This window comes from Lonchura striata, chromosome 2, assembly GCF_046129695.1.
Source record: "Lonchura striata isolate bLonStr1 chromosome 2, bLonStr1.mat, whole genome shotgun sequence".
In the NCBI taxonomy this organism is placed as follows: Eukaryota; Metazoa; Chordata; class Aves; order Passeriformes; family Estrildidae; genus Lonchura; species Lonchura striata.
The window spans coordinates 21057201-21201379 of record NC_134604.1 but is presented as its reverse complement, the minus strand read 5'-3'; positions in this window follow the sequence as shown (position 1 = coordinate 21201379).

The following is a 144179-nucleotide window of genomic DNA, read 5'->3' as shown; positions in this document are numbered from 1 at the left end:
GGTGAGTTTTCTTTCCCAGGGAAAATGGCCAAAGGATGTGCCCAGGGGCCCCTGGCACTGGGCTCGGACCTGACTGCAAAGAATCCTTATATCGAACTTTGGACCCCGGACCGAAAGTGTCCCCTCCTCAAACTTGTGCTGCCCAGATAGACCCAAGGGCGTCCTAAAAATTGACATCAGCAACCTGGACTGGTGAGTTTTCTTTCCCAGGGAAAATGGCCAAATGATGTGCCCAGGGGCCCCTGGAAATGGGCTGGGGCCTGACTGTAAAGAATCCCTATATCGAAGGATGGATCGCAGACCGAAGTTGTCCCCTCCTCAAATTTCTGCTGCCCTGATAGACCCAAGGGAGCCCTACAAACTGACATCAGCAACCTGGACTGGTGAGTTTTCTTTCCCAGGGAAAATGGCCAAAGGATGTGCCCAGGGGCCCCTGGCACTGGGCTCGGACCTGACTGCAAAGAATCCTTATATCGAACTTTGGACCCCGGACCGAAAGTGTCCCCTCCTCAAACTTGTGCTGCCCAGATAGACCCAAGGGCGTCCTAAAAATTGACATCAGCAACCTGGACTGGTGAGTTTTCTTTCCCAGGGAAAATGGCCAAAGGATGTGCCCAGGGGCCCCTGGCCCTGGGCTGGGCCCTGACTGCAAAGAATCCCTATATTGAAGGATGGATCGCAGACCAAAGTTGTCCCCTCCTCAAATTTCTGCTGCCCAGATAGACCCAAGGGTGCCCTACAAACTGACATCAGGAACATGGACTGGTGAGTTTTCTTTCCCAGGGAAAATGCCCAAAGGATGTGCCCAGGGGCCCCTAGCCATGGGCTGGCGCTTGACTTCAAAGAATCCGTCTATCGAAGGACGCACCCCAGGCCAACGTTGTCCCCATCTCATATTTCTGCTGCCCTGTTAGACCCAAGGGAGCCCTACAAACTGACATCAGCAACCTGGACTGGTGAGTTTTCTTTCCCAGGGAAAATGGACAAAGGATGTGCCCAGGGGCCCCTGGCCCACGGCAGGGGTTTGAATGCAAAGAATCCTTATATCGACGGATGGACCCCTGAGTGAAGTTGTCTCCATCTCTTACTTCTGCTGCCCTGATAGACCCAAGGGAGCCCTACAACCTGACATCAGCAACCTGGACTGGTGAGTTTTCTTTCCTATGGAAAATGGCCAAAGGATGTGCCCAGGGACCCCTGGCCCTGGGCTGGGGCCTGACTTCAAAGAATCCCTATATTGAAGGATGGATCGCAGACCAAATTTCTCCCCTCCTCAAATTTCTGCTGCCCAGATAGACCCCAAGGGTGCCCTACAAACTGACATCAGGAACATGGACTGGTGAGTTTTCTTTTCCAGGGAAAATGGCCAAAGGATGTGCCCAGGGGGCCCTGGCACTGGGCTGGGCCCTGACTGCAAAGAATCCTTATATCGAAGGATGGACCCCAGACCGAAGTTGTCCCCTCCTCAAATTTCTGCTGCCCTGATAGACCCAAGGGAGCCCTACAAACTGACATCAGCAACCTGGACTGGTGAGTTTTCTTTCCCAGGGAAAATGGCCAAAGGATGTGCCCAGGGGCCCCTGGCCCACGGCTGGGGTTTGAATGCAAACAATCCATATATCGAAGGATGGACCCCTGAGTGAAGTTGTCCCCATCTCATACTTCTGCTGCCCTGATAGACCCAAGGGAGCCCTACAAACTGACATCAGCAACCTGGACTGGTGAGTTTTCTTTCCTATGGAAAATGGCCAAAGGATGTGCCCAGGGGCCTCTGGCACTCGGCTGGGCCCTGACTTCAAAGAATCCCTATATTGAAGGATGGATCGCAGACCAAAGTTGTCCCCTCCTCAAATTTCTGCTGCCCAGATAGACCCAAGGGAGCCCTACAAACTGACATCAGCAACCTGGACTGGTGAGTTTTCTTTCCCAGGGAAAATGGCCAAAGGATGTGCCCAGGGGGCCCTGGCATTGGGCTGGGCCCTGACTGCAAAGAATCCTTATATCGAAGGATGGACCCCAGACCGAAGTTGTCCCCTCCTCAAATTTCTGCTGCCCTGATAGACCCAAGGGAGCCCTACAAACTGACATCAGCAACCTGGACTGGTGAGTTTTCTTTCCCAGGGAAAATGGCCAAAGGATGTGCCCAGGGGCCCCTGGCCCTGGGCTCGGACCTGACTGCAAAGAATCCTTATATCGAAGTTTGGACCCCAGACCGAAGTTGTGCCCTCCTCAAACTTGTGCTGCCCAGATCGAACCAAGGGAGCCCTACAAACTGACATTAGCAACCGGGGCTGGTGAATATTCTTTCCCAGGGAAACTGGCCCAAGGATGTGCCCAGGGGCCCCTGGCCCTGGGCTCGGACCTGACTGCAAAAAATCCTTATATCGAAGTATCGATCGCAGACCGAAGTTACCCCCTCCTCAAACTTGTGCTGCCCAGATAGACCCAAGGGAGCCCTAAAAATTGACATCAGCAACCTGGACTGGTGAGATTTCTTTCCCAGGGAAAATGGACAAAGGATGTGCCCAGGGGCCCCTGGCCCTGGGCTGGGCCCTGACTGTAAAGAATCCCTATATCGAAGGATGGATCGCAGACCAAAGTTGTTCCCTCCTCAAATTTCTGCTGCCCAGATAGACCCAAGGGAGCCCTACAAACTGACATCAGCAACCTGGACTGGTGAGTTTTCTTTCCCAGGGAAAATGGCCAAAGGATGTGCCCAGGGGGCCCTGGCACTGGGCTGGGACCTGACTGCAAAGAATCCTTATATCGAAGGATGGACCCCAGACCTAAGTTGTCCCCTCCTCAAATTTCTGCTGCCCTGATAGACCCAAGGGAGCCCTACAAACTGACATCAGCAACCTGGACTGGTGAGTTTTCTTTCCCAGGGAAAATGGCCAAATGATGTGCCCAGGGGCCCCTGGAAATGGGCTGGGGCCTGACTGTAAAGAATCCCTATATCGAAGGATGGATCGCAGACCAAAGTTGTCCCCTCCTCAAATTTCTGCTGCCCTGATAGACCCAAGGGAGCCCTACAAACTGACATCAGCAACCTGGACTGGTGAGTTTTCTTTCCCAGGGAAAATGGCCAAAGGATGTGCCCAGGGGGCCCTGGCACTGGGCTGGGCCCTGACTGCAAAGAATCCTTATATCGAAGGATGGACCCCAGACCGAAGTTGTCCCCTCCTCAAATTTCTGCTTCCCAGATAGACCCAAGGGAGCCCTACAAACTGACATCAGCAACCTGGACTGGTGAGTTTTCTTTCCCAGGGAAAATGGCCAAAGGATGTGCCCAGGGGCCCCTGGCACTGGGCTCGGACCTGACTGCAAAGAATCCTTATATCGAACTTTGGACCCCGGACCGAAATTGTCCCCTCCTAAAACTTGTGCTGCCCAGATAGACCCAAGGGAGTCCTAAAAATTGACATCAGCAACCTGGACTGGTGAGTTTTCTTTCCGAGGGAAAATGGCCAAAGGGTGTCCTCAGGGGCCCCTGGACCTCGGCTGGGGCTTGACTGCAAAGAATCCTTATATCGAAGGATGGACCCCTGAGTGAAGTTGTCCCCATCTCATACTTGTGCTGCCCTGATAGACCCAAGGGAGCCCTACAAACTGACATCAGCAACCTGGACTGGTGAGTTTTCTTTCCCAGGGAAAATGGCCAAAGGATGTGCCCAGGGGCCCCTGGCCCTGGGCTGGGCCCTGACTGCAAAGAATCCCTATATTGAAGGATGGATCGCAGACCAAAGTTGTCCCCTCCTCAAATTTCTGCTGCCCAGATAGACCCAAGGGTGCCCTACAAACTGACATCAGCAACCTGGACTGGTGAGTTTTCTTTCCCAGGGAAAATGGCCAAAGGATGTGCCCAGGGGCCTATGGCCCACGGCTGGGGTTTGAATGCAAAGAATCCTTATATCGAAGGATGGACCCCTGAGTGAAGTTGTCCCCATCTCTTACTTCTGCTGCCCTGATAGACCCAAGGGAGCCCTACAAACTGACATCAGCAACCTGGACTGGTGAGTTTTCTTTCCTATAGAAAATGGCCAAAGGATGTGCCATGGGGCCCCTGCAAATGGGCTGGGCCCTGACTTCAAGGAATCCTTATATTGAAGGATGGATCGCAGACCAAAGTTGTCCCCTCCTCAAATTTCTGCTGCCCAGATAGACCCAAGGGAGCCCTACAAACTGACATCAGCAACCTGGACTGGTGAGTTTTCTTTCCCAGGGAAAATGGCCAAAGGATGTGCCCAGGGGCCCTGGCATTGGGCTGGGCCCTGACTGCAAAGAATCCTTATATCGAAGGATGGACCCCAGACCGAAGTTGTCCCCTCCTCAAATTTCTGCTGCCCTGATAGACCCAAGGGAGCCCTACAAACTGACATCAGCAACCTGGACTGGTGAGTTTTCTTTCCCAGGGAAAATGGCCAAAGGATGTGCCCAGGGGCCCCTGGCCCTGGGCTCGGACCTGACTGCAAAAAATCCTTATATCGAAGTTTGGACCCCAGACCGAAGTTGTGCCCTCCTCAAACTTGTGCTGCCCAGATCGAACCAAGGGAGCCCTACAAACTGACATTAGCAACCGGGGCTGGTGAATATTCTTTCCCAGGGAAACTGGCCCAAGGATGTGCCCAGGGGCCCCTGGCCCTGGGCTCGGACCTGACTGCAAAAAATCCTTATATCGAAGTATCGATCGCAGACCGAAGTTACACCCTCCTCAAACTTTTGCTGCCCAGATAGACCCAAGGGAGCCCTAAAAATTAACATCAGCAACCTGGACTGGTGAGTTTTCTTTCCCAGGGAAAATGGCCAAAGGATGTGCCCAGGGGCCCCTTGCACTGGGCTGGGCCCTGACTGTAAAGAATCCCTATATCGAAGGATGGATCGCAGACCAAAGTTGTCCCCTCCTCAAATTTCTGCTGCCCAGATAGACCCAAGGGAGCCCTACAAACTGACATCAGCAACCTGGACTGGTGAGTTTTCTTTCCCAGGGAAAATGGCCAAAGGATGTGCCCAGGGGGCCCTGGCACTGGGCTGGGACCTGACTGCAAAGAATCCTTATATCGAAGGATGGACCCCAGACCTAAGTTGTCCCCTCCTCAAATTTCTGCTGCCCTGATAGACCCAAGGGAGCCCTACAAACTGACATCAGCAACCTGGACTGGTGAGTTTTCTTTCCCAGGGAAAATGGCCAAATGATGTGCCCAGGGGCCCCTGGAAATGGGCTGGGGCCTGACTGTAAAGAATCCCTATATCGAAGGATGGATCGCAGACCAAAGTTGTCCCCTCCTCAAATTTCTGCTGCCCTGATAGACCCAAGGGAGCCCTACAAACTGACATCAGCAACCTGGACTGGTGAGTTTTCTTTCCCAGGGAAAATGGCCAAAGGATGTGCCCAGGGGGCCCTGGCACTGGGCTGGGCCCTGACTGCAAAGAATCCTTATATCGAAGGATGGACCCCAGACCGAAGTTGTCCCCTCCTCAAACTTGTGCTGCCCAGATAGACCCAAGGGAGTCCTAAAAATTGACATCAGCAACCTGGACTGGTGAGTTTTCTTTCCGAGGGAAAATGGCCAAAGGGTGTCCTCAGGGGCCCCTGGACCTCGGCTGGGGCTTGACTGCAAAGAATCCTTATATCGAAGGATGGACCCCTGAGTGAAGTTGTCCCCATCTCATACTTGTGCTGCCCTGATAGACCCAAGGGAGCCCTACAAACTGACATCAGCAACCTGGACTGGTGAGTTTTCTTTCCCAGGGAAAATGGCCAAAGGATGTGCCCAGGGGCCCCTGGCCCTGGGCTGGGCCCTGACTGCAAAGAATCCCTATATTGAAGGATGGATCGCAGACCAAAGTTGTCCCCTCCTCAAATTTCTGCTGCCCAGATAGACCCAAGGGTGCCCTACAAACTGACATCAGGAACATGGACTGGTGAGTTTTCTTTCCCAGGGAAAATGCCCAAAGGATGTGCCCAGGGGCCCTTAGCCATGGGCTGGCGCTTGACTTCAAAGAATCCTTCTATCGAAGGACGCACCCCAGGCCAACGTTGTCCCCATCTCATATTTCTGCTGCCCTGTTAGACCCAAGGGAGCCCTACAAACTGACATCAGCAACCTGGACTGGTGAGTTTTCTTTCCCAGGGAAAATGGACAAAGGATGTGCCCACGGGGCCCTGGCCCACGGCAGGGGTTTTAATGCAAAGAATCCTTATATCGACGGATGGACCGCTGAGTGAAGTTGTCTCCATCTCTTACTTCTGCTGCCCTGATAGACCCAAGGGAGCCCTACAACCTGACATCAGCAACCTGGACTGGTGAGTTTTCTTTCCTATGGAAAATGGCCAAAGGATGTGCCCAGGGACCCCTGGCCCTGGGCTGGGGCCTGAGTTCAAAGAATCCCTATATTGAAGGATGGATCGCAGACCAAATTTCTCCCCTCCTCAAATTTCTGCTGCCCAGATAGACCCCAAGGGTGCCCTACAAACTGACATCAGGAACATGGACTGGTGAGTTTTCTTTCCCAGGGAAAATGGCCAAAGGATGTGCCCAGGGGGCCCTGGCACTGGGCTGGGCCCTGACTGCAAAGAATCCTTATATCGAAGGATGGACCCCAGACCGAAGTTGTCCCCTCCTCAAATTTCTGCTGCCCTGATAGACCCAAGGGAGCCCTACAAACTGACATCAGCAACCTGGACTGGTGAGTTTTCTTTCCCAGGGAAAATGGCCAAAGGATATGCCCAGGGGCCTATGGCCCACGGCTGGGGTTTGAATGCAAACAATCCATATATCGAAGGATGGACCCCTGAGTGAAGTTTTCCCCATCTCATACTTCTGCTGCCCTGATAGACCCAAGGGAGCCCTACAAACTGACATCAGCAACCTGGACTGGTGAGTTTTCTTTCCCAGGGAAAATGGCCAAAGGATATGCCCAGGGGCCTCTGGCACTCGGCTAGGCCCTGACTTCAAAGAATCCCTATATTGAACGATGGATCGCAGACCAAAGTTGTCCCCTCCTCAAATTTCTGCTGCCCTGATAGACCCAAGGGAGCCCTACAAACTGACATCAGCAACCTGGACTGGTGAGTTTTCTTTCCCAGGGAAAATGGCCAAAGGATGTGCCCAGGGGGCCCTGGCATTGGGCTGGGCCCTGACTGCAAAGAAACCTTATATCGAAGGATGGACCCCAGACCGAAGTTGTCCCCTCCTCAAATTTCTGCTGCCCTGATAGACCCAAGGGAGCCCTACAAACTGACATCAGCAACCTGGACTGGTGAGTTTTCTTTCCCAGGGAAAATGGCCAAAGAATTTGCCCAGGGGCCCCTGGCCCTGGGCTCGGACCTGACTGCAAAGAATCCTTATATCGAAGTTTGGACCCCAGACCGAAGTTGTGCCCTCCTCAAACTTGTGCTGCCCAGATCGAACCAAGGGAGCCCTACAAACTGACATTAGCAACCGGGGCTGGTGAATATTCTTTCCCAGGGAAACTGGCCCAAGGATGTGCCCAGGGGCCCCTGGCCCTGGGCTCGGACCTGACTGCAAAAAATCCTTATATCGAAGTATCGATCGCAGACCGAAGTTACCCCCTCCTCAAACTTGTGCTGCCCAGATAGACCCAAGGGAGCCCTAAAAATTGACATCAGCAACCTGGACTGGTGAGTTTTCTTTCCCAGGGAAAATGGCCAAAGGATGTGCCCAGGGGCCCCTGGCCCTGGGCTGGGACCTGACTGTAAAGAATTCATATATCGAAGGATGGATCGCAGACCAAAGTTGTCCCCTCCTCAAATTTCTGCTGCCCAGATAGACCCAAGGGAGCCCTACAAACTGACATCAGCGACCTGGACTGGTGAGTTTTCTTTCCCAGGGAAAATGGCCAAAGGATGTGCCCAGGGGGCCCTGGCACTGGGCTGGGACCTGACTGCAAAGAATCCTTATATCGAAGGATGGACCCCAGACCTAAGTTGTCCCCTCCTCAAATTTCTGCTGCCCTGATAGACCCAAGGGAGCCCTACAAACTGACATCAGCAACCTGGACTGGTGAGTTTTCTTTCCCAGGGAAAATGGCCAAATGATGTGCCCAGGGGCCCCTGGAAATGGGCTGGGGCCTGACTGTAAAGAATCCCTATATCGAAGGATGGATCGCAGACCAAAGTTGTCCCCTCCTCAAATTTCTGCTGCCCTGATAGACCCAAGGGAGCCCTACAAACTGACATCAGCAACCTGGACTGGTGAGTTTTCTTTCCCAGGGAAAATGGCCAAAGGATGTGCCCAGGGGGCCCTGGCACTGGGCTGGGCCCTGACTGCAAAGAATCCCTATATCGAAGTTTGGACCCCAGACCGAAGTTGTCCCCTCCTCAAATTTCTGCTTCCCAGATAGACCCAAGGGAGCCCTACAAACTGACATCAGCAACCTGGACTGGTGAGTTTTCTTTCCCAGGGAAAATGGCCAAAGGATGTGCCCAGGGGCCCCTGGCACTGGGCTCGGACCTGACTGCAAAGAATCCTTATATCGAACTTTGGACCCCGGACCGAAATTGTCCCCTCCTCAAACTTGTGCTGCCCAGATAGACCCAAGGGAGTCCTAAAAATTGACATCAGCAACCTGGACTGGTGAGTTTTCTTTCCGAGGGAAAATGGCCAAAGGGTGTCCTCAGGGGCCCCTGGACCTTGGCTGGGGCTTGACTGCAAAGAATCCTTATATCGAAGGATGGACCCCTGAGTGAAGTTGTCCCCATCTCATACTTGTGCTGCCCTGATAGACCCAAGGGAGCCCTACAAACTGACATCAGCAACCTGGACTGGTGAGTTTTCTTTCCCAGGGAAAATGGCCAAAGGATGTGCCCAGGGGCCCCTGGCCCTGGGCTGGGCCCTGACTGCAAAGAATCCCTATATTGAAGGATGGATCGCAGACCAAAGTTGTCCCCTCCTCAAATTTCTGCTGCCCAGATAGACCCAAGGGTGCCCTACAAACTGACATCAGCAACCTGGACTAGTGAGTTTTCTTTCCCAGGGAAAATGGCCAAAGGATGTGCCCAGGGGGCCCTGGCACTGGGCTGGGCCCTGACTGCAAAGAATCCTTATATCGAAGGATGGACCCCAGACCGAAGTTGTCCCCTCCTCAAATTTCTGCTGCCCTGATAGACCCAAGGGAGCCCTACAAACTGACATCAGCAACCTGGACTGGTGAGTTTTCTTTCCCAGGGAAAATGGCCAAATGATGTGCCCAGGGGCCCCTGGCCCACGGCTGCGGTTTGAATGCAAAGAATCCTTATATCGACGGATGGACCCCTGAGTGAAGTTGTCTCCATCTCTTACTTCTGCTGCCCTGATAGACCCAAGGGAGCCCTACAAACTGACATCAGCAACCTGGACTGGTGAGTTTTCTTTCCTATGGAAAATGGCCAAAGGATGTGCCCAGGGAACCCTGGCCCTGGGCTGGGGCCTGACTTCAAAGAATCCCTATATTGAAGGATGGATCGCAGACCAAATTTCTCCCCTCCTCAAATTACTGCTGCCCAGATAGACCCAAGGGTGCCCTACAAACTGACATCAGGAACCTGGACTGGTGAGTTTTCTTTCCCAGGGAAAATGGCCAAAGGATGTGCCCAGGGGCCCCTGGCCCACGGCTGGGGTTTGAATGCAAACAATCCATATATCGAAGGATGGACCCCTGAGTGAAGTTGTCCCCATCTCATACTTCTGCTGCCCTGATAGACCCAAGGGAGCCCTACAAACTGACATCAGCAACCTGGACTGGTGAGTTTTCTTTCCTATGGAAAATGGCCAAAGGATGTGCCCAGGGGCCTCTGGAACTCGGCTGGGCCCTGACTTCAAAGAATCCCTATATTGAAGGATGGATCGCAGACCAAAGTTGTCCCCTCCTCAAATTTCTGCTGCCCAGATAGACCCAAGGGAGCCCTACAAACTGACATCAGCAACCTGGACTGGTGAGTTTTCTTTCCCAGGGAAAATGGCCAAAGGATGTGCCCAGGGGCCCTGGCATTGGGCTGGGCCCTGACTGCAAAGAATCCTTATATCGAAGGATGGACCCCAGACCGAAGTTGTCCCCTCCTCAAATTTCTGCTGCCCTGATAGACCCAAGGGAGCCCTACAAACTGACATCAGCAACCTGGACTGGTGAGTTTTCTTTCCCAGGGAAAATGGCCAAAGGATGTGCCCAGGGGCCCCTGGCCCTGGGCTCGGACCTGACTGCAAAAAATCCTTATATCGAAGTATCGATCGCAGACCGAAGTTACCCCCTCCTCAAACTTGTGCTGCCCAGATAGACCCAAGGGAGCCCTAAAAATTAACATCAGCAACCTGGACTGGTGAGTTTTCTTTCCCAGGGAAAATGGCCAAAGGATGTGCCCAGGGGCCCCTGGCCCTGGGCTGGGCCCTGACTGTAAAGAATCCCTATATCGAAGGATGGATCGCAGACCAAAGTTGTCCCCTCCTCAAATTTCTGCTGCCCAGATAGACCCAAGGGAGCCCTACAAACTGACATCAGCAACCTGGACTGGTGAGTTTTCTTTCCCAGGGAAAATGGCCAAAGGATGTGCCCAGGGGCCCCTGGAAATGGGCTGGGGCCTGACTGTAAAGAATCCCTATATTGAAGGATGGATCGCAGACCAAAGTTGTCCCCTCCTCAAATTTCTGCTGCCCTGATAGACCCAAGGGAGCCCTACAAACTGACATCAGCAACCTGGACTGGTGAGTTTTCTTTCCCAGGGAAAATGGCCAAAGGATGTGCCCAGGGGGCCCTGGCACTGGGCTGGGCCCTGACTGCAAAGAATCCTTATATCGAAGGATGGACCCCAGACCGAAGTTGTCCCCTCCTCAAATTTCTGCTTCCCAGATAGACCCAAGGGAGCCCTACAAACTGACATCAGCAACCTGGACTGGTGAGTTTTCTTTCCCAGGGAAAATGGCCAAAGGATGTGCCCAGGGGCCCCTGGCACTGGGCTCGGACCTGACTGCAAAGAATCCTTATATCGAACTTTGGACCCCGGACCGAAATAGTCCCCTCCTCAAACTTGTGCTGCCCAGATAGACCCAAGGGAGTCCTAAAAATTTTCATCAGCAACCTGGACTGGTGAGTTTTCTTTCCGAGGGAAAATGGCCAAAGTGTGTCCTCAGGGGCCCCTGGACCTCGGCTGGAGCTTGACTGCAAAGAATCCTTATATCGAAGGATGGACCCCTGAGTGAAGTTGTCCCCATCTCATACTTGTGCTGCCCTGATAGACCCAAGGGAGCCCTACAAACTGACATCAGCAACCTGGACTGGTGAGTTTTCTTTCCCAGGGAAAATGGCCAAAGGATGTGCCCAGGGGCCCCTGGCCCTGGGCTGGGCCCTGACTGCAAAGAATCCCTATATTGAAGGATGGATCGCAGACCAAAGTTGTCCCCTCCTCAAATTTCTGCTGCCCAGATAGACCCAAGGGTGCCCTACAAACTGACATCAGGAACATGGACTGGTGAGTTTTCTTTCCCAGGGAAAATGCCCAAAGGATGTGCCCAGGGGCCCCTAGCCATGGGCTGGCGCTTGACTTCAAAGAATCCTTCTATCGAAGGACGCACCCCAGGCCAACGTGGTCCCCATCTCATATTTCTGCTGCCCTGTTAGACCCAAGGGAGCCCTACAAACTGACATCAGCAACCTCGACTGGTGAGTTTTCTTTCCCAGGGAAAATGGACAAAGGATGTGCCCAGGGGCCCCTTGCCCACGGCAGGGGTTTGAATGCAAAGAATCCTTATATCGACGGATGGACCCCTGAGTGAAGTTGTCTCCATCTCTTACTTCTGCTGCCCTGATAGACCCAAGGGAGCCCTACAACCTGACATCAGCAACCTGGACTGGTGAGTTTTCTTTCCTATGGAAAATGGCCAAAGGATATGCCCAGGGGCCTCTGGCACTCGGCTGGGCCCTGACTTCAAAGAATCCCTATATTGAAGGATGGATCGCAGACCAAAGTTGTCCCCTCATCAAATTTCTGCTGCCCTGATAGACCCAAGGGAGCCCTACAAACTGACATCAGCAACCTGGACTGGTGAGTTTTCTTTCCCAGGGAAAATGGCCAAAGGATGTGCCCAGGGGGCCCTGGCATTGGGCTGGGCCCTGACTGCAAAGAATCCTTATATCGAAGGATGGACCCCAGACCGAAGTTGTCCCCTCCTCAAATTTCTGCTGCCCTGATAGACCCAAGGGAGCCCTACAAACTGACATCAGCAACCTGGACTAGTGAGTTTTCTTTCCCAGGGAAAATGGCCAAAGAATGTGCCCAGGGGCCCCTGGCCCTGGGCTCGGACCTGACTGCAAAGAATCCTTATATCGAAGTTTGGACCCCAGACCGAAATTGTCCCCTCCTCAAACTTGTGCTGCCCAGATAGACCCAAGGGAGTCCTAAAAATTGACATCAGCAACCTGGACTGGTGAGTTTTCTTTCCCAGGGAAACTGGCCCAAGGATGTGCCCAGGGGCCCCTGGCCCTGGGCTCGGACCTGACTGCAAAAAATCCTTATATCGAAGTATCGATCGCAGACCGAAGTTACCCCCTCCTCAAACTTGTGCTGCCCAGATAGACCCAAGGGAGCCCTAAAAATTGACATCAGCAACCTGGACTGGTGAGTTTTCTTTCCCAGGGAAAATGGCCAAAGGATGTGCCCAGGGGCCCCTGGCCCTGGGCTGGGACCTGACTGTAAAGAATTCATATATCGAAGGATGGATCGCAGACCAAAGTTGTCCCCTCCTCAAATTTCTGCTGCCCAGATAGACCCAAGGGAGCCCTACAAACTGACATCAGCGACCTGGACTGGTGAGTTTTCTTTCCCAGGGAAAATGGCCAAAGGATGTGCCCAGGGGGCCCTGGCACTGGGCTGGGACCTGACTGCAAAGAATCCTTATATCGAAGGATGGACCCCAGACCTAAGTTGTCCCCTCCTCAAATTTCTGCTGCCCTGATAGACCCAAGGGAGCCCTACAAACTGACATCAGCAACCTGGACTGGTGAGTTTTCTTTCCCAGGGAAAATGGCCAAATGATGTGCCCAGGGGCCCCTGGAAATGGGCTGGGGCCTGACTGTAAAGAATCCCTATATCGAAGGATGGATCGCAGACCAAAGTTGTCCCCTCCTCAAATTTCTGCTGCCCTGATAGACCCAAGGGAGCCCTACAAACTGACATCAGCAACCTGGACTGGTGAGTTTTCTTTCCCAGGGAAAATGGCCAAAGGATGTGCCCAGGGGGCCCTGGCACTGGGCTGGGCCCTGACTGCAAAGAATCCCTATATCGAAGTTTGGACCCCAGACCGAAGTTGTCCCCTCCTCAAATTTCTGCTTCCCAGATAGACCCAAGGGAGCCCTACAAACTGACATCAGCAACCTGGACTGGTGAGTTTTCTTTCCCAGGGAAAATGGCCAAAGGATGTGCCCAGGGGCCCCTGGCACTGGGCTCGGACCTGACTGCAAAGAATCCTTATATCGAACTTTGGACCCCGGACCGAAATTGTCCCCTCCTCAAACTTGTGCTGCCCAGATAGACCCAAGGGAGTCCTAAAAATTGACATCAGCAACCTGGACTGGTGAGTTTTCTTTCCGAGGGAAAATGGCCAAAGGGTGTCCTCAGGGGCCCCTGGACCTTGGCTGGGGCTTGACTGCAAAGAATCCTTATATCGAAGGATGGACCCCTGAGTGAAGTTGTCCCCATCTCATACTTGTGCTGCCCTGATAGACCCAAGGGAGCCCTACAAACTGACATCAGCAACCTGGACTGGTGAGTTTTCTTTCCCAGGGAAAATGGCCAAAGGATGTGCCCAGGGGCCCCTGGCCCTGGGCTGGGCCCTGACTGCAAAGAATCCCTATATTGAAGGATGGATCGCAGACCAAAGTTGTCCCCTCCTCAAATTTCTGCTGCCCAGATAGACCCAAGGGTGCCCTACAAACTGACATCAGCAACCTGGACTAGTGAGTTTTCTTTCCCAGGGAAAATGGCCAAAGGATGTGCCCAGGGGCCCCTGGCCCACGGCTGGGGTTTGAATGCAAAGAATCCTTATATCGAAGGATGGACCCCAGACCGAAGTTGTCCCCTCCTCAAATTTCTGCTGCCCTGATAGACCCAAGGGAGCCCTACAAACTGACATCAGCAACCTGGACTGGTGAGTTTTCTTTCCCAGGGAAAATGGCCAAATGATGTGCCCAGGGGCCCCTGGCCCACGGCTGCGGTTTGAATGCAAAGAATCCTTATATCGACGGATGGACCCCTGAGTGAAGTTGTCTCCATCTCTTACTTCTGCTGCCCTGATAGACCCAAGGGAGCCCTACAAACTGACATCAGCAACCTGGACTGGTGAGTTTTCTTTCCTATGGAAAATGGCCAAAGGATGTGCCCAGGGAACCCTGGCCCTGGGCTGGGGCCTGACTTCAAAGAATCCCTATATTGAAGGATGGATCGCAGACCAAATTTCTCCCCTCCTCAAATTACTGCTGCCCAGATAGACCCAAGGGTGCCCTACAAACTGACATCAGGAACCTGGACTGGTGAGTTTTCTTTCCCAGGGAAAATGGCCAAAGGATGTGCCCAGGGGCCCCTGGCCCACGGCTGGGGTTTGAATGCAAACAATCCATATATCGAAGGATGGACCCCTGAGTGAAGTTGTCCCCATCTCATACTTCTGCTGCCCTGATAGACCCAAGGGAGCCCTACAAACTGACATCAGCAACCTGGACTGGTGAGTTTTCTTTCCTATGGAAAATGGCCAAAGGATGTGCCCAGGGGCCTCTGGAACTCGGCTGGGCCCTGACTTCAAAGAATCCCTATATTGAAGGATGGATCGCAGACCAAAGTTGTCCCCTCCTCAAATTTCTGCTGCCCAGATAGACCCAAGGGAGCCCTACAAACTGACATCAGCAACCTGGACTGGTGAGTTTTCTTTCCCAGGGAAAATGGCCAAAGGATGTGCCCAGGGGCCCTGGCATTGGGCTGGGCCCTGACTGCAAAGAATCCTTATATCGAAGGATGGACCCCAGACCGAAGTTGTCCCCTCCTCAAATTTCTGCTGCCCTGATAGACCCAAGGGAGCCCTACAAACTGACATCAGCAACCTGGACTGGTGAGTTTTCTTTCCCAGGGAAAATGGCCAAAGGATGTGCCCAGGGGCCCCTGGCCCTGGGCTCGGACCTGACTGCAAAAAATCCTTATATCGAAGTATCGATCGCAGACCGAAGTTACCCCCTCCTCAAACTTGTGCTGCCCAGATAGACCCAAGGGAGCCCTAAAAATTAACATCAGCAACCTGGACTGGTGAGTTTTCTTTCCCAGGGAAAATGGCCAAAGGATGTGCCCAGGGGCCCCTGGCCCTGGGCTGGGCCCTGACTGTAAAGAATCCCTATATCGAAGGATGGATCGCAGACCAAAGTTGTCCCCTCCTCAAATTTCTGCTGCCCAGATAGACCCAAGGGAGCCCTACAAACTGACATCAGCAACCTGGACTGGTGAGTTTTCTTTCCCAGGGAAAATGGCCAAAGGATGTGCCCAGGGGCCCCTGGAAATGGGCTGGGGCCTGACTGTAAAGAATCCCTATATTGAAGGATGGATCGCAGACCAAAGTTGTCCCCTCCTCAAATTTCTGCTGCCCTGATAGACCCAAGGGAGCCCTACAAACTGACATCAGCAACCTGGACTGGTGAGTTTTCTTTCCCAGGGAAAATGGCCAAAGGATGTGCCCAGGGGGCCCTGGCACTGGGCTGGGCCCTGACTGCAAAGAATCCTTATATCGAAGGATGGACCCCAGACCGAAGTTGTCCCCTCCTCAAATTTCTGCTTCCCAGATAGACCCAAGGGAGCCCTACAAACTGACATCAGCAACCTGGACTGGTGAGTTTTCTTTCCCAGGGAAAATGGCCAAAGGATGTGCCCAGGGGCCCCTGGCACTGGGCTCGGACCTGACTGCAAAGAATCCTTATATCGAACTTTGGACCCCGGACCGAAATTGTCCCCTCCTCAAACTTGTGCTGCCCAGATAGACCCAAGGGAGTCCTAAAAATTTTCATCAGCAACCTGGACTGGTGAGTTTTCTTTCCGAGGGAAAATGGCCAAAGTGTGTCCTCAGGGGCCCCTGGACCTCGGCTGGAGCTTGACTGCAAAGAATCCTTATATCGAAGGATGGACCCCTGAGTGAAGTTGTCCCCATCTCATACTTGTGCTGCCCTGATAGACCCAAGGGAGCCCTACAAACTGACATCAGCAACCTGGACTGGTGAGTTTTCTTTCCCAGGGAAAATGGCCAAAGGATGTGCCCAGGGGCCCCTGGCCCTGGGCTGGGCCCTGACTGCAAAGAATCCCTATATTGAAGGATGGATCGCAGACCAAAGTTGTCCCCTCCTCAAATTTCTGCTGCCCAGATAGACCCAAGGGTGCCCTACAAACTGACATCAGGAACATGGACTGGTGAGTTTTCTTTCCCAGGGAAAATGCCCAAAGGATGTGCCCAGGGGCCCCTAGCCATGGGCTGGCGCTTGACTTCAAAGAATCCTTCTATCGAAGGACGCACCCCAGGCCAACGTTGTCCCCATCTCATATTTCTGCTGCCCTGTAAGACCCAAGGGAGCCCTACAAACTGACATCAGCAACCTCGACTGGTGAGTTTTCTTTCCCAGGGAAAATGGACAAAGGATGTGCCCAGGGGCCCCTTGCCCACGGCAGGGGTTTGAATGCAAAGAATCCTTATATCGACGGATGGACCCCTGAGTGAAGTTGTCTCCATCTCTTACTTCTGCTGCCCTGATAGACCCAAGGGAGCCCTACAACCTGACATCAGCAACCTGGACTGGTGAGTTTTCTTTCCTATGGAAAATGGCCAAAGGATATGCCCAGGGGCCTCTGGCACTCGGCTGGGCCCTGACTTCAAAGAATCCCTATATTGAAGGATGGATCGCAGACCAAAGTTGTCCCCTCATCAAATTTCTGCTGCCCTGATAGACCCAAGGGAGCCCTACAAACTGACATCAGCAACCTGGACTGGTGAGTTTTCTTTCCCAGGGAAAATGGCCAAAGGATGTGCCCAGGGGGCCCTGGCATTGGGCTGGGCCCTGACTGCAAAGAATCCTTATATCGAAGGATGGACCCCAGACCGAAGTTGTCCCCTCCTCAAATTTCTGCTGCCCTGATAGACCCAAGGGAGCCCTACAAACTGACATCAGCAACCTGGACTGGTGAGTTTTCTTTCCCAGGGAAAATGGCCAAAGAATGTGCCCAGGGGCCCCTGGCCCTGGGCTCGGACCTGACTGCAAAGAATCCTTATATCGAAGTTTGGACCCCAGACCGAAGTTACCCCCTCCTCAAACTTGTGCTGCCCAGATCGAACCAAGGGAGCCCTACAAACTGACATTAGCAACCGGGGCTGGTGAATATTCTTTCCCAGGGAAACTGGCCCAAGGATGTGCCCAGGGGCCCCTGGCCCTGGGCTCGGACCTGACTGCAAAAAATCCTTATATCGAAGTATCGATCGCAGACCGAAGTTACCCCCTCCTCAAACTTGTGCTGCCCAGATAGACCCAAGGGAGCCCTAAAAATTGACATCAGCAACCTGGACTGGTGAGTTTTCTTTCCCAGGGAAAATGGCCAAAGGATGTGCCCAGGGGCCCCTGGCCCTGGGCTGGGCCCTGACTGTAAAGAATCCCTATATCGAATGATGGAACCCAGACTGAAGTTGTCCCCTCCTCAAATTTCTGCTGCCCAGATAGACCCAAGGGAGCCCTACAAACTGACATCAGCAACCTGGACTGGTGAGTTTTCTTTCCCAGGGAAAATGGCCAAAGGATGTGCCCAGGGGGCCCTGGCACTGGGCTGGGACCTGACTGCAAAGAATCCTTATATCGAAGGATGGACCCCAGACCTAAGTTGTCCCCTCCTCAAATTTCTGCTGCCCTGATAGACCCAAGGGAGCCCTACAAACTGACATCAGCAACCTGGACTGGTGAGTTTTCTTTCCCAGGGAAAATGGCCAAATGATGTGCCCAGGGGCCCCTGGAAATGGGCTGGGGCCTGACTGTAAAGAATCCCTATATCGAAGGATGGATCGCAGACCAAAGTTGTCCCCTCCTCAAATTTCTGCTGCCCTGATAGACCCAAGGGAGCCCTACAAACTGACATCAGCAACCTGGACTGGTGAGTTTTCTTTCCCAGGGAAAATGGCCAAAGGATGTGCCCAGGGGGCCCTGGCACTGGGCTGGGCCCTGACTGCAAAGAATCCTTATATCGAAGGATGGACCCCAGACCGAAGTTGTCCCCTCCTCAAATTTCTGCTTCCCAGATAGACCCAAGGGAGCCCTACAAACTGACATCAGCAACCTGGACTGGTGAGTTTTCTTTCCCAGGGAAAATGGCCAAAGGATGTGCCCAGGGGCCCCTGGCACTGGGCTCGGACCTGACTGCAAAGAATCCTTATATCGAACTTTGGACCCCGGACCGAAATTGTCCCCTCCTCAAACTTGTGCTGCCCAGATAGACCCAAGGGAGTCCTAAAAATTGACATCAGCAACCTGGACTGGTGAGTTTTCTTTCCGAGGGAAAATGGCCAAAGGGTGTCCTCAGGGGCCCCTGGACCTCGGCTGGGGCTTGACTGCAAAGAATCCTTATATCGAAGGATGGACCCCTGAGTGAAGTTGTCCCCATCTCATACTTGTGCTGCCCTGATAGACCCAAGGGAGCCCTACAAACTGACATCAGCAACCTGGACTGGTGAGTTTTCTTTCCCAGGGAAAATGGCCAAAGGATGTGCCCAGGGGCCCCTGGCCCTGGGCTGGGCCCTGACTGCAAAGAATCCCTATATTGAAGGATGGATCGCAGACCAAAGTTGTCCCCTCCTCAAATTTCTGCTGCCCAGATAGACCCAAGGGTGCCTTACAAACTGACATCAGGAACCTGGACTGGTGAGTTTTCTTTCCCAGGGAAAATGGCCAAAGGATGTGCCCAGGGGCCCCTGGCCCACGGCTGGGGTTTGAATGCAAAGAATCCTTATATCGGAGGATGGACCCCTGAGTGAAGTTGTACCCATCTCTTACTTCTGCTCCCCTGATAGACCCAAGGGAGCCCTACAAACTGACATCAGGAACCTGGACTGCTGAGTTTTCTTTCCTATAGAAAATGGCCAAAGGATGTGCCATGGGGCCCCTGCAAATGGGCTGGGCCCTGACTTCAAGGAATCCTTATATTGAAGGATGGATCGCAGACCAAAGTTGTCCCCTCCTCAAATTTCTGCTGCCCAGATAGACCCAAGGGAGCCCTACAAACTGACATCAGGAACAAGGACTGGTGAGTTTTCTTTCCCAGGGAAAATGGCCAAAGGATGTGCCCAGGGGGCCCTGGCACTGGGCTGGGACCTGACTGCAAAGAATCCTTATATCGAAGGATGGACCCCAGACCGAAGTTGTCCCCTCCTCAAATTTCTACTGCCCTGATAGACCCAAGGGAGCCCTACAAACTGACATCAGCAACCTGGACTAGTGAGTTTTCTTTCCCAGGGAAAATGGCCAAAGGATGTGCCCAGGGGGCCCTGGCACTGGGCTGGGCCCTGACTGCAAAGAATCCTTATATCGAAGGATGGACCCCAGACCGAAGTTGTCCCCTCCTCAAATTTCTGCTGCCCTGATAGACCCAAGGGAGCCCTACAAACTGACATCAGCAACCTGGACTGGTGAGTTTTCTTTCCCAGGGAAAATGGCCAAATGATGTGCCCAGGGGCCCCTGGCCCACGGCTGCGGTTTGAATGCAAAGAATCCTTATATCGACGGATGGACCCCTGAGTGAAGTTGTCTCCATCTCTTACTTCTGCTGCCCTGATAGACCCAAGGGAGCCCTACAAACTGACATCAGCAACCTGGACTGGTGAGTTTTCTTTCCTATGGAAAATGGCCAAAGGATGTGCCCAGGGAACCCTGGCCCTGGGCTGGGGCCTGACTTCAAAGAATCCCTATATTGAAGGATGGATCGCAGACCAAATTTCTCCCCTCCTCAAATTACTGCTGCCCAGATAGACCCAAGGGTGCCCTACAAACTGACATCAGGAACCTGGACTGGTGAGTTTTCTTTCCCAGGGAAAATGGCCAAAGGATGTGCCCAGGGGCCCCTGGCCCACGGCTGGGGTTTGAATGCAAACAATCCATATATCGAAGGATGGACCCCTGAGTGAAGTTGTCCCCATCTCATACTTCTGCTGCCCTGATAGACCCAAGGGAGCCCTACAAACTGACATCAGCAACCTGGACTGGTGAGTTTTCTTTCCTATGGAAAATGGCCAAAGGATGTGCCCAGGGGCCTCTGGAACTCGGCTGGGCCCTGACTTCAAAGAATCCCTATATTGAAGGATGGATCGCAGACCAAAGTTGTCCCCTCCTCAAATTTCTGCTGCCCAGATAGACCCAAGGGAGCCCTACAAACTGACATCAGCAACCTGGACTGGTGAGTTTTCTTTCCCAGGGAAAATGGCCAAAGGATGTGCCCAGGGGCCCTGGCATTGGGCTGGGCCCTGACTGCAAAGAATCCTTATATCGAAGGATGGACCCCAGACCGAAGTTGTCCCCTCCTCAAATTTCTGCTGCCCTGATAGACCCAAGGGAGCCCTACAAACTGACATCAGCAACCTGGACTGGTGAGTTTTCTTTCCCAGGGAAAATGGCCAAAGGATGTGCCCAGGGGCCCCTGGCCCTGGGCTCGGACCTGACTGCAAAAAATCCTTATATCGAAGTTTGGACCCCAGACCGAAGTTGTGCCCTCCTCAAACTTGTGCTGCCCAGATCGAACCAAGGGAGCCCTACAAACTGACATTAGCAACCGGGGCTGGTGAATATTCTTTCCCAGGGAAACTGGCCCAAGGATGTGCCATGGGGCCCCTGGCCCTGGGCTCGGACCTGACTGCAAAAAATCCTTATATCGAAGTATCGATCGCAGACCGAAGTTACCCCCTCCTCAAACTTGTGCTGCCCAGATAGACCCAAGGGAGCCCTAAAAATTAACATCAGCAACCTGGACTGGTGAGTTTTCTTTCCCAGGGAAAATGGCCAAAGGATGTGCCCAGGGGCCCCTGGCCCTGGGCTGGGCCCTGACTGTAAAGAATCCCTATATCGAAGGATGGATCGCAGACCAAAGTTGTCCCCTCCTCAAATTTCTGCTGCCCTGATAGACCCAAGGGAGCCCTACAAACTGACATCAGCAACCTGGACTGGTGAGTTTTCTTTCCCAGGGAAAATGGCCAAAGGATGTGCCCAGGGGCCCCTGGCACTGGGCTCGGACCTGACTGCAAAGAATCCTTATATCGAACTTTGGACCCCGGACCGAAATTGTCCCCTCCTCAAACTTGTGCTGCCCAGATAGACCCAAGGGAGTCCTAAAAATTGACATCAGCAACCTGGACTGGTGAGTTTTCTTTCCGAGGGAAAATGGCCAAAGGGTGTCCTCAGGGGCCCCTGGACCTTGGCTGGGGCTTGACTGCAAAGAATCCTTATATCGAAGGATGGACCCCTGAGTGAAGTTGTCCCCATCTCATACTTGTGCTGCCCTGATAGACCCAAGGGAGCCCTACAAACTGACATCAGCAACCTGGACTGGTGAGTTTTCTTTCCCAGGGAAAATGGCCAAAGGATGTGCCCAGGGGCCCCTGGCCCTGGGCTGGGCCCTGACTGCAAAGAATCCCTATATTGAAGGATGGATCGCAGACCAAAGTTGTCCCCTCCTCAAATTTCTGCTGCCCAGATAGACCCAAGGGTGCCCTACAAACTGACATCAGCAACCTGGACTAGTGAGTTTTCTTTCCCAGGGAAAATGGCCAAAGGATGTGCCCAGGGGGCCCTGGCACTGGGCTGGGCCCTGACTGCAAAGAATCCTTATATCGAAGGATGGACCCCAGACCGAAGTTGTCCCCTCCTCAAATTTCTGCTGCCCTGATAGACCCAAGGGAGCCCTACAAACTGACATCAGCAACCTGGACTGGTGAGTTTTCTTTCCCAGGGAAAATGGCCAAATGATGTGCCCAGGGGCCCCTGGCCCACGGCTGCGGTTTGAATGCAAAGAATCCTTATATCGACGGATGGACCCCTGAGTGAAGTTGTCTCCATCTCTTACTTCTGCTGCCCTGATAGACCCAAGGGAGCCCTACAAACTGACATCAGCAACCTGGACTGGTGAGTTTTCTTTCCTATGGAAAATGGCCAAAGGATGTGCCCAGGGAACCCTGGCCCTGGGCTGGGGCCTGACTTCAAAGAATCCCTATATTGAAGGATGGATCGCAGACCAAATTTCTCCCCTCCTCAAATTACTGCTGCCCAGATAGACCCAAGGGTGCCCTACAAACTGACATCAGGAACCTGGACTGGTGAGTTTTCTTTCCCAGGGAAAATGGCCAAAGGATGTGCCCAGGGGCCCCTGGCCCACGGCTGGGGTTTGAATGCAAACAATCCATATATCGAAGGATGGACCCCTGAGTGAAGTTGTCCCCATCTCATACTTCTGCTGCCCTGATAGACCCAAGGGAGCCCTACAAACTGACATCAGCAACCTGGACTGGTGAGTTTTCTTTCCTATGGAAAATGGCCAAAGGATGTGCCCAGGGGCCTCTGGAACTCGGCTGGGCCCTGACTTCAAAGAATCCCTATATTGAAGGATGGATCGCAGACCAAAGTTGTCCCCTCCTCAAATTTCTGCTGCCCAGATAGACCCAAGGGAGCCCTACAAACTGACATCAGCAACCTGGACTGGTGAGTTTTCTTTCCCAGGGAAAATGGCCAAAGGATGTGCCCAGGGGCCCTGGCATTGGGCTGGGCCCTGACTGCAAAGAATCCTTATATCGAAGGATGGACCCCAGACCGAAGTTGTCCCCTCCTCAAATTTCTGCTGCCCTGATAGACCCAAGGGAGCCCTACAAACTGACATCAGCAACCTGGACTGGTGAGTTTTCTTTCCCAGGGAAAATGGCCAAAGGATGTGCCCAGGGGCCCCTGGCCCTGGGCTCGGACCTGACTGCAAAAAATCCTTATATCGAAGTATCGATCGCAGACCGAAGTTACCCCCTCCTCAAACTTGTGCTGCCCAGATAGACCCAAGGGAGCCCTAAAAATTAACATCAGCAACCTGGACTGGTGAGTTTTCTTTCCCAGGGAAAATGGCCAAAGGATGTGCCCAGGGGCCCCTGGCCCTGGGCTGGGCCCTGACTGTAAAGAATCCCTATATCGAAGGATGGATCGCAGACCAAAGTTGTCCCCTCCTCAAATTTCTGCTGCCCAGATAGACCCAAGGGAGCCCTACAAACTGACATCAGCAACCTGGACTGGTGAGTTTTCTTTCCCAGGGAAAATGGCCAAAGGATGTGCCCAGGGGCCCCTGGAAATGGGCTGGGGCCTGACTGTAAAGAATCCCTATATTGAAGGATGGATCGCAGACCAAAGTTGTCCCCTCCTCAAATTTCTGCTGCCCTGATAGACCCAAGGGAGCCCTACAAACTGACATCAGCAACCTGGACTGGTGAGTTTTCTTTCCCAGGGAAAATGGCCAAAGGATGTGCCCAGGGGGCCCTGGCACTGGGCTGGGCCCTGACTGCAAAGAATCCTTATATCGAAGGATGGACCCCAGACCGAAGTTGTCCCCTCCTCAAATTTCTGCTTCCCAGATAGACCCAAGGGAGCCCTACAAACTGACATCAGCAACCTGGACTGGTGAGTTTTCTTTCCCAGGGAAAATGGCCAAAGGATGTGCCCAGGGGCCCCTGGCACTGGGCTGGGACCTGACTGCAAAGAATCCTTATATCGAACTTTGGACCCCGGACCGAAATTGTCCCCTCCTCAAACTTGTGCTGCCCAGATAGACCCAAGGGAGTCCTAAAAATTTTCATCAGCAACCTGGACTGGTGAGTTTTCTTTCCGAGGGAAAATGGCCAAAGTGTGTCCTCAGGGGCCCCTGGACCTCGGCTGGAGCTTGACTGCAAAGAATCCTTATATCGAAGGATGGACCCCTGAGTGAAGTTGTCCCCATCTCATACTTGTGCTGCCCTGATAGACCCAAGGGAGCCCTACAAACTGACATCAGCAACCTGGACTGGTGAGTTTTCTTTCCCAGGGAAAATGGCCAAAGGATGTGCCCAGGGGCCCCTGGCCCTGGGCTGGGCCCTGACTGCAAAGAATCCCTATATTGAAGGATGGATCGCAGACCAAAGTTGTCCCCTCCTCAAATTTCTGCTGCCCAGATAGACCCAAGGGTGCCCTACAAACTGACATCAGGAACATGGACTGGTGAGTTTTCTTTCCCAGGGAAAATGCCCAAAGGATGTGCCCAGGGGCCCCTAGCCATGGGCTGGCGCTTGACTTCAAAGAATCCTTCTATCGAAGGACGCACCCCAGGCCAACGTTGTCCCCATCTCATATTTCTGCTGCCCTGTTAGACCCAAGGGAGCCCTACAAACTGACATCAGCAACCTCGACTGGTGAGTTTTCTTTCCCAGGGAAAATGGACAAAGGATGTGCCCAGGGGCCCCTTGCCCACGGCAGGGGTTTGAATGCAAAGAATCCTTATATCGACGGATGGACCCCTGAGTGAAGTTGTCTCCATCTCTTACTTCTGCTGCCCTGATAGACCCAAGGGAGCCCTACAACCTGACATCAGCAACCTGGACTGGTGAGTTTTCTTTCCTATGGAAAATGGCCAAAGGATATGCCCAGGGGCCTCTGGCACTCGGCTGGGCCCTGACTTCAAAGAATCCCTATATTGAAGGATGGATCGCAGACCAAAGTTGTCCCCTCATCAAATTTCTGCTGCCCTGATAGACCCAAGGGAGCCCTACAAACTGACATCAGCAACCTGGACTGGTGAGTTTTCTTTCCCAGGGAAAATGGCCAAAGGATGTGCCCAGGGGGCCCTGGCATTGGGCTGGGCCCTGACTGCAAAGAATCCTTATATCGAAGGATGGACCCCAGACCGAAGTTGTCCCCTCCTCAAATTTCTGCTGCCCTGATAGACCCAAGGGAGCCCTACAAACTGACATCAGCAACCTGGACTAGTGAGTTTTCTTTCCCAGGGAAAATGGCCAAAGAATGTGCCCAGGGGCCCCTGGCCCTGGGCTCGGACCTGACTGCAAAGAATCCTTATATCGAAGTTTGGACCCCAGACCGAAGTTGTGCCCTCCTCAAACTTGTGCTGCCCAGATCGAACCAAGGGAGCCCTACAAACTGACATTAGCAACCGGGGCTGGTGAATATTCTTTCCCAGGGAAACTGGCCCAAGGATGTGCCCAGGGGCCCCTGGCCCTGGGCTCGGACCTGACTGCAAAAAATCCTTATATCGAAGTATCGATCGCAGACCGAAGTTACCCCCTCCTCAAACTTGTGCTGCCCAGATAGACCCAAGGGAGCCCTAAAAATTGACATCAGCAACCTGGACTGGTGAGTTTTCTTTCCCAGGGAAAATGGCCAAAGGATGTGCCCAGGGGCCCCTGGCCCTGGGCTGGGCCCTGACTGTAAAGAATCCCTATATCGAATGATGGAACCCAGACTGAAGTTGTCCCCTCCTCAAATTTCTGCTGCCCAGATAGACCCAAGGGAGCCCTACAAACTGACATCAGCAACCTGGACTGGTGAGTTTTCTTTCCCAGGGAAAATGGCCAAAGGATGTGCCCAGGGGGCCCTGGCACTGGGCTGGGACCTGACTGCAAAGAATCCTTATATCGAAGGATGGACCCCAGACCTAAGTTGTCCCCTCCTCAAATTTCTGCTGCCCTGATAGACCCAAGGGAGCCCTACAAACTGACATCAGCAACCTGGACTGGTGAGTTTTCTTTCCCAGGGAAAATGGCCAAATGATGTGCCCAGGGGCCCCTGGAAATGGGCTGGGGCCTGACTGTAAAGAATCCCTATATCGAAGGATGGATCGCAGACCAAAGTTGTCCCCTCCTCAAATTTCTGCTGCCCTGATAGACCCAAGGGAGCCCTACAAACTGACATCAGCAACCTGGACTGGTGAGTTTTCTTTCCCAGGGAAAATGGCCAAAGGATGTGCCCAGGGGGCCCTGGCACTGGGCTGGGCCCTGACTGCAAAGAATCCTTATATCGAAGGATGGACCCCAGACCGAAGTTGTCCCCTCCTCAAATTTCTGCTTCCCAGATAGACCCAAGGGAGCCCTACAAACTGACATCAGCAACCTGGACTGGTGAGTTTTCTTTCCCAGGGAAAATGGCCAAAGGATGTGCCCAGGGGCCCCTGGCCCTGGGCTGGCGCTTGACTTCAAAGAATCCTTATATCGAAGGACGCACCCCAGGCCAACGTTGTCCCCATCTCATATTTCTGCTGCCCTGTTAGACCCAAGGAACCCCTACAAACTGACATCAGCAACCTGGACTGGTGAGTTTTCTTTCCCAGGGAAAATGGCCAAAGGATGTGCCCAGGGGGCCCTGGCACTGGGCTGGGCCCTGACTGCAAAGAATCCTTATATCGAAGGATGGACCCCAGACCGAAGTTGTCCCCTCCTCAAATTTCTGCTGCCCTGATAGACCCAAGGGAGCCCTACAAACTGACATCAGCAACCTGGACTGGTGAGTTTTCTTTCCCAGGGAAAATGGCCAAATGATGTGCCCAGGGGCCCCTGGCCCACGGCTGCGGTTTGAATGCAAAGAATCCTTATATCGACGGATGGACCCCTGAGTGAAGTTGTCTCCATCTCTTACTTCTGCTGCCCTGATAGACCCAAGGGAGCCCTACAAACTGACATCAGCAACCTGGACTGGTGAGTTTTCTTTCCTATGGAAAATGGCCAAAGGATGTGCCCAGGGAACCCTGGCCCTGGGCTGGGGCCTGACTTCAAAGAATCCCTATATTGAAGGATGGATCGCAGACCAAATTTCTCCCCTCCTCAAATTACTGCTGCCCAGATAGACCCAAGGGTGCCCTACAAACTGACATCAGGAACCTGGACTGGTGAGTTTTCTTTCCCAGGGAAAATGGCCAAAGGATGTGCCCAGGGGCCCCTGGCCCACGGCTGGGGTTTGAATGCAAACAATCCATATATCGAAGGATGGACCCCTGAGTGAAGTTGTCCCCATCTCATACTTCTGCTGCCCTGATAGATCCAAGGGAGCCCTACAAACTGACATCAGCAACCTGGACTGGTGAGTTTTCTTTCCTATGGAAAATGGCCAAAGGATGTGCCCAGGGGCCTCTGGAACTCGGCTGGGCCCTGACTTCAAAGAATCCCTATATTGAAGGATGGATCGCAGACCAAAGTTGTCCCCTCCTCAAATTTCTGCTGCCCAGATAGACCCAAGGGAGCCCTACAAACTGACATCAGCAACCTGGACTGGTGAGTTTTCTTTCCCAGGGAAAATGGCCAAAGGATGTGCCCAGGGGCCCTGGCATTGGGCTGGGCCCTGACTGCAAAGAATCCTTATATCGAAGGATGGACCCCAGACCGAAGTTGTCCCCTCCTCAAATTTCTGCTGCCCTGATAGACCCAAGGGAGCCCTACAAACTGACATCAGCAACCTGGACTGGTGAGTTTTCTTTCCCAGGGAAAATGGCCAAAGGATGTGCCCAGGGGCCCCTGGCCCTGGGCTCGGACCTGACTGCAAAAAATCCTTATATCGAAGTTTGGACCCCAGACCGAAGTTGTGCCCTCCTCAAACTTGTGCTGCCCAGATCGAACCAAGGGAGCCCTACAAACTGACATTAGCAACCGGGGCTGGTGAATATTCTTTCCCAGGGAAACTGGCCCAAGGATGTGCCATGGGGCCCCTGGCCCTGGGCTCGGACCTGACTGCAAAAAATCCTTATATCGAAGTATCGATCGCAGACCGAAGTTACCCCCTCCTCAAACTTGTGCTGCCCAGATAGACCCAAGGGAGCCCTAAAAATTAACATCAGCAACCTGGACTGGTGAGTTTTCTTTCCCAGGGAAAATGGCCAAAGGATGTGCCCAGGGGCCCCTGGCCCTGGGCTGGGCCCTGACTGTAAAGAATCCCTATATCGAAGGATGGATCGCAGACCAAAGTTGTCCCCTCCTCAAATTTCTGCTGCCCTGATAGACCCAAGGGAGCCCTACAAACTGACATCAGCAACCTGGACTGGTGAGTTTTCTTTCCCAGGGAAAATGGCCAAAGGATGTGCCCAGGGGGCCCTGGCACTGGGCTGGGACCTGACTGCAAAGAATCCTTATATCGAAGGATGGACCCCAGACCTAAGTTGTCCCCTCCTCAAATTTCTGCTGCCCTGATAGACCCAAGGGAGCCCTACAAACTGACATCAGCAACCTGGACTGGTGAGTTTTCTTTCCCAGGGAAAATGGCCAAATGATGTGCCCAGGGGCCCCTGGAAATGGGCTGGGGCCTGACTGTAAAGAATCCCTATATCGAAGGATGGATCGCAGACCAAAGTTGTCCCCTCCTCAAATTTCTGCTGCCCTGATAGACCCAAGGGAGCCCTACAAACTGACATCAGCAACCTGGACTGGTGAGTTTTCTTTCCCAGGGAAAATGGCCAAAGGATGTGCCCAGGGGGCCCTGGCACTGGGCTGGGCCCTGACTGCAAAGAATCCTTATATCGAAGGATGGACCCCAGACCGAAGTTGTCCCCTCCTCAAATTTCTGCTTCCCAGATAGACCCAAGGGAGCCCTACAAACTGACATCAGCAACCTGGACTGGTGAGTTTTCTTTCCCAGGGAAAATGGCCAAAGGATGTGCCCAGGGGCCCCTGGCACTGGGCTCGGACCTGACTGCAAAGAATCCTTATATCGAACTTTGGACCCCGGACCGAAATTGTCCCCTCCTCAAACTTGTGCTGCCCAGATAGACCCAAGGGAGTCCTAAAAATTGACATCAGCAACCTGGACTGGTGAGTTTTCTTTCCGAGGGAAAATGGCCAAAGGGTGTCCTCAGGGGCCCCTGGACCTCAGCTGGGGCTTGACTGCAAAGAATCCTTATATCGAAGGATGGACCCCTGAGTGAAGTTGTCCCCATCTCATACTTGTGCTGCCCTGATAGACCCAAGGGAGCCCTACAAACTGACATCAGCAACCTGGACTGGTGAGTTTTCTTTCCCAGGGAAAATGGCCAAAGGATGTGCCCAGGGGCCCCTGGCCCAGGGCTGGGCCCTGACTGCAAAGAATCCCTATATTGAAGGATGGATCGCAGACCAAAGTTGTCCCCTCCTCAAATTTCTGCTGCCCAGATAGACCCAAGGGTGCCCTACAAACTGACATCAGGAACATGGACTGGTGAGTTTTCTTTCCCAGGGAAAATGGCCAAAGGATGTGCCCAGGGGCCCCTAGCCATGGGCTGGCGCTTGACTTCAAAGAATCCTTCTATCGAAGGACGCACCCCAGGCCAACGTTGTCCCCATCTCATATTTCTGCTGCCCTGTTAGACCCAAGGGAGCCCTACAAACTGACATCAGCAACCTGGACTGGTGAGTTTTCTTTCCCAGGGAAAATGGACAAAGGATGTGCCCAGGGGCCCCTGGCCCACGGCAGGGGTTTGAATGCAAAGAATCCTTATATCGACGGATGGACCCCTGAGTGAAGTTGTCTCCATCTCTTACTTCTGCTGCCCTGATAGACCCAAGGGAGCCCTACAACCTGACATCAGCAACCTGGACTGGTGAGTTTTCTTTCCTATGGAAAATGGCCAAAGGATGTGCCCAGGGACCCCTGGCCCTGGGCTGGGGCCTGAGTTCAAAGAATCCCTATATTGAAGGATGGATCGCAGACCAAATTTCTCCCCTCCTCAAATTTCTGCTGCCCAGATAGACCCCAAGGGTGCCCTACAAACTGACATCAGGAACATGGACTGGTGAGTTTTCTTTTCCAGGGAAAATGGCCAAAGGATGTGCCCAGGCGGCCCTGGCACTGGGCTGGGCCCTGACTGCAAAGAATCCTTATATCGAAGGATGGACCCCAGACCGAAGTTGTCCCCTCCTCAAATTTCTGCTGCCCTGATAGACCCAAGGGAGCCCTACAAACTGACATCAGCAACCTGGACTGGTGAGTTTTCTTTCCCAGGGAAAATGGCCAAAGGATGTGCCCAGGGGCCCCTGGCCCACGGCTGGGGTTTGAATGCAAACAATCCATATATCGAAGGATGGACCCCTGAGTGAAGTTTTCCCCATCTCATACTTCTGCTGCCCAGATAGACCCAAGGGAGCCCTACAAACTGACATCAGCAACCTGGACTGGTGAGTTTTCTTTCCTATGGAAAATGGCCAAAGGATATGCCCAGGGGCCTCTGGCACTCGGCTGGGCCCTGACTTCAAAGAATCCCTATATTGAAGGATGGATCGCAGACCAAAGTTGTCCCCTCCTCAAATTTCTGCTGCCCTGATAGACCCAAGGGAGCCCTACAAACTGACATCAGCAACCTGGACTGGTGAGTTTTCTTTCCCAGGGAAAATGGCCAAAGGATGTGCCCAGGGGACCCTGGCATTGGGCTGGGCCCTGACTGCAAAGAATCCTTATATCGAAGGATGGACCCCAGACCGAAGTTGTCCCCTCCTCAAATTTCTGCTGCCCTGATAGACCCAAGGGAGCCCTACAAACTGACATCAGCAACCTGGACTGGTGAGTTTTCTTTCCCAGGGAAAATGGCCAAAGAATGTGCCCAGGGGCCCCTGGCCCTGGGCTCGGACCTGACTGCAAAGAATCCTTATATCGAAGTTTGGACCCCAGACCGAAGTTACCCCCTCCTCAAACTTGTGCTGCCCAGATCGAACCAAGGGAGCCCTACAAACTGACATTAGCAACCGGGGCTGGTGAATATTCTTTCCCAGGGAAACTGGCCCAAGGATGTGCCCAGGGGCCCCTGGCCCTGGGCTCGGACCTGACTGCAAAAAATCCTTATATCGAAGTATCGATCGCAGACCGAAGTTACCCCCTCCTCAAACTTGTGCTGCCCAGATAGACCCAAGGGAGCCCTAAAAATTGACATCAGCAACCTGGACTGGTGAGTTTTCTTTCCCAGGGAAAATGGCCAAAGGATGTGCCCAGGGGCCCCTGGCCCTGGGCTGGGCCCTGACTGTAAAGAATCCCTATATCGAAGGATGGATCGCAGACCAAAGTTGTCCCCTCCTCAAATTTCTGCTGCCCAGATAGACCCAAGGGAGCCCTACAAACTGACATCAGCAACCTGGACTGGTGAGTTTTCTTTCCCAGGGAAAATGGCCAAAGGATGTGCCCAGGGGGCCCTGGCACTGGGCTGGGACCTGACTGCAAAGAATCCTTATATCGAAGGATGGACCCCAGACCTAAGTTGTCCCCTCCTCAAATTTCTGCTGCCCTGATAGACCCAAGGGAGCCCTACAAACTGACATCAGCAACCTGGACTGGTGAGTTTTCTTTCCCAGGGAAAATGGCCAAATGATGTGCCCAGGGGCCCCTGGAAATGGGCTGGGGCCTGACTGTAAAGAATCCCTATATCGAAGGATGGATCGCAGACCAAAGTTGTCCCCTCCTCAAATTTCTGCTGCCCTGATAGACCCAAGGGAGCCCTACAAACTGACATCAGCAACCTGGACTGGTGAGTTTTCTTTCCCAGGGAAAATGGCCAAAGGATGTGCCCAGGGGGCCCTGGCACTGGGCTGGGCCCTGACTGCAAAGAATACTTATATCGAAGGATGGACCCCAGACCGAAGTTGTCCCCTCCTCAAATTTCTGCTTCCCAGATAGACCCAAGGGAGCCCTACAAACTGACATCAGCAACCTGGACTGGTGAGTTTTCTTTCCCAGGGAAAATGGCCAAAGGATGTGCCCAGGGGCCCCTGGCACTGGGCTCGGACCTGACTGCAAAGAATCCTTATATCGAACTTTGGACCCCGGACCGAAATTGTCCCCTCCTCAAACTTGTGCTGCCCAGATAGACCCAAGGGAGTCCTAAAAATTGACATCAGCAACCTGGACTGGTGAGTTTTCCTTCCGAGGGAAAATGGCCAAAGGGTGTCCTCAGGGGCCCCTGGACCTCGGCTGGGGCTTGACTGCAAAGAATCCTTATATCGGAGGATGGACCCCTGAGTGAAGTTGTACCCATCTCTTACTTCTGCTGCCCTGATAGACCCAAGGGAGCCCTACAAACTGACATCAGCAACCTGGACTGGTGATTTTTCTTTCCTATAGAAAATGGCCAAAGGATGTGCCATGGGGCCCCTGCAAATGGGCTGGGCCCTGACTTCAAGGAATCCTTATATTGAAGGATGGATCGCAGACCAAAGTTGTCCCCTCCTCAAATTTCTGCTGCCCTGATAGACCCAAGGGAGCCCTACAAACTGACATCAGGAACATGGACTGGTGAGTTTTCTTTCCCAGGGAAAATGGCCAAAGGATGTGCCCAGGGGGCCCTGGCACTGGGCTGGGACCTGACTGCAAAGAATCCTTATATCGAAGGATGGACCCCAGACCGAAGTTGTCCCCTCCTCAAATTTCTGCTGCCCTGATAGACCCAAGGGAGCCCTACAAACTGACATCAGCAACCTGGACTAGTGAGTTTTCTTTCCCAGGGAAAATGGCCAAAGGATGTGCCCAGGGGGCCCTGGCACTGGGCTGGGCCCTGACTGCAAAGAATCCTTATATCGAAGGATGGACCCCAGACCGAAGTTGTCCCCTCCTCAAATTTCTGCTGCCCTGATAGACCCAAGGGAGCCCTACAAACTGACATCAGCAACCTGGACTGGTGAGTTTTCTTTCCCAGGGAAAATGGCCAAAGGATGTGCCCAGGGGCCCCTGGCCCTGGGCTGGGTCCTGTCTGTAAAGAATCCCTATATCGAAGGATGGATCGCAGACCAAAGTTGTCCCCTCCTCAAATTTCTGCTGCCCTGATAGACCCAAGGGAGCCCTACAAACTGACATCAGGATCCTGGACTGGTGAGTTTTCTTTCCCAGGGAAAATGGCCAAAGGATGTGCCCAGGGGCCCCTGGCACTGGGCTCGGACCTGACTGCAAAGAATCCTTATATCGAAGTTTGGACCCCAGACCGAAATTGTCCCCTCCTCAAACTTGTGCTGCCCAGATAGACCCAAGGGAGTCCTAAAAATTGACATCAGCAACCTGGACTGGTGAGTTTTCTTTCCGAGGGATAATGGCCAAAGGGTGTCCTCAGGGGCCCCGGGACCTCGGCTGGGGCTTGACTGCAAAGAATCCTTATATCGAAGGATGGACCCCTGAGTGAAGTTGTCCCCATCTCATACTTCTGCTGCCCTGATAGACCCAAGGGAGCCCTACAAACTGACATCAGCAACCTGGACTGGTGAGTTTTCTTTCCCAGGGAAAATGGCCAAAGGATGTGCCCAGGGGCCCCTGGCCCTGGGCTGGGCCCTGACTGCAAAGAATCCCTATATTGAAGGATGGATCGCAGACCAAAGTTGTCCCCTCCTCAAATTTCTGCTGCCCTGATAGACCCAAGGGAGCCCTACAAACTGACATCAGGAACCTGGACTGGTGAGTTTTCTTTCCCAGGGAAAATGGCCAAAGGATGTGCCCAGGGGCCCCTTGCACTGGGCTGGGCCCTGACTGCAAAAAATCCATATATCGAAGGATGGACCCCAGACCGAATTTGTCCCCTCCTCAAATTTCTGCTGCCCTGATAGACCCAAGGGAGCCCTACAAAGTGACATCAGGAACCTGGACTGGTGAGTTTTCTTTCCCAGGGAAAATGGCCAAAGGATGTGCCCTGTGGACCCTGGCACTGGGCTAGGGACTGAATGTAAAAAATCCTTATATCGAAGGATGGACCCCAGACCGAAGTTGTCCCCTCCTGAAACTTGTGCTGCCCTGATAGACCCAAGGGAGCCCTACAAACTGACATCAGGAACCTGGACTGGTGAGCTTTCTTATCCAGGGAAAATGGCCAAAGGATGTGCCCAGGGGCCCCTGGCCCTGGGCTCGGACCTGACTGCAAAGAATCCGTATATTGAAGGATTGATCGCAGACAAAAGTTGTCCCCAACTAAAACTTGTGCTGCCCTGATAGACCCAAGGGAGCCCTACAAACTGACATCAGGCACCTGGACTGGTGAGTTTTCTTTCCCAGGGAAAATGGCCAAAGGATGTGCCCAGGGGCCCCTGGCACTGGGCTCGGACCTGACTGCAAAGAATCCTTATATCGAAGTTTGGACCCCAAACCGAAATTGTCCCCTCCTCAAAATTGTGCTGCCCAGATAGACCCAAGGGACCCCTACAAAGTGACATCAGGAACCTAGACTGGTGAATATTCTTTCCCAGGGAAAATGGCCAAAGGATGTGCCCAGGGACCCCTGGCCCTGAGCTGGGCCCTGACTGCAAAGAATCCTTATATCGAAGGATGGACCCCAGACCGAATTTGTCCCCTCCTCAAATTTCAGCTGCCCAGATAGACCCAAGGGTGCCCTACAAACTGACATCAGGAACATGGACTGGTGAGTTTTCTTTCCTATGGAAAATGGCCAAAGGATGTGCCCCGGGGCCCCTGGCCCTGGGCTGGCGCTTGACTTCAAAGAATCCTTATATTGAAGGACGCACCCCAGGCCAAAGTTGTCCCCATCTCATATTTCTTCTGCCCTGCTAGACCCAAGGGAGCCCTACAAACTGACATCAGCAACCTGGACTGGTGAGTTTTCTTTCCCAGGGAAAATGGCCAAAGGTTGTGCCCAGGGGCCCCTGGCCCCTGGCTGGGACCTGAATGCAAAATATCCCTATATCGAAGGATGGACCCCTGAGTGAAGTTGTCCCCATCTCATACTTGTGCTGCCCTGATAGACCCAAGGGAGCCCTACAAACTGACATCAGCAACCTGGACTGGAAAATTCTCTTTCCTGTGGAAAATGGCCAAAGGATGTGCCCAGGGGCCCCTGGCCCTGGGCTGGGCCCTGACTGCAAAGAATCCTTATATCCAAGTTTGGACCCCAAACCGGAGTTGTCCCCACCTCAAATTTCTGCTGCCCAGATGGACCCAAAGGTGCCCTACAAACTGACATCAGGAACATGGACTGGTGAGTTTTCTTTCCCAGGGAAAATGGCCAAAGGATGTGCCCAGGGGCCCCTGGCCCTGGGCTGGCGCTTGACTTCAAAGAATCCTTATATCGAAGGACGCACCCCAGACCAAAGTTGTCCCCATCTAATATTTCTGCTGCCCTGATAGACCCAAGGAAGCCCTACAAACTGACATCAGCAACCTGGACTGGTGAGTTTTCTTTCCCAGGGAAAATGGCCATAGGATGTGCCCAGGGGCCCCTGGCCCACGGCTGGGGTTTGAATGCAAACAATCCATATATCGAAGGATGGACCCCTGAGTGAAGTTGTCCCCATCTCATACTTCTGCAGCCCTGATAGACCCAAGAGAGCCCTACAAACTGACATCAGCAACCTGGACTGGTGAGTTTTCTTTTCCAGGGAAAATGGCCAAAGGTTGTGCCCAGGGGCCCCTGGCACTTGGCTCGGACCTGACTGCAAAGAATCCATATATTGAAGGATTGATCGCAGACAAAAGTTGTCCCCAACTAAAACTTGTGCTGCCCAGATAGACCCAAGGGAGCCCTACAAACTGACATCAGCAACCTGGACTGGTGAGTTTTCTTTCCTATGAAAAATGGCCAAAGGATGTGCCCAGGGTCCCCTGGCACTCGGCTGGGCCCTGACTTCAAGGAATCCCTATATTGAAGGGTGGATCGCAGAAAAATTTTGTCCCCTCCTCAAATTTCTGCTGCCCAGATAGACCCAAGGGAGCCCTACAAACTGACATCAGCAACCTGGACTGGTGAGTTTTCTTTCCCAGGGAAAATGGCCAAAGGATGTGCCCAGGGGGCCCTGGCACTGGGCTGGGCCCTGACTGCAAAAAATCCTTATATCGAAGGATGGATCGCAGACCGAAGTTGTCCCCTCCTCAAATTTCTGCTGCCCTGATAGACCCAAGGGAGCCCTACAAACTGACATCAGCAACCTGGACTGGTGAGTTTTCTTTCCCAGGGAAAATGGCCAAAAGATGTGCCCAGGGGCCCCGGGCCCTGGGCTGGGCCCTGACTGTAAAGAATCCCTATATCGAAGGATGGATCGCAGACCAAAGTTGTCCCCTCCTCAAACTTGTGCTGCCCTGATAGACCCAAGGGAGCCCTACAAACTGACATCAGCAACCTGGACTGGTGAGTTTTCTTTCCCAGGGAAAAAGGCCAAAGGTTGTGCCCAGGGGCCCCTGGCCCTGGGCTCGGACCTGATTGCAAAGAATCCTTATATCGAAGTTTGGACCCCAGACCGAAATTGTCCCCTCCTCAAACTTGTGCTGCCCAGATCGACCGAAGGGAGCCCTACAAACTGACATTAGCAACCGGGGCTGGTGAATATTCTTTCCCAGGGAAAATGGCCCAAGGATGTGCACAGGGGCCCCTGGCCCTGGGCTCGGACCTGACTGCAAAAAATCCTTATATCGAAGTATCGATCGCAGACCGAAGTTATCCCCTCCTCAAACTTGTGCTGCCCAGATAGACCCAAGGGAGCCCTAAAAATTGACATCAGCAACCTGGACTGGTGAGTTTTCTTTCCCAGGGAAAATGGCCAAAGGATGTGCCCAGGGGCTCCTGGCCCAGGGCTGGGCCCTGACTTCAAAGAATCCCTATATTGAAGGATGGATGGCAGACCAAAATTGTCCCCACCTCAAATTTCTGTTGCCCTGATAGACCCAAGGGAGCCCTACAAACTGACATCAGCAACCTGGACTGGTGAGTTTTCTTTCCCAGGGAAAATGGCCAAAGGATGTGCCCAGGGGCCCCTGGCCCACGGCTGGGGTTTGAATGCAAAGAATCCTTATATCGAAGGATGGACCCCTGAGTGAAGTTGTCCCCATCTCATACTTCTGCTGCCCTGATAGACCCAAGGGAGCCCTACAAACTGACATCAGCAACCTGGACTGGTGAGTTTTCTTTCCTATGGAAAATGGCCAAAGGATGTGCCCAGGGGTCCCTGGCCCTGGGCTGGGCCCTGACATCAAAGAATCCCTATATTGAAGGATGGATCGCAGACCAAAGTTGTCCCCTCCTCAAATTTCTGCTGCCCAGATAGACCCAAGGGTGCCCTACAAACTGACATCAGGAACATGGACTGGTGAGTTTTCTTTCCCAGGGAAAATGGCCAAAGGATGTGCCCAGGGGCCCCTGGCCCTGGGCTGGCGCTTGACTTCAAAGAATCCTTATATCGAAGGACGCACCCCAGGCCAACGTTGTCCCCATCTCATATTTCTGCTGCCCTGTTAGACCCAAGGAACCCCTACAAACTGACATCAGCAACCTGGACTGGTGAGTTTTCTTTCCCAGGGAAAATGGCCAAAGGATGTGCCCAGGGGCCCCTGGCCCACGGCTGGGGTTTGAATGCAAAGAATCCTTATATCGAAGGATGGACCCCTGAGTGAAGTTGTCCCCATCTCTTACTTCTGCTGCCCTGATAGACCCAAGGGAGCCCTACAAACTGACATCAGCAACCTGGACTGGTGAGTTTTCTTTCCTATAGAAAATGGCCAAAGGATGTGCCCAGGGGGCCCTGGCACTGGGCTGGGCCCTGACTGCAAAGAATCCTTATATCGAAGGATGGACCCCAGACCGAAGTTGTCCCCTCCTCAAATTTCTGCTGCCCTGATAGACCCAAGGGAGCCCTACAAACTGACATCAGCAACCTGGACTGGTGAATTTTCTTTCCCAGGGAAAATGGCCAAAGGATGTGCCCAGGGTCCCCTGGCCCTGGGCTGGGCCCTGACTGTAAAGACTCCCTATGTCGAAGGATGGATCGCAGACCAAAGTTGTCCCCTCCTAAAACTTGTGCTGCCCTGTTAGACCAAAGGGAGCCCTACAAACTGACATCAGGATCCTGGACTGGTGAGTTTTCTTTCCCAGGGAAAATGGCCAAAGGATGTGCCCTGGGGACCCTGGCACTGGGCTCGGGCATGACTGCAAAAAGTCCTTATATCGAAGTTTGGACCCCAAACCGAAATTGTCCCCTCCTCAAAATTGTGCTGCCCAGATAGACCCAAGGGACACCTACAAAGTAACATCAGGAACCTGGACTGGTGAATATTCTTTCCCAGGGAAACTGGCCAGAGGTTGTGCCCAGGGGCCCCTGGCCCTGGGCTGGGCCCTGACTGCAAAGAATCCTTATATCCAAGTTTGGACCCCAAACCGAAGTTGTCCCCTCCTCAAATTTCTGCTGCCCTGATAGACCCAAGGGAGCCCTACAAACTGACATCAGCAACCTGGACTGGTGAGTTTTCTTTCCCAGGGGAAATGGCCAAATGATGTGCCCTGTGGCCCCTGGCACTGGGCTCGGACCTGACTGCAAAGAATCCTTATATTGAAGGATTGATCGCAGACAAAAGTTGTCTCCAACTAAAACTTGTGCTGCCCTGATAGACCCAAGGGAGCCCTACAAACTGACATCAGGCACCTGGACTGGTGAATTTTCTTTTCCAGGGAAAATGGCCAAAGGATGTGCCCAGGGGCCCATGGCACTGGGCTGGGCCCTGACTGCAAAGAATCCTTATATCCAAGTTTGGACCCCAAACCGAAGTTGTCCCCTCCTCAAATTTCTCCTGCCTAGATAGACCCAAGGGAGCCCTACAAACTGACATCAGAAACATGGACTGGTGAGTTTTCTTTCCCAGGGAAAATGGCCAAAGGATGTCCCCAGGGGCCCCTGGCCCTCGGCTGGTGCTTGACTGCAAAGAATCCTTATATCGAAGGATGGACCCCTGAGTGAAGTTGTCCCCATCTCATACTTCTGCTGCCCTGTTAGACCCAAGGGAGCCCTACAAACTGACATCAGCAACCTGGACTGGTGAGTTTTCTTTCCCAGGGAAAATGGCCAAAGGATGTGCCCAGGGGCCCCTGGCCCTGGGCTGGGGCCTGAATGCAAGAAATCCTTATATAGAAGGATGGACCCCAGACTGAAGTTGTCCCCTCCTCAAATTTCTGCTGCCCTGATAGACCCAAGGGAGCCCTACAAACTGACATCAGCAACCTGGACTGGTGAGTTTTCTTTCCCAGGGAAAATGGCCAAAGGATGTGCCCAGGGGACCCCGGCACTGGGCTCGGGCATGACAGCAAAAAATCCTTATATCGAAGGATGGACCCCAGACCGAAGTTGTCCCCTCCTCAAATTTCTGCTGCCCTGATAGATTCAAGGGAGCCATACAAACTGACATCAGGAACCTGGACTGGTGAGTTTTCTTTTCCAGGGAAAATGGCCAAAGGATGTGCCCAGGGGCCCCTGACACGTGGCTCGGACCTGACTGCAAAGAATCCTTATATTGAAGGATTGATCGCAGACCGAAGTTGTCCCCTCCTGAAACTTGTGCTGCCCTGATAGACCCAAGGGAGCCCTACAAACTGACATCAGGCACCTGGACTGGTGAATTTTCTTTTCCAGGGAAAATGGCCAAAGGTTATGCCCAGGGGCCCCTGGCCCTGAGCTGGGCCCTGACTGCAAAGAATCCTTATATCCAAGTTTGGACCCCAAACCGAAGTTGTCCCCTCCTCAAATTTCTCCTGCCTAGATAGACCCAAGGGAGCCCTACAAACTGACATCAGAAACATGGACTGGTGAATTTTCTTTCCCAGGGAAAATGGCCAAAGGTTGTGCCCAGGGGCCCCTGGCCCCTGGCTGGGACCTGAATGCAAAATATCCCTATATCGAAGGATGGACCCCTGAGTGAAGTTGTCCCCATCTCATACTTGTGCTGCCCTGATAGACCCAAGGGAGCCCTACAAACTGACATCAGCAACCTGGACTGGTGAATTTTCTTTCCTGTGGAAAATGGCCAAAGGATGTGCCCAGGGGCCCCTGGCCCTGGGCTGGAGCCTGACTGTAAAGAATCCCTATGTCGAAGGATGGATCGCAGACCAAAGTTTTCCCCTCCTAAAACTTGTGCTGCCCTGTTAGACCAAAGGGAGCCCTACAAACTGACATCAGGATCCTGGACTGGTGAGTTTTCTTTCCCAGGGAAAATGGCCAAAGGTTGTGCCCAGGGGCCCCTGGCCCTGGGCTGGGCCCTGACTGCAAAGAATCCTTATATCGAAGTTTGGACCCCAAACCGGAGTTGTCCCCTCCTCAAATTTCTGCTGCCCTGATAGACCCAAGGGAGCCCTACAAACTGACATCAGCAACCTGGACTGGTGAGTTTTCTTTCCCAGGGAAAATGGCCAAAGGATGTGCCCAGGGGGCCCTGGCACTGGGCTGGGCCCTGACTGCAAAAAATCCTTATATCGAAGGATGGACCTCAGACGGAAGTTGTCCCCTCCTCAAAATTCTGCTGCCCTGATAGACCCAAGGGAGCCCTACAAACTGACATCAGCAACCTGGACTGGTGAGTTTTCTTTCCCAGGGAAAATGGCCAAAAGATGTGCCCAGGGGCCCCGGGCCCTGGGCTGGGCCCTGACTGTAAAGAATCCCTATATCGAAGGATGGATCGCAGACCAAAGTTGTCCCCTCCTCAAACTTGTGCTGCCCTGATAGACCCAAGGGAGCCCTACAAACTGACATCAGCAACCTGGACTGGTGAGTTTTCTTTCCCAGGGAAAAAGGCCAAAGGATGTGCCCAGGGGCCCCTGGCCCTGGGCTCGGACCTGATTGCAAAGAATCCTTATATCGAAGTTTGGACCCCAGACCGAAATTGTCCCCTCCTCAAACTTGTGCTGCCCAGATCGACCGAAGGGAGCCCTACAAACTGACATTAGCAACCGGGGCTGGTGAATATTCTTTCCCAGGGAAAATGGCCCAAGGATGTGCACAGGGGCCCCTGGCCCTGGGCTCGGACCTGACTGCAAAAAATCCTTATATCGAAGTATCGATCGCAGACCGAAGTTATCCCCTCCTCAAACTTGTGCTGCCCAGATAGACCCAAGGGAGCCCTAAAAATTGACATCAGCAACCTGGACTGGTGAGTTTTCTTTCCCAGGGAAAATGGCCAAAGGATGTGCCCAGGGGCTCCTGGCCCAGGGCTGGGCCCTGACTTCAAAGAATCCCTATATTGAAGGATGGATCGCAGACCAAAATTGTCCCCACCTCAAATTTCTGTTGCCCTGATAGACCCAAGGGAGCCCTACAAACTGACATCAGCAACCTGGACTGGTGAGTTTTCTTTCCCAGGGAAAATGGCCAAAGGATGTGCCCAGGGGCCCCTGGCCCACGGCTGGGGTTTGAATGCAAAGAATCCTTATATCGAAGGATGGACCCCTGAGTGAAGTTGTCCCCATCTCATACTTCTGCTGCCCTGATAGACCCAAGGGAGCCCTACAAACTGACATCAGCAACCTGGACTGGTGAGTTTTCTTTCCTATGGAAAATGGCCAAAGGATGTGCCCAGGGGTCCCTGGCCCTGGGCTGGGCCCTGACATCAAAGAATCCCTATATTGAAGGATGGATCGCAGACCAAAGTTGTCCCCTCCTCAAATTTCTGCTGCCCAGATAGACCCAAGGGTGCCCTACAAACTGACATCAGGAACATGGACTGGTGAGTTTTCTTTCCCAGGGAAAATGGCCAAAAGATGTGCCCAGGGGCCCCGGGCCCTGGGCTGGGCCCTGACTGTAAAGAATCCCTATATCGAAGGATGGATCGCAGACCAAAGTTGTCCCCTCCTCAAACTTGTGCTGCCCTGATAGACCCAAGGGAGCCCTACAAACTGACATCAGCAACCTGGACTGGTGAGTTTTCTTTCCCAGGGAAAAAGGCCAAAGGATGTGCCCAGGGGCCCCTGGCCCTGGGCTCGGACCTGATTGCAAAGAATCCTTATATCGAAGTTTGGACCCCAGACCGAAATTGTCCCCTCCTCAAACTTGTGCTGCCCAGATCGACCGAAGGGAGCCCTACAAACTGACATTAGCAACCGGGGCTGGTGAATATTCTTTCCCAGGGAAAATGGCCAAAGGATGTGCCCAGGGGCCCATGGCACTGGGCTGGGCCCTGACTGCAAAGAATCCTTATATCCAAGTTTGGACCCCAAACCGAAGTTGTCCCCTCCTCAAATTTCTCCTGCCTAGATAGACCCAAGGGAGCCCTACAAACTGACATCAGAAACATGGACTGGTGAGTTTTCTTTCCCAGGGAAAATGGCCAAAGGATGTCCCCAGGGGCCCCTGGCCCTCGGCTGGTGCTTGACTGCAAAGAATCCTTATATCGAAGGATGGACCCCTGAGTGAAGTTGTCCCCATCTCATACTTCTGCTGCCCTGTTAGACCCAAGGGAGCCCTACAAACTGACATCAGCAACCTGGACTGGTGTGTTTTCTTTCCCAGGGAAAATGGCCAAAGGATGTGCCCAGGGGCCCCTGGCCCTGGGCTGGGGCCTGAATGCAAGAAATCCTTATATAGAAGGATGGACCCCAGACTGAAGTTGTCCCCTCCTCAAATTTCTGCTGCCCTGATAGACCCAAGGGAGCCCTACAAACTGACATCAGCAACCTGGACTGGTGAGTTTTCTTTCCCAGGGAAAATGGCCAAAGGATGTGCCCTGTGGACCCTGGCACTGGGCTGGGGCCTGAATGTAAAAAATCCTTATATCGAAGGATGGACCCCAGACCGAAGTTGTCCCCTCCTGAAACTTGTGCTGCCCTGATAGATTCAAGGGAGCCCTACAAACTGACATCAGGAACCTGGACTGGTGAGTTTTCTTTTCCAGGGAAAATGGCCAAAGGATGTGCCCAGGGGCCCCTGACACGTGGCTCGGACCTGACTGCAAAGAATCCTTATATTGAAGGATTGATCGCAGACAGAAGTTGTCCCCAACTAAAACTTGTGCTGCCCTGATAGACCCAAGGGAGCCCTACAAACTGACATCAGGCACCTGGACTGGTGAATTTTCTTTTCCAGGGAAAATGGCCAAAGGTTATGCCCAGGGGCCCCTGGCCCTGAGCTGGGCCCTGACTGCAAAGAATCCTTATATCCAAGTTTGGACCCCAAACCGAAGTTGTCCCCTCCTCAAATTTCTCCTGCCTAGATAGACCCAAGGGAGCCCTACAAACTGACATCAGAAACATGGACTGGTGAATTTTCTTTCCCAGGGAAAATGGCCAAAGGTTGTGCCCAGGGGCCCCTGGCCCCTGGCTGGGACCTGAATGCAAAATATCCCTATATCGAAGGATGGACCCCTGAGTGAAGTTGTCCCCATCTCATACTTGTGCTGCCCTGATAGACCCAAGGGAGCCCTACAAACTGACATCAGCAACCTGGACTGGTGAATTTTCTTTCCTGTGGAAAATGGCCAAAGGATGTGCCCAGGGGCCCCTGGCCCTGGGCTGGAGCCTGACTGTAAAGAATCCCTATGTCGAAGGATGGATCGCAGACCAAAGTTGTCCCCTCCTAAAACTTGTGCTGCCCTGTTAGACCAAAGGGAGCCCTACAAACTGACATCAGGATCCTGGACTGGTGAGTTTTCTTTCCCAGGGAAAATGGCCAAAGGTTGTGCCCAGGGGCCCCTGGCCCTGGGCTGGGCCCTGACTGCAAAGAATCCTTATATCGAAGTTTGGACCCCAAACCGGAGTTGTCCCCTCCTCAAATTTCTGCTGCCCTGATAGACCCAAGGGAGCCCTACAAACTGACATCAGCAACCTGGACTGGTGAGTTTTCTTTCCCAGGGAAAATGGCCAAAGGATGTGCCCAGGGGGCCCTGGCACTGGGCTGGGCCCTGACTGCAAAAAATCCTTATATCGAAGGATGGACCTCAGACCGAAGTTGTCCCCTCCTCAAATTTCTGCTGCCCTGATAGACCCAAGGGAGCCCTACAAACTGACATCAGCAACCTGGACTGGTGAGTTTTCTTTCCCAGGGAAAATGGCCAAAAGATGTGCCCAGGGGCCCCGGGCCCTGGGCTGGGCCCTGACTGTAAAGAATCCCTATATCGAAGGATGGATCGCAGACCAAAGTTGTCCCCTCCTCAAACTTGTGCTGCCCTGATAGACCCAAGGGAGCCCTACAAACTGACATCAGCAACCTGGACTGGTGAGTTTTCTTTCCCAGGGAAAAAGGCCAAAGGATGTGCCCAGGGGCCCCTGGCCCTGGGCTCGGACCTGATTGCAAAGAATCCTTATATCGAAGTTTGGACCCCAGACCGAAATTGTCCCCTCCTCAAACTTGTGCTGCCCAGATCGACCGAAGGGAGCCCTACAAACTGACATTAGCAACCGGGGCTGGTGAATATTCTTTCCCAGGGAAAATGGCCCAAGGATGTGCACAGGGGCCCCTGGCCCTGGGCTCGGACCTGACTGCAAAAAATCCTTATATCAAAGTATCGATCGCAGACCGAAGTTATCCCCTCCTCAAACTTGTGCTGCCCAGATAGACCCAAGGGAGCCCTAAAAATTGACATCAGCAACCTGGACTGGTGAGTTTTCTTTCCCAGGGAAAATGGCCAAAGGATGTGCCCAGGGGCTCCTGGCCCAGGGCTGGGCCCTGACTTCAAAGAATCCCTATATTGAAGGATGGATCGCAGACCAAAATTGTCCCCACCTCAAATTTCTGTTGCCCTGATAGACCCAAGGGAGCCCTACAAACTGACATCAGCAACCTGGACTGGTGAGTTTTCTTTCCCAGGGAAAATGGCCAAAGGATGTGCCCAGGGGCCCCTGGCCCACGGCTGGGGTTTGAATGCAAAGAATCCTTATATCGAAGGATGGACCCCTGAGTGAAGTTGTCCCCATCTCATACTTCTGCTGCCCTGATAGACCCAAGGGAGCCCTACAAACTGACATCAGCAACCTGGACTGGAAAATTTTCTTTCCTGTGGAAAATGGCCAAAGGATGTGCCCAGGGGCCCCTGGCTCTGGGCTGGAGCCTGACTGTAAAGAATCCCTATGTCGAAGGATGGATCGCAGACCAAAGTTGTCCCCTCCTAAAACTTGTGCTGCCCTGTTAGACCAAAGGGAGCCCTACAAACTGACATCAGGATCCTGGACTGGTGAGTTTTCTTTCCCAGGGAAAATGGCCAAAGGTTGTGCCCAGGGGCCCCTGGCCCTGGGCTGGGCCCTGACTGCAAAGAATCCTTATATCCAAGTTTGGACCCCAAACCGGAGTTGTCCCCACCTCAAATTTCTGCTGCCCAGATAGACCCAAAGGTGCCCTACAAACTGACATCAGGAACATGGACTGGTGAGTTTTCTTTCCCAGGGAAAATGGCCAAAGGATGTGCCCAGGGGCCCCTGGCCCTGGGCTGGCGCTTGACTTCAAAGAATCCTTATATCGAAGGACGCACCCCAGACCAAAGTTGTCCCCATCTAATATTTCTGCTGCCCTGATAGACCCAAGGGAGCCCTACAAACTGACATCAGCAACCTGGACTGGTGAGTTTTCTTTCCCAGGGAAAATGGCCAAAGGATGTGCCCAGGGGCCCCTGGCCCACGACTGGGGTTTGAATGCAAACAATCCATATATCGAAGGATGGACCCCTGAGTGAAGTTGTCCCCATCTCATACTTCTGCAGCCCTGATAGACCCAAGAGAGCCCTACAAACTGACATCAGCAACCTGGACTGGTGAGTTTTCTTTTTCAGGGAAAATGGCCAAAGGTTGTGCCCAGGGGCCCCTGGCACTTGGCTCGGACCTGACTGCAAAGAATCCATATATTGAAGGATTGATCGCAGACAAAAGTTGTCCCCAACTAAAACTTGTGCTGCCCAGATAGACCCAAGGGAGCCCTACAAACTGACATCAGCAACCTGGACTGGTGAGTTTTCTTTCCTATGAAAAATGGCCAAAGGATGTGCCCAGGGTCCCCTGGCACTCGGCTGGGCCCTGACTTCAAGGAATCCCTATATTGAAGGGTGAATCGCAGAAAAATTTTGTCCCCTCCTCAAATTTCTGCTGCCCAGATAGACCCAAGGGAGCCCTACAAACTGACATCAGCAACCTGGACTGGTGAGTTTTCTTTCCCAGGGAAAATGGCCAAAGGATGTGCCCAGGAAGCCCTGGCACTGGGCTGGGCCCTGACTGCAAAAAATCCTTATATCGAAGGATGGACCTCAGACCGAAGTTGTCCCCTCCTCAAATTTCTGCTGCCCTGATAGACCCAAGGGAGCCCTACAAACTGACATCAGCAACCTGGACTGGTGAGTTTTCTTTCCCAGGGAAAATGGCCAAAAGATGTGCCCAGGGGCCCCGGGCCCTGGGCTGGGCCCTGACTGTAAAGAATCCCTATATCGAAGGATGGATCGCAGACCAAAGTTGTCCCCTCCTCAAACTTGTGCTGCCCTGATAGACCCAAGGGAGCCCTACAAACTGACATCAGCAACCTGGACTGGTGAGTTTTCTTTCCCAGGGAAAAAGGCCAAAGGATGTGCCCAGGGGCCCCTGGCCCTGGGCTCGGACCTGATTGCAAAGAATCCTTATATCGAAGTTTGGACCCCAGACCGAAATTGTCCCCTCCTCAAACTTGTGCTGCCCAGATCGACCGAAGGGAGCCCTACAAACTGACATTAGCAACCGGGGCTGGTGAATATTCTTTCCCAGGGAAAATGGCCCAAGGATGTGCACAGGGGCCCCTGGCCCTGGGCTCGGACCTGACTGCAAAAAAATCCTTATATCAAAGTATCGATCGCAGACCGAAGTTATCCCCTCCTCAAACTTGTGCTGCCCAGATAGACCCAAGGGAGCCCTAAAAATTGACATCAGCAACCTGGACTGGTGAGTTTTCTTTCCCAGGGAAAATGGCCAAAGGATGTGCCCAGGGGCTCCTGGCCCAGGGCTGGGCCCTGACTTCAAAGAATCCCTATATTGAAGGATGGATCGCAGACCAAAATTGTCCCCACCTCAAATTTCTGTTGCCCTGATAGACCCAAGGGAGCCCTACAAACTGACATCAGCAACCTGGACTGGTGAGTTTTCTTTCCCAGGGAAAATGGCCAAAGGATGTGCCCAGGGGCCCCTGGCCCACGGCTGGGGTTTGAATGCAAAGAATCCTTATATCGAAGGATGGACCCCTGAGTGAAGTTGTCCCCATCTCATACTTCTGCTGCCCTGATAGACCCAAGGGAGCCCTACAAACTGACATCAGCAACCTGGACTGGTGAGTTTTCTTTCCTATGGAAAATGGCCAAAGGATGTGCCCAGGGGTCCCTGGCCCTGGGCTGGGCCCTGACATCAAAGAATCCCTATATTGAAGGATGGATCGCAGACCAAAGTTGTCCCCTCCTCAAATTTCTGCTGCCCAGATAGACCCAAGGGTGCCCTACAAACTGACATCAGGAACATGGACTGGTGAGTTTTCTTTCCCAGGGAAAATGGCCAAAGGATGTGCCCAGGGGCCCCTGGCCCTGGGCTGGCGCTTGACTTCAAAGAATCCTTATATCGAAGGACGCACCCCAGGCCAACGTTGTCCCCATCTCATATTTCTGCTGCCCTGTTAGACCCAAGGAACCCCTACAAACTGACATCAGCAACCTGGACTGGTGAGTTTTCTTTCCCAGGGAAAATGGCCAAAGGATGTGCCCAGGGGCCCCTGGCCCACGGCTGGGGTTTGAATGCAAAGAATCCTTATATCGAAGGATGGACCCCTGAGTGAAGTTGTCCCCATCTCTTACTTCTGCTGCCCAGATAGACCCAAGGGAGCCCTACAAACTGACATCAGCAACCTGGACTGGTGAGTTTTCTTTCCTATAGAAAATGGCCAAAGGATGTGCCCAGGGGGCCCTGGCACTGGGCTGGGCCCTGACTGCAAAGAATCCTTATATCGAAGGATGGACCCCAGACCGAAGTTGTCCCCTCCTCAAATTTCTGCTGCCCTGATAGACCCAAGGGAGCCCTACAAACTGACATCAGCAACCTGGACTGGTGAATTTTCTTTCCCAGGGAAAATGGCCAAAGGATGTGCCCAGGGTCCCCTGGCCCTGGGCTGGGCCCTGACTGTAAAGACTCCCTATGTCGAAGGATGGATCGCAGACCAAAGTTGTCCCCAACTAAAACTTGTGCTGCCCTGTTAGACCAAAGGGAGCCCTACAAACTGACATCAGGATCCTGGACTGGTGAGTTTTCTTTCCCAGGGAAAATGGCCAAAGGATGTGCCCTGGGGACCCTGGCACTGGGCTCGGGCATGACTGCAAAAAGTCCTTATATCGAAGTTTGGACCCCAAACCGAAATTGTCCCCTCCTCAAAATTGTGCTGCCCAGATAGACCCAAGGGACCCCTACAAAGTAACATCAGGAACCTGGACTGGTGAATATTCTTTCCCAGGGAAACTGGCCAAAGGTTGTGCCCAGGGGCCCCTGGCCCTGGGCTGGGCCCTGACTGCAAAGAATCCTTATATCCAAGTTTGGACCCCAAACCGAAGTTGTCCCCTCCTCAAATTTCTCCTGCCTAGATAGACCCAAGGGAGCCCTACAAACTGACATCAGAAACATGGACTGGTGAATTTTCTTTCCCAGGGAAAATGGCCAAAGGTTGTGCCCAGGGGCCCCTGGCCCCTGGCTGGGACCTGAATGCAAAATATCCCTATATCGAAGGATGGACCCCTGAGTGAAGTTGTCCCCATCTCATACTTGTGCTGCCCTGATAGACCCAAGGGAGCCCTACAAACTGACATCAGCAACCTGGACTGGAAAATTCTCTTTCCTGTGGAAAATGGCCAAAGGATGTGCCCAGGGGCCCCTGGCTCTGGGCTGGAGCCTGACTGTAAAGAATCCCTATGTCGAAGGATGGATCGCAGACCAAAGTTGTCCCCTCCTAAAACTTGTGCTGCCCTGTTAGACCAAAGGGAGCCCTACAAACTGACATCAGGATCCTGGACTGGTGAGTTTTCTTTCCCAGGGAAAATGGCCAAAGGTTGTGCCCAGGGGCCCCTGGCCCTGGGCTGGGCCCTGACTGCAAAGAATCCTTATATCCAAGTTTGGACCCCAAACCGGAGTTGTCCCCACCTCAAATTTCTGCTGCCCAGATGGACCCAAAGGTGCCCTACAAACTGACATCAGGAACATGGACTGGTGAGTTTTCTTTCCCAGGGAAAATGGCCAAAGGATGTGCCCAGGGGCCCCTGGCCCTGGGCTGGCGCTTGACTTCAAAGAATCCTTATATCGAAGGACGCACCCCAGACCAAAGTTGTCCCCATCTAATATTTCTGCTGCCCTGATAGACCCAAGGAAGCCCTACAAACTGACATCAGCAACCTGGACTGGTGAGTTTTCTTTCCCAGGGAAAATGGCCAAAGGATGTGCCCAGGGGCCCCTGGCCCACGGCTGGGGTTTGAATGCAAACAATCCATATATCGAAGGATGGACCCCTGAGTGAAGTTGTCCCCATCTCATACTTCTGCAGCCCTGATAGACCCAAGAGAGCCCTACAAACTGACATCAGCAACCTGGACTGGTGAGTTTTCTTTTCCAGGGAAAATGGCCAAAGGTTGTGCCCAGGGGCCCCTGGCACTTGGCTCGGACCTGACTGCAAAGAATCCATATATTGAAGGATTGATCGCAGACAAAAGTTGTCCCCAACTAAAACTTGTGCTGCCCAGATAGACCCAAGGGAGCCCTACAAACTGACATCAGCAACCTGGACTGGTGAGTTTTCTTTCCTATGAAAAATGGCCAAAGGATGTGCCCAGGGTCCCCTGGCACTCGGCTGGGCCCTGACTTCAAGGAATCCCTATATTGAAGGGTGGATCGCAGAAAAATTTTGTCCCCTCCTCAAATTTCTGCTGCCCAGATAGACCCAAGGGAGCCCTACAAACTGACATCAGCAACCTGGACTGGTGAGTTTTCTTTCCCAGGGAAAATGGCCAAAGGATGTGCCCAGGGGGCCCTGGCACTGGGCTGGGCCCTGACTGCAAAAAATCCTTATATCGAAGGATGGACCTCAGACCGAAGTTGTCCCCTCCTCAAATTTCTGCTGCCCTGATAGACCCAAGGGAGCCCTACAAACTGACATCAGCAACCTGGACTGGTGAGTTTTCTTTCCCAGGGAAAATGGCCAAAAGATGTGCCCAGGGGCCCCGGGCCCTGGGCTGGGCCCTGACTGTAAAGAATCCCTATATCGAAGGATGGATCGCAGACCAAAGTTGTCCCCTCCTCAAACTTGTGCTGCCCTGATAGACCCAAGGGAGCCCTACAAACTGACATCAGCAACCTGGACTGGTGAGTTTTCTTTCCCAGGGAAAAAGGCCAAAGGATGTGCCCAGGGGCCCCTGGCCCTGGGCTCGGACCTGATTGCAAAGAATCCTTATATCGAAGTTTGGACCCCAGACCGAAATTGTCCCCTCCTCAAACTTGTGCTGCCCAGATCGACCGAAGGGAGCCCTACAAACTGACATTAGCAACCGGGGCTGGTGAATATTCTTTCCCAGGGAAAATGGCCCAAGGATGTGCACAGGGGCCCCTGGCCCTGGGCTCGGACCTGACTGCAAAAAATCCTTATATCGAAGTATCGATCGCAGACCGAAGTTATCCCCTCCTCAAACTTGTGCTGCCCAGATAGACCCAAGGGAGCCCTAAAAATTGACATCAGCAACCTGGACTGGTGAGTTTTCTTTCCCAGGGAAAATGGCCAAAGGATGTGCCCAGGGGCTCCTGGCCCAGGGCTGGGCCCTGACTTCAAAGAATCCCTATATTGAAGGATGGATCGCAGACCAAAATTGTCCCCACCTCAAATTTCTGTTGCCCTGATAGACCCAAGGGAGCCCTACAAACTGACATCAGCAACCTGGACTGGTGAGTTTTCTTTCCCAGGGAAAATGGCCAAAGGATGTGCCCAGGGGCCCCTGGCCCACGGCTGGGGTTTGAATGCAAGAAATCCTTATATAGAAGGATGGACCCCTGAGTGAAGTTGTCCCCATCTCATACTTCTGCTGCCCTGATAGACCCAAGGGAGCCCTACAAACTGACATCAGCAACCTGGACTGGTGAGTTTTCTTTCCTATGGAAAATGGCCAAAGGATGTGCCCAGGGGTCCCTGGCCCTGGGCTGGGCCCTGACATCAAAGAATCCCTATATTGAAGGATGGATCGCAGACCAAAGTTGTCCCCTCCTCAAATTTCTGCTGCCCAGATAGACCCAAGGGTGCCCTACAAACTGACATCAGGAACATGGACTGGTGAGTTTTCTTTCCCAGGGAAAATGGCCAAAGGATGTGCCCAGGGGCCCCTGGCCCTGGGCTGGCGCTTGACTTCAAAGAATCCTTATATCGAAGGACGCACCCCAGGCCAACGTTGTCCCCATCTCATATTTCTGCTGCCCTGTTAGACCCAAGGAACCCCTACAAACTGACATCAGCAACCTGGACTGGTGAGTTTTCTTTCCCAGGGAAAATGGCCAAAGGATGTGCCCAGGGGCCCCTGGCCCACGGCTGGGGTTTGAATGCAAAGAATCCTTATATCGAAGGATGGACCCCTGAGTGAAGTTGTCCCCATCTCTTACTTCTGCTGCCCTGATAGACCCAAGGGAGCCCTACAAACTGACATCAGCAACCTGGACTGGTGAGTTTTCTTTCCTATAGAAAATGGCCAAAGGATGTGCCCAGGGGGCCCTGGCACTGGGCTGGGCCCTGACTGCAAAGAATCCTTATATCGAAGGATGGACCCCAGACCGAAGTTGTCCCCTCCTCAAATTTCTGCTGCCCTGATAGACCCAAGGGAGCCCTACAAACTGACATCAGCAACCTGGACTGGTGAATTTTCTTTCCTGTGGAAAATGGCCAAAGGATGTGCCCAGGGGCCCCTGGCCCTGGGCTGGAGCCTGACTGTAAAGAATCCCTATGTCGAAGGATGGATCGCAGACCAAAGTTGTCCCCTCCTAAAACTTGTGCTGCCCTGTTAGACCAAAGGGAGCCCTACAAACTGACATCAGGATCCTGGACTGGTCAGTTTTCTTTCCCAGGGAAAATGGCCAAAGGTTGTGCCCAGGGGCCCCTGGCCCTGGGCTGGGCCCTGACTGCAAAGAATCCTTATATCGAAGTTTGGACCCCAAACCGGAGTTGTCCCCTCCTCAAATTTCTGCTGCCCTGATAGACCCAAGGGAGCCCTACAAACTGACATCAGCAACCTGGACTGGTGAGTTTTCTTTCCCAGGGAAAATGGCCAAAGGATGTGCCCAGGGGCCCCTTGCACTGGGCTGGGCCCTGACTGCAAAAAATCCATATATCGAAGGATGGACCCCAGACCGAAGTTGTCCCCTCCTCAAATTTCTGCTGCCCTGATAGACCCAAGGGTGCCCTACAAAGTGACATCAGGAACCTGGACTGGTGAGTTTTCTTTCCCAGGGAAAATGGCCAAAGGATGTGCCCTGTGGACCCTGGCACTGGGCTAGGGACTGACTGTAAAAAATCCTTATATCGAAGGATGGACCCCAGACCGAAGTTGTCCCCTCCTGAAACTTGTGCTGCCCTGATAGACCCAAGGGAGCCCTACAAACTGACATCAGGCACCTGGACTGGTGAATTTTCTTTTCCAGGGAAAATGGCCAAAGGATATGCCCAGGGGCCCCTGGCCCTGAGCTGGGCCCTGACTGCAAAGAATCCTTATATCCACGTTTGGACCCCAAACCGAAATTGTCCCCTCCTCAAATTTCTCCTGCCTAGATAGACCCAAAGGAGCCCTACAAACTGACATCAGAAACATGGACTGGTGAGTTTTCTTTCCCAGGGAAAATGGCCAAAGGATGTCCCCAGGGGCCCCTGGCCCTCGGCTGGTGCTTGACTGCAAAGAATCCTTATATCGAAGGATGGACCCCTGAGTGAAGTTGTCCCCATCTCATACTTCTGCTGCCCTGTTAGACCCAAGGGAGCCCTACAAACTGACATCAGCAACCTGGACTGGTGAGTTTTCTTTCCCAGGGAAAATGGCCAAAGGATGTGCCCAGGGGTCCCTGGCCCTGGGCTGGGGCCTGAATGCAAGAAATCCTTATATAGAAGGATGGACCCCAGACTGAAGTTGTCCCCTCCTCAAATTTCTGCTGCCCTGATAGACCCAAGGGAGCCCTACAAACTGACATCAGGAACCTGGACTGGTGAGTTTTCTTTTCCAGGGTAAATGGCCAAAGGATGTGCCCAGGGGCCCCTGGCACGTGGCTCGGACCTGACTGCAAAGAATCCTTATATTGAAGGATTGATCGCAGACAAAAGTTGTCCCCAACTAAAACTTGTGCTGCCCTGATAGACCCAAGGGAGCCCTACAAACTGACATCAGCAACCTGGACTGGTGAATTTTCTTTCCCAGGGAAAATGGCCAAAGGTTGTGCCCAGGGGCCCCTGGCCCCTGGCTGGGACCTGAATGCAAAATATCCCTATATCGAAGGATGGAACCCTGAGTGAAGTTGTCCCCATCTCATACTTGTGCTGCCCTGATAGACCCAAGGGAGCCCTACAAACTGACATCAGCAACCTGGACTGGTGAGTTTTCTTTCCCAGGGAAAATGGCCAAAGGATGTGCCCAGGGGCCCCTGGCCCACGGCTGGGCCCTGACTGCAAAGAATCCCTATATTGAAGGATGGATCGCAGACCAAAGTTGTCCCCTCCTCAAATTTCTGCTGCCCTGATAGACCCAAGGGAGCCTTACAAAGTGACATCAGGAACCTGGACTGGTGAGTTTTCTTTCCCAGGGAAAATGCCCAAAGGATGTGCCCTGTGGACCCTGGCACTGGGCTAGGGACTGAATGTAAAAATCCTTATATCGAAGGATGGACCCCAGACCGAAGTTGTCCCCTCCTGAAACTTGTGCTGCCCTGATAGACCCAAGGGAGCCCTACAAACTGACATCAGGATCCTGGACTGGTGAGCTTTCTTTTCCAGGGAAAATGGCCAAAGGATGTACCCAGGGGCCCCTGACACTTGGCTCGGACCTGACTGCAAAGAATCCTTATATTGAAGGATTGATCGCAGACAAAAGTTGTCCCCAACTAAAACTTGTGCTGCCCTGATAGACCCAAGGGAGCCCTACAAACTGACATCAGGCACCTGGACTGGTGAATTTTCTTTTCCAGGGGAAATGGCCAAAGGATATGCCCAGGGGCCCCTGGCCCTGAGCTGGGCCCTGACTGCAAAGAATCCTTATATCCAAGTTTGGACCCCAAACCGAAGTTGTCCCCTCCTCAAATTTCTCCTGCCTAGATAGACCCAAGGGAGCCCTGCAAACTGACATCAGAAAAATGGACTGGTGAGGTTTCTTTCCCAGGGAAAATGGCCAAAGGATGTGCCCAGGGGCCCCTGGCCCACGACTGGGACTTGAATGCAAAATATCCCTATATCGAAGGATGGACCCCTGAGTGAAGTTGTCCCCATCTCATACTTCTGCAGCCCTGATAGACCCAAGGGAGCCCTACAAACTGACATCAGCAACCTGGACTGGTGAGTTTTCTTTTCCAGGGAAAATGGCCAAAGGTTGTGCCCAGGGGCCCCTGGCACTGGGCTCGGACCTGACTGCAAAGAATCCATATATTGAAGGATTGATCGCAGACAAAAGTTGTCCCCAACTAAAACTTGTGCTGCCGAGATAGACCCAAGGGAGCCCTACAAACTGACATCAGGCACCTGGACTGGTGAATTTTCTTTTCCAGGGAAAATGGCCAAAGGATATGACCAGGGGCCCCTGGCCCTGAGCTGGGCCCTGACTGCAAAGAATCCTTATATCCAAGTTTGGACACCAAACCGAAGTTGTCCCCTCCTCAAATTTCTCCTGCCTAGATAGACCCAAGGGAGCCCTACAAACTGACATCAGAAACATGGACTGGTGAGTTTTCTTTCCCAGGGAAAATGGCCAAAGGATGTGCCCAGGGGCCCCTGGCCCCTGGCTGGGACCTGAATGCAAAATATCCCTATATCGAAGGATGGACCCCTGAGTGAAGTTGTCCCCATCTCATACTTGTGCTGCCCTGATAGACCCAAGGGAGCCCTACAAACTGACATCAGCAACCTGGACTGGTGAATTTTCTTTCCCAGGGAAAATAGCCAAAGGATGTGCCCTGGGGACCCTGGCACTGGGCTCGGGCATGACTGCAAAAAGTCCTTATATCGAAGTTTGGACCCCAAACCGAAATTGTCCCCTCCTCAAAATTGTGCTGCCCAGATAGACCCAAGGGACCCCTACAAAGTAACATCAGGAACCTGGACTGGTGAATATTCTTTCCCAGGGAAACTGGCCAAAGGTTGTGCCCAGGGGCCCCTGGCCCTGGGCTGGGACCTGACTGCAAAGAATCCTTATATCCAAGTTTGGACCCCAAACCGAAGTTGTCCCCTCCTCAAATTTCTCCTGCCTAGATAGACCCAAGGGAGCCCTACAAACTGACATCAGAAACATGGACTGGTGAATTTTCTTTCCCAGGGAAAATGGCCAAAGGTTGTGCCCAGGGGCCCCTGGCCCCTGGCTGGGACCTGAATGCAAAATATCCCTATATCGAAGGATGGACCCCTGAGTGAAGTTGTCCCCATCTCATACTTTTGCTGCCCTGATAGACCCAAGGGAGCCCTACAAACTGACATCAGCAACCTGGACTGGTGAATTTTCTTTCCTGTGGAAAATGGCCAAAGGGTGTGCCCAGGGGCCCCTGGCTCTGGGCTGGAGCCTGACTGTAAAGAATCCCTATGTCGAAGGATGGATCGCAGACCAAAGTTGTCCCCTCCTAAAACTTGTGCTGCCCTGTTAGACCAAAGGGAGCCCTACAAACTGACATCAGGATCCTGGACTGATGAGTTTTCTTTCCCAGGGAAAATGGCCAAAGGTTGTGCCCAGGGGCCCCTGGCCCTGGGCTGGGCCCTGACTGCAAAGAATCCTTATATCCAAGTTTGGACCCCAAACCGGAGTTGTCCCCACCTCAAATTTCTGCTGCCAAGATAGACCCAAGGGTGCCCTACAAACTGACATCAGGAACATGGACTGGTGAGTTTTCTTTCCCAGGGAAAATGGCCAAAGGATGTGCCCAGGGGCCCCTGGCCCTGGGCTGGCGCTTGACTTCAAAGAATCCTTATATCGAAGGACGCACCCCAGACCAAAGTTGTCCCCATCTAATATTTCTGCTGCCCTGATAGACCCAAGGGAGCCCTACAAACTGACATCAGCAACCTGGACTGGTGAGTTTTCTTTCCCAGGGAAAATGGCCAAAGGATGTGCCCAGGGGCCCCTGGCCCACGGCTGGGGTTTGAATGCAAACAATCCATATATCGAAGGATGGACTCCTGAGTGAAGTTGTCCCCATCTCATACTTCTGCTGCCCTGATAGACCCAAGAGAGCCCTACAAACTGACATCAGCAACCTGGACTGGTGAGTTTTCTTTTCCAGGGAAAATGGCCAAAGGTTGTGCCCAGGGGCCTCTGGCACTTGGCTCGGACCTGACTGCAAAGAATCCATATATTGAAGGATTGATCGCAGACAAAAGTTGTCCCCAACTAAAACTTGTGCTGCCCAGATAGACCCAAGGGAGCCCTACAAACTGACATCAGCAACCTGGACTGGTGAGTTTTCTTTCCTATGAAAAATGGCCAAAGGATGTGCCCAGGGGCCCCTGGCACTCAGCTGGGCCCTGACTTCAAGGAATCCCTATATTGAAGTGTGGATCGCAGAAAAATTTTGTCCCCTCCTCAAATTTCTGCTGCCCAGATAGACCCAAGGGAGCCCTACAAACTGACATCAGCAACCTGGACTGGTGAGTTTTCTTTCCCAGGGAAAATGGCCAAAGGATGTGCCCTGTGGACCCTGGCACTGGGCTGGGGCCTGAATGTAAAAAATCCTTATATCGAAGGATGGACCCCAGACCGAAGTTGTCCCCTCCTCAAATTTCTGCTGCCCTGATAGACCCAAGGGAGCCCTACAAACTGACATCAGCAACCTGGACTGGTGAGTTTTCTTTCCCAGGGAAAATGGCCAAAGGATGTGCCCTGGGGACCCTGGCACTGGGCTCGGGCATGACTGCAAAAAGTCCTTATATCGAAGTTTGGACCCCAAACCGAAATTGTCCCCTCCTCAAAATTGTGCTGCCCAGATAGACCCAAGGGACCCCTACAAAGTAACATCAGGAACCTGGACTGGTGAATATTCTTTCCCAGGGAAACTGGCCAAAGGTTGTGCCCAGGGGCCCCTGGCCCTGGGCTGGGCCCTGACTGCAAAGAATCCTTATATCCAAGTTTGGACCCCAAACCGAAGTTGTCCCCTCCTCAAATTTCTCCTGCCTAGATAGACCCAAGGGAGCCCTACAAACTGACATCAGAAACATGGACTGGTGAATTTTCTTTCCCAGGGAAAATGGCCAAAGGTTGTGCCCAGGGGCCCCTGGCCCCTGGCTGGGACCTGAATGCAAAATATCCCTATATCGAAGGATGGACCCCTGAGTGAAGTTGTCCCCATCTCATACTTGTGCTGCCCTGATAGACCCAAGGGAGCCCTACAAACTGACATCAGCAACCTGGACTGGAAAATTCTCTTTCCTGTGGAAAATGGCCAAAGGATGTGCCCAGGGGCCCCTGGCTCTGGGCTGGAGCCTGACTGTAAAGAATCCCTATGTCGAAGGATGGATCGCAGACCAAAGTTGTCCCCTCCTAAAACTTGTGCTGCCCTGTTAGACCAAAGGGAGCCCTACAAACTGACATCAGGATCCTGGACTGGTGAGTTTTCTTTCCCAGGGAAAATGGCCAAAGGTTGTGCCCAGGGGCCCCTGGCCCTGGGCTGGGCCCTGACTGCAAAGAATCCTTATATCCAAGTTTGGACCCCAAACCGGAGTTGTCCCCACCTCAAATTTCTGCTGCCCAGATGGACCCAAAGGTGCCCTACAAACTGACATCAGGAACATGGACTGGTGAGTTTTCTTTCCCAGGGAAAATGGCCAAAGGATGTGCCCAGGGGCCCCTGGCCCTGGGCTGGCGCTTGACTTCAAAGAATCCTTATATCGAAGGACGCACCCCAGACCAAAGTTGTCCCCATCTAATATTTCTGCTGCCCTGATAGACCCAAGGAAGCCCTACAAACTGACATCAGCAACCTGGACTGGTGAGTTTTCTTTCCCAGGGAAAATGGCCAAAGGATGTGCCCAGGGGCCCCTGGCCCACGGCTGGGGTTTGAATGCAAACAATCCATATATCGAAGGATGGACCCCTGAGTGAAGTTGTCCCCATCTCATACTTCTGCAGCCCTGATAGACCCAAGAGAGCCCTACAAACTGACATCAGCAACCTGGACTGGTGAGTTTTCTTTTCCAGGGAAAATGGCCAAAGGTTGTGCCCAGGGGCCCCTGGCACTTGGCTCGGACCTGACTGCAAAGAATCCATATATTGAAGGATTGATCGCAGACAAAAGTTGTCCCCAACTAAAACTTGTGCTGCCCAGATAGACCCAAGGGAGCCCTACAAACTGACATCAGCAACCTGGACTGGTGAGTTTTCTTTCCTATGAAAAATGGCCAAAGGATGTGCCCAGGGTCCCCTGGCACTCGGCTGGGCCCTGACTTCAAGGAATCCCTATATTGAAGGGTGGATCGCAGAAAAATTTTGTCCCCTCCTCAAATTTCTGCTGCCCAGATAGACCCAAGGGAGCCCTACAAACTGACATCAGCAACCTGGACTGGTGAGTTTTCTTTCCCAGGGAAAATGGCCAAAGGATGTGCCCAGGGGGCCCTGGCACTGGGCTGGGCCCTGACTGCAAAAAATCCTTATATCGAAGGATGGACCTCAGACCGAAGTTGTCCCCTCCTCAAATTTCTGCTGCCCTGATAGACCCAAGGGAGCCCTACAAACTGACATCAGCAACCTGGACTGGTGAGTTTTCTTTCCCAGGGAAAATGGCCAAAAGATGTGCCCAGGGGCCCCGGGCCCTGGGCTGGGCCCTGACTGTAAAGAATCCCTATATCGAAGGATGGATCGCAGACCAAAGTTGTCCCCTCCTCAAACTTGTGCTGCCCTGATAGACCCAAGGGAGCCCTACAAACTGACATCAGCAACCTGGACTGGTGAGTTTTCTTTCCCAGGGAAAAAGGCCAAAGGATGTGCCCAGGGGCCCCTGGCCCTGGGCTCGGACCTGATTGCAAAGAATCCTTATATCGAAGTTTGGACCCCAGACCGAAATTGTCCCCTCCTCAAACTTGTGCTGCCCAGATCGACCGAAGGGAGCCCTACAAACTGACATTAGCAACCGGGGCTGGTGAATATTCTTTCCCAGGGAAAATGGCCCAAGGATGTGCACAGGGGCCCCTGGCCCTGGGCTCGGACCTGACTGCAAAAAATCCTTATATCGAAGTATCGATCGCAGACCGAAGTTATCCCCTCCTCAAACTTGTGCTGCCCAGATAGACCCAAGGGAGCCCTAAAAATTGACATCAGCAACCTGGACTGGTGAGTTTTCTTTCCCAGGGAAAATGGCCAAAGGATGTGCCCAGGGGCTCCTGGCCCAGGGCTGGGCCCTGACTTCAAAGAATCCCTATATTGAAGGATGGATCGCAGACCAAAATTGTCCCCACCTCAAATTTCTGTTGCCCTGATAGACCCAAGGGAGCCCTACAAACTGACATCAGCAACCTGGACTGGTGAGTTTTCTTTCCCAGGGAAAATGGCCAAAGGATGTGCCCAGGGGCCCCTGGCCCACGGCTGGGGTTTGAATGCAAGAAATCCTTATATAGAAGGATGGACCCCTGAGTGAAGTTGTCCCCATCTCATACTTCTGCTGCCCTGATAGACCCAAGGGAGCCCTACAAACTGACATCAGCAACCTGGACTGGTGAGTTTTCTTTCCTATGGAAAATGGCCAAAGGATGTGCCCAGGGGTCCCTGGCCCTGGGCTGGGCCCTGACATCAAAGAATCCCTATATTGAAGGATGGATCGCAGACCAAAGTTGTCCCCTCCTCAAATTTCTGCTGCCCAGATAGACCCAAGGGTGCCCTACAAACTGACATCAGGAACATGGACTGGTGAGTTTTCTTTCCCAGGGAAAATGGCCAAAGGATGTGCCCAGGGGCCCCTGGCCCTGGGCTGGCGCTTGACTTCAAAGAATCCTTATATCGAAGGACGCACCCCAGGCCAACGTTGTCCCCATCTCATATTTCTGCTGCCCTGTTAGACCCAAGGAACCCCTACAAACTGACATCAGCAACCTGGACTGGTGAGTTTTCTTTCCCAGGGAAAATGGCCAAAGGATGTGCCCAGGGGCCCCTGGCCCACGGCTGGGGTTTGAATGCAAAGAATCCTTATATCGAAGGATGGACCCCTGAGTGAAGTTGTCCCCATCTCTTACTTCTGCTGCCCTGATAGACCCAAGGGAGCCCTACAAACTGACATCAGCAACCTGGACTGGTGAGTTTTCTTTCCTATAGAAAATGGCCAAAGGATGTGCCCAGGGGGCCCTGGCACTGGGCTGGGCCCTGACTGCAAAGAATCCTTATATCGAAGGATGGACCCCAGACCGAAGTTGTCCCCTCCTCAAATTTCTGCTGCCCTGATAGACCCAAGGGAGCCCTACAAACTGACATCAGCAACCTGGACTGGTGAATTTTCTTTCCTGTGGAAAATGGCCAAAGGATGTGCCCAGGGGCCCCTGGCCCTGGGCTGGAGCCTGACTGTAAAGAATCCCTATGTCGAAGGATGGATCGCAGACCAAAGTTGTCCCCTCCTAAAACTTGTGCTGCCCTGTTAGACCAAAGGGAGCCCTACAAACTGACATCAGGATCCTGGACTGGTCAGTTTTCTTTCCCAGGGAAAATGGCCAAAGGTTGTGCCCAGGGGCCCCTGGCCCTGGGCTGGGCCCTGACTGCAAAGAATCCTTATATCGAAGTTTGGACCCCAAACCGGAGTTGTCCCCTCCTCAAATTTCTGCTGCCCTGATAGACCCAAGGGAGCCCTACAAACTGACATCAGCAACCTGGACTGGTGAGTTTTCTTTCCCAGGGAAAATGGCCAAAGGATGTGCCCAGGGGCCCCTTGCACTGGGCTGGGCCCTGACTGCAAAAAATCCATATATCGAAGGATGGACCCCAGACCGAAGTTGTCCCCTCCTCAAATTTCTGCTGCCCTGATAGACCCAAGGGTGCCCTACAAAGTGACATCAGGAACCTGGACTGGTGAGTTTTCTTTCCCAGGGAAAATGGCCAAAGGATGTGCCCTGTGGACCCTGGCACTGGGCTAGGGACTGACTGTAAAAAATCCTTATATCGAAGGATGGACCCCAGACCGAAGTTGTCCCCTCCTGAAACTTGTGCTGCCCTGATAGACCCAAGGGAGCCCTACAAACTGACATCAGGCACCTGGACTGGTGAATTTTCTTTTCCAGGGAAAATGGCCAAAGGATATGCCCAGGGGCCCCTGGCCCTGAGCTGGGCCCTGACTGCAAAGAATCCTTATATCCACGTTTGGACCCCAAACCGAAATTGTCCCCTCCTCAAATTTCTCCTGCCTAGATAGACCCAAAGGAGCCCTACAAACTGACATCAGAAACATGGACTGGTGAGTTTTCTTTCCCAGGGAAAATGGCCAAAGGATGTCCCCAGGGGCCCCTGGCCCTCGGCTGGTGCTTGACTGCAAAGAATCCTTATATCGAAGGATGGACCCCTGAGTGAAGTTGTCCCCATCTCATACTTCTGCTGCCCTGTTAGACCCAAGGGAGCCCTACAAACTGACATCAGCAACCTGGACTGGTGAGTTTTCTTTCCCAGGGAAAATGGCCAAAGGATGTGCCCAGGGGTCCCTGGCCCTGGGCTGGGGCCTGAATGCAAGAAATCCTTATATAGAAGGATGGACCCCAGACTGAAGTTGTCCCCTCCTCAAATTTCTGCTGCCCTGATAGACCCAAGGGAGCCCTACAAACTGACATCAGGAACCTGGACTGGTGAGTTTTCTTTTCCAGGGTAAATGGCCAAAGGATGTGCCCAGGGGCCCCTGGCACGTGGCTCGGACCTGACTGCAAAGAATCCTTATATTGAAGGATTGATCGCAGACAAAAGTTGTCCCCAACTAAAACTTGTGCTGCCCTGATAGACCCAAGGGAGCCCTACAAACTGACATCAGCAACCTGGACTGGTGAATTTTCTTTCCCAGGGAAAATGGCCAAAGGTTGTGCCCAGGGGCCCCTGGCCCCTGGCTGGGACCTGAATGCAAAATATCCCTATATCGAAGGATGGAACCCTGAGTGAAGTTGTCCCCATCTCATACTTGTGCTGCCCTGATAGACCCAAGGGAGCCCTACAAACTGACATCAGCAACCTGGACTGGTGAGTTTTCTTTCCCAGGGAAAATGGCCAAAGGATGTGCCCAGGGGCCCCTGGCCCACGGCTGGGCCCTGACTGCAAAGAATCCCTATATTGAAGGATGGATCGCAGACCAAAGTTGTCCCCTCCTCAAATTTCTGCTGCCCTGATAGACCCAAGGGAGCCTTACAAAGTGACATCAGGAACCTGGACTGGTGAGTTTTCTTTCCCAGGGAAAATGCCCAAAGGATGTGCCCTGTGGACCCTGGCACTGGGCTAGGGACTGAATGTAAAAATCCTTATATCGAAGGATGGACCCCAGACCGAAGTTGTCCCCTCCTGAAACTTGTGCTGCCCTGATAGACCCAAGGGAGCCCTACAAACTGACATCAGGATCCTGGACTGGTGAGCTTTCTTTTCCAGGGAAAATGGCCAAAGGATGTACCCAGGGGCCCCTGACACTTGGCTCGGACCTGACTGCAAAGAATCCTTATATTGAAGGATTGATCGCAGACAAAAGTTGTCCCCAACTAAAACTTGTGCTGCCCTGATAGACCCAAGGGAGCCCTACAAACTGACATCAGGCACCTGGACTGGTGAATTTTCTTTTCCAGGGGAAATGGCCAAAGGATATGCCCAGGGGCCCCTGGCCCTGAGCTGGGCCCTGACTGCAAAGAATCCTTATATCCAAGTTTGGACCCCAAACCGAAGTTGTCCCCTCCTCAAATTTCTCCTGCCTAGATAGACCCAAGGGAGCCCTGCAAACTGACATCAGAAAAATGGACTGGTGAGGTTTCTTTCCCAGGGAAAATGGCCAAAGGATGTGCCCAGGGGCCCCTGGCCCACGACTGGGACTTGAATGCAAAATATCCCTATATCGAAGGATGGACCCCTGAGTGAAGTTGTCCCCATCTCATACTTCTGCAGCCCTGATAGACCCAAGGGAGCCCTACAAACTGACATCAGCAACCTGGACTGGTGAGTTTTCTTTTCCAGGGAAAATGGCCAAAGGTTGTGCCCAGGGGCCCCTGGCACTGGGCTCGGACCTGACTGCAAAGAATCCATATATTGAAGGATTGATCGCAGACAAAAGTTGTCCCCAACTAAAACTTGTGCTGCCGAGATAGACCCAAGGGAGCCCTACAAACTGACATCAGGCACCTGGACTGGTGAATTTTCTTTTCCAGGGAAAATGGCCAAAGGATATGACCAGGGGCCCCTGGCCCTGAGCTGGGCCCTGACTGCAAAGAATCCTTATATCCAAGTTTGGACACCAAACCGAAGTTGTCCCCTCCTCAAATTTCTCCTGCCTAGATAGACCCAAGGGAGCCCTACAAACTGACATCAGAAACATGGACTGGTGAGTTTTCTTTCCCAGGGAAAATGGCCAAAGGATGTGCCCAGGGGCCCCTGGCCCCTGGCTGGGACCTGAATGCAAAATATCCCTATATCGAAGGATGGACCCCTGAGTGAAGTTGTCCCCATCTCATACTTGTGCTGCCCTGATAGACCCAAGGGAGCCCTACAAACTGACATCAGCAACCTGGACTGGTGAATTTTCTTTCCCAGGGAAAATAGCCAAAGGATGTGCCCTGGGGACCCTGGCACTGGGCTCGGGCATGACTGCAAAAAGTCCTTATATCGAAGTTTGGACCCCAAACCGAAATTGTCCCCTCCTCAAAATTGTGCTGCCCAGATAGACCCAAGGGACCCCTACAAAGTAACATCAGGAACCTGGACTGGTGAATATTCTTTCCCAGGGAAACTGGCCAAAGGTTGTGCCCAGGGGCCCCTGGCCCTGGGCTGGGACCTGACTGCAAAGAATCCTTATATCCAAGTTTGGACCCCAAACCGAAGTTGTCCCCTCCTCAAATTTCTCCTGCCTAGATAGACCCAAGGGAGCCCTACAAACTGACATCAGAAACATGGACTGGTGAATTTTCTTTCCCAGGGAAAATGGCCAAAGGTTGTGCCCAGGGGCCCCTGGCCCCTGGCTGGGACCTGAATGCAAAATATCCCTATATCGAAGGATGGACCCCTGAGTGAAGTTGTCCCCATCTCATACTTTTGCTGCCCTGATAGACCCAAGGGAGCCCTACAAACTGACATCAGCAACCTGGACTGGTGAATTTTCTTTCCTGTGGAAAATGGCCAAAGGGTGTGCCCAGGGGCCCCTGGCTCTGGGCTGGAGCCTGACTGTAAAGAATCCCTATGTCGAAGGATGGATCGCAGACCAAAGTTGTCCCCTCCTAAAACTTGTGCTGCCCTGTTAGACCAAAGGGAGCCCTACAAACTGACATCAGGATCCTGGACTGATGAGTTTTCTTTCCCAGGGAAAATGGCCAAAGGTTGTGCCCAGGGGCCCCTGGCCCTGGGCTGGGCCCTGACTGCAAAGAATCCTTATATCCAAGTTTGGACCCCAAACCGGAGTTGTCCCCACCTCAAATTTCTGCTGCCAAGATAGACCCAAGGGTGCCCTACAAACTGACATCAGGAACATGGACTGGTGAGTTTTCTTTCCCAGGGAAAATGGCCAAAGGATGTGCCCAGGGGCCCCTGGCCCTGGGCTGGCGCTTGACTTCAAAGAATCCTTATATCGAAGGACGCACCCCAGACCAAAGTTGTCCCCATCTAATATTTCTGCTGCCCTGATAGACCCAAGGGAGCCCTACAAACTGACATCAGCAACCTGGACTGGTGAGTTTTCTTTCCCAGGGAAAATGGCCAAAGGATGTGCCCAGGGGCCCCTGGCCCACGGCTGGGGTTTGAATGCAAACAATCCATATATCGAAGGATGGACTCCTGAGTGAAGTTGTCCCCATCTCATACTTCTGCTGCCCTGATAGACCCAAGAGAGCCCTACAAACTGACATCAGCAACCTGGACTGGTGAGTTTTCTTTTCCAGGGAAAATGGCCAAAGGTTGTGCCCAGGGGCCTCTGGCACTTGGCTCGGACCTGACTGCAAAGAATCCATATATTGAAGGATTGATCGCAGACAAAAGTTGTCCCCAACTAAAACTTGTGCTGCCCAGATAGACCCAAGGGAGCCCTACAAACTGACATCAGCAACCTGGACTGGTGAGTTTTCTTTCCTATGAAAAATGGCCAAAGGATGTGCCCAGGGGCCCCTGGCACTCAGCTGGGCCCTGACTTCAAGGAATCCCTATATTGAAGTGTGGATCGCAGAAAAATTTTGTCCCCTCCTCAAATTTCTGCTGCCCAGATAGACCCAAGGGAGCCCTACAAACTGACATCAGCAACCTGGACTGGTGAGTTTTCTTTCCCAGGGAAAATGGCCAAAGGATGTGCCCTGTGGACCCTGGCACTGGGCTGGGGCCTGAATGTAAAAAATCCTTATATCGAAGGATGGACCCCAGACCGAAGTTGTCCCCTCCTCAAATTTCTGCTGCCCTGATAGACCCAAGGGAGCCCTACAAACTGACATCAGCAACCTGGACTGGTGAGTTTTCTTTCCCAGGGAAAATGGCCAAAAGATGTGCCCAGGGGCCCCGGGCCCTGGGCTGGGCCCTGACTGTAAAGAATCCCTATATCGAAGGATGGATCGCAGACCAAAGTTGTCCCCTCCTCAAACTTGTGCTGCCCTGATAGACCCAAGGGAGCCCTACAAACTGACATCAGCAACCTGGACTGGTGAGTTTTCTTTCCCAGGGAAAAAGGCCAAAGGATGTGCCCAGGGGCCCCTGGCCCTGGGCTCGGACCTGATTGCAAAGAATCCTTATATCGAAGTTTGGACCCCAGACCGAAATTGTCCCCTCCTCAAACTTGTGCTGCCCTGATCGACCGAAGGGAGCCCTACAAACTGACATTAGCAACCGGGGCTGGTGAATATTCTTTCCCAGGGAAAATGGCCCAAGGATGTGCACAGGGGCCCCTGGCCCTGGGCTCGGACCTGACTGCAAAAAATCCTTATATCGAAGTATCGATCGCAGACCGAAGTTATCCCCTCCTCAAACTTGTGCTGCCCAGATAGACCCAAGGGAGCCCTAAAAATTGACATCAGCAACCTGGACTGGTGAGTTTTCTTTCCCAGGGAAAATGGCCAAAGGATGTGCCCAGGGGCTCCTGGCCCAGGGCTGGGCCCTGACTTCAAAGAATCCCTATATTGAAGGATGGATCGCAGACCAAAATTGTCCCCACCTCAAATTTCTGTTGCCCTGATAGACCCAAGGGAGCCCTACAAACTGACATCAGCAACCTGGACTGGTGAGTTTTCTTTCCCAGGGAAAATGGCCAAAGGATGTGCCCAGGGGCCCCTGGCCCACGGCTGGGGTTTGAATGCAAAGAATCCTTATATCGAAGGATGGACCCCTGAGTGAAGTTGTCCCCATCTCATACTTCTGCTGCCCTGATAGACCCAAGGGAGCCCTACAAACTGACATCAGCAACCTGGACTGGTGAGTTTTCTTTCCTATGGAAAATGGCCAAAGGATGTGCCCAGGGGTCCCTGGCCCTGGGCTGGGCCCTGACATCAAAGAATCCCTATATTGAAGGATGGATCGCAGACCAAAGTTGTCCCCTCCTCAAATTTCTGCTGCCCAGATAGACCCAAGGGTGCCCTACAAACTGACATCAGGAACATGGACTGGTGAGTTTTCTTTCCCAGGGAAAATGGCCAAAGGATGTGCCCAGGGGCCCCTGGCCCTGGGCTGGCGCTTGACTTCAAAGAATCCTTATATCGAAGGACGCACCCCAGGCCAACGTTGTCCCCATCTCATATTTCTGCTGCCCTGTTAGACCCAAGGAACCCCTACAAACTGACATCAGCAACCTGGACTGGTGAGTTTTCTTTCCCAGGGAAAATGGCCAAAGGATGTGCCCAGGGGCCCCTGGCCCACGGCTGGGGTTTGAATGCAAAGAATCCTTATATCAAAGGATGGACCCCTGAGTGAAGTTGTCCCCATCTCTTACTTCTGCTGCCCTGATAGACCCAAGGGAGCCCTACAAACTGACATCAGCAACCTGGACTGGTGAGTTTTCTTTCCTATAGAAAATGGCCAAAGGATGTGCCCAGGGGGCCCTGGCACTGGGCTGGGCCCTGACTGCAAAGAATCCTTATATCGAAGGATGGACCCCAGACCGAAGTTGTCCCCTCCTCAAATTTCTGCTGCCCTGATAGACCCAAGGGAGCCCTACAAACTGACATCAGCAACCTGGACTGGTGAATTTTCTTTCCTGTGGAAAATGGCCAAAGGATGTGCCCAGGGGCCCCTGGCCCTGGGCTGGAGCCTGACTGTAAAGAATCCCTATGTCGAAGGATGGATCGCAGACCAAAGTTGTCCCCTCCTAAAACTTGTGCTGCCCTGTTAGACCAAAGGGAGCCCTACAAACTGACATCAGGATCCTGGACTGGTCAGTTTTCTTTCCCAGGGAAAATGGCCAAAGGTTGTGCCCAGGGGCCCCTGGCCCTGGGCTGGGCCCTGACTGCAAAGAATCCTTATATCGAAGTTTGGACCCCAAACCGGAGTTGTCCCCTCCTCAAATTTCTGCTGCCCTGATAGACCCAAGGGAGCCCTACAAACTGACATCAGCAACCTGGACTGGTGAGTTTTCTTTCCCAGGGAAAATGGCCAAAGGATGTGCCCAGGGGCCCCTTGCACTGGGCTGGGCCCTGACTGCAAAAAATCCATATATCGAAGGATGGACCCCAGACCGAAGTTGTCCCCTCCTCAAATTTCTGCTGCCCTGATAGACCCAAGGGTGCCCTACAAAGTGACATCAGGAACCTGGACTGGTGAGTTTTCTTTCCCAGGGAAAATGGCCAAAGGATGTGCCCTGTGGACCCTGGCACTGGGCTAGGGACTGACTGTAAAAAATCCTTATATCGAAGGATGGACCCCAGACCGAAGTTGTCCCCTCCTGAAACTTGTGCTGCCCTGATAGACCCAAGGGAGCCCTACAAACTGACATCAGGCACCTGGACTGGTGAATTTTCTTTTCCAGGGAAAATGGCCAAAGGATATGCCCAGGGGCCCCTGGCCCTGAGCTGGGCCCTGACTGCAAAGAATCCTTATATCCACGTTTGGACCCCAAACCGAAATTGTCCCCTCCTCAAATTTCTCCTGCCTAGATAGACCCAAAGGAGCCCTACAAACTGACATCAGAAACATGGACTGGTGAGTTTTCTTTCCCAGGGAAAATGGCCAAAGGATGTCCCCAGGGGCCCCTGGCACTCGGCTGGTGCTTGACTGCAAAGAATCCTTATATCGAAGGATGGACCCCTGAGTGAAGTTGTCCCCATCTCATACTTCTGCTGCCCTGTTAGACCCAAGGGAGCCCTACAAACTGACATCAGCAACCTGGACTGGTGAGTTTTCTTTCCCAGGGAAAATGGCCAAAGGATGTGCCCAGGGGTCCCTGGCCCTGGGCTGGGGCCTGAATGCAAGAAATCCTTATATAGAAGGATGGACCCCAGACTGAAGTTGTCCCCTCCTCAAATTTCTGCTGCCCTGATAGACCCAAGGGAGCCCTACAAACTGACATCAGGAACCTGGACTGGTGAGTTTTCTTTTCCAGGGTAAATGGCCAAAGGATGTGCCCAGGGGCCCCTGGCACGTGGCTCGGACCTGACTGCAAAGAATCCTTATATTGAAGGATTGATCGCAGACAAAAGTTGTCCCCAACTAAAACTTGTGCTGCCCAGATAGACCCAAGGGAGCCCTACAAACTGACATCAGCAACCTGGACTGGTGAATTTTCTTTCCCAGGGAAAATGGCCAAAGGTTGTGCCCAGGGGCCCCTGGCCCCTGGCTGGGACCTGAATGCAAAATATCCCTATATCGAAGGATGGAACCCTGAGTGAAGTTGTCCCCATCTCATACTTGTGCTGCCCTGATAGACCCAAGGGAGCCCTACAAACTGACATCAGCAACCTGGACTGGTGAGTTTTCTTTCCCAGGGAAAATGGCCAAAGGATGTGCCCAGGGGCCCCTGGCCCACGGCTGGGCCCTGACTGCAAAGAATCCCTATATTGAAGGATGGATCGCAGACCAAAGTTGTCCCCTCCTCAAATTTCTGCTGCCCTGATAGACCCAAGGGAGCCTTACAAACTGACATCAGCAACCTGGACTGGTGAGTTTTCTTTCCCAGGGAAAATGCCCAAAGGATGTGCCCTGTGGACCCTGGCACTGGGCTAGGGACTGAATGTAAAAATCCTTATATCGAAGGATGGACCCCAGACCGAAGTTGTCCCCTCCTGAAACTTGTGCTGCCCTGATAGACCCAAGGGAGCCCTACAAACTGACATCAGGAACCTGGACTGGTGAGCTTTCTTTTCCAGGGAAAATGGCCAAAGGATGTACCCAGGGGCCCCTGACACTTGGCTCGGACCTGACTGCAAAGAATCCTTATATTGAAGGATTGATCGCAGACAAAAGTTGTCCCCAACTAAAACTTGTGCTGCCCTGATAGACCCAAGGGAGCCCTACAAACTGACATCAGGCACCTGGACTGGTGAATTTTCTTTTCCAGGGGAAATGGCCAAAGGATATGCCCAGGGGCCCCTGGCCCTGAGCTGGGCCCTGACTGCAAAGAATCCTTATATCCAAGTTTGGACCCCAAACCGAAGTTGTCCCCTCCTCAAATTTCTCCTGCCTAGATAGACCCAAGGGAGCCCTGCAAACTGACATCAGAAAAATGGACTGGTGAGGTTTCTTTCCCAGGGAAAATGGCCAAAGGATGTGCCCAGGGGCCCCTGGCCCACGACTGGGACTTGAATGCAAAATATCCCTATATCGAAGGATGGACCCCTGAGTGAAGTTGTCCCCATCTCATACTTCTGCAGCCCTGATAGACCCAAGGGAGCCCTACAAACTGACATCAGCAACCTGGACTGGTGAGTTTTCTTTTCCAGGGAAAATGGCCAAAGGTTGTGCCCAGGGGCCCCTGGCACTGGGCTCGGACCTGACTGCAAAGAATCCATATATTGAAGGATTGATCGCAGACAAAAGTTGTCCCCAACTAAAACTTGTGCTGCCGAGATAGACCCAAGGGAGCCCTACAAACTGACATCAGGCACCTGGACTGGTGAATTTTCTTTTCCAGGGAAAATGGCCAAAGGATATGACCAGGGGCCCCTGGCCCTGAGCTGGGCCCTGACTGCAAAGAATCCTTATATCCAAGTTTGGACACCAAACCGAAGTTGTCCCCTCCTCAAATTTCTCCTGCCTAGATAGACCCAAGGGAGCCCTACAAACTGACATCAGAAACATGGACTGGTGAGTTTTCTTTCCCAGGGAAAATGGCCAAAGGATGTGCCCAGGGGCCCCTGGCCCCTGGCTGGGACCTGAATGCAAAATATCCCTATATCGAAGGATGGACCCCTGAGTGAAGTTGTCCCCATCTCATACTTGTGCTGCCCTGATAGACCCAAGGGAGCCCTACAAACTGACATCAGCAACCTGGACTGGTGAATTTTCTTTCCCAGGGAAAATAGCCAAAGGATGTGCCCTGGGGACCCTGGCACTGGGCTCGGGCATGACTGCAAAAAGTCCTTATATCGAAGTTTGGACCCCAAACCGAAATTGTCCCCTCCTCAAAATTGTGCTGCCCAGATAGACCCAAGGGACCCCTACAAAGTAACATCAGGAACCTGGACTGGTGAATATTCTTTCCCAGGGAAACTGGCCAAAGGTTGTGCCCAGGGGCCCCTGGCCCTGGGCTGGGACCTGACTGCAAAGAATCCTTATATCCAAGTTTGGACCCCAAACCGAAGTTGTCCCCTCCTCAAATTTCTCCTGCCTAGATAGACCCAAGGGAGCCCTACAAACTGACATCAGAAACATGGACTGGTGAATTTTCTTTCCCAGGGAAAATGGCCAAAGGTTGTTCCCAGGGGCCCCTGGCCCCTGGCTGGGACCTGAATGCAAAATATCCCTATATCGAAGGATGGACCCCTGAGTGAAGTTGTCCCCATCTCATACTTTTGCTGCCCTGATAGACCCAAGGGAGCCCTACAAACTGACATCAGCAACCTGGACTGGTGAATTTTCTTTCCTGTGGAAAATGGCCAAAGGGTGTGCCCAGGGGCCCCTGGCTCTGGGCTGGAGCCTGACTGTAAAGAATCCCTATGTCGAAGGATGGATCGCAGACCAAAGTTGTCCCCTCCTAAAACTTGTGCTGCCCTGTTAGACCAAAGGGAGCCCTACAAACTGACATCAGGATCCTGGACTGATGAGTTTTCTTTCCCAGGGAAAATGGCCAAAGGTTGTGCCCAGGGGCCCCTGGCCCTGGGCTGGGCCCTGACTGCAAAGAATCCTTATATCCAAGTTTGGACCCCAAACCGGAGTTGTCCCCACCTCAAATTTCTGCTGCCCAGATAGACCCAAGGGTGCCCTACAAACTGACATCAGGAACATGGACTGGTGAGTTTTCTTTCCCAGGGAAAATGGCCAAAGGATGTGCCCAGGGGCCCCTGGCCCTGGGCTGGCGCTTGACTTCAAAGAATCCTTATATCGAAGGACGCACCCCAGACCAAAGTTGTCCCCATCTAATATTTCTGCAGCCCTGATAGACCCAAGGGAGCCCTACAAACTGACATCAGCAACCTGGACTGGTGAGTTTTCTTTCCCAGGGAAAATGGCCAAAGGATGTGCCCAGGGGCCCCTGGCCCACGGCTGGGGTTTGAATGCAAACAATCCATATATCGAAGGATGGACTCCTGAGTGAAGTTGTCCCCATCTCATACTTCTGCTGCCCTGATAGACCCAAGAGAGCCCTACAAACTGACATCAGCAACCTGGACTGGTGAGTTTTCTTTTCCAGGGAAAATGGACAAAGGTTGTGCCCAGGGGCCTCTGGCACTTGGCTCGGACCTGACTGCAAAGAATCCATATATTGAAGGATTGATCGCAGACAAAAGTTGTCCCCAACTAAAACTTGTGCTGCCCAGATAGACCCAAGGGAGCCCTACAAACTGACATCAGCAACCTGGACTGGTGAGTTTTCTTTCCTATGAAAATGGCCAAAGGATGTGCCCAGGGGCCCCTGGCACTCAGCTGGGCCCTGACTTCAAGGAATCCCTATATTGAAGTGTGGATCGCAGAAAAATTTTGTCCCCTCCTCAAATTTCTGCTGCCCAGATAGACCCAAGGGAGCCCTACAAACTGACATCAGCAACCTGGACTGGTGAGTTTTCTTTCCCAGGGAAAATGGCCAAAGGATGTGCCCTGTGGACCCTGGCACTGGGCTGGGGCCTGAATGTAAAAAATCCTTATATCGAAGGATGGACCCCAGACCGAAGTTGTCCCCTCCTCAAATTTCTGCTGCCCTGATAGACCCAAGGGAGCCCTACAAACTGACATCAGCAACCTGGACTGGTGAGTTTTCTTTCCCAGGGAAAATGGCCAAAAGATGTGCCCAGGGGCCCCGGGCCCTGGGCTGGGCCCTGACTGTAAAGAATCCCTATATCGAAGGATGGATCGCAGACCAAAGTTGTCCCCTCCTCAAACTTGTGCTGCCCTGATAGACCCAAGGGAGCCCTACAAACTGACATCAGCAACCTGGACTGGTGAGTTTTCTTTCCCAGGGAAAAAGGCCAAAGGGTGTGCCCAGGGGCCCCTGGCCCTGGGCTCAGACCTGATTGCAAAGAATCCTTATATCGAAGTTTGGACCCCAGACCGAAATTGTCCCCTCCTCAAACTTCTGCTGCCCAGATCGACCGAAGGGAGCTCTACAAACTGACATTACCAACCGGGGCTGGTGAATATTCTTTCCCAGGGAAAATGGCCCAAGGATGTGCACAGGGGCCCCTGGCCCTGGGCTCGGACCTGACTGCAACAAATCCTTATATCGAAGTATCGATCGCAGACCGAAGTTATCCCCTCCTCAAACTTGTGCTGTACAGATAGACCCAAGGGAGCCCTAAAAATTGACATCAGCAACCTGGACTGGTGAGTTTTCTTTCCCAGGGAAAATGGCCAAAGGATGTGCCATGGGGCTCCTGGCCCAGGGCTGGGCCCTGACTTCAAAGAATCCCTATATTGAAGGATGGATCGCAGACCAAAATTGTCCCCACCTCAAATTTCTGTTGCCCTGATAGACCCAAGGGAGCCCTACAAACTGACATGAGGTACATGGACTGGTGAGTTTTCTTTCCCAGGGAAAATGCCCAAAGGATGTGCCCTGGGGACCCTGGCACTGGGCTGGGGCCTGAATGCAAAAAATCCTTATATCGAAGGATGGACCCCAGACCGAAGTTGTCCCCTTCTAAAATTCTGCTGCCCAGATAGACCCAAGGGAGCCCTACAAACTGACATCAGCAACCTGGACTGGTGAGTTTTCTTTCCCAGGGAAAATGGCCAAAGGATGTGCCCAGGGGCCCCTGGCCCTGGGCTGGCGCTTGACTTCAAAGAATCCTTATATCGAAGGACGCACCCCAGAGCAAAGTTGTCCCCATCTCATATTTCTGCTGCCCTGTTAGACCCAAGGGAGCCCTACAAACTGACATCAGCAACCTGGACTGGTGAGTTTTCTTTCCCAGGGAAAATGGCCAAATGATGTGCCCAGGGGCCCCTGGCCCACGGCTGGGGTTTGAATGCAAAGAATCCTTATATCGAAGGATGGACCCCTGAGTGAAGTTGTCCCCATCTCATACTTCTGCTGCCCTGATAGACCCAAGGGAGCCCTACAAACTGACATCAGCAACCTGGACTGGTGAGTTTTCTTTCCTATGGAAAATGGCCAAAGGATGTGCCCAGGGGTCCCTGGCCCTGGGCAGGGCCCTGAAATCCAAGAATCCCTATATTGAAGGATGGATCGCAGACCAAAGTTGTCCCCTCCTCAAATTTCTGCTGCCCAGATAGACCCAAGGGTGCCCTACAAACTGACATCAGGAACATGGACTGGTGAGTTTTCTTTTCCAGGGAAAATGGCCAAAGGATGTGCCCAGGGGCCCCTGGCCCACGGCTGGGGTTTGAATGCAAAGAATCCTTATATCGGAGGATGGACCCCTGAGTGAAGTTGTCCCCATCTCTTACTTCTGCTGCCCTGATAGACCCAAGGGAGCCCTACAAACTGACATCAGCAACCTGGACTGGTGAGTTTTCTTTCCTATAGAAAAAGGCCAAAGGATGTGCCCAGGGGGCCCTGGCACTGGGCTGGGCCCTGACTCCAAAGAATCCTTATATCGAAGGATGGACCCCAGACCAAAGTTGTCCCCTCCTCAAATTTCTGCTGCCCTGATAGACCCAAGGGATCCCTACAAACTGACATCAGCAACCTGGACTGGTGAATTTTCTTTCCCAGGGGAAATGGCCAAAGGATGTGCCCAGGGGCCCCTGGCCCTGGGCTGGGCCCTGACTGTAAAGACTCCCTATGTCGAAGGATGGATCGCAGACCAAAGTTGTCCCCTCCTAAAACTTGTGCTGCCCTGTTAGACCAAAGGGAGCCCTACAAACTGACATCAGGATCCTGGACTGGTGAGTTTTCTTTCCCAGGGAAAATAGCCAAAGGATGTGCCCTGGGGACCCTGGCACTGGGCTCGGGCATGACTGCAAAAAGTCCTTATATCGAAGTTTGGACCCCAAACCGAAATTGTCCCCTCCTCAAAATTGTGCTGCCCAGATAGACCCAAGGGACCCCTACAAAGTAACATCAGGAACCTGGACTGGTGAATATTCTTTCCCAGGGAAACTGGCCAAAGGTTGTGCCCAGGGGCCCCTGGCCCTGAGCTGGGCCCTGACTGCAAAGAATCCTTATATCCAAGTTTGGACCCCAAACCGAAGTTGTCCCCTCCTCAAATTTCTCCTGCCTAGATAGACCCAAGGGAGCCCTACAAACTGACATCAGAAACATGGACTGGTGAATTTTCTTTCCCAGGGAAAATGGCCAAAGGTTGTGCCCAGGGGCCCCTGGCCCCTGGCTGGGACCTGAATGCAAAATATCCCTATATCGAAGGATGGACCCCTGAGTGAAGTTGTCCCCATCTCATACTTGTGCTGCCCTGATAGACCCAAGGGAGCCCTACAAACTGACATCAGCAACCTGGACTGGTGAATTTTCTTTCCTGTGGAAAATGGCCAAAGGATGTGCCCAGGGGCCCCTGGCTCTGGGCTGGATCCTGACTGTAAAGAATCCCTATGTCGAAGGATGGATCGCAGACCAAAGTTGTCCCCTCCTAAAACTTGTGCTGCCCTGTTAGACCAAAGGGAGCCCTACAAACTGACATCAGGATCCTGGACTGGTGAGTTTTCTTTCCCAGGGAAAATGGCCAAAGGTTGTGCCCAGGGGCCCCTGGCCCTGGGCTGGGCCCTGACTGCAAAGAATCCTTATATCCAAGTTTGGACCCCAAACCGGAGTTGTCCCCACCTCAAATTTCTGCTGCCCAGATAGACCCAAGGGTGCCCTACAAACTGACATCAGGAACATGGACTGGTGAGTTTTCTTTCCCAGGGAAAATGGCCAAAGGATGTGCCCAGGGGCCCCTGGCCATGGGCTGGCGCTTGACTTCAAAGAATCCTTATATCGAAGGACGCACCCCAGACCAAAGTTGTCCCCATCTAATATTTCTGCTGCCCTGATAGACCCAAGGGAGCCCTACAAACTGACATCAGCAACCTGGACTGGTGAGTTTTCTTTCCCAGGGAAAATGGCCAAAGGATGTGCCCAGGGGCCCCTGGCCCACGGCTGGGGTTTGAATGCAAACAATCCATATATCGAAGGATGGACCCCTGAGTGAAATTGTCCCCATCTCCTACTTCTGCAGCCCTGATAGACCCAAGGGAGCCCTACAAACTGACATCAGCAACCTGGACTGGTGAGTTTTCTTTCCCAGGGAAAATGGCCAAAGGATGTGCCCAGGGGCCCCTTGCACTGGGCTGGGCCCTGACTGCAAAAAATCCATATATCGAAGGATGGACCCCAGACCGAAGTTGTCCCCTCCTCAAATTTCTGCTGCCCTGATAGACCCAAGGGTGCCCTACAAAGTGACATCAGGAACCTGGACTGGTGAGTTTTCTTTTCCAGGGAAAATGGCCAAAGGATGTGCCCTGTGGACCCTGGCGCTGGGCTAGGGACTGAATGTAAAAAATCCTTATATCGAAGGATGGACCCCAGACCGAAGTTGTCCCCTCCTGAAACTTGTGCTGCCCTGATAGACCCAAGGGAGCCCTACAAACTGACATCAGGCACCTGGACTGGTGAATTTTCTTTTCCAGGGAAAATGGCCAAAGGATATGCCCAGGGGCCCCTGGCCCTGAGCTGGGCCCTGACTGCAAAGAATCCTTATATCCAAGTTTGGACCCCAAACCGAAATTGTCCCCTCCTCAAATTTCTCCTGCCTAGATAGACCCAAAGGAGCACTACAAACTGACATCAGAAACATGGACTGGTGAGTTTTCTTTCCCAGGGAAAATGGCCAAAGGATGTCCCCAGGGGCCCCTGGCCCTCGGCTGGTGCTTGACTGCAAAGAATCCTTATATCGAAGGATGGACCCCTGAGTGAAGTTGTCCCCATCTCATACTTGTGCTGCCCTGATAGACCCAAGGGAGCCCTACAAACTGACATCAGCAACCTGGACTGGTGAGTTTTCTTTCCCAGGGAAAATGGCCAAAGGATGTGCCCTGGGGCCCCTGGCCCACGGCTGGGCCCTGACTGCAAAGAATCCCTATATTGAAGGATGGATCGCAGACCAAAGTTGTCCCCTCCTCAAATTTCTGCTGCCCTGATAGACCCAAGGGAGCCCTACAAACTGACATCAGCAACCTGGACTGGTGAGTTTTCTTTCCCAGGGAAAATGGCCAAAGGATGTGCCCAGGGGCCCCTTCACTGGGCGGGACCCTGACGGCAAAAAATCCATATATCGAAGGATGGACCCCAGACCGAAGTTGTCCCCTCCTCAAATTTCTGCTGCCCTGATAGACCCAAGGGAGCCTTACAAAGTGACATCAGGAACATGGACTGGTGAGTTTTCTTTCCCAGGGAAAATGCCCAAAGGATGTGCCCTGTGGACCCTGGCACTGGGCTAGGGACTGAATGTAAAAATCCTTATATCGAAGGATGGACCCCAGACCGAAGTTGTCCCCTCCTGAAACTTGTGCAGCCCTGATAGACCCAAGGGAGCCCTACAAACTGACATCAGCAACCTGGACTGGTGAGTTTTCTTTTCCAGGGAAAATGGCCAAAGGTTGTGCCCAGGGGCCCCTGGCACTTGGCTCGGACCTGACTGCAAAGAATCCATATATTGAAGGATTGATCGCAGACAAAAGTTGTCCCCAACTAAAACTTGTGCTGCCCAGATAGACCCAAGGGAGCCCTACAAACTGACATCAGCAACCTGGACTGGTGAGTTTTCTTTCCTATGAAAAATGGCCAAAGGATGTGCCCAGGGGCCCCTGGCACTCGGCTGGGCCCTGACTTCAAGGAATCCCTATATTGAAGGGTGGATCGCAGAAAAATTTTGTCCCCTCCTCAAATTTCTGCTGCCCAGATAGACCCAAGGGAGCCCTACAAACTGACATCAGCAACCTGGACTGGTGAGTTTTCTTTCCCAGGGAAAATGGCCAAAGGATGTGCCCAGGGGGCCCTGGCACTGGGCTGGGCCCTGACTGCAAAAAATCCTTATATCGAAGGATGGACCTCAGACCGAAGTTGTCCCCTCCTCAAATTTCTGCTACCCTGATAGACCCAAGGGAGCCCTACAAACTGACATCAGCAACCTGGACTGGTGAGTTTTCTTTCCCAGGGAAAATGGCCAAAAGATGTGCCCAGGGGCCCCGGGCCCTGGGCTGGGCCCTGACTGTAAAGAATCCCTATATCGAAGGATGGATCGCAGACCAAAGTTGTCCCCTCCTCAAACTTGTGCTGCCCTGATAGACCCAAGGGAGCCCTACAAACTGACATCAGCAACCTGGACTGGTGAGTTTTCTTTCCCAGGGAAAAAGGCCAAAGGATGTGCCCAGGGGCCCCTGGCCCTGGGCTCGGACCTGATTGCAAAGAATCCTTATATCGAAGTTTGGACCCCAGACCGAAATTGTCCCCTCCTCAAACTTGTGCTGCCCAGATCGACCGAAGGGAGCCCTACAAACTGACATTAGCAACCGGGGCTGGTGAATATTCTTTCCCAGGGAAAATGGCCCAAGGATGTGCACAGGGGCCCCTGGCCCTGGGCTCGGACCTGACTGCAAAAAATCCTTATATCGAAGTATCGATCGCAGACCGAAGTTATCCCCTCCTCAAACTTGTGCTGCCCAGATAGACCCAAGGGAGCCCTAAAAATTGACATCAGCAACCTGGACTGGTGAGTTTTCTTTCCCAGGGAAAATGGCCAAAGGATGTGCCCAGGGGCTTCTGGCCCAGGGCTGGGCCCTGACTTCAAAGAATCCCTATATTGAAGGATGGATCGCACACCAAAATTGTCCCCACCTCAAATTTCTGTTGCCCTGATAGACCCAAGGGAGCCCTACAAACTGACATGAGGTACATGGACTGGTGAGTTTTCTTTCCCAGGGAAAATGGCCAAAGGATGTGCCCTGGGGACCCTGGCACTGGGCTGGGGCCTGAATGCAAAAAATTCTTATATCGAAGGATGGACCCCAGACCGAAGTTGTCCCCTTCTAAAATTCTGCTGCCCAGATAGACCCAAGGGAGCCCTACAAACTGACATCAGCAACCTGGACTGGTGAGTTTTCTTTCCCAGGGAAAATGGCCAAAGGATGTGCCCAGGGGCCCCTGGCCCTGGGCTGGCGCTTGACTTCAAAGAATCCTTATATCGAAGGACGCACCCCAGACCAAAGTTGTCCCCATCTCATATTTCTGCTGCCCTGTTAGACCCAAGGGAGCCCTACAAACTGACATCAGGAACCTGGACTGGTGAGTTTTCTTTCCCAGGGAAAATGGCCAAAGGATGTGCCCAGGGGCCCCTGGCCCACGGCTGGGGTTTGAATGCAAAGAATCCTTATATCGAAGGATGGACCCCTGAGTGAAGTTGTCCCCATCTCATACTTCTGCTGCCCTGATAGACCCAAGGGAGCCCTACAAACTGACATCAGCAACCTGGACTGGTGAGTTTTCTTTCCTGTGGAAAATGGCCAAAGGATGTGCCCAGGGGTCCCTGGCCCTGGGCTGGGCCCTGACATCAAAGAATCCCTATATTGAAGGATGGATCGCAGACCAAAGTTGTCCCCTCCTCAAATTTCTGCTGCCCAGATAGACCCAAGGGTGCCCTACAAACTGACATCAGGAACATGGACTGGTGAGTTTTCTTTCCCAGGGAAAATGGCCAAAGGATGTGCCCAGGGGCCCCTGGCCCTGGGCTGGCGCTTGACTTCAAAGAATCCTTATATCGAAGGACGCACCCCAGGCCAACGTTGTCCCCATCTCATATTTCTGCTGCCCTGTTAGACCCAAGGAAGCCCTACAAACTGACATCAGCAACCTGGACTGGTGAGTTTTCTTTCCCAGGGAAAATGGCCAAAGGATGTGCCCAGGGGCCCCTGGCCCACGGCTGGGGTTTGAATGCAAAGAATCCTTATATCGAAGGATGGACCCCTGAGTGAAGTTGTCCCCATCTCTTACTTCTGCTGCCCTGATAGACCCAAGGGAGCCCTACAAACTGACATCAGCAACCTGGACTGGTGAGTTTTCTTTCCTATAGAAAATGGCCAAAGGATGTGCCCAGGGGGCCCTGGCACTGGGCTGGGCCCTGACTGCAAAGAATCCTTATATCGAAGGATGGACCCCAAACCGAAGTTGTCCCCTCCTCAAATTTCTCCTGCCTAGATAGACCCAAGGGAGCCCTGCAAACTGACATCAGAAAAATGGACTGGTGAGGTTTCTTTCCCAGGGAAAATGGCCAAAGGATGTGCCCAGGGGCCCCTGGCCCACGACTGGGACTTGAATGCAAAATATCCCTATATCGAAGGATGGACCCCTGAGTGAAGTTGTCCCCATCTCATACTTCTGCTTCCCAGATAGACCCAAGGGAGCCCTACAAACTGACATCAGCAACCTGGACTGGTGAGTTTTCTTTCCCAGGGAAAATGGCCAAATGATGTGCCCAGGGGCCCCTGGCCCTGGGCTGGGGCCTGACTGTAAAGAATCCCTATGTCGAAGGATGGATCGCAGACCAAAGTTGTCCCCTCCTAAAACTTGTGCTGCCCTGTTAGACCAAAGTGAGCCCTACAAACTGACATCAGGATCCTGGAATGGTGAGTTTTCTTTCCCAGGGAAAATGGCCAAAGGATGTGCCCTGGGGACCCTGGCTCTCGGCTCGGGCATGACTGCAAAAAATCCTTATATCGAAGTTTGGACCCCAAACCGAAGTTGTCCCCTCCTCAAATTTCAGCTGCCCAGATAGACCCAAGGGTGCCCTACAAACTGACATCAGGAACATGGACTGGTGAGTTTTCTTTCCCAGGGAAAATGGCCAAAGGATGTGCCCAGGGGCCCCTGGCCCTGGGCTGGCACTTGACTTCAAAGAATCCTTATATCGAAGGACGCACCCCAGGCCAAAGTTGTCCCCATCTCATATTTCTGCTGCCCTGTTAGACCCAAGGGAGCCCTACAAACTGACATCAGCAACCTGGACTGGTGAGTTTTCTTTCCCAGGGAAAATGGACAAAGGATGTGCCCAGGGGCCCCTGGCACAGGGCTCGGACCTGACTGCAAAGAATCCTTATATCCATATTTGGACCCCAGACCGAAATTGTCCCCTCCTCAAGCTTGTGCTGCCCAGATAGACCCAAGGGAGTCGTAAAAATTGACATCAGCAACCTGGACTGGTGAGTTTTCTTTCCGAGGGAAAATGGCCAAAGGGTGTCCTCAGGGGCCCCTGGACCTCGGCTGGGGCTTGACTGCAAAGAATCCTTATATCGAAGGATGGACCCCTGAGTGAACTTGTCCCCATCTCATACTTCTGCTGCCCTGATAGACCCAAGGGAGCCCTACACACTGACATCAGCAACCTGGACTGGTGAGTTTTCTTTCCCAGGGAAAATGGCCAAAGGATGTGCCCAGGGACCCCTGGCCCTGGGCTGGGCCCTGACTGCAAAGAATCCCTATATTGAAGGATGGATCGCAGACCAAAATTGTCCCCTCCTCAAATTTCTGCTGCTCAGATAGACCCAAGGGAGCCCTACAAACTGACATCAGGAACCTGGACTGGTGAGTTTTCTTTCCCAGGGAAAATGGCCAAAGGGTGTGCCCAGGGGCCCCTTGCACTGGGCTGGGCCCTGACTGCAAAAAATCCATATATCGAAGGATGGACCCCAGACCGAAGTTGTCCCCTCCTCAAATTTCTGCTGCCCTGATAGACCCAAGGGAGCCCTACAAAGTGACATCAGGAACCTGGACTGGTGAGTTTTCTTTCCCAGGGAAAATGGCCAAAGGATGTGCCCTCATGACCCTGGCACTGGGCTAGGGCCTGAATGTAAAAAATCCTTTTATCGAAGGATGGACCCCAGACCGAAGTTGTCCCCTCCTGAAACTTGTGCTGCCCTGATAGACCCAAGGGAGCCCTACAAACTGACATCAGCAACCTGGACTGGTGAGCTTTCTTTTCCAGGGAAAATGGCCAAAGGATGTGCCCAGGGGCCCCTGGCACTTGGCTCGGACCTGACTGCAAAGAATCCTTATATTGAAGGATTGATCGCAGACAAAAGTTGTCCCCAACTAAAACTTGTGCTGCCCTAATAGACCCAAGGGAGCCCTACAAACTGACATCAGCAACCTGGACTGGTGAATTTTCTTTTCCAGGGAAAATGGCCAAAGGATGTGCCCAGGGGCCCCTGGCCCACGGCTGGGACCTGAATGCAAAATATCCCTATATCGAAGGATGGACCCCTGAGTGAAGTTGTCCCCATCTCATACTTGTGCTGCCCTGATATACCCAAGGGAGCCCTACAAACTGACATCAGCAACCTGGACTGATGAGTTTTCTTTCCTATGGAAAATGGCCAAAGGATGTGCCCAGGGGTCCCTGGCCCTGGGCTGGGCCCTGACATCAAAGAATCCCTATATTGAAGGATGGATCGCAGACCAAAGTTGTCCCCTCCTCAAATTTCTGCTGCCCAGATAGACCCAAGGGTGCCCTACAAACTGACATCAGGAACATGGACTGGTGACTTTTCTTTCCCAGGGAAAATGGCCAAAGGATGTGCCCAGGGGCCCCTGGCCCTGGGCTGGCACTTGACTTCAAAGAATCCTTATATCGAAGGACGCAACCCAGGCCAACGTTGTCCCCATCTCATATTTCTGCTGCCCTGTTAGACCCAAGGAAGCCCTACAAACTGACATCAGCAACCTGGACTGGTGAGTTTTCTTTCCCAGGGAAAATGGCCAAAGGATGTGCCCAGGGGCCCCTGGCCCACGGCTGGGGTTTGAATGCAAACAATCCTTATATCGGAGGATGGACCCCAGACCGAAGTTGTCCCCATCTCATACTTGTGCTGCCCTGATATACCCAAGGGAGCCCTAAAAACTGACATCAGGAACCTGGACTGGTGAATTTTCTTTCCCAGGGAAAATGGCCAAAGGATGTGCCCAGGGGTCCCTGGCCCTGGGCTGGGGCCTGACTGTAAAGAATCCCTATGTCGAAGGATGGATCGCAGACCAAAGTTGTCCCGTCCTAAAACTTGTGCTGCCCTGTTAGACCAAAGGGAGCCCTACAAACTGACATCAGGATCCTGGACTGGTGAGTTTTCTTTCCCAGGGAAAATGGCCAAAGAATGTGCCCTGGGGACCCTGGCACTGGGCTCGGGCATGACTGCAAAAAATCCTTATATCGAAGTTTGGACCCCAAACCGAAATTGTCCCCTCCTCAAAATTGTGCTGCCCAGATAGGCCCAAGGGACCCCTACAAAGTGGCATCAGGAACCTGGACTGGTGAATATTCTTTCCCAGGGAAAATGGCCAAAGGTTGTGCCCAGGGGCCCCTGGCCCTGAGCTGGGCCCTGACTGCAAAGAATCCTTATATCCAAGTTTGGACCCCAAACCGAAGTTGTCCCCTCCTCAAATTTCTGCTGCCCAGATAGACCCAAGGGAGCCCTACAAACTGACATCAGGAACATGGACTGGTGAGTTTTCTTTCCCAGGGAAAATGGCCAAAGGATGTGCCCAGGGGCCCCTGGCCCTGGGCTGGGGCCAGACTGTAAAGAATCCTTATATCGAAGGACGCACCCCAGGCCAAAGTTGTCCCCATCTCAATTTCTGCTGCCCTGTTAGACCCAAGGGAGCCCTACAAACTGACATCAGCAACCTGGACTGGTGAGTTTTCTTTCCCAGGGAAAATGGCCAAAGGATGTGCCCAGGGGCCCCTGGCCCACGGCTGGGGTTTGAATGCAAAGAATCCTTATATCGACGGATGGACCCCTGAGTGAAGTTGTCCCCATCTCTTACTTCTGCTGCCCTGATAGAACCAAGGGAGCCCTACAAACTGACATCAGCAACCTGGACTGGTGAGTTTTCTTTCCTATGGAAAATGGCCAAAGGATGTGCCCAGGGGCCCCTGGCCCTGGGCTGGGCCCTGACTTCAAAGAATCCCTATATTGAAGGATGGATCGCAGACCAAAGTTGTCCCCTCCTCAAATTTCTGCTGCCCAGATAGACCCAAGGGTGCCCTACAAACTGACATCAGGAACATGGACTGGTGAGTTTTCTTTCCCAGGGAAAATGGCCAAAGGATGTGCCCAGGGGGGCATGGCACTGGGCTGGGCCCTAACTTCAAAGAATCCTTATATCGAAGGATGGACCCCAGACCGAAGTTGTCCCCTCCTCAAATTTCTGCTGCCCTGATAGACCCAAGGGAGCCCTACAAACTGACATCAGCAACCTGGACTGGTGAGTTTTCTTTCCCAGGGAAAATGGCCAAAGGATGTGCCCAGGGGCCCCTGGCCCACGGCTGGGGTTTGAATGCAAACAATCCATATATCGAAGGATAGACCCCTGAGTGAAGTTGTCCCCATCTCATACTTGTGCTGCCCTGATAGACCCAAGGGAGCCCTACAAACTGACATCAGCAACCTGGACTGGTGAGTTTTCTTTCCTATGGAAAATGGCCAAAGGATGTGCCATGGGGCCCCTGCAAATGGGCTGGGCCCTGACTTCAAGGAATCCTTATATTGAAGGATGGATCGCAGACCAAAGTTGTCCCCTCCTCAAATTTCTGCTGCCCAGATAGACCCAAGGGAGCCCTACAAACTGACATCAGGAACATGGACTGGTGAGTTTTCTTTCCCAGGGAAAATGGCCAAAGGATGTGCCCAGGGGGCCCTGGCACTGGGCTGGGACCTGACTGCAAAGAATCCTTATATCGAAGGATGGACCCCAGACCGAAGTTGTCCCCTCCTCAAATTTCTGCTGCCCTGATAGACCCAAGGGAGCCCTACAAACTGACATCAGCAACCTGGACTAGTGAGTTTTCTTTCCCAGGGAAAATGGCCAAAGGATGTGCCCAGGGGGCCCTGGCACTGGGCTGGGCCCTGACTGCAAAGAATCCTTATATCGAAGGATGGACCCCAGACCGAAGTTGTCCCCTCCTCAAATTTCTGCTGCCCTGATAGACCCAAGGGAGCCCTACAAACTGACATCAGCAACCTGGACTGGTGAGTTTTCTTTCCCAGGGAAAATGGCCAAATGATGTGCCCAGGGGCCCCTGGCCCTGGGCTGGGTCCTGTCTGTAAAGAATCCCTATATCGAAGGATGGATCGCAGACCAAAGTTGTCCCCTCCTCAAATTTCTGCTGCCCTGATAGACCCAAGGGAGCCCTACAAACTGACATCAGGATCCTGGACTGGTGAGTTTCCTTTCCCAGGGAAAATGGCCAAAGGATGTGCCCAGGGGCCCCTGGCACTGGGCTCGGACCTGACTGCAAAGAATCCTTATATCGAAGTTTGGACCCCAGACCGAAATTGTCCCCTCCTCAAACTTGTGCTGCCCAGATAGACCCAAGGGAGTCCTAAAAATTGACATCAGCAACCTGGACTGGTGAGTTTTCTTTCCGAGGGATAATGGCCAAAGGGTGTCCTCTGGGGCCCCGGGACCTCGGCTGGGGCTTGACTGCAAAGAATCCTTATATCGAAGGATGGACCCCTGAGTGAAGTTGTCCCCATCTCATACTTCTGCTGCCCTGATAGACCCAAGGGAGCCCTACAAACTGACATCAGCAACCTGGACTGGTGAGTTTTCTTTCCCAGGGAAAATGGCCAAAGGATGTGCCCAGGGGCCCCTGGCCCTGGGCTGGGCCCTGACTGCAAAGAATCCCTATATTGAAGGATGGATCGCAGACCAAAGTTGTCCCCTCCTCAAATTTCTGCTGCCCAGATAGACCCAAGGGAGCCCTACAAACTGACATCAGGAACCTGGACTGGTGAGTTTTCTTTCCCAGGGAAAATGGCCAAAGGATGTGCCCAGGGGCCCCTTGCACTGGGCTGGGCCCTGACTGCAAAAAATCCATATATCGAAGGATGGACCCCAGACCGAAGTTGTCCCCTCCTCAAATTTCTGCTGCCCTGATAGACCCAAGGGAGCCCTACAAAGTGACATCAGGAACCTGGACTGGTGAGTTTTCTTTCCCAGGGAAAATGGCCAAAGGATGTGCCCTGTGGACCCTGGCACTGGGCTAGGGACTGAATGTAAAAAATCCTTATATCGAAGGATGGACCCCAGACCGAAGTTGTCCCCTCCTGAAACTTGTGCTGCCCTGATAGACCCAAGGGAGCCCTACAAACTGACATCAGGAACCTGGACTGGTGAGCTTTCTTATCCAGGGAAAATGGCCAAAGGATGTGCCCAGGGGCCCCTGGCCCTGGGCTCGGACCTGACTGCAAAGAATCCGTATATTGAAGGATTGATCGCAGACAAAAGTTGTCCCCAACTAAAACTTGTGCTGCCCTGATAGACCCAAGGGAGCCCTACAAACTGACATCAGGCACCTGGACTGGTGAGTTTTCTTTCCCAGGGAAAATGGCCAAAGGATGTGCCCAGGGGCCCCTGGCACTGGGCTCGGACCTGACTGCAAAGAATCCTTATATCGAAGTTTGGACCCCAAACCGAAATTGTCCCCTCCTCAAAATTGTGCTGCCCAGATAGACCCAAGGGACCCCTACAAAGTGACATCAGGAACCTAGACTGGTGAATATTCTTTCCCAGGGAAAATGGCCAAAGGATGTGCCCAGGGACCCCTGGCCCTGAGCTGGGCCCTGACTGCAAAGAATCCTTATATCGAAGGATGGACCCCAGACCGAATTTGTCCCCTCCTCAAATTTCAGCTGCCCAGATAGACCCAAGGGTGCCCTACAAACTGACATCAGGAACATGGACTGGTGAGTTTTCTTTCCTATGGAAAATGGCCAAAGGATGTGCCCCGGGGCCCCTGGCCCTGGGCTGGCGCTTGACTTCAAAGAATCCTTATATTGAAGGACGCACCCCAGGCCAAAGTTGTCCCCATCTCATATTTCTTCTGCCCTGCTAGACCCAAGGGAGCCCTACAAACTGACATCAGCAACCTGGACTGGTGAGTTTTCTTTCCCAGGGAAAATGGCCAAAGGATGTGCCCAGGGGGCCCTGGCACTGGGCTGGGCCCTGACTGCAAAGAATCCTTATATCGAAGGATGGACCCCAGACCGAAGTTGTCCCCATCTCATACTTGTGCTGCCCTGATAGACCCAAGGGAGCCCTACAAACTGACATCAGCAACCTGGACTGGTGAGTTTTCTTTCCCAGGGAAAATGGCCAAAGGATGTGCCCAGGGGCCCCTAGCCCTGGGCTGGCGCTTGACTTCAAAGAATCCTTCTATCGAAGGACGCACCCCAGGCCAACGTTGTCCCCATCTCATATTTCTGCTGCCCTGTTAGACCCAAGGGAGCCCTACAAACTGACATCAGCAACCTGGACTGGTGAGTTTTCTTTCCCAGGGAAAATGGCCAAAGGATGTGCCCAGGGGCCCCTGGCCCACGGCTGGGGTTTGAATGCAAAGAATCCTTATATCGGAGGATGGACCCCTGATTGAAGTTGTCCCCATCTCTTACTTCTGCTGCCCTGATAGACCCAAGGGAGCCCTACAAACTGACATCAGCAACCTGGACTGGTGAGTTTTCTTTCCTATAGAAAATGGCCAAAGGATGTGCCATGTGGCCCCTGCAAATGGGCTGGGCCCTGACTTCAAGGAATCCTTATATTGAAGGATGGATCGCAGACCAAAGTTGTCCCCTCCTCAAATTTCTGCTACCCAGATAGACCCAAGGGTGCCCTACAAACTGACATCAGGAACATGGACTGGTGAGTTTTCTTACCCAGGGAAAATGGCCAAAGGATGTGCCCAGGGGGCCCTGGCACTGGGCTGGGACCTGACTGCAAAGAATCCTTATACCGAAGGATGGACCCCAGACCGAAGTTGTCCCCTCCTCAAATTTCTGCTGCCCTGATAGACCCAAGGGAGCCCTACAAAGTGACATCAGGAACCTGGACTGGTGAGTTTTCTTTCCCAGGGAAAATGGCCAAATGATGTGCCCAGGGGCCCCTGGCCCTGGGCTGGGCCCTGACTGTAAAGAATCCCTATATCGAAGGATGGATCGCAGACCAAAGTTGTCCCCTCCTCAAATTTCTGCTGCCCTGATAGACCCAAGGGAGCCCTACAAACTGACATCAGCAACCTGGACTAGTGAGTTTTCTTTCCCAGGGAAAATGGCCAAAGGATGTGCCCAGGGGGCCCTGGCACTGGGCTGGGCCCTGACTGCAAAGAATCCTTATATCGAAGGATGGACCCCAGACCGAAGTTGTCCCCTCCTCAAATTTCTGCTGCCCTGATAGACCCAAGGGAGCCCTACAAACTGACATCAGCAACCTGGACTGGTGAGTTTTCTTTCCCAGGGAAAATGGCCAAAGGATGTGCCCAGGGGCCCCTGGAACTCGGCTGGGCCCTGACTGCAAAGAATCCCTATATTGAAGGATGGATCGCAGACCAAAGTTGTCCCCTCCTCAAATTTCTGCTGCCCAGATAGACCCAAGGGAGCCCTACAAACTGACATCAGGAACCTGGACTGGTGAGTTTTCTTTCCCAGGGAAAATGGCCAAAGGATGTGCCCAGGGGCCCCTTGCACTGGGCTGGGCCCTGACTGCAAAAAATCCATATATCGAAGGATGGACCCCAGACCGAAGTTGTCCCCTCCTCAAATTTCTGCTGCCCTGATAGACCCAAGGGAGCCCTACAAAGTGACATCAGGAACCTGGACTGGTGAGTTTTCTTTCCCAGGGAAAATGGCCAAAGGATGTGCCCTGTGGACCCTGGCACTGGGCTAGGGACTGAATGTAAAAAATCCTTATATCGAAGGATGGACCCCAGACCGAAGTTGTCCCCTCCTGAAACTTGTGCTGCCCTGATAGACCCAAGGGAGCCCTACAAACTGACATCAGGAACCTGGACTGGTGAGCTTTCTTATCCAGGGAAAATGGCCAAAGGATGTGCCCAGGGGCCCCTGACACTTGGCTCGGACCTGACTGCAAAGAATCCTTATATTGAAGGATTGATCGCAGACAAAAGTTGTCCCCAACTAAAACTTGTGCTGCCCTGATAGACCCAAGGGAGCCCTACAAACTGACATCAGGCACCTGGACTGGTGAGTTTTCTTTCCCAGGGAAAATGGCCAAAGGATGTGCCCTGGGGACCCTGGCACTGGGCTCGGGCATGACTGCAAAAAATCCTTATATCGAAGTTTGGACCCCAAACCGAAATTGTCCCCTCCTCAAAATTGTGCTGCCCAGATAGACCCAAGGGACCCCTACAAAGTGACATCAGGAACCTAGACTGGTGAATATCCTTTCCCAGGGAAAATGGCCAAAGGATGTGCCCAGGGGCCCCTGGCCCACGGCTGGGGTTTGAATGCAAACAATCCATATATCGAAGGATGGACCCCTGAGTGAAGTTGTCCCCATCTCATACTTCTGCTGCCCTGATAGACCCAAGGGAGCCCTACAAACTGACATCAGCAACCTGGACTGGTGAGTTTTCTTTCCTATGGAAAATGGCCAAAGGATGTGCCCAGGGGCCTCTGGCACTCGGCTGGGCCCTGACTTCAAGGAATCCCTATATTGAAGGATGGATCGCAGACCAAAGTTGTCCCCTCCTCAAATTTCTGCTGCCCAGATAGACCCAAGGGAGCCCTACAAACTGACATCAGCAACCTGGACTGGTGAGTTTTCTTTCCCAGGGAAAATGGCCAAAGGATGTGCCCAGGGGGCCCTGGCACTGGGCTGGGCCCTGACTGCAAAGAATCCTTATATCGAAGGATGGACCCCAGACCGAAGTTCTCCCCTCCTCAAATTTCTGCTGCCCTGATAGACCCAAGGGAGCCCTACAAACTGACATCAGCAACCTGGACTGGTGAGTTTTCTTTCCCAGGGAAAATGGCCAAAGGATGTGCCCAGGGGCCCCTGGCCCTGGGCTGGGCCCTGACTGTAAAGAATCCCTATATTGAAGGATGGATCGCAGACCAAAGTTGTCCCCTCCTCAAATTTCTGCTGCCCTGATAGACCCAAGGGAGCCCTACAAACTGACATCAGCAACCTGGACTGGTGAGTTTTCTTTCCCAGGGAAAATGGCCAAAGGATGTGCCCAGGGGCCCCTGGCCCTGGGCTGGGCCCTGACTGCAAAGAATCCCTATATTGAAGGATGGATCGCAGACCAAAGTTGTCCCCTCCTCAAATTTCTGCTGCCCTGATAGACCCAAGGGAGCCCTACAAACTGACATCCGGAACCTGGACTGGTGAGTTTTCTTTCCCAGGGAAAATGGCCAAAGGATGTGCCCTGTGGACCCTGGCACTGGGCTGGGGCCTGAATGTAAAAAATCCTTATATCGAAGGATGGACCCCAGACCGAAGTTGTCCCCTCCTGAAACTTGTGCTGCCCTGATAGACCCAAGGGAGCCCTACAAACTGACATCAGGAACCTGGACTGGTGAGTTTTCTTTCCCAGGGAAAATGGCCAAAGGATGTGCCCTGTGGACCCTGGCACTGGGCTAGGGACTGAATGTAAAAAATCCTTATATCGAAGGATGGACCCCAGACCGAAGTTGTCCCCTCCTGAAACTTGTGCTGCCCTGATAGACCCAAGGGAGCCCTACAAACTGACATCAGGAACCTGGACTGGTGAGCTTTCTTATCCAGGGAAAATGGCCAAAGGATGTGCCCAGGGGCCCCTGACACTTGGCTCGGACCTGACTGCAAAGAATCCGTATATTGAAGGATTGATCGCAGACAAAAGTTGTCCCCAACTAAAACTTGTGCTGCCCTGATAGACCCAAGGGAGCCCTACAAACTGACATCAGGCACCTGGACTGGTGAGTTTTCTTTCCCAGGGAAAATGGCCAAAGGATGTACCCTGGGGACCCTGGCACTGGGCTCGGGCATGACTGCAAAAAATCCTTATATCGAAGTTTGGACCCCAAACCGAAATTGTCCCCTCCTCAAAATTGTGCTGCCCAGATAGACCCAAGGGACCCCTACAAAGTGACATCAGGAACCTAGACTGGTGAATATTCTTTCCCAGGGAAAATGGCCAAAGGATGTGCCCAGGGACCCCTGGCCCTGAGCTGGGCCCTGACTGCAAAGAATCCTTATATCGAAGGATGGACCCCAGACCGAATTTGTCCCCTCCTCAAATTTCAGCTGCCCAGATAGACCCAAGGGTGCCCTACAAACTGACATCAGGAACATGGACTGGTGAGTTTTCTTTCCCAGGGAAAATGGCCAAAGGATGTGCCCCGGGGCCCCTGGCCCTGGGCTGGCGCTTGACTTCAAAGAATCCTTATATTGAAGGACGCACCCCAGGCCAAAGTTGTCCCCATCTCATATTTCTTCTGCCCTGTTAGACCCAAGGGAGCCCTACAAACTGACATCAGCAACCTGGACTGGTGAGTTTTCTTTCCCAGGGAAAATGGCCAAAGGATGTGCCCAGGGGGCCCTGGCCCTGAGCTGGGCCCTTACTGCAAAGAATCCTTATATCGAAGGATGGACCCCAGACCGAAGTTGTCCCCATCTCATACTTGTGCTGCCCTGATAGACCCAAGGGAGCCCTACAAACTGACATCAGCAACCTGGACTGGTGAGTTTTCTTTCCCAGGGAAAATGGCCAAAGGATGTGCCCAGGGGCCCCTAGCCCTGGGCTGGCGCTTGACTTCAAAGAATCCTTCTATCGAAGGACGCACCCCAGGCCAACGTTGTCCCCATCTCATATTTCTGCTGCCCTGTTAGACCCAAGGGAGCCCTAAAAACTGACATCAGCAACCTGGACTGGTGAGTTTTCTTTCCCAGGGAAAATGGCCAAAGAATGTGCCCAGGGGCCCCTGGCCCTGGGCTCGGACCTGACTGCAAAGAATCCTTATATCGAAGGATGGACCCCAAACCTAAGTTGTCCCCTCCTCAAATTTCTGCTGCCCTGATAGACCCAAGGGAGCCCTACAAACTGACATCAGCAACCTGGACTGGTGAGTTTTCTTTCCCAGGGAAAATGGCCAAATGATGTGCCCAGGGGCCCCTGGAAATGGGCTGGGACCTGACTGTAAAGAATCCCTATATCGAAGGATGGATCGCAGACCAAAGTTGTCCCCTCCTCAAATTTCTGCTGCCCTGATAGACCCAAGGGAGCCCTACAAACTGACATCAGCAACCTGGACTGGTGAGTTTTCTTTCCCAGGGAAAATGGCCAAAGGATGTGCCCAGGGGGCCCTGGCACTGGGCTGGGCCCTGACTGCAAAGAATACTTATATCGAAGGATGGACCCCAGACCGAAATTGTCCCCTCCTCAAATTTCTGCTTCCCAGATAGACCCAAGGGAGCCCTACAAACTGACATCAGCAACCTGGACTGGTGAGTTTTCTTTCCCAGGGAAAATGGCCAAAGGATGTGCCCAGGGGCCCCTGGCACTGGGCTCGGACCTGACTGCAAAGAATCCTTATATCGAACTTTGGACCCCGGACCGAAATTGTCCCCTCCTCAAACTTGTGCTGCCCAGATAGACCCAAGGGAGTCCTAAAAATTGACATCAGCAACCTGGACTGGTGAGTTTTCCTTCCGAGGGAAAATGGCCAAAGGGTGTCCTCAGGGGCCCCTGGACCTCGGCTGGGGCTTGACTGCAAAGAATCCTTATATCGAAGGATGGACCCCTGAGTGAAGTTGTCCCCATCTCATACTTGTGCTGCCCTGATAGACCCAAGGGAGCCCTACAAACTGACATCAGCAACCTGGACTGGTGAGTTTTCTTTCCCAGGGAAAATGGCCAAAGGATGTGCCCAGGGGCCCCTGGCCCTGGGCTGGGCCCTGACTGCAAAGAATCCCTATATTGAAGGATGGATCGCAGACCAAAGTTGTCCCCTCCTCAAATTTCTGCTGCCCAGATAGACCCAAGGGAGCCCTACAAACTGACATCAGGAACATGGACTGGTGAGTTTTCTTTCCCAGGGAAAATGGCCAAAGGATGTGCCCAGGGGGCCCTGGCACTGGGCTGGGACCTGACTGCAAAGAATCCTTATATCGAAGGATGGACCCCAGACCGAAGTTGTCCCCTCCTCAAATTTCTGCTGCCCTGATAGACCCAAGGGAGCCCTACAAACTGACATCAGCAACCTGGACTAGTGAGTTTTCTTTCCCAGGGAAAATGGCCAAAGGATGTGCCCAGGGGGCCCTGGCACTGGGCTGGGCCCTGACTGCAAAGAATCCTTATATCAAAGGATGGGCCCCAGACCGAAGTTGTCCCCTCCTCAAATTTCTGCTGCCCTGATAGACCCAAGGGAGCCCTACAAACTGACATCAGCAACCTGGACTGGTGAGTTTTCTTTCCCAGGGAAAATGGCCAAATGATGTGCCCAGGGGCCCCTGGCCCTGGGCTGGGCCCTGACTGCAAAGAATCCCTATATTGAAGGATGGATCGCAGACCAAAGTTGTCCCCTCCTCAAATTTCTGCTGCCCAGATAGACCCAAGGGAGCCCTACAAACTGACATCAGGAACCTGGACTGGTGAGTTTTCTTTCCCAGGGAAAATGGCCAAAGGATGTGCCCTGGGGACCCTGGCACTGGGCTCGGGCATGACTGCAAAAAATCCTTATATCGAAGTTTGGACCCCAAACCGAAATTGTCCCCTCCTCAAAATTGTGCTGCCCAGATAGACCCAAGGGACCCCTACAAAGTGACATCAGGAACCTAGACTGGTGAATATCCTTTCCCAGGGAAAATGGCCAAAGGATGTGCCCAGGGGCCCCTGGCCCACGGCTGGGGTTTGAATGCAAACAATCCATATATCGAAGGATGGACCCCTGAGTGAAGTTGTCCCCATCTCATACTTCTGCTGCCCTGATAGACCCAAGGGAGCCCTACAAACTGACATCAGCAACCTGGACTGGTGAGTTATCTTTCCTATGGAAAATGGCCAAAGGATGTGCCCAGGGGCCTCTGGCACTCGGCTGGGCCCTGACTTCAAGGAATCCCTATATTGAAGGATGGATCGCAGACCAAAGTTGTCCCCTCCTCAAATTTCTGCTGCCCAGATAGACCCAAGGGAGCCCTACAAACTGACATCAGCAACCTGGACTGGTGAGTTTTCTTTCCCAGGGAAAATGGCCAAAGGATGTGCCCAGGGGGCCCTGGCACTGGGCTGGGCCCTGACTGCAAAGAATCCTTATATCGAAGGATGGACCCCAGACCGAAGTTGTCCCCATCTCATACTTGTGCTGCCCTGATAGACCCAAGGGAGCCCTACAAACTGACATCAGCAACCTGGACTGGTGAGTTTTCTTTCCCAGGGAAAATGGCCAAAGGATGTGCCCAGGGGCCCCTAGCCCTGGGCTGGCGCTTGACTTCAAAGAATCCTTCTATCGAAGGACGCACCCCAGGCCAACGTTGTCCCCATCTCATATTTCTGCTGCCCTGTTAGACCCAAGGGAGCCCTAAAAACTGACATCAGCAACCTGGACTGGTGAGTTTTCTTTCCCAGGGAAAATGGCCAAAGAATGTGCCCAGGGGCCCCTGGCCCTGGGCTCGGACCTGACTGCAAAGAATCCTTATATCGAAGGATGGACCCCAGACCTAAGTTGTCCCCTCCTCAAATTTCTGCTGCCCTGATAGACCCAAGGGAGCCCTACAAACTGACATCAGCAACCTGGACTGGTGAGTTTTCTTTCCCAGGGAAAATGGCCAAATGATGTGCCCAGGGGCCCCTGGAAATGGGCTGGGGCCTGACTGTAAAGAATCCCTATATCGAAGGATGGATCGCAGACCAAAGTTGTCCCCTCCTCAAATTTCTGCTGCCCTGATAGACCCAAGGGAGCCCTACAAACTGACATCAGCAACCTGGACTGGTGAGTTTTCTTTCCCAGGGAAAATGGCCAAAGGATGTGCCCAGGGGGCCCTGGCACTGGGCTGGGCCCTGACTGCAAAGAATACTTATATCGAAGGATGGACCCCAGACCGAAATTGTCCCCTCCTCAAATTTCTGCTTCCCAGATAGACCCAAGGGAGCCCTACAAACTGACATCAGCAACCTGGACTGGTGAGTTTTCTTTCCCAGGGAAAATGGCCAAAGGATGTGCCCAGGGGCCCCTGGCACTGGGCTCGGACCTGACTGCAAAGAATCCTCATATCGAACTTTGGACCCCGGACCGAAATTGTCCCCTCCTCAAACTTGTGCTGCCCAGATAGACCCAAGGGAGTCCTAAAAATTGACATCAGCAACCTGGACTGGTGAGTTTTCCTTCCGAGGGAAAATGGCCAAAGGGTGTCCTCAGGGGCCCCTGGACCTCGGCTGGGGCTTGACTGCAAAGAATCCTTATATCGAAGGATGGACCCCTGAGTGAAGTTGTCCCCATCTCATACTTGTGCTGCCCTGATAGACCCAAGGGAGCCCTACAAACTGACATCAGCAACCTGGACTGGTGAGTTTTCTTTCCCAGGGAAAATGGCCAAAGGATGTGCCCAGGGGCCCCTGGCCCTGGGCTGGGCCCTGACTGCAAAGAATCCCTATATTGAAGGATGGATCGCAGACCAAAGTTGTCCCCTCCTCAAATTTCTGCTGCCCAGATAGACCCAAGGGTGCCCTACAAACTGACATCAGCAACCTGGACTGGTGAGTTTTCTTTCCCAGGGAAAATGGCCAAAGGATGTGCCCAGGGGCCCCTGGCCCACGGCTGGGGTTTGAATGCAAAGAATCCTTATATCGGAGGATGGACCCCTGAGTGAAGTTGTACCCATCTCTTACTTCTGCTGCCCTGATAGACCCAAGGGAGCCCTACAAACTGACATCAGCAACCTGGACTGGTGATTTTTCTTTCCTATAGAAAATGGCCAAAGGATGTGCCATGGGGCCCCTGCAAATGGGCTGGGCCCTGACTTCAAGGAATCCTTATATTGAAGGATGGATCGCAGACCAAAGTTGTCCCCTCCTCAAATTTCTGCTGCCCAGATAGACCCAAGGGAGCCCTACAAACTGACATCAGGAACATGGACTGGTGAGTTTTCTTTCCCAGGGAAAATGGCCAAAGGATGTGCCCAGGGGGCCCTGGCACTGGGCTGGGACCTGACTGCAAAGAATCCTTATATCGAAGGATGGACCCCAGACCGAAGTTGTCCCCTCCTCAAATTTCTGCTGCCCTGATAGACCCAAGGGAGCCCTACAAACTGACATCAGCAACCTGGACTAGTGAGTTTTCTTTCCCAGGGAAAATGGCCAAAGGATGTGCCCAGGGGGCCCTGGCACTGGGCTGGGCCCTGACTGCAAAGAATCCTTATATCAAAGGATGGGCCCCAGACCGAAGTTGTCCCCTCCTCAAATTTCTGCTGCCCTGATAGACCCAAGGGAGCCCTACAAACTGACATCAGCAACCTGGACTGGTGAGTTTTCTTTCCCAGGGAAAATGGCCAAATGATGTGCCCAGGGGCCCCTGGCCCTGGGCTGGGTCCTGTCTGTAAAGAATCCCTATATCGAAGGATGGATCGCAGACCAAAGTTGTCCCCTCCTCAAATTTCTGCTGCCCTGATAGACCCAAGGGAGCCCTACAAACTGACATCAGGATCCTGGACTGGTGAGTTTTCTTTCCCAGGGAAAATGGCCAAAGGATGTGCCCAGGGGCCCCTGGCACTGGGCTCGGACCTGACTGCAAAGAATCCTTATATCGAAGTTTGGACCCCAGACCGAAATTGTCCCCTCCTCAAACTTGTGCTGCCCAGATAGACCCAAGGGAGTCCTAAAAATTGACATCAGCAACCTGGACTGGTGAGTTTTCTTTCCGAGGGATAATGGCCAAAGGGTGTCCTCAGGGGCCCCGGGACCTCGGCTGGGGCTTGACTGCAAAGAATCCTTATATCGAAGGATGGACCCCTGAGTGAAGTTGTCCCCATCTCATACTTCTGCTGCCCTGATAGACCCAAGGGAGCCCTACAAACTGACATCAGCAACCTGGACTGGTGAGTTTTCTTTCCCAGGGAAAATGGCCAAAGGATGTGCCCAGGGGCCCCTGGCCCTGGGCTGGGCCCTGACTGCAAAGAATCCCTATATTGAAGGATGGATCGCAGACCAAAGTTGTCCCCTCCTCAAATTTCTGCTGCCCAGATAGACCCAAGGGAGCCCTACAAACTGACATCAGGAACCTGGACTGGTGAGTTTTCTTTCCCAGGGAAAATGGCCAAAGGATGTGCCCTGGGGACCCTGGCACTGGGCTCGGGCATGACTGCAAAAAATCCTTATATCGAAGTTTGGACCCCAAACCGAAATTGTCCCCTCCTCAAAATTGTGCTGCCCAGATAGACCCAAGGGACCCCTACAAAGTGACATCAGGAACCTAGACTGGTGAATATCCTTTCCCAGGGAAAATGGCCAAAGGATGTGCCCAGGGGCCCCTGGCCCACGGCTGGGGTTTGAATGCAAACAATCCATATATCGAAGGATGGACCCCTGAGTGAAGTTGTCCCCATCTCATACTTCTGCTGCCCTGATAGACCCAAGGGAGCCCTACAAACTGACATCAGCAACCTGGACTGGTGAGTTTTCTTTCCTATGGAAAATGGCCAAAGGATGTGCCCAGGGGCCTCTGGCACTCGGCTGGGCCCTGACTGCAAAGAATCCCTATATTGAAGGATGGATCGCAGACCAAAGTTGTCCCCTCCTCAAATTTCTGCTGCCCAGATAGACCCAAGGGAGCCCTACAAACTGACATCAGCAACCTGGACTGGTGAGTTTTCTTTCCCAGGGAAAATGGCCAAAGGATGTGCCCAGGGGGCCCTGGCACTGGGCTGGGCCCTGACTGCAAAGAATCCTTATATCGAAGGATGGACCCCAGACCGAAGTTCTCCCCTCCTCAAATTTCTGCTGCCCTGATAGACCCAAGGGAGCCCTACAAACTGACATCAGCAACCTGGACTGGTGAGTTTTCTTTCCCAGGGAAAATGGCCAAAGGATGTGCCCAGGGGCCCCTGGCCCTGGGCTGGGCCCTGACTGCAAAGAATCCCTATATTGAAGGATGGATCGCAGACCAAAGTTGTCCCCTCCTCAAATTTCTGCTGCCCTGATAGACCCAAGGGAGCCCTACAAACTGACATCAGGAACCTGGACTGGTGAGTTTTCTTTCCCAGGGAAAATGGCCAAAGGATGTGCCCTGTGGACCCTGGCACTGGGCTGGGGCCTGAATGTAAAAAATCCTTATATCGAAGGATGGACCCCAGACCGAAGTTGTCCCCTCCTGAAAGTTGTGCTGCCCTGATAGACCCAAGGGAGCCCTACAAACTGACATCAGGAACCTGGACTGGTGAGTTTTCTTTCCCAGGGAAAATGGCCAAAGGATGTGCCCTGTGGACCCTGGCACTGGGCTGGGGCCTGAATGTAAAAAATCCTTATATCGAAGGATGGACCCCAGACCGAAGTTGTCCCCTCCTGAAACTTGTGCTGCCCTGATAGACCCAAGGGAGCCCTACAAACTGACATCAGGAACCTGGACTGGTGAGCTTTCTTATCCAGGGAAAATGGCCAAAGGATGTGCCCAGGGGCCCCTGACACTTGGCTCGGACCTGACTGCAAAGAATCCGTATATTGAAGGATTGATCGCAGACAAAAGTTGTCCCCAACTAAAACTTGTGCTGCCCTGATAGACCCAAGGGAGCCCTACAAACTGACATCAGGCACCTGGACTGGTGAGTTTTCTTTCCCAGGGAAAATGGCCAAAGGATGTGCCCTGGGGACCCTGGCACTGGGCTCGGGCATGACTGCAAAAAATCCTTATATCGAAGTTTGGACCCCAAACCGAAATTGTCCCCTCCTCAAAATTGTGCTGCCCAGATAGACCCAAGGGACCCCTACAAAGTGACATCAGGAACCTAGACTGGTGAATATTCTTTCCCAGGGAAAATGGCCAAAGGATGTGCCCAGGGACCCCTGGCCCTGAGCTGGGCCCTGACTGCAAAGAATCCTTATATCGAAGGATGGACCCCAGACCGAATTTGTCCCCTCCTCAAATTTCAGCTGCCCAGATAGACCCAAGGGTGCCCTACAAACTGACATCTGGAACATGGACTGGTGAGTTTTCTTTCCTATGGAAAATGGCCAAAGGATGTGCCCCGGGGCCCCTGGCCCTGGGCTGGCGCTTGACTTCAAAGAATCCTTATATTGAAGGACGCACCCCAGGCCAAAGTTGTCCCCATCTCATATTTCTTCTGCCCTGTTAGACCCAAGGGAGCCCTACAAACTGACATCAGCAACCTGGACTGGTGAGTTTTCTTTCCCAGGGAAAATGGCCAAAGGATGTGCCCAGGGGGCCCTGGCACTGGGCTGGGCCCTGACTGCAAAGAATCCTTATATCGAAGGATGGACCCCAGACCGAAGTTGTCCCCATCTCATACTTGTGCTGCCCTGATAGACCCAAGGGAGCCCTACAAACTGACATCAGCAACCTGGACTGGTGAGTTTTCTTTCCCAGGGAAAATGGCCAAAGGATGTGCCCAGGGGCCCCTAGCCCTGGGCTGGCGCTTGACTTCAAAGAATCCTTCTATCGAAGGACGCACCCCAGGCCAACGTTGTCCGCATCTCATATTTCTGCTGCCCTGTTAGACCCAAGGGAGCCCTACAAACTGACATCAGCAACCTGGACTGGTGAGTTTTCTTTCCCAGGGAAAATGGCCAAAGGATGTGCCCAGGGGCCCCTGGCCCACGGCTGGGGTTTGAATGCAAAGAATCCTTATATCGGAGGATGGACCCCTGAGTGAAGTTGTCCCCATCTCTTACTTCTGCGGCCCTGATAGACCCAAGGGAGCCCTACAAACTGACATCAGCAACCTGGACTAGTGAGTTTTCTTTCCCAGGGAAAATGGCCAAAGGATGTGCCCAGGGGGCCCTGGCACTGGGCTGGGCCCTGACTGCAAAGAATCCTTATATCGAAGGATGGACCCCAGACCGAAGTTGTCCCCTCCTAAAATTTCTGCTGCCCTGATAGACCCAAGGGAGCCCTACAAACTGACATCAGCAACCTGGACTGGTGAGTTTTCTTTCCCAGGGAAAATGGCCAAAGGATGTGCCCAGGGGCCCCTGGCCCTGGGCTGGGCCCTGACTGCAAAGAATCCCTATATTGAAGGATGGATCGCAGACCAAAGTTGTCCCCTCCTCAAATTTCTGCTGCCCAGATAGACCCAAGGGAGCCCTACAAACTGACATCAGGAACCTGGACTGGTGAGTTTTCTTTCCCAGGGAAAATGGCCAAAGGATGTGCCCAGGGGCCCCTTGCACTGGGCTGGGCCCTGACTGCAAAAAATCCATATATCGAAGGATGGACCCCAGACCAAAGTTGTCCCCTCCTCAAATTTCTGCTGCCCTGATAGACCCAAGGGAGCCCTACAAAGTGACATCAGGAACCTGGACTGGTGAGTTTTCTTTCCCAGGGAAAATGGCCAAAGGATGTGCCCTGTGGACCCTGGCACTGGGCTAGGGACTGAATGTAAAAAATCCTTATATCGAAGGATGGACCCCAGACCGAAGTTGTCCCCTCCTGAAACTTGTGCTGCCCTGATAGACCCAAGGGAGCCCTACAAACTGACATCAGGAACCTGGACTGGTGAGCTTTCTTATCCAGGGAAAATGGCCAAAGGATGTGCCCAGGGGCCCCTGACACTTGGCTCGGACCTGACTGCAAAGAATCCTTATATTGAAGGATTGATCGCAGACAAAAGTTGTCCCCAACTAAAACTTGTGCTGCCCTGATAGACCCAAGGGAGCCCTACAAACTGACATCAGGCACCTGGACTGGTGAGTTTTCTTTCCCAGGGAAAATGGCCAAAGGATGTGCCCTGGGGACCCTGGCACTGGGCTCGGGCATGACTGCAAAAAATCCTTATATCGAAGTTTGGACCCCAAACCGAAATTGTCCCCTCCTCAAAATTGTGCTGCCCAGATAGACCCAAGGGACCCCTACAAAGTGACATCAGGAACCTAGACTGGTGAATATCCTTTCCCAGGGAAAATGGCCAAAGGATGTGCCCAGGGGCCCCTGGCCCACGGCTGGGGTTTGAATGCAAACAATCCATATATCGAAGGATGGACCCCTGAGTGAAGTTGTCCCCATCTCATACTTCTGCTGCCCTGATAGACCCAAGGGAGCCCTACAAACTGACATCAGCAACCTGGACTGGTGAGTTTTCTTTCCTATGGAAAATGGCCAAAGGATGTGCCCAGGGGCCTCTGGCACTCGGCTGGGCCCTGACTTCAAAAAATCCCTATATTGAAGGATGGATCGCAGACCAAAGTTGTCCCCTCCTCAAATTTCTGCTGCCCAGATAGACCCAAGGGAGCCCTACAAACTGACATCAGCAACCTGGACTGGTGAGTTTTCTTTCCCAGGGCAAATGGCCAAAGGATGTGCCCAGGGGGCCCTGGCACTGGGCTGGGCCCTGACTGCAAAGAATCCTTATATCGAAGGATGGACCCCAGACCGAAGTTCTCCCCTCCTCAAATTTCTGCTGCCCTGATAGACCCAAGGAAGCCCTACAAACTAACATCAGCAACCTGGACTGGTGAGTTTTCTTTCCCAGGGAAAATGGCCAAAGGATGTGCCCAGGGGCCCCTGGCCCTGGGCTGGGGCCTGACTGTAAAGAATCCCTATATTGAAGGATGGATCGCAGACCAAAGTTGTCCCCTCCTCAAATTTCTGCTGCCCTGATAGACCCAAGGGAGCCCTACAAACTGACATCAGCAACCTGGACTGGTGAGTTTTCTTTCCCAGGGAAAATGGACAAAGGATGTGCCCAGGGGCCCCTGGCCCTGGGCTCGGGCCTGACTGCAAAGAATCCCTATATTGAAGGATGGATCGCAGACCAAAGTTGTCCCCTCCTCAAATTTCTGCTGCCCTGATAGACCCAAGGGAGCCCTACAAACTGACATCAGGAACCTGGACTGGTGAGTTTTCTTTCCCAGGGAAAATGGCCAAAGGATGTGCCCTGTGGACCCTGGCACTGGGCTGGGGCCTGAATGTAAAAAATCCTTATATTGAAGGATGGACCCCAGACCGAAGTTGTCCCCTCCTGAAACTTGTGCTGCCCTGATAGACCCAAGGGAGCCCTACAAACTGACATCAGGAACCTGGACTGGTGAGCTTTCTTATCCAGGGAAAATGGCCAAAGGATGTGCCCAGGGGCCCCTGGCACTTGGCTCAGACCTGACTGCAAAGAATCCTTATATTGAAGGATTGATCGCAGACAAAAGTTGTCCCCAACTAAAACTTGTGCTGCCCTGATAGACCCAAGGGAGCCCTACAAACTGACATCAGGCACCTGGACTGGTGAATTTTCTTTTCCAGGGAAAATGGCCAAAGGATATGCCCAGGGGCCCCTGGCCCTGAGCTGGGCCCTGACTGCAAAGAATCCTTATATCCAAGTTTGGACCCCAAACCGAAGTTGTCCCCTCCTCAAATTTCTCCTGCCTAGATAGACCCAAGGGAGCCCTACAAAGTGACATCAGGATCCTGGACTGGTGAGTTTTCTTTCCCAGGGAAAATGGCCAAAGGATGTGCCCAGGGGCCCCTGGCACTGGGCTCGGACCTGACTGCAAAGAATCCTTATATCGAAGTTTGGACCCCAGACCGAAGTTATCCCCTCCTCAAAATTGTGCTGCCCAGATAGACCCAAGGGAGCCCTAAAAATTGACATCAGCAACCTGGACTGGTGAGTTTTCTTTCCCAGGGAAAATGGCCAAAGGATGTGCCCAGGGGCCCCTGGCCCTGGGCTCGGGCCTGACTGTAAAGAATCCTTATATCGAAGGATGGATCGCAGACCAAAGTTGTCCCCTCCTCAAATTTCTGCTGCCCTGATAGACCCAAGGGAGCCCTACAAACTGACATCAGCAACCTGGACTGGTGAGTTTTCTTTCCCAGGGAAAATGGCCAAAGGATGTGCCCAGGGGCCCCTGGCCCTGGGCTGGGGCCTGACTGTAAAGAATCCCTATGTCGAAGGATGGATCGCAGACCAAAGTTGTCCCCTCCTAAAACTTGTGCTGCCCAGATAGACCCAAGGGACCCCTACAAAGTAACATCAGGAACCTGGACTGGTGAATATTCTTTCCCAGCGAAAATGGCCAAAGGTTATGCCCAGGGGCCCCTGGCCCTGGGCTGGGCCCTGACTGCAAAGAATCCTTATATCCAAGTTTGGACCCCAAACCGAAGTTGTCCCCTCCTCAAATTTCTGCTGCCCTGATAGACCCAAGGGAGCCCTACAAACTGACATCAGCATCCTGGACTGGTAAGTTTTCTTTCCCAGGGAAAATGGCCAAAGGATGTGCCCTGTGGCCCCTGGCACTGGGCTCGGACCTGACTGCAAAGAATCCTTATATTGAAGGATTGATCGCAGACAAAAGTTGTCCCCAACTAAAACTTCTGCTGCCCTGATAGACCCAAGGGAGCCCTAAAAACTGACATCAGCAACCTGGACTGGTGAATTTTCTTTTCCAGGGAAAATGGCCAAAGGATGTGCCCAGGGGCCCCTGGCACTGGGCTGGGCCCTGACTGCAAAGAATCCTTATATCCAAGTTTGGACCCCAAACCGAAGTTGTCCCCTCCTCAAATTTCTCCTGCCTAGATAGACCCAAGGGAGCCCTACAAACTGACATCAGAAACATGGACTGGTGAGTTTTCTTTCCCAGGGAAAATGGCCAAGGGATGTGCCCAGGGGCCCCTGGCCCCTGGCTGGGACCTGAATGCAAAATATCCCTATATCGAAGGATGGACCCCTGAGTGAAGTTGTCCCCATCTCATACTTGTGCTGCCCTGATAGACCCAAGGGAGCCCTACAAACTGACATCAGCAACCTGGACTGGTGAATTTTCTTTCCCAGGGAAAATGGCCAAAGGATGTGCCCAGGGGCCCCTGGCCCTGGGCTGGGGCCTGACTGTAAAGAATCCCTATGTCGAAGGATGGATCGCAGAGCAAAGTTCTCCCCTCCTAAAACTTGTACTGCCATGTTAGACCAAAGGGAGCCCTACAAACTGACATCAGGATCCTGGACTGGTGAGTTTTCTTTCCCAGGGAAAATGGCCAAAGGATGTGCCCTGGGGACCCTGGCACTGGGCTCGGGCATGACCGCAAAAAATCCTTATATCGAAGTTTGGACCCCCATCCGAAATTGTCCCCTCCTCAAAATTGTGCTGCCCAGATAGACCCAAGGGACCCCTACAAAGCAACATCAGGAACCTGGACTAGTGAATATTCTTTCCCAGGGAAAATGGCCAAAGGTTGTGCCCAGGGGCCCCTGGCCATGGGCTGGGCCCTGACTGCACAGAATCCGTATATCCAAGTTTGGACCCCAAACCGAAGTTGTCCCCTCCTCAAATTTCAGCTGCCCAGATAGACCCAAGGGTGCCCTACAAACTGACATCAGCAACCTGGACTGGTGAGTTTTCTTTCCCAGGGAAAATGGCCAAAGGATGTGCCCAGGGGCCCCTGGCCCTGGGCTCGGACCTGACTGCAAAGAATCCTTATATCGAAGTTTGGACCCCAGACCGAAGTTATCCCCTCCTCAAAATTGTGCTGCCCAGATAGACCCAAGGGAGCCCTAAAAATTGACATCAGCAACCTGGACTGGTGAGTTTTCTTTCCCAGGGAAAATGGCCAAAGGATGTGCCCTGTGGACCCTGGCCCTGGGCTCGGGCCTGACTGTAAAGAATCCTTATATCGAAGGATAGATCGCAGACCAAAGTTGTCCCCTCCTCAAATTTCTGCTGCCCTGATAGACCCAAGGGAGCCCTACAAACTGACATCAGCAACCTGGACTGGTGAGTTTTCTTTCCCAGGGAAAATGGCCAAAGGATGTGCCCAGGGGCCCCTGGCCCTGGGCTGGGGCCTGACTGTAAAGAATCCCTATGTCGAAGGATGGATCGCAGACCAAAGTTGTCCCCTCCTAAAACTTGTGCTGCCCAGATAGACCCAAGGGACCCCTACAAAGTAACATCAGGAACCTGGACTGGTGAATATTCTTTCCCAGCGAAAATGGCCAAAGGTTGTGCCCAGGGGCCCCTGGCCCTGGGCTGGGCCCTGACTGCAAAGAATCCTTATATCCAAGTTTGGACCCCAAACCGAAGTTGTCCCCTCCTCAAATTTCTGCTGCCCTGATAGATCCAAGGGACCCCTACAAACTGACATCAGGATCCTGGACTGGTAAGTTTTCTTTCCCAGGGAAAATGGCCAAAGGATGTGCCCTGTGGCCCCTGGCACTGGGCTCGGACCTGACTGCAAAGAATCCTTATATTGAAGGATTGATCGCAGACAAAAGTTGTCTCCAACTAAAACTTGTGCTGCCCTGATAGACCCAAGGGAGCCCTAAAAACTGACATCAGCAACCTGGACTGGTGAATTTTCTTTTCCAGGGAAAATGGCCAAAGGATGTGCCCAGGGGCCCCTGGCACTGGGCTGGGCCCTGACTGCAAAGAATCCTTATATCCAAGTTTGGACCCCAAACCGAAGTTGTCCCCTCCTCAAATTTCTCCTGCCTAGATAGACCCAAGGGAGCCCTACAAACTGACATCAGAAACATGGACTGGTGAGTTTTCTTTCCCAGGGAAAATGGCCAAAGGATGTGCCCAGGGGCCCCTGGCCCTCGGCTGGGGCTTGACTGCAAAGAATCCTTATATCGAAGGATGGTCCCCTGAGCGAAGTTGTCCCCATCTCATACTTCTGCTGCCCTGTTAGACCCAAGGGAGCCCTACAAACTGACATCAGCCACCAGGACTGGTGAGTTTTCTTTCCCAGGGAAAATGGCCAAAGGATGTGCCCAGGGGCCTCTGGCCCTGGGCTGGGGCCTGAATGCAAAAAATCCTTATATAGAAGGATGGACCCAGGACTGAAGTTGTCCCCTCCTCAAATTTCTGCTGCCCCGATAGACCCAAGGGAGCCCTACAAACTGACATCAGCAACCTGGACTGGTGAGTTTTCTTTCCCAGGGAAAATGGCCAAAGGATGTGCCCAGGGGCCCCTGGCACACGGCTGGGGTTTGAATGCAAAGAATCCTTATAACGAAGGATGGACCCCTGAGTGAAGTTGTCCCCATCTCATACTTCTGTTGCCCTCATAGACCCAAGGGAGCCCTACAAACTGACATCAGCAACCTGGACTAGTGAATATTCTTTCCCAGGGAAAATGGCCAAAGGATGTGCCCAGGGGCCCCTGGCCCTGGGCTGGGCCCTGACTGCAAAGAATCCTTATATCCAAGTTTGGACCCCAAACCGAAGTTGTCCCCTCCTCAAATTTCTGCTGCCCTGATAGACCCAAGGGAGCCCTACAAACTGACATCAGCAACCTGGACTGGTGAGTTTTCTTTCCCAGGGAAAATGGCCAAAGGATGTGCCCAGGGGCCCCTGGCCCTGAGCTCGGACCTGACTGCAAAGAATCCTTATATCGAAGTTTGGACCCCAGACCGAAGTTATCCCCTCCTCAAAATTGTGCTGCCCAGATAGACCCAAGGGAGCCCTAAAAATTGACATCAGCAACCTGGACTGGTGAGTTTTCTTTCCCAGGGAAAATGGCCAAAGGATGTGCCCAGGGTCCCCTGGCCCTGGGCTCGGGCCTGACTGTAAAGAATCCTTATATCGAAGGATGGATCGCAGACCAAAGTTGTCCCCTCCTCAAATTTCTGCTGCCCTGATAGACCCAAGGGAGCCCTACAAACTGACATCAGCAACCTGGACTGGTGAGTTTTCTTTCTCAGGGAAAATGGCCAAAGGATGTGCCCAGGGGCCCCTGGCCCTGGGCTGGGGCCTGACTGCAAAGAACCCCTATGTCGAAGGATGGATCGCAGACCAAAGTTGTCCCCTCCTAAAACTTGTGCTGCCCAGATAGACCCAAGGCACCCCTACAAAGTAACATCAGGAACCTGGACTGGTGAATATTCTTTCCCAGGGAAAATGGCCAAAGGTTGTGCCCAGGGGCCCCTGGCCCTGGGCTGGGCCCTAACTGCAAAGAATCCTTATATCCAAGTTTGGACCCCAAACCGAAGTTGTCCCCTCCTCAAATTTCTGCTGCCCTGATAGACCCAAGGGAGCCCTACAAACTGACATCAGGATCCTGGACTGGTAAGTTTTCTTTCCCAGGGAAAATGGCCAAAGGATGTGCCCTGTGGCCCCTGGCACTGGGCTCGGACCTGACTGCAAAGAATCCTTATATTGAAGGATTGATCGCAGACAAAAGTTGTCTCCAACTAAAACTTGTGCTGCCCTGATAGACCCAAGGGAGCCCTAAAAACTGACATCAGCAACCTGGACTGGTGAATTTTCTTTTCCAGGGAAAATGGCCAAAGGATGTGCCCAGGGGCCCCTGGCACTGGGCTGGGCCCTGACTGCAAAGAATCCTTATATCCAAGTTTGGACCCCAAACCGAAGTTGTCCCCTCCTCAAATTTCTCCTGCCTAGATAGACCCAAGGGAGCCCTACAAACTGACATCAGAAACATGGACTGGTGAGTTTTCTTTCCCAGGGAAAATGGCCAAAGGATGTGCCCAGGGGTCCCTGGCCCTCGGCTGGGGCTTGACTGCAAAGAATCCTTATATCGAAGGATGGACCCCTGAGCGAAGTTGTCCCCATCTCATACTTCTGCTGCCCTGTTAGACCCAAGGGAGCCCTACAAACTGACATCAGGAACCTGGACTGCTGAGTTTTCTTTCCCAGGGAAAATGGCCAAAGGATGTGCCCAGGGGCCTCTGGCCCTGGGCTGGGGTTTGAATGCAAAGAATCCTTATATCGAAGGATGGACCCCTGAGTGAAGTTGTCCCCATCTCATACTTCTGTTGCCCTGATAGACCCAAGGGAGCCCTACAAACTGACATCAGCAACCTGGACTGGTGAGTTTTCTTTCCCAGGGAAAATGGCCAAAGGATGTGCCCCGGGGCCCCTGGCACTGGGCTCGGACCTGACTGCAAAGAATCCCTATATTGATGGATGGATCGCAGACCAAAGTTGTCCCCTCCTGAATCTTGTGCTACCCTGATAGACCCAAGGGAGCCCTACAAACTGACATCAGCAACCTGGACTGGTGAGTTTTCTTTCCCAGGGAAAATGGCCAAAGGATGTGCCCTGGGGACCCTGGCACGGGGCTGGGGCCTGAATGCAAAAAATCCTTATATCGAAGGATGGACCCCAGACCGAAGCTGTCCCCTCCTCAAATTTCTGCTGCCTAGATAGACCCAAGGGAGCCCTACAAACTGACATCAGGAACCTGGACTGGTGAGTTTTCTTTCCCAGGGAAAATGGCCAAAGGATGTGCCCAGGGCCCCCTGGCACTGGGCTGGGGCCTGACTGTGAAGAATCCCTATATCGAAGGACGGATCGCCGACCAAAGTTGTCCCCTCCTCAAATTTCTGCTGCCCAGATAGACCCAAGGGAGCCCTACAAAGTGACATCAGGAACCTGGACTGGTGAGTTTTCTTTCCCAGGGAAAATGGCCCAAGGATGTGCCCAGGGGTCCCTTGCACTGGGCTGGGCCCTGACTGCAAAAAATCCATATATCGAAGGATGGACCCCAGACCGAAGTTGTCCCCTCCTGAAAGTTGTGCTGCCCTGATAGACCCAAGGGAGCCCTACAAAGTGACATCAGGAACCTGGACTGGTGAGTTTTCTTTCCCAGGGAAAATGGCCAAAGGATGTGCCCTGTGGACCCTGGCACTGGGCTGGGGCCTGAATGTAAAAAATCCTTATATCGAAGGATGGACCCCAGACCGAAGTTGTCCCCTCCTGAAACTTGTGCTGCCCTGATAGATCCAAGGGAGCCCTACAAACTGACATCAGGAACCTGGACTGGTGAGTTTTCTTTTCCAGGGAAAATGGCCAAAGGATGTGCCCAGGGGCCCCTGGCACTTGGCTCAGACCTGACTGCAAAGAATCCTTATATTGAAGGATTGATCGCAGACAAAAGTTGTCCCCAACTAAAACTTGTGCTGCCCTGATAGACCCAAGGGAGCCCTACAAACTGACCTCAGGCACCTGGACTGGTGAATTTTCTTTTCCAGGGAAAATGGCCAAAGGTTGTGCCCAGGGGCCCCTGGCCCTGAGCTGGGCCCTGACTGCAAAGAATCCTTATATCCAAGTTTGGAACCCAAACCGAAGTTGTCCCCTCCTCAAATTTCTCCTACCTAGATAGACCCAAGGGAGCCCTACAAACTGACATCAGAAACATGGACTGGTGAGATTTCTTTCCTAGGGAAAATGGCCAAAGGATGTGCCCAGGGGCCCCTGGCCCCTGGCTGGGACCTGAATGCAAAATATCCCTATATCGAAGAATGGACCCCTTAGTGAAGTTGTCCCCATCTCATACTTGTGCTGCCCTGATAGACCCAAGGGAGCCCTACAAACTGACATCAGCAACCTGGACTGGTGAGTTTTCTTTCCCAGGGAAAATGGCCAAAGGATGTGCCCTGGGGACCCTGGCACTGGGCTCGGGCATGACTGAAAAAAATCCTTATACCGAAGTTTGGACCCCAAACCGAAATTGTCCCCTCCTCAAAATTGTGCTGCCCAGATAGACCCAAGGGACCCCTACAAAGTGACATCAGGAACCTGGACTGGTGAATATTCTTTCCCAGGGAAAATGGCCAAAGGTTGTGCCCAGGGGCCTCTGGCCCTGGGCTGGGCCCTGACTGCAAAGAATCCTTATATCCAAGTTTGGACCCCAAACCGAAGTTGTCCCCTCCTCAAATTTCTGCTGCCCTGTTAGACCCAAGTGCGCCCTACAAACTGACATCAGCAACCTGGACTGGTGAGTTTTCTTTCCCAGGGAAAATGGCCAAAGGATGTGCCCAGGGGCCCCTGGCCCACGGCTGGGGTTTGAATGCAAAGAATCCTTATATCGAAGGATGGACCCCTGAGTGAAGTTGTCCCCATCTCTTACTTCTGCTGCCCTGATAGACCCAAGGGAGCCCTACAAACTGACATCAGCAACCTGGACTGGTGAGTTTTCTTTCCCAGGGAAAATGGCCAAAGGATGTGCCCAGGGGCCCCTGGCCCTGGGCTGGGGCCTGACTGTAAAGAATCCCTATTTCGAAGGATGGATCGCAGACCAAAGTTGTCCCCTCCTAAAACTTCTCCTGCCCTGTTAGACCAAAGGGAGCCCTACAAACTGACATCAGGATCCTGGACTGGTGAGTTTTCTTTCCCAGGGAAAATGGCCAAAGGATGTGCCCTGGGGACCCTGGCACTGGGCTCGGGCATGACCGCAAAAAATCCTAATATCGAAGTTTGGACCCCAAACCGAAATTGTCCCCTCCTCAAAATTGTGCTGCCCAGATAGACCCAAGGGACCCCTACAAAGTAACATCAGGAACCTGGACTGGTGAATATTCTTTCCCAGGGAAAATGGCCAAAGGTTGTGCCCAGGGGCCCCTGGCCCTGGGCTGGGCCCTGACTGCAAAGAATCCTTATATCCAAGTTTGGACCCCAAACCGAAGTTGTCCCCTCCTCAAATTTCTGCTGCCCTGATAGACCCAAGGGAGCCCTACAAACTGACATCAGGATCCTGGACTGGTGAGTTTTCTTTCCCAGGGAAAATGGCCAAAGGATGTGCCCTGTGGCCCCTGGCACTGGGCTCGGACCTGACTGCAAAGAATCCTTATATTGAAGGATTGATCGCAGACAAAAGTTGTCTCCAACTAAAACTTGTGCTGCCCTGATAGACCCAAGGGAGCCCTACAAACTGACATCAGCAACCTGGACTGGTGAATTTTCTTTTCCAGGGAAAATGGCCAAAGGATGTGCCCAGGGGGCCCTGGCACTGGGCTGGGACTTGACTGCAAAGAATCCTTTTATCGAAGGATGGACCCCTGAGTGAAGTTGTCCCCATCTCATACTTCTCCTGCCCTGTTAGACCCAAGGGAGCCCTACAAACTGACATCAGCAACCTGGACTGGTGAGTTTTCTTTCCTATGGAAAATGGCCAAAGGATCTGCCCAGGGGCCCCTGGCCCTGGGCTGGGCCCTGACTTCAAAGAATCCCTATATTGAAGGATGGATCGCAGACCAAATTTGTCCCCTCCTCAAATTTCTGCTGCCCAGATAGACCCAAGGGTGCCCTACAAACTGACATCAGGAACAAGGACTGGTGAGTTTTCTTTCCCAGGGAAAATGGCCAAAGGATGTGCCCAGGGGGGCATGGCACTGGGTTGGGCCCTGACTGCAAAGAATCCTTATATCGAAGGATGGACCCCAGACCGAAGTTCTCCCCTCCTCAAATTTCTGCTGCCCTGATAGACCCAAGGGAGCCCTACAAACTGACATCAGCAACCTGGACTGGTGAGTTTTCTTTCCCAGGGAAAATGGCCAAAGGATGTGCCCAGGGGCCCCTGGCCCACGGCTGGGGTTTGAATGCAAACAATCCATATATCGAAGGATGGACCCCTGAGTGAAGTTGTCCCAATCTCATACTTCTGCTGCCCTGATAGACCCAAGGGAGCCCTACAAACTGACATCAGCAACCTGGACTGGTGAGTTTTCTTTCCCAGGGAAAATGGCCAAAGGATGTGACCAGGGGCCTCTGGCACTCGGCTGGGCCCTGACTTCAAAAAATCCCTATATTGAAGGATGGATCGCAGACCAAATTTGTCCCCTCCTCAAATTTCTGCTGCCCAGATAGACCCAAGGGAGCCCTACAAACTGACATCAGCAACCTGGACTGGTGAGTTTTCTTTCCCAGGGAAAATGGCCAAAGGATGTGCCCAGGGGGCCCTGGCACTGGGCTGGGCCCTGACTGCAAAGAATCCTTATATCGAAGGATGGACCCCAGACCGAAGTTCTCCCCTCCTCAAATTTCTGCTGCCCTGATAGACCCAAGGGAGCCCTACAAACTGACATCAGCAACCTGGACTGGTGAGTTTTCTTTCCCAGGGAAAATGGCCAAAGGATGTGCCCAGGGGCCCCTGGCCCTGGGCTGGGCCCTGACTGTAAAGAATCCCTATATCGAAGGATGGATCGCAGACCAAAGTTGTCCCCTCCTCAAATTTCTGCTGCCCTGATAGACCCAAGGGAGCCCTACAAACTGACATCAGCAACCTGGACTGGTGAGTTTTCTTTCCCAGGGAAAATGGCCAAAGGATGTGCCCAGGGGCCCCTGGCCCTGGGCTGGGCCCTGACTGCAAAGAATCCCTATATTGAAGGATGGATCGCAGACCAAAGTTGTCCCCTCCTCAAATTTCTGCTGCCCTGATAGACCCAAGGGAGCCCTACAAACTGACATCAGCAACCTGGACTGGTGAGTTTTCTTTCCCAGGGAAAATGGCCAAAGGATGTGCCCAGGGGCCCCTTGCACTAGGCTGGGCCCTGACTGCAAAAAATCCATATATCGAAGGATGGACCCCAGACCGAAGTTGTCCCCTCCTGAAAGTTGTGCTGCCCTGATAGACCCAAGGGAGCCCTACAAAGTGACATCAGGAACCTGGACTGGTGAGTTTTCTTTCCCAGGGAAAATGGCCCAAGGATGTGCCCTGTGGACCCTGGCACTGGGCTAGGGACTGAATGTAAAAAATCCTTATATCGAAGGATGGACCCCAGACCGAAGTTGTCCCCTCCTGAAACTTGTGCTGCCCTGATAGACCCAAGGGAGCCCTACAAACTGACATCAGGAACCTGGACTGGTGAGTTTTCTTTTCCAGGAAAAATGGCCAAAGGATGTGCCCAGGGGCCCCTGGCACTTGGCTCAGACCTGACTGCAAAGAATCCTTATATTGAAGGATTGATCGCAGACAAAAGTTGTCCCCAACTAAAACTTGTGCTGCCCTGATAGACCCAAGGGAGCCCTACAAACTGACATCAGGCACCTGGACTGGTGAATTTTCTTTTCCAGGGAAAATGGCCAAAGGATATGCCCAGGGGCCCCTGGCCCTGAGCTGGGCCCTGACTGCAAAGAATCCTTATATCCAAGTTTGGACCCCAAACCGAAGTTGTCCCCTCCTCAAATTTCTCCTGCCTAGATAGACCCAAGGGAGCCCTACAAACTGACATCAGAAACATGGACTGGTGAGTTTTCTTTCCCAGGGAAAATGGCCAAGGGATGTGCCCAGGGGCCCCTGGCCCCTGGCTGGGACCTGAATGCAAAATATCCCTATATCGAAGGATGGACCCCTGAGTGAAGTTGTCCCCATCTCATACTTGTGCTGCCCTGATAGACCCAAGGGAGCCCTACAAACTGACATCAGCAACCTGGACTGGTGAATTTTCTTTCCCAGGGAAAATGGCCAAAGGATGTGCCCAGGGGCCCCTGGCCCTGGGCTGGGCCCTGACTGTAAAGAATCCCTATGTCGAAGGATGGATCGCAGAGCAAAGTTCTCCCCTCCTAAAACTTGTACTGCCATGTTAGACCAAAGGGAGCCCTACAAACTGACATCAGGATCCTGGACTGGTGAGTTTTCTTTCCCAGGGAAAATGGCCAAAGGATGTGCCCTGGGGACCCTGGCACTGGGCTCGGGCATGACCGCAAAAAATCCTTATATCGAAGTTTGGACCCCCATCCGAAATTGTCCCCTCCTCAAAATTGTGCTGCCCAGATAGACCCAAGGGACCCCTACAAAGCAACATCAGGAACCTGGACTAGTGAATATTCTTTCCCAGGGAAAATGGCCAAAGGTTGTGCCCAGGGGCCCCTGGCCATGGGCTGGGCCCTGACTGCACAGAATCCTTATATCCAAGTTTGGACCCCAAACCGAAGTTGTCCCCTCCTCAAATTTCAGCTGCTCAGATAGACCCAAGGGTGCCCTACAAACTGACATCAGCAACCTGGACTGGTGAGTTTTCTTTCCCAGGGAAAATGGCCAAAGGATGTGCCCAGGGGCCCCTGGCCCTGGGCTGGGGCCTGACTGTAAAGAATCCCTATGTCGAAGGATGGATCGCAGACCAAAGTTGTCCCCTCCTAAAACTTGTGCTGCCCTGATAGACCCAAGGGACCCCTACAAAGTAACATCAGGAACCTGGACTGGTGAATATTCTTTCCCAGCGAAAATGGCCAAAGGTTGTGCCCAGGGGCCCCTGGCCCTGGGCTGGGCCCTGACTGCAAAGAATCCTTATATCCAAGTTTGGACCCCAAACCGAAGTTGTCCCCTCCTCAAATTTCTGCTGCCCTGATAGACCCAAGGGAGCCCTACAAACTGACATCAGGATCCTGGACTGGTAAGTTTTCTTTCCCAGGGAAAATGGCCAAAGGATGTGCCCAGGGGCCCCTGGCCCACGGCTGGGGTTTGAGTGCAAAGAATCCTTATATCGAAGGATGGACCCCTGAGTGAAGTTGTCCCCATCTCATACTTCTGCTGCCCTGTTAGACCCAAGGGAGCCCTACAAACTGACATCAGCCACCTGGACTGGTGAGTTTTCTTTCCCAGGGAAAATGGCCAAAGGATGTGCCCAGGGGCCTCTGGCCCTGGGCTGGGCCCTGAATGCAAAAAATCCTTATATAGAAGGATGGACCCCAGACTGAAGTTGTCCCCTCCTCAAATTTCTGCTGCCCTGATAGACCCAAGGGAGCCCTACAAACTGACATCAGCAACCTGGACTGGTGAGTTTTCTTTCCCAGGGAAAATGGCCAAAGGTTGTGCCCAGGGGCCCCTGGCCATGGGCTGGGCCCTGACTGCAAAGAATCCTTATATCCAGGTTTGGACCCCAAACCGAAGTTGTCCCCTCCTCAAATTTCAGCTGCTCAGATAGACCCAAGGGTGCCCTACAAACTGACATCAGCAACCTGGACTGGTGAGTTTTCTTTCCCAGGGAAAATGGCCAAAGGATGTGCCCAGGGGCCCCTGGCCCTGGGCTCGGGCCTGACTGTAAAGAATCCTTATATCGAAGGATGGATCGCAGACCAAAGTTGTCCCCTCCTCAAATTTCTGCTGCCCTGATAGACCCAAGGGAGCCCTACAAACTGACATCAGCAACCTGGACTGGTGAGTTTTCTTTCTCAGGGAAAATGGCCAAAGGATGTGCCCAGGGGCCCCTGGCCCTGGGCTGGGGCCTGACTGTAAAGAATCCCTATGTCGAAGGATGGATCGCAGACCAAAGTTGTCCCCTCCTAAAACTTGTGCTGCCCAGATAGACCCAAGGCACCCCTACAAAGTAACATCAGGAACCTGGACTGGTGAATATTCTTTCCCAGGGAAAATGGCCAAAGGTTATGCCCAGGGGCCCCTGGCCCTGGGCTGGGCCCTGACTGCAAAGAATCCTTATATCCAAGTTTGGACCCCAAACCGAAGTTGTCCCCTCCTCAAATTTCTGCTGCCCTGATAGACCCAAGGGAGCCCTACAAACTGACATCAGGATCCTGGACTGGTGAGTTTTCTTTCCCAGGGAAAATGGCCAAAGGATGTGCCCAGGGGCCCCTGGCACTGGGCTCGGACCTGACTGCAAAGAATCCTTATATTTAAGGATTGATCGCAGACAAAAGTTGTCTCCAACTAAAACTTGTGCTGCCCTGATAGACCCAAGGGAGCCCTAAAAACTGACATCAGCAACCTGGACTGGTGAATTTTCTTTTCCAGGGAAAATGGCCAAAGGATGTGCCCAGGGGCCCCTGACACTGGGCTGGGCCCTGACTGCAAAGAATCCTTATATCCAAGTTTGGACCCCAAACCGAAGTTGTCCCCTCCTCAAATTTCTCCTGCCTAGATAGACCCAAGGGAGCCCTACAAACTGACATCAGAAACATGGACTGGTGAGTTTTCTTTCCCAGGGAAAATGGCCAAAGGATGTGCCCAGGGGCCCCTGGCCCTCGGCTGGGGCTTGACTGCAAAGAATCCTTATATCGAAGGATGGTCCCCTGAGCGAAGTTGTCCCCATCTCATACTTCTGCTGCCCTGTTAGACCCAAGGGAGCCCTACAAACTGACATCAGCCACCTGGACTGGTGAGTTTTCTTTCCCAGGGAAAATGGCCAAAGGATGTGCCCAGGGGCCTCTGGCCCTGGGCTGGGGCCTGAATGCAAAATATCCTTATATAGAAGGATGGACCCCAGACTGAAGTTGTCCCCTCCTCAAATTTCTCCTGCCTAGATAGACCCAAGGGAGCCCTACAAACTGACATCAGCAACCTGGACTGGTGAGTTTTCTTTCCCAGGGAAAATGGCCAAAGGATGTGCCCAGGGGCCCCTGGCCCACGGCTGGGGTTTGAATGCAAAGAATCCTTATATCGAAGGATGGACCCCTGAGTGAAGTTGTCCCCATCTCATACTTCTGTTGCCCTGATAGACCCAAGGGAGCCCTACAAACTGACATCAGCAACCTGGACTGGTGAGTTTTCTTTCCCAGGGAAAATGGCCAAAGGATGTGCCCAGGGGCCCCTGGCACTGGGCTCGGACCTGACTGCAAAGAATCCCTATATTGATGGATGGATCGCAGACCAAAGTTGTCCCCTCCTGAATCTTGTGCTGCACTGATAGACCCAAGGGAGCCCTACAAACTGACATCAGCAACCTGGACTGGTGAGTTTTCTTTCCCAGGGAAAATGGCCAAAGGATGTGCCCTGGGGACCCTGGCACGGGGCTGGGGCCTGAATGCAAAAAATCCTTATATCGAAGGATGGACCCCAGACCGAAGCTGTCCCCTCCTCAAATTTCTGCCGCCTAGATAGACCCAAGGGAGCCCTACAAACTGACATCAGGAACCTGGACTGGTGAGTTTTCTTTCCCAGGGAAAATGGCCAAAGGATGTGCCCAGGGCCCCCTGGCACTGGGCTGGGGCCTGACTGTGAAGAATCCCTATATCGAAGGATGGATCGCCGACCAAAGTTGTCCCCTCCTCAAATTTCTGCTGCCCAGATAGACCCAAGGGAGCCCTACAAAGTGACATCAGGAACCTGGACAGGTGAGTTTTCTTTCCCAGGGAAAATGGCCCAAGGATGTGCCCAGGGGTCCCTTGCACTGGGCTGGGCCCTGACTGCAAAAAATCCATATATCGAAGGATGGACCCCAGACCGAAGTTGTCCCCTCCTGAAAGTTGTGCTGCCCTGATAGACCCAAGGGAGCCCTACAAAGTGACATCAGGAACCTGGACTGGTGAGTTTTCTTTCCCAGGGAAAATGGCCAAAGGATGTGCCCTGTGGACCCTGGCACTGGGCTGGGGCCTGAATGTAAAAAATCCTTATATCAAAGGATGGACCCCAGACCGAAGTTGTCCCCTCCTGAAACTTGTGCTGCCCTGATAGATCCAAGGGAGCCCTACAAACTGACATCAGGAACCTGGACTGGTGAGTTTTCTTTTCCAGGGAAAATGGCCAAAGGATGTGCCCAGGGGCCCCTGGCACTTGGCTCGGACCTGACTGCAAAGAATCCTTATATTGAAGGATTGATCGCAGACAAAAGTTGTCCCCAACTAAAACTTGTGCTGCCCTGATAGACCCAAGGGAGCCCTACAAACTGACATCAGGCACCTGGACTGGTGAATTTTCTTTTCCAGGGAAAATGGCCAAAGGTTGTGCCCAGGGGCCCCTGGCCCTGAGCTGGGCCCTGACTGCAAAGAATCCTTATATCCAAGTTTGGACCCCAAACCGAAGTTGTCCCCTCCTCAAATTTCTCCTACCTAGATAGACCCAAGGGAGCCCTACAAACTGACATCAGAAACATGGACTGGTGAGGTTTCTTTCCTAGGGAAAATGGCCAAAGGATGTGCCCAGGGGCCCCTGGCCCCTGGCTGGGACCTGAATGCAAAATATCCCAATATCGAAGAACGGACCCCTGAGTGAAGTTGTCCCCATCTCATACTTGTGCTGCCCTGATAGACCCAAGGGAGCCCTACAAACTGACATCAGCAACCTGGACTGGTGAATTTTCTTTCCCAGGGAAAATGGCCAAAGGATGTGCCCAGGGGCCCCTGGCCCTGGGCTGGGCCCTGACTGCAAAGAATCCCTATGTCGAAGGATGGATCGCAGACCAAAGTTGTCCCCTCCTAAAACTTGTGCTGCCCTGATAGACCCAAGGGAGCCCTACAAACTGACATCAGCAACCTGGACTGGTGAGTTTTCTTTCCCAGGGAAAATGGCCAAAGGATGTGCCCTGGGGACCCTGGCACTGGGCTCGGGCATGACTGAAAAAAATCCTTATATCGAAGTTTGGACCCCAAACCGAAATTGTCCCCTCCTCAAAATTGTGCTGCCCAGATAGACCCAAGGGACCCCTACAAAGTGACATCAGGAACCTGGACTGGTGAATATTCTTTCCCAGGGAAAATGGCCAAAGGTTGTGCCCAGGGGCCTCTGGCCCTGGGCTGGGCCCTGACTGCAAAGAATCCTTATATCCAAGTTTGGACCCCAAACCGAAGTTGTCCCCTCCTCAAATTTCTGCTGCCCTGTTAGACCCAAGTGCGCCCTACAAACTGACATCAGCAACCTGGACTGGTGAGTTTTCTTTCCCAGGGAAAATGGCCAAAGGATGTGCCCAGGGGCCCCTGGCCCACGGCTGGGGTTTGAATGCAAAGAATCCTTATATCGAAGGATGGACCCCTGAGTGAAGTTGTCCCCATCTCTTACTTCTGCTGCCCTGATAGACCCAAGGGAGCCCTACAAACTGACATCAGCAACCTGGACTGGTGAGTTTTCTTTCCCAGGGAAAATGGCCAAAGGATGTGCCCAGGGGCCCCTGGGCCTGGGCTGGGCCCTGACTTCAAAGAATCCCTATATTGAAGGATGGATCGCAGACCAAATTTGTCCCCTCCTCAAATTTCTGCTGACCAGATAGGCCCAAGGGTGCCCTACAAACTGACATCAGGAACATGGACTGGTGAGTTTTCTTTCCCAGGGAAAATGGCCAAAGGATGTGCCCAGGGGGGCATGGCACTGGGCTGGGCCCTGACTGCAAAGAATCCTTATATCGAAGGATGGACCCCAGACCGAAGTTGTCCCCTCCTGAAAGTTGTGCTGCCCTGATAGACCCAAGGGAGCCCTACAAACTGACATCAGGAACCTGGACTGGTGAGTTTTCTTTCCCAGGGAAAATGGCCAAAGGATGTGCCCAGGGGCCCCTGGCCCTGAGCTCGGACCTGACTGCAAAGAATCCTTATATCGAAGTTTGGACCCCAGACCGAAGTTGTGCCCTCCTCAAACTTGTGCTGCCCAGATCGACCCAAGGGAGCCCTAAAACTTGACATCAGCAACCTGGACTGGTGAGTTTTCTTTCCCAGGGAAAATGGCCAAAGGATGTGCCCAGGGGACCCTGGCCCTGGGCTGGGGCCTGACTGTAAAGAATCCCTATATCGAAGGATGGATCGCAGACCAAAGTTGTCCCCTCCTCAAATTTCTGCTGCCCTGATAGACCCAAGGGAGCCCTACAAACTGACATCAGCAACCTGGACTGGTGAGTTTTCTTTCCCAGGGAAAATGGCCAAAGGATGTGCCCAGGGGCCCCTGGCCCTGGGCTGGGCCCTGACTGCAAAGAATCCCTATATTGAAGGATGGATCGCAGACCAAAGTTGTCCCCTCCTCAAATTTCTGCTGCCCAGATAGACCCAAGGGAGCCCTACAAACTGACATCAGGAACATGGACTGGTGAATTTTCTTTCCCAGGGAAAATGGCCAAAGGATGTGCCCAGGGGCCCCTTGCACTGGGCTGGGCCCTGACTGCAAAAAATCCATATATCGAAGGATGGACCCCAGACCGAAGTTCTCCCCTCCTCAAATTTCTGCTGCCCTGATAGACCCAAGGGAGCCCTACAAACTGACATCAGCAACCTGGACTGGTGAGTTTTCTTTCCCAGGGAAAATGGCCAAAGGATGTGCCCTGTGGACCCTGGCACTGGGCTGGGGCCTGAATGTAAAAAATCCTTATATCGAAAGATGGATCGCAGACCAAAGTTGTCCCCTCCTGAAATTTCTGCTGCCCTGATAGACCCAAGGGAGCCCTACAAACTGACATCAGGAACCTGGACTGGTGAGTTTTCTTTCCCAGGGAAAATGGCCAAAGGATGTGCCCAGGGGCCCCTGGCCCACGGCTGGGGTTTGAATGCAAACAATCCATATATCGAAGGATGGACCCCTGAGTGAAGTTGTCCCCATCTCATACTTCTGCTGCCCTGATAGACCCAAGGGAGCCCTACAAACTGACATCAGCAACCTGGACTGGTGAGTTTTCTTTCCTATGGAAAATGGCCAAAGGATGTGCCCAGGGGCCTCTGGCACTCGGCTGGGCCCTGACTTCAAAAAATCCCTATATTGAAGGATGGATCGCAGACCAAAGTTGTCCCCTCCTCAAATTTCTTCTGCCCAGATAGACCCAAGGGAGCCCTACAAACTGACATCAGCAACCTGGACTGGTGAGTTTTCTTTCCCAGGGAAAATGGCCAAAGGATGTGCCCAGGGGCCCCTGGCCCTGGGCTGGGGCCTGACTGTAAAGAATCCCTATATCGAAGGATGGATCGCAGACCAAAGTTGTCCCCCCCTCAAATTTCTGCTGCCCTGATAGACCCAAGGAGCCCTACAAACTGACATCAGCAACCTGGACTGGTGAGTTTTCTTTCCCAGGGAAAATGGCCAAAGGATGTGCCCAGGGGCCCCTGGCCCTGGGCTGGGGCCTGACTGCAAAGAATCCCTATATTGAAGGATGGATCGCAGACCAAAGTTGTCCCCTCCTCAAATTTCTGCTGCCCTGATAGACCCAAGGGAGCCCTACAAACTGACATCAGCAACCTGGACTGGTGAGTTTTCTTTCCCAGGGAAAATGGCCAAAGGATGTGCCCAGGGGCCCCTTGCACTGGGCTGGGCCCTGACTGCAAAAAATCCATATATCGAAGGATGGACCCCAGACCGAAGTTGTCCCCTCCTGAAAGTTGTGCTGCCCTGATAGACCCAAGGGAGCCCTACAAACTGACATCAGGAACCTGGACTGGTGAGTTTTCTTTCCCAGGGAAAATGGCCAAAGGATGTGCCCTGTGGACCCTGGCACTGGGCTGGGGCCTGAATGTAAAAAATCCTTATATCGAAGGATGGACCCCAGACCGAAGTTGTCCCCTCCTGAAACTTGTGCTGCCCTGATAGACCCAAGGGAGCCCTACAAACTGACATCAGGAACCTGGACTGTTGAGTTTTCTTTTCCAGGAAAAATAGCCAAAGGATGTGCCCAAGGGCCCCTGGCCCCTGGCTGGGACCTGAATGCAAAATATCCCTATATCGAAGGATGGACCCCTGAGTGAAGTTGTCCCCATCTCATACTTGTGCTGCCCTGATAGACCCAAGGGAGCCCTACAAACTGACATCAGCAACCTGGACTGGTGAATTTTCTTTCCCAGGGAAAATGGCCAAAGGATGTGCCCAGGGGCCCCTGGCCCTGGGCTGGGCCCTGACTGTAAAGAATCCCTATGTCGAAGGATGGATCGCAGAGCAAAGTTGTCCCCTCCTAAAACTTGTGCTGCCATGTTAGACCAAAGGGAGCCCTACAAACTGACATCAGGATCCTGGACTGGTGAGTTTTCTTTCCCAGGGAAAATGGCCAAAGGATGTGCCCTGGGGACCCTGGCACTTGGCTCGGGCATGACCGCAAAAAATCCTTATATCGAAGTTTGGACCCCCATCCGAAATTGTCCCCTCCTCAAAATTGTGCTGCCCAGATAGACCCAAGGGACCCCTACAAAGCAACATCAGGAACCTGGACTAGTGAATATTCTTTCCCAGGGAAAATGGCCAAAGGTTGTGCCCAGGGGCCCCTGGCCATGGGCTGGGCCCTGACTGCACAGAATCCTTATATCCAAGTTTGGACCCCAAACCGAAGTTGTCCCCTCCTCAAATTTCAGCTGCCCAGATAGACCCAAGGGTGCCCTACAAACTGACATCAGCAACCTGGACTGGTGAGTTTTCTTTCCCAGGGAAAATGGCCAAAGGATGTGCCCAGGGGCCCCTGGCCCTGGGCTCGGACCTGACTGCAAAGAATCCTTATATCGAAGTTTGGACCCCAGACCGAAGTTATCCCCTCCTCAAAATTGTGCTGCCCAGATAGACCCAAGGGAGCCCTAAAAATTGACATCAGCAACCTGGACTGGTGAGTTTTCTTTCCCAGGGAAAATGGCCAAAGGATGTGCCCAGGGGCCCCTAGCCCTGGGCTCGGGCCTGACTGTAAAGAATCCTTATATCGAAGGATGGATCGCAGACCAAAGTTGTCCCCTCCTCAAATTTCTGCTGCCCTGATAGACCCAAGGGAGCCCTACAAACTGACATCAGCAACCTGGACTGGTGAGTTTTCTTTCCCAGGGAAAATGGCCAAAGGATGTGCCCAGGGGCCCCTGGCCCTGGGCTGGGGCCTGACTGTAAAGAATCCCTATGTCGAAGGATGGATCGCAGACCAAAGTTGTCCCCTCCTAAAACTTGTGCTGCCCAGATAGACCCAAGGGACCCCTACAAAGTAACATCAGGAACCTGGACTGGTGAATATTCTTTCCCAGCGAAAATGGCCAAAGGTTGTGCCCAGGGGCCCCTGGCCCTGGGCTGGGCCCTGACTGCAAAGAATCCTTATATCCAAGTTTGGACCCCAAACCGAAGTTGTCCCCTCCTCAAATTTCAGCTGCCCAGATAGACCCAAGGGTGCCCTACAAACTGACATCAGCAACCTGGACTGGTGAGTTTTCTTTCCCAGGGAAAATGGCCAAAGGATGTGCCCTGGGGACCCTGGCACTTGGCTCGGGCATGACCGCAAAAAATCCTTATATCGAAGTTTGGACCCCCATCCGAAATTGTCCCCTCCTCAAAATTGTGCTGCCCAGATAGACCCAAGGGACCCCTACAAAGCAACATCAGGAACCTGGACTAGTGAATATTCTTTCCCAGGGAAAATGGCCAAAGGTTGTGCCCAGGGGCCCCTGGCCATGGGCTGGGCCCTGACTGCACAGAATCCTTATATCCAAGTTTGGACCCCAAACCGAAGTTGTCCCCTCCTCAAATTTCAGCTGCCCAGATAGACCCAAGGGTGCCCTACAAACTGACATCAGCAACCTGGACTGGTGAGTTTTCTTTCCCAGGGAAAATGGCCAAAGGATGTGCCCAGGGGCCCCTGGCCCTGGGCTCGGACCTGACTGCAAAGAATCCTTATATCGAAGTTTGGACCCCAGACCGAAGTTATCCCCTCCTCAAAATTGTGCTGCCCAGATAGACCCAAGGGAGCCCTAAAAATTGACATCAGCAACCTGGACTGGTGAGTTTTCTTTCCCAGGGAAAATGGCCAAAGGATGTGCCCAGGGGCCCCTAGCCCTGGGCTCGGGCCTGACTGTAAAGAATCCTTATATCGAAGGATGGATCGCAGACCAAAGTTGTCCCCTCCTCAAATTTCTGCTGCCCTGATAGACCCAAGGGAGCCCTACAAACTGACATCAGCAACCTGGACTGGTGAGTTTTCTTTCCCAGGGAAAATGGCCAAAGGATGTGCCCAGGGGCCCCTGGCCCTGGGCTGGGGCCTGACTGTAAAGAATCCCTATGTCGAAGGATGGATCGCAGACCAAAGTTGTCCCCTCCTAAAACTTGTGCTGCCCAGATAGACCCAAGGGACCCCTACAAAGTAACATCAGGAACCTGGACTGGTGAATATTCTTTCCCAGCGAAAATGGCCAAAGTTTGTGCCCAGGGGCCCCTGGCCCTGGGCTGGGCCCTGACTGCAAAGAATCCTTATATCCAAGTTTGGACCCCAAACCGAAGTTGTCCCCTCCTCAAATTTCTGCTGCCCTGATAGACCCAAGGGAGCCCTACAAACTGACATCAGGATCCTGGACTGGTAAGTTTTCTTTCCCAGGGAAAATGGCCAAAGGATGTGCCCTGTGGCCCCTGGCACTGGGCTCGGACCTGACTGCAAAGAATCCTTATATTGAAGGATTGATCGCAGACAAAAGTTGTCTCCAACTAAAACTTGTGCTGCCCTGATAGACCCAAGGGAGCCCTAAAAACTGACATCAGCAACCTGGACTGGTGAATTTTCTTTTCCAGGGAAAATGGCCAAAGGATGTGCCCAGGGGCCCCTGGCACTGGGCTGGGCCCTGACTGCAAAGAATCCTTATATCCAAGTTTGGACCCCAAACCGAAGTTGTCCCCTCCTCAAATTTCTCCTGCCTAGATAGACCCAAGGGAGCCCTACAAACTGACATCAGAAACATGGACTGGTGAGTTTTCTTTCCCAGGGAAAATGGACAAAGGATGTGCCCAGGGGCCCCTGGCCCTCGGTTGGGGCTTGACTGCAAAGAATCCTTATATCGAAGGATGGTCCCCTGAGCGAAGTTGTCCCCATCTCATACTTCTGCTGCCCTGTTAGACCCAAGGGAGCCCTACAAACTGACATCAGCCACCTGGACTGGTGAGTTTTCTTTCCCAGGGAAAATGGCCAAAGGATGTGCCCAGGGGCCTCTGGCCCTGGGCTGGGGCCTGAATGCAAAAAATCCTTATATAGAAGGATGGACCCCAGACTGAAGTTGTCCCCTCCTCAAATTTCTGCTGCCCTGATAGACCCAAGGGAGCCCTACAAACTGACATCAGCAACCTGGACTGGTGAGTTTTCTTTCCCAGGGAAAATGGCCAAAGGATGTGCCCAGGGGCCCCTGGCCCACGGCTGGGGTTTGAATGCAAAGAATCCTTATATCGAAGGATGGACCCCTGAGTGAAGTTGTCCCCATCTCATACTTCTGTTGCCCTCATAGACCCAAGGGAGCCCTACAAACTGACATCAGCAACCTGGACTAGTGAATATTCTTTCCCAGGGAAAATGGCCAAAGGTTGTGCCCAGGGGCCCCTGGCCCTGGGCTGGGCCCTGACTGCAAAGAATCCTTATATCCAAGTTTGGACCCCAAACCGAAGTTGTCCCCTCCTCAAATTTCTGCTGCCCTGATAGACCCAAGGGAGCCCTACAAACTGACATCAGCAACCTGGACTGGTGAGTTTTCTTTCCCAGGGAAAATGGCCAAAGGATGTGCCCAGGGGCCCCTGGCCCTGGGCTCGGACCTGACTGCAAATAATCCTTATATCGAAGTTTGGACCCCAGACCGAAGTTATCCCCTCCTCAAAATTGTGCTGCCCAGATAGACCCAAGGGAGCCCTAAAAATTGACATCAGCAACCTGGACTGGTGAGTTTTCTTTCCCAGGGAAAATGGCCAAAGGATGTGCCCAGGGGCCCCTGGCCCTGGGCTCGGGCCTGACTGTAAAGAATCCTTATATCGAAGGATGGATCGCAGACCAAAGTTGTCCCCTCCTCAAATTTCTGCTGCCCTGATAGACCCAAGGGAGCCCTACAAACTGACATCAGCAACCTGGACTGGTGAGTTTTCTTTCTCAGGGAAAATGGCCAAAGGATGTGCCCAGGGGCCCCTGGCCCTGGGCTGGGGCCTGACTGTAAAGAATCCCTATGTCGAAGGATGGATCGCAGACCAAAGTTGTCCCCTCCTAAAACTTGTGCTGCCCAGATAGACCCAAGGCACCCCTACAAAGTAACATCAGGAACCTGGACTGGTGAATATTCTTTCCAGGGAAAATGGCCAAAGGTTGTGCCCAGGGGCCCCTGGCCCTGGGCTGGGCCCTGACTGCAAAGAATCCTTATATCCAAGTTTGGACCCCAAACCGAAGTTGTCCCCTCCTCAAATTTCTGCTGCCCTGATAGACCCAAGGGAGCCCTACAAACTGACATCAGGATCCTGGACTGGTAAGTTTTCTTTCCCAGGGAAAATGGCCAAAGGATGTGCCCTGTGGCCCCTGGCACTGGGCTCGGACCTGACTGCAAAGAATCCTTATATTGAAGGATTGATCGCAGACAAAAGTTGTCTCCAACTAAAACTTGTGCTGCCCTGATAGACCCAAGGGAGCCCTAAAAACTGACATCAGCAACCTGGACTGGTGAATTTTCTTTCCTATGGAAAATGGCCAAAGGATGTGCCCAGGGGCCCCTGGCCCTGAGCTGGGCCCTGACTGCAAAGAATCCTTATATCCAAGTTTGGACCCCAAACCGAAGTTGTCCCCTCCTCAAATTTCTCCTGCCTAGATAGACCCAAGGGAGCCCTACAAACTGACATCAGAAACATGGACTGGTGAGTTTTCTTTCCCAGGGAAAATGGCCAAAGGATGTGCCCAGGGGCCCCTGGCCCTCGGCTGGGGCTTGACTGCAAAGAATCCTTATATCGAAGGATGGACCCCTGAGCGAAGTTGTCCCCATCTCATACTTCTGCTGCCCTGTTAGACCCAAGGGAGCCCTACAAACTGACATCAGCCACCTGGACTGGTGAGTTTTCTTTCCCAGGGAAAATGGCCAAAGGATGTGCCCAGGGGCCTCTGGCCCTGGGCTGGGGCCTGAATGCAAAAAATCCTTATATAGAAGGATGGACCCCAGATCGAAGTTGTCCCCTCCTCAAATTTCTGCTGCCCTGATAGACCCAAGGGAGCCCTACAAACTGACATCAGCAACCTGGACTGGTGAGTTTTCTTTCCCAGGGAAAATGGCCCAAGGATGTGCCCAGGGGCCCCTGGCCCACGGCTGGGGTTTGAATGCAAAGAATCCTTTTATCGAAGGACGGACCCCTGAGTGAAGTTGTCCCCATCTCATACTTCTGTTGCCCTGATAGACCCAAGGGAGCCCTACAAACTGACATCAGCAACCTGGACTGGTGAGTTTTCTTTCCCAGGGAAAATGGCCAAAGGATGTGCCCAGGGGTCCCTTGCACTGGGCTGGGCCCTGACTGCAAAAAATCCATATATCGAAGGATGGACCCCAGACCGAAGTTGTCCCCTCCTGAAAGTTGTGCTGCACTGATAGACCCAAGGGAGCCCTACAAACTGACATCAGGAACCTGGACTGGTGAGTTTTCTTTCCCAGGGAAAATGGCCAAAGGATGTGCCCTGTGGACCCTGGCACTGGGCTGGGGCCTGAATATAAAAAATCCTTATATCGAAGGATGGACCCCAGACCGAAGTTGTCCCCTCCTGAAACTTGTGCTGCCCTGATAGATCCAAGGGAGCCCTACAAACTGACATCAGGAACCTGGACTGGTAAGTTTTCTTTTCCAGGGAAAATGGCCAAAGGATGTGCCCAGGGGCCCCTGGCACTTGGCTCGGACCTGACTGCAAAGAATCCTTATATTCAAGGATTGATCGCAGACAAAAGTTGTCCCCAACTAAAACTTGTGCTGCCCTGATAGACCCAAGGGAGCCCTACAAACTGACATCAGCAACCTGGACTGGTGAATTTTCTTTCCCAGGGAAAATGGCCAAAGGATGTGCCCAGGGGCCCCTGGCCCTGGGCTGGGGCCTGACTGTAAAGAATCCCTATGTCGAAGGATGGATCGCAGACCAAAGTTGTCCCCTCCTAAAACTTGTGCTGCCCTGATAGACCCAAGGGAGCCCTACAAACTGACATCAGCAACCTGGACTGGTGAGTTTTCTTTCCCAGGGAAAATGGCCAAAGGATGTGCCCTGGGGACCCTGGCACTGGGCTCGGGCATGACTGAAAAAAATCCTTATATCGAAGTTTGGACCCCAAACCGAAATTGTCCCCTCCTCAAAATTGTGCTGCCCAGATAGACCCAAGGGACCCCTACAAAGTGACATCAGGAACCTGGACTGGTGAATATTCTTTCCCAGGGAAAATGGCCAAAGGTTGTGCCCAGGGGCCTCTGGCCCTGGGCTGGGCCCTGACTGCAAAGAATCCTTATATCCAAGTTTGGACCCCAAACCGAAGTTGTCCCCTCCTCAAATTTCTGCTGCCCTGTTAGACCCAAGTGCGCCCTACAAAGTGACATCAGCAACCTGGACTGGTGAGTTTTCTTTCCCAGGGAAAATGGCCAAAGGATGTGCCCAGGGGCCCCTGGCCCACGGCTGGGGTTTGAATGCAAAGAATCCTTATATCGAAGGATGGACCCCAGACTGAAGTTGTCCCCTCCTCAAATTTCTGCTGCCCTGATAGACCCAAGGGAGCCCTACAAACTGACATCAGCAACCTGGACTGGTGAGTTTTCTTTCCCAGGGAAAATGGCCAAAGGATGTGCCCAGGGGCCCCTGGGCCTGGGCTGGGCCCTGACTTCAAAGAATCCTTATATTGAAGGATGGATCGCAGACCAAATTTGTCCCCTCCTCAAATTTCTGCTGCACTGATAGACCCAAGGGTGCCCTACAAACTGACATCAGGAACATGGACTGGTGAGTTTTCTTTCCCAGGGAAAATGGCCAAAGGATGTGCCCAGGGGGGCATGGCACTGGGCTGGGCCCTGACTGCAAAGAATCCTTATATCGAAGGATGGACCCCAGACCGAAGTTGTCCCCTCCTCAAATTTCTGCTGCCCTGATAGACCCAAGGGAGCCCTACAAACTGACATCAGGAACCTGGACTGGTGAGTTTTCTTTCCCAGGGAAAATGGCCAAAGGATGTGCCCAGGGGCCCCTGGCCCTGAGCTCGGACCTGACTGCAAAGAATCCTTATATCGAAGTTTGGACCCCAGACCGAAGTTGTGCCCTCCTCAAACTTGTGCTGCCCAGATCGACCCAAGGGAGCCCTAAAACTTGACATCAGCAACCTGGACTGGTGAGTTTTCTTTCCCAGGGAAAATGGCCAAAGGATGTGCCCAGGGGACCCTGGCCCTGGGCTGGGGCCTGACTGTAAAGAATCCCTATATCGAAGGATGGATCGCAGACCAAAGTTGTCCCCTCCTCAAATTTCTGCTGCCCTGATAGACCCAAGGGAGCCCTACAAACTGACATCAGCAACCTGGACTGGTGAGTTTTCTTTCCCAGGGAAAATGGCCAAAGGATGTGCCCAGGGGCCCCTGGCCCTGGGCTGGGCCCTGACTGCAAAGAATCCCTATATTGAAGGATGGATCGCAGACCAAAGTTGTCCCCTCCTCAAATTTCTGCTGCCCAGATAGACCCAAGGGAGCCCTACAAACTGACATCAGGAACCTGGACTGGTGAGTTTTCTTTCCCAGGGAAAATGGCCAAAGGATGTGCCCAGGGGCCCCTTGCACTGGGCTGGGCCCTGACTGCAAAAAATCCATATATCGAAGGATGGACCCCAGACCGAAGTTGTCCACTCCTGAAAGTTGTGCTGCCCTGATAGACCCAAGGGAGCCCTACAAACTGACATCAGGAACCTGGACTGGTGAGTTTTCTTTCCCAGGGAAAATGGCCAAAGGATGTGCCCTGTGGACCCTGGCACTGGGCTCAGGTCTTAATGTAAAAAATCCATATATCGAAGGATGGACCCCAGACCGAAGTTGTCCCCTCCTGAAAGTTGTGCTGCCCTGATAGACCCAAGGGAGCCCTACAAACTGACATCAGAAACCTGGACTGGTGAGTTTTCTTTTCCAGGGAAAATGGCCAAAGGATGTGCCCAGGGGCCCCTGGCCCTGAGCTGGGCCCTGACTGCAAAGAATCCTTATATCCAAGTTTGGACCCCAAACCGAAGTTGTCCCCTCCTCAAATTTCTCCTGCCTAGATAGACCCAAGGGAGCCCTACAAACTGACATCAGGAACATGGACTGGTGAGTTTTCTTTCCCAGGGAAAATGGCCAAAGGATGTGCCCAGGGGGGCATGGCACTGGGCTGGGCCCTGACTGCAAAGAATCCTTATATCGAAGGATGGACCCCAGACCGAAGTTGTCCCCTCCTCAAATTTCTGCTGCCCTGATAGACCCAAGGGAGCCCTACAAACTGACATCAGGAACCTGGACTGGTGAGTTTTCTTTCCCAGGGAAAATGGCCAAAGGATGTGCCCAGGGGCCCCTGGCCCTGGGCTCGGACCTGACTGCAAAGAATCCTTATATCGAAGTTTGGACCCCAGACCGAAGTTGTGCCCTCCTCAAACTTGTGCTGCCCAGATCGACCCAAGGGAGCCCTAAAACTTGACATCAGCAACCTGGACTGGTGAGTTTTCTTTCCCAGGGAAAATGGCCAAAGGATGTGCCCAGGGGCCCCTGGCCCTGGGCTGAGACCTGACTGTAAAGAATCCTTATATCGAAGGATGGATCGCAGACCAAAGTTGTCCCCTCCTCAAATTTCTGCTGCCCAGATAGACCCAAGGGAGCCCTACAAACTGACATCAGCAACCTGGACTGGTGAGTTTTCTTTCCCAGGGAAAATGGCCCAAGGATGTGCCCAGGGGCCCCTTGCACTGGGCTGGGCCCTGACTGCAAAAAATCCATATATCGAAGGATGGACCCCAGACCGAAGTTGTCCCCTCCTGAAAGTTGTGCTGCCCTGATAGACCCAAGGGAGCCCTACAAACTGACTTCAGGAGCCTGGACTGGTGAGTTTTCTTTCCCAGGGAAAATGGCCAAAGGATGTGCCCTGTGGACCCTGGCACTGGGCTGGGGCCTGAATGTAAAAAATCCTTATATCGAAGGATGGACCCCAGACCGAAGTTGTCCCCTCCTGAAACTTGTGCTGCCCTGATAGACCCAAGGGAGCCCTACAAACTGACATCAGGAACCTGGACTGGTGAGTTTTCTTTTCCAGGGAAAATGGCCAAAGGTTGTGCCCGGGGGCCCCTGGCACTTGGCTCGGACCTGACTGCAAAGAATCCTTATATCGAAGTTTGGACCCCAGACCGAAGTTGTGCCCTCCTCAAAATTATGCTGCCCAGATCGACCCAAGGGAGCCCTAAAACTTGACATCAGCAACCTGGACTGGTGAGTTTTCTTTCCCAGGGAAAATGGCCAAAGGATGTGCCCAGGGGCCTCTGGCCCTGGGCTGGGCCCTGACGGCAAAGAATCCTTATATCCAAGTTTGGACCCCAAACCGAAGTTGTCCCCTCCTCAAATTTCTGCTGCCCTGTTAGACCCAAGTGCGCCCTACAAACTGACATCAGCAACCTGGACTGGTGAGTTTTCTTTCCCAGGGAAAATGGCCAAAGGATGTGCCCAGGGGCCCCTGGCCCACGGCTGGGGTTTGAATGCAAAGAATCCTTATATCGAAGGATGGACCCCTGAGTGAAGTTGTCCCCATCTCTTACTTCTGCTGCCCTGATAGACCCAAGGGAGCCCTACAAACTGACATCAGCAACCTGGACTGGTGAGTTTTCTTTCCCAGGGAAAATGGCCAAAGGATGTGCCCAGGGGCCCCTGGCACTGGGCTGGGCCCTGACTTCAAAGAATCCCTATATTGAAGGATGGATCGCAGACCAAATTTGTCCCCTCCTCAAATTTCTGCTGCCCAGATGGGCCCAAGGGTGCCCTACAAACTGACATCAGGAACATGGACTGGTGAGTTTTCTTTCCCAGGGAAAATGGCCAAAGGATGTGCCCAGGGGGGCATGGCACTGGGCTGGGCCCTGACTGCAAAGAATCCTTATATCGAAGGATGGACCCCAGACCGAAGTTGTCCCCTCCTCAAATTTCTGCTGCCCTGATAGACCCAAGGGAGCCCTACAAACTGACATCAGCAACCTAGACTGGTGAGTTTTCTTTCCCAGGGAAAATGGCCAAAGGATGTGCCCAGGGGCCCCTGGCCCTGAGCTCGGACCTGACTGCAAAGAATCCTTATATCGAAGTTTGGACCCCAGACCGAAGTTGTGCCCTCCTCAAACTTATGCTGCCCAGATCGACCCAAGGGAGCCCTACAAACTGACATCAGCAACCTGGACTGGTGAGTTTTCTTTCCCAGGGAAAATGGCCAAAGGATGTGCCCAGGGGCCCCTGGCCCTGGGCTGGGCCCTGACTGCAAAAAATCCATATATCGAAGGATGGATCGCAGACCAAAGTTGTCCCCTCCTCAAATTTCTGCTGCCCAGATAGACCCAAGGGAGCCCTACAAACTGACATCAGAAACATGGACTGGTGAGTTTTCTTTCCCAGGGAAAATGGCCAAAGGATGTTCCCTGTGGACCCTGGCACTGGGCTGGGGCCTGAATGTAAAAAATCCTTATATCGAAGGATGGACCCCAGACCGAAGTTGTCCCCTCCTGAAACTTGTGCTGCCCTGATAGATCCAAGGGAGCCCTACAAACTGACATCAGGAACCTGGACTGGTGAGCTTTCTTTTCCACGGAAAATGGCCAAAGGATGTGCCCAGGGGCCCCTGGCACTTGGCTCGGACCTCACTGCAAAGAATCCTTATATTGAAGGATTGATCGCAGACAAAAGTTGTCCCCAACTAAAACTTGTGCTGCCCTGATAGACCCAAGGGAGCCCTACAAACTGACATCAGGCACCTGGACTGGTGAATTTTCTTTTCCAGGGAAAATGGCCAAAGGTTGTGCCCAGGGGCCCCTGGCCCTGAGCTGGGCCCTGACTGCAAAGAATCCTTATATCCAAGTTTGGACCCCAAACCGAAGTTGTCCCCTCCTCAAATTTCTCCTACCTAGATAGACCCAAGGGAGCCCTACAAACTGACATCAGAAACATGGACTGGTGAGGTTTCTTTCCTAGGGAAAATGGCCAAAGGATGTGCCCAGGGGACCCTGGCCCCTGGCTGGGACCTGAATGCAAAATATCCCTATATCGAAGAATGGACCCCTTAGTGAAGTTGTCCCCATCTCATACTTGTGCTGCCCTGATAGACCCAAGGGAGCCCTACAAACTGACTTCAGGAGCCTGGACTGGTGAGTTTTCTTTCCCAGGGAAAATGGCCAAAGGATGTGCCCAGGGGCCCCTGGCCCTGGGCTGGGGCCTGACTGTAAAGAATCCCTATGTCGAAGGATGGATCGCAGACCAAAGTTGTCCCCTCCTAAAACTTGTGCTGCCCTGTTAGACCCAAGGGAGCCCTACAAACTGACATCAGCAACCTGGACTGGTGAGTTTTCTTTCCCAGGGAAAATGGCCAAAGGATGTGCCCTGGGGACCCTGGCACTGGGCTCGGGCATGACTGCAAAAAATCCTTTTATCGAAGTTTGGACCCCAAACCGAAATTGTCCCCTCCTCAAAATTGTGCTGCCCAGATAGACCCAAGGGACCCCTACAAAGTGACATCAGGAACCTGGACTGGTGAATATTCTTTCCCAGGGAAAATGGCCAAAGGTTGTGCCCAGGGGCCTCTGGCCCTGGGCTGGGGCCAGACTGTAAAGAATCCTTATATCCAAGTTTGGACCCCAAACCGAAGTTGTCCCCTCCTCAAATTTCTGCTGCCCTGTTAGACCCAAGTGCGCCCTACAAACTGACATCAGCAACCTGGACTGGTGAGTTTTCTTTCCCAGGGAAAATGGCCAAAGGATGTGCCCAGGGGCCCCTGGCCCACGGCTGGGGTTTGAATGCAAAGAATCCTTATATCGAAGGATGAAACGCGGACCGAAGTTGTCCCTTCCTCAAACTTGTGCTGCCCTGATAGACCCAAGGGAGCCCTACAAACTGACATCAGGATCCTGGACTGGTGAGTTTTCTTTCCCAGGGAAAATGGCCAAAGGATGTGTCCTAAGCCCCTGGCCCCTGATAGGACCTAACTGCAAAATATCCTTACATCGAAGGATGGACCCCAAACTGAAGTTATCCCCTCCTCAAACTTGTGCTGCCCTGATAGACCCAAGGGAGCCCTACAAACTGACATCAGCAACCTGGACTGGTGAGTTTTCTTTCCCAGGGAAAATGGCCAAAGGATGTGCCATAAGCCCCTGGCCCCTGGCAGGGGCCTAACTGCAAAATATCCTTACATCGAAGGATGGACCCCAAACTGAAGTTATCCCATCCGCAAAGTTGTGCTGCCCTGATAGACCCAAAGGAGCCCTACAAACTGACATCAGCAAATTGGACTGGTGAGTTTTCTTTCCCAGGGATAATGGCCAAAGGATGTGCCCAGGGGCTCCTGGCCCCTTGCTGGGACCTGAATGCAAAATATCCCTATATCAAAGGATGGATCGCAGACCGAAGTTGTCCCGTCGTCAAATTTCTGCTGCCCAGATAGCCCAAAAGGAGCCCTAAAAAGTGACATCAGGAACCTGGACTGGTGAGTTTTCTTTCCCAGGGAAAATGGCCAAAGGATGTGCCCAGGGGCCCGTTGCCCCTGGCTGGGACCTGAATGCAAATAATCCCTATATTGAATGATGCAACCCAGACTGAAGTTTTCCCCTCCTCAAACTTGTGCTGCCCTGATAGACCCAAGGGAGCCCTACAAACTGACATCAGGAACCTGGACTGGTGAGTTTTCTTTCCCAGGGAAAATGGCCAAAGGATGTGCCCAGGGGCCCCTTGCACTGGGCTGGGCCCTGACTGCAAAAAATCCATATATCGAAGGATGGACCCCAGACCGAAGTTGTCCCCTCCTGAAAGTTGTGCTGCCCTGATAGACCCAAGGGAGCCCTACAAACTGACATCAGGAACCTGGACTGGTGAGTTTTCTTTCCCAGGGAAAATGGCCAAAGGATGTGCCCTGTGGACCCTGGCACTGGGCTCAGGTCTTAATGTAAAAAATCCATATATCGAAGGATGGACCCCAGACCGAAGTTGTCCCCTCCTGAAACTTGTGCTGCCCTGATAGACCCAAGGGAGCCCTACAAACTGACATCAGCAACCTGGACTGGTGAGTTTTCTTTTCCAGGGAAAATGGCCAAAGGATGTGCCCAGGGGCCCCTGGCCCTGAGCTGGGCCCTGACTGCAAAGAATCCTTATATCCAAGTTTGGACCCCAAACCGAAGTTGTCCCCTCCTCAAATTTCTCCTGCCTAGATAGACCCAAGGGAGCCCTACAAACTGACATCAGGAACATGGACTGGTGAGTTTTCTTTCCCAGGGAAAATGGCCAAAGGATGTGCCCAGGGGGGCATGGCACTGGGCTGGGCCCTGACTGCAAAGAATCCTTATATCGAAGGATGGACCCCAGACCGAAGTTGTCCCCTCCTCAAATTTCTGCTGCCCTGATAGACCCAAGGGAGCCCTACAAACTGACATCAGGAACCTGGACTGGTGAGTTTTCTTTCCCAGGGAAAATGGCCAAAGGATGTGCCCAGGGGCCCCTGGCCCTGGGCTCGGACCTGACTGCAAAGAATCCTTATATCGAAGTTTGGACCCCAGACCGAAGTTGTGCCCTCCTCAAACTTGTGCTGCCCAGATCGACCCAAGGGAGCCCTAAAACTTGACATCAGCAACCTGGACTGGTGAGTTTTCTTTCCCAGGGAAAATGGCCAAAGGATGTGCCCTGTGGACCCTGGCACTGGGCTGAGACCTGACTGTAAAGAATCCTTATATCGAAGGATGGATCGCAGACCAAAGTTGTCCCCTCCTCAAATTTCTGCTGCCCAGATAGACCCAAGGGAGCCCTACAAACTGACATCAGCAACCTGGACTGGTGAGTTTTCTTTCCCAGGGAAAATGGCCCAAGGATGTGCCCAGGGGCCCCTTGCACTGGGCTGGGCCCTGACTGCAAAAAATCCATATATCGAAGGATGGACCCCAGACCGAAGTTGTCCCCTCCTGAAAGTTGTGCTGCCCTGATAGACCCAAGGGAGCCCTACAAACTGACTTCAGGAGCCTGGACTGGTGAGTTTTCTTTCCCAGGGAAAATGGCCAAAGGATGTGCCCTGTGGACCCTGGCACTGGGCTGGGGCCTGAATGTAAAAAATCCTTATATCGAAGGATGGACCCCAGACCGAAGTTGTCCCCTCCTGAAACTTGTGCTGCCCTGATAGACCCAAGGGAGCCCTACAAACTGACATCAGGAACCTGGACTGGTGAGTTTTCTTTTCCAGGGAAAATGGCCAAAGGATGTGCCATAAGCCCCTGGCCCCTGGCAGGGGCCTAACTGCAAAATATCCTTACATCGAAGGATGGACCCCAAACTGAAGTTATCCCATCCGCAAAGTTGTGCTGCCCTGATAGACCCAAAGGAGCCCTACAAACTGACATCAGCAACCTGGACTGGTGAGTTTTCTTTCCCAGGGATAATGGCCAAAGGATGTGCCCAGGGGCTCCTGGCCCCTTGCTGGGACCTGAATGCAAAATATCCCTATATCAAAGGATGGATCGCAGACCGAAGTTGTCCCGTCGTCAAATTTCTGCTGCCCAGATAGCCCAAAAGGAGCCCTAAAAAGTGACATCAGGAACCTGGACTGGTGAGTTTTCTTTCCCAGGGAAAATGGCCAAAGGATGTGCCCAGGGGCCCGTTGCCCCTGGCTGGGACCTGAATGCAAATAATCCCTATATTGAATGATGCAACCCAGACTGAAGTTTTCCCCTCCTCAAACTTGTGCTGCCCTGATAGACCCAAGGGAGCCCTACAAACTGACATCAGGAACCTGGACTGGTGAGTTTTCTTTCCCAGGGAAAATGGCCAAAGGATGTGCCCAGGGGCCCCTTGCACTGGGCTGGGCCCTGACTGCAAAAATCCATATATCGAAGGATGGACCCCAGACCGAAGTTGTCCCCTCCTGAAAGTTGTGCTGCCCTGATAGACCCAAGGGAGCCCTACAAACTGACATCAGGAACCTGGACTGGTGAGTTTTCTTTCCCAGGGAAAATGGCCAAAGGATGTGCCCTGTGGACCCTGGCACTGGGCTCAGGTCTTAATGTAAAAAATCCATATATCGAAGGATGGACCCCAGACCGAAGTTGTCCCCTCCTGAAACTTGTGCTGCCCTGATAGACCCAAGGGAGCCCTACAAACTGACATCAGAAACATGGACTGGTGAGGTTTCTTTCCTAGGGAAAATGGCCAAAGGATGTGCCCAGGGGACCCTGGCCCCTGGCTGGGACCTGAATGCAAAATATCCCTATATCGAAGAATGGACCCCTTAGTGAAGTTGTCCCCATCTCATACTTGTGCTGCCCTGATAGACCCAAGGGAGCCCTACAAACTGACATCAGCAACCTGGACTGGTGAATTTTCTTTCCCAGGGAAAATGGCCAAAGGATGTGCCCAGGGGCCCCTGGCCCTGGGCTGGGGCCTGACTGTAAAGAATCCCTATGTCGAAGGATGGATCGCAGAGCAAAGTTGTCCCCTCCTAAAACTTGTGCTGCCATGTTAGACCCAAGGGAGCCCTACAAACTGACATCAGCAACCTGGACTGGTGAGTTTTCTTTCCCAGGGAAAATGGCCAAAGGATGTGCCCTGGGGACCCTGGCACTGGGCTCGGGCATGACTGCAAAAAATCCTTTTATCGAAGTTTGGACCCCAAACCGAAATTGTCCCCTCCTCAAAATTGTGCTGCCCAGATAGACCCAAGGGACCCCTACAAAGTGACATCAGGAACCTGGACTGGTGAATATTCTTTCCCAGGGAAAATGGCCAAAGGTTGTGCCCAGGGGCCTCTGGCCCTGGGCTGGGGCCAGACTGTAAAGAATCCTTATATCCAAGTTTGGATCCCAAACCGAAGTTGTCCCCTCCTCAAATTTCTGCTGCCCTGTTAGACCCAAGTGCGCCCTACAAACTGACATCAGCAACCTGGACTGGTGAGTTTTCTTTCCCAGGGAAAATGGCCAAAGGATGTGCCCAGGGGCCCCTGGCCCACGGCTGGGGTTTGAATGCAAAGAATCCTTATATCGAAGGATGAAACGCGGACCGAAGTTGTCCCTTCCTCAAACTTGTGCTGCCCTGATAGACCCAAGGGAGCCCTACAAACTGACATCAGGATCCTGGACTGGTGAGTTTTCTTTCCCAGGGAAAATGGCCAAAGGATGTGTCCTAAGCCCCTGGCCCCTGATAGGACCTAACTGCAAAATATCCTTACATCGAAGGATGGACCCCAAACTGAAGTTATCCCCTCCTCAAACTTGTGCTGCCCTGATAGACCCAAGGGAGCCCTACAAACTGACATCAGCAACCTGGACTGGTGAGTTTTCTTTCACAGGGAAAATGGCCAAAGGATGAGCCCAGGGGCCCCTGGCCCTGGGCTGGGGCCTGACTGCAAAGAATCCTTATATCGAAGGATGAAACGCGGACCGAAGTTGTCCCTTCCTCAAACTTGTGCTGCCCTGATAGACCCAAGGGAGCCCTACAAACTGACATCAGCAACCTGGACTGGTGAGTTTTCTTTCCCAGGGAAAATGGCCAAAGGATGTGCCATAAGCCCCTGGCCCCTGGCAGGGGCCTAACTGCAAAATATCCTTACATCGAAGGATGGACCCCAAACTGAAGTTATCCCATCCGCAAAGTTGTGCTGCCCTGATAGACCCAAAGGAGCCCTACAAACTGACATCAGCAACCTGGACTGGTGAGTTTTCTTTCCCAGGGATAATGGCCAAAGGATGTGCCCAGGGGCTCCTGGCCCCTTGCTGGGACCTGAATGCAAAATATCCCTATATCAAAGGATGGATCGCAGACCGAAGTTGTCCCGTCGTCAAATTTCTGCTGCCCAGATAGCCCAAAAGGAGCCCTAAAAAGTGACATCAGGAACCTGGACTGGTGAGTTTTCTTTCCCAGGGAAAATGGCCAAAGGATGTGCCCAGGGGCCCGTTGCCCCTGGCTGGGACCTGAATGCAAATAATCCCTATATTGAATGATGCAACCCAGACTGAAGTTTTCCCCTCCTCAAACTTGTGCTGCCCTGATAGACCCAAGGGAGCGCTACAAACTGACATCAGGAACCTGGACTGGTGAGCTTTCTTTCCCAGGGAAAATGGCCAAAGGATGAGCCCTGGGGCCCCTGGCACTGGGCTGGGGCTTGACTGCAAAGAATCCTTATATCGAAGGATGAATCGCAGACCGAAGTTGTCCCTTCCTCAAAATTGTGCTGCCCTGATAGACCCAAGGGAGCCCTACAAACTTACATGAGCAACCTGGACTAGTGAGTTTTCTTTCCCAGGGAAAACGGCCAAGGGGTGTTTCCAGGGGCCCATGGCCCTGGGCTGGGGCCTGACTGCAAATAATCCCTATATTGAAGGATGGATCGCAGACCAAAGTTGTCCCCTCCTCAACTTTCTGCTGCCCAGATCGACCCAAGGGAGCCCTACAAAGTGACATCAGGAACCTGGACTGGTGAGTTTTCTTTCCCAGGGAAAATGGCCAAAGGATGTGCGCTGGGGACCGTAGCCCTGGGCTGGGGACTGAATGCAAAAAATCCTTATATCGAAGGATGGATCGCATACTAAAGTTTTCCCCTTCTCAAATTTCTTCTGCCCAGATAGACCCAAAGGAGCCCTACAAACTGACATCAGCAACCTGGACTGGTGAGTTTTCTTTCCCAGGGAAAATGGCCAAAGGATGTGCCCAGGGGCCCGTGGCCCCTGGCTGGGACCTGAATGCAAATAATCGCTATATCGAATGATGGAACCCAGACTGAAGTTGTCCCCTCCTCAAACTTGTGCTGCCCTGATAGATCCAAGGGAGCCCTACAAACTGACATCAACAACCTGGACTGGTGAGTTTTCTTTCCCAGGGAAAATGGCCAAAGGATGTGTCCTAAGCCCCTGGCCCCTGATAGGACCTAACTGCAAAATATCCTTACATCGAAGGATGGACCCCAAACTGAAGTTATCCCCTCCTCAAACTTGTGCTGCCCTGATAGACCCAAGGGAGCCCTACAAACTGACATCAGCAACCTGGACTGGTGAGTTTTCTTTCACAGGGAAAATGGCCAAAGGATGAGCCCAGGGGCCCCTGGCCCTGGGCTGGGGCTTGACTGCAAAGAATCCTTATATCGAAGGATGAAACGCGGACCGAAGTTGTCCCTTCCTCAAACTTGTGCTGCCCTGATAGACCCAAGGGAGCCCTACAAACTGACATCAGCAACCTGGACTGGTGAGTTTTCTTTCCCAGGGAAAATGGCCAAAGGATGTGCCATAAGCCCCTGGCCTCTGGCAGGGGCCTAACTGCAAAATATCCTTACATCGAAGGATGGACCCCAAACTGAAGTTATCCCATCCGCAAAGTTGTGCTGCCCTGATAGACCCAAAGGAGCCCTACAAACTGACATCAGCAACCTGGACTGGTGAGTTTTCTTTCCCAGGGATAATGGCCAAAGGATGTGCCCCGGGGCTCCTGGCCCCTTGCTGGGACCTGAATGCAAATAATCCCTATATTGAATGATGGAACCCAGACTGAAGTTGTCCCCTCCTCAAACTTGTGCTGCCCTGATAGACCCAAGGGAGCCCTACAAACTGACATCAGGAACCTGGACTGGTGAGCTTTCTTTCCCAGGGAAAATGGCCAAAGGATGAGCCCTGGGGCCCCTGGCACTGGGCTGGGGCTTGACTGCAAAGAATCCTTATATCGAAGGATGAATCGCAGACCGAAGTTGTCCCTTCCTCAAAATTGTGCTGCCCTGATAGACCCAAGGGAGCCCTACAAACTGACATCAGCAACCTGGACTAGTGAGTTTTCTTTCCCAGGGAAAATGGCCAAAGGATGTGCCCAGAGGCCCCTGGCACTGGGCTGGGGCCTGAATGCAAAAAATCCTTATATAGAAGAATGAACCGCAGACCGAAGTTGTCCCCATCTCATACTTGTGCTGCCCTGATAGACCCAAGGGAGCCCTACAAACTGACATCAGCAACCTGGACTGGTGAGCTTTCATTTCCAGGGAAAATGGCCAAAGGATGTGCCGTAAGCCCCTGGTCCCTGGCTGGGGCCTGAATGCAAAATATCCCTATATCGAAGGATGGATCGCAGACCGAAGTTGTCCCCTCCTCAAATTTCTGCTGCCCAGATAGACCCAAGGGAGCCCTATAAAGTGACATCAGGAACCTGGACTGGTGAGTCTTCTTTCCCAGGGAAAATGGCCAAAGGATGTGCCCTAAGCCCCTGGACCCTGATGGGACCTAACTGCAAAATATCCTTACATCGAAGGATGGACCCCAAACTGAAGTTATCCCCTCCTCAAACTTGTGCTGCCCTGATAGACCCAAGGGAGCCCTACAAAGTGACATCAGGAACCTGGACTGGTGAGTTTTCTTTCCCAGGGAAAATGGCCAAAGGATGTGCCCAGGGGCCCCTGGCCCCTGGCTGGGACCGGAATGCAAAATATCCCTATATCGAAGGATGGATCGCAGACCAAAGTTGTCCCCTCCTCAAATTTCTGCTGCCCAGATAAACCCAAGGGAGCCCTATAAAGTGACATCCGGGACCTCGACTGGTGAGTTTTCTTTCCCAGGGTAAATGGCCAAAGGGTGTGCCCAGGGGCCCCTGGAAGTGGGCTGGGGCCTGACTGCAAAAAATCCTTATATCGAAGGATGGACCGCAGACCGAAGTTGTCCCCTCCTCAAATTTCTGCTGCCCAGATAGAACCAAGGGAGCCCTACAAAGTGACATCAGGAACCTGGACTGGTGAGTTTTCTTTCCCAGGGAAAATGGCCAAAGGATGTGCGCTGGGGACCCTAGCCCTGGGCTGGGGACCGAATGCAAAAAATCCTTATATCGAAGGATGGATCGCAGACTAAAATTTTCCCCTCCTCGAATTTCTTCTGCCCAGATAGACCCAAAGGAGCCCTACAAACTGACATCAGCAACCTGGACTGGTGAGTTTTCTTTCCCAGGGAAAATGGCGAAAGGATGTGCCCAGGGGCCCCTGGCCCCTGATGGGACCTAACTGCAAAATATCCTTACATCGAAGGATGGACCCCAAACTGAAGTTATCCCCTCCTCAAACTTGTGCTGCCCTGATAGACCCAAGGGAGCCCTACAAACTGACATCAGGAACCTGGACTGGTGAGTTTTCTTTCCCAGGGAAAATGGCCAAAGGATGTGCGCTGTGGACCCTGGCACTGGGCTGGGACCTGAATGCAAATAATCCCTATATCGAATGATGGAACCCAGACTGAAGTTGTCCCCATCTCATACTTGTGCTGCCCTGATAGACCCAAGGGAGCCCTACAAACTGACATCAGCAACCTGGACTGGTGAGCTTTCATTTCCAGGGAAAATGGCCAAATGATGTGCGCTGGGGCCCCTAGCCCTGGGGTGGGGACTGAATGCCAAAATTCCTTATATCGAAGGATGGATCGCAGACCAAAGTTGTCCCCTCCTCAAATTTCTGCTGCCCAGATAGGCCCAAGGGAGCCCTACAAACTGACATTAACAACCTGGTCTGGTGAGTTTTCTTTCCCAGGGAAAATGGCCAAAGGATGTGCCGTAAGCCCCTGGCCCCTGGCTGGGGCCTAAATGCAAAATATCCCTATATCGAAGGATGGATTGCAGACCGAAGTTGTCCCATCCTCAAATTTCTGCTGCCCAGATAAACCCAAGGGAGCCCTACAAAGTGACATTCGGAACCTGAACTAGTGAGTTTTCTTTCCCAGGGAAAATGGCCAAAGGATGTGCCCAGGGGCCCCTGGAAGTGGGCTGGGGCCTGACTGCAAAAAATCCATATATCGAAGGATGGATCGCAGAATAAATTTTTCCCTCCTCAAATTTCTGCTGCCCAGATAGCCCCAAAGGAGCCCTACAAACTGACATCAGCAACCTGGACTGGTGAGTTTTCTTTCCCAGGGAAAATGGCCAAAGGATGTGCCCAGGGGCCCCTGGCCCCTGGCTGGGACCTGAATGCAAAAAATCCCTATATCGAAGGATGGATCGCAGACCGAAATTGTCCCCTCCTCAAATTTCTGCTGCCCAGATAGACCCAAGGGAGCCCTAAAAAGTGACATCAGGAACCTGGACTGGTGAGTTTTCTTTCCCAGGGAAAATGGCCAAAGGATGTGCGCTAGGGACCATAGCCCTGGGCTGGGGACTGAATGCAAAAAATCCTTATATCGAAGGATGGATCGCAGACTAAAGTTTTCCCCTTCTCAAATTTCTTCTGCCCAGATAGACCCAAGGGAGCCCTACAAACTGACATCAGCAACCTGGACTGGTGAGTTTTCTTTCACAGGGAAAATGGCCAAAGGATGAGCCCAGGGGCCCCTGGCACTGGGCTGGGGCTTGACTGCAAAGAATCCTTATATCGAAGGATGAATAGCAGACCGAAGTTGTCCCTTCCTCAAATTTCTGCTGCCCAGTTAGACCCAAGGGAGCCCTACAAACTGACATCAGCAACCTGGACTGGTGAGTGTTCTTTCCCAGGGAAAATGGCCAAAGGATGTGCCCAGAGGCCCCTGGCCCCTGATGGATCCTAACTGCAAAATATCCTTACATCGAAGGATGGACCCCCAACTGAAGTTATCCCCTCCTCAAACTTGTGCTGCCCTGATAGACCCAAGGGAGCCCTACAAACTGACATCAGGAACCTGGACTGGTGAGTTTTCTTTCCCAGGGAAAATGGCCAAAGGATGAGCCCAGGGGCCCCTGGCCCTGGGCTAGGGCTTGACTGCAAAGAATCCTTATATCGAAGGATGAAACGCGGACCGAAGTTGTCCCTTCTACAAACTTGTGCTGCCCTGATAGACCCAAGGGAGCCCTACAAACTGACATCAGCAACCTGGACTGGTGAGTGTTCTTTCCCAGGGAAAATGGCCAAATGATGTGCCCAGGGGCCCCTGGCACTTGGCTGGGGCCTGAATTCAAAAAATCCTTATATCGAAGAATGAACCCCAGACCGAAGTTGTCCCCATCTCATACTTCTGCTGCCCTGATAGACCCAAGGGAGCCCTACAAACTGACATCAGCAACCTGGACTGGTGAGTTTTCTTTCCCAGGGAAAATGGCCAAAGGATGTGCCCAGGGGCCCCTGGCCCCTGGCTGGGACCTGAATGCAAAATATCCCTATATCTAAGGATGGATCGCAGACCGAAGTTGTCCCCTCCTCAAATTTCTGCTGCCCAGATAGACCCAAAGGAGCCCTACAAAGTGACATCCGGAACCTGGACTGGTGAGTTTTCTTTCCCAGGGAAAATGGCCAAAGGGTGTGCCCAGGGGCCCCTGGAAGTGGGCTGGGGCCTGACTGCAAAAAATCCTTATATCGAAGGATGGACCGCAGAATAAATTTTTCCCTCCTCAACTTTCTGCTGTCCAGATCGACCCAAAGGAGCCCTACAAACTGACATCAGCAGCCTGGACTGGTGAGTTTTCTTTCCCAGGGAAAATGGCCAAAGGATTTGTCGAGGTCCCCCTGGCCCCTGGCTGGGACCTGAATGCAAAATATCCCTATATCGAAGGATGGATTGCAGACCGTAGTTGTCCCTTCCTCAAACTTGTGCTGCCCTGATAGACCCAAGGGAGCCCTACAAACTGACATCAGCAACCTGGACTGGTGAGTTTTCTTTCCCAGGGAAAATGGCCAAAGGATGTGCGCTGGGGACCCTAGCCCTGGGCTGGGGACCGAATGCAAAAAATCCTTATATCGAAGGATGGATCGCAGACTAAAGTTTTCCCCTCCTCGAATTTCTTCTGCCCAGATAGACCCAAGGGAGCCCTACAAACTGACATCAGCAACCTGGACTGGTGAGTTTTCTTTCCCAGGGAAAATGGCCAAAGGATGTGCCCTAAGCCCATGGCCCCTGATGGGACCTAACTGCAAAATATCCTTACATCGAAGGATGGACCCCAAACTGAAGTTATCCCCTCCTCAAACTTGTGCTGCCCTGATAGACCCAAGGGAGCCCTACAAACTGACATCAGGAACCTGGACTGGTGAGTTTTCTTTCCCAGGGAAAATGGCCAAAGGATGTGCCCAGGGGCCCGTGGCCCCTGGCTGGGACCTGAATGCAAATAATCCCTATATCGAATGATGGAACCCAGACTGAAGTTGTCCCCTCCTCAAACTTGTGCTGCCCTGATAGACCCAAGGGAGCCCTACAAACTGACATCAACAACCTGGACTGGTGAGTTTTCTTTCACAGGGAAAATGGCCAAAGGATGAGCCCAGGGGCCCCTGGCACTGGGCTGGGGCTTGACTGCAAAGAATCCTTATATCGAAGGATGAATCGCAGACCGAAGTTGTCCCTTCCTCAAATTTCTGCTGCCCAGTTAGACCCAAGGGAGCCCTACAAACTGACATCAGGAACCTGGACTGGTGAGTG